The sequence below is a fragment of the Lygodium microphyllum genome, chromosome 7, assembly GCF_053477565.2.
Source record: "Lygodium microphyllum isolate KBCC chromosome 7, Lygodium_microphyllum_v1.1.10, whole genome shotgun sequence".
In the NCBI taxonomy this organism is placed as follows: domain Eukaryota; kingdom Viridiplantae; phylum Streptophyta; class Polypodiopsida; order Schizaeales; family Lygodiaceae; genus Lygodium; species Lygodium microphyllum.
This window is the reverse complement of record NC_141141.1, coordinates 52,131,319-52,275,497: the sequence shown is the minus strand read 5'-3', so window position 1 is coordinate 52,275,497 and position 144,179 is coordinate 52,131,319. Positions and strand designations below refer to the sequence as shown.

Here is a 144,179-nt window from a genome sequence, read left to right as displayed (position 1 = left end):
CCAAAATATTGTTGCAGGATTGCCCAAATTCAAGGTTGCAGAAATGCATAAGATATGTGAAGCTTGTCAGTTTGGAAAACAGGCAAGGAAACCATTTCCTAGACATGTTCAAGAGAGTGAAAAGCCATTGGAATTAATCCACTCTAATGTGTGGACTACTAAATCTGCATCTCTTGGAGGCTGTCATTATTTTGTCACTTTTATTGATGACTATAGCAGAAAAGTTTGGGTGTATTTTATGAAAAAGAAAAGTGAAGTTTTTGGGCACTTCAAAACTCTTAAAGCTATGGTTGAAAAAGAAACAGGCATGCAGATAAAATGCCTAAGGTCAGATGGAGGGGGAGAGTACCTCTCAAATGAGTTTGCAAGGTTCTTGCAGGAGCATGGCATAAAGCAGCAATATTCATGCAGTGATGGACCTAAAAGCGGGCCGACACTGGCTCATGCACTAGCCGGACCTCGTCACTATGCACAAGACAACCCCTCGGCCTCGCGGCCAGGAGCGTCTATCACAATCTCTGCCTTCCTAAACATTGCGTTTGTAATACGTTGTAGTCCAACTGATCTTAACCCAATATTACTCCTCAGAGGGAGTCCCTTTCACATAGCCAAAAGGCTCGAATCACATACACATGGGGTTCCTCCTACGGGCTGAATGCCGTCAACCCTCTACGACTCTCCTACACCTTGGGGATTGGCGCCTCAGTGCGTCGCTCAACATTTAGACATTTCGCACAAAAGTCGCTCAAGGTACCAAATAAGCATGTCCAGGAATGTACCATTGTCCTTACTTCTCTTTCCCCTTGGGACCCGCGTCTACCTACAGCATAGGTACCTCACTGCCTCTCAACGTAGGTCATGTCCTAATAAACCAATTGCAATGCATGTCCAGGAGCTAATCACTGATACTTTTAAATTCTTTTCATGCTCCATGCATTTGGTGGATGCCTAGTGCTCAAACATTTAGCAAACAGTATCGTGCACAAGTACAAAAACATTCTTTTAATGATTTCCAACTATCGTTCGTGCTTCGTTGCATGGGCCTAGCACCGAGGTGATCCTCGTGCTACTAAGCTCTTAATTTTAATTATCATCCGTCCTAAATGCTATGCATAGAAATCAGCAACTTTTCCATCATCTCACCCGGCATTTAGACATATTTCAACTCCTCTACCCTTCCCCGTTTAAATATTGCATCGTTGGATAGATTTATAGGGTATTTTACCATCGTTTTATGTGAAAAAAAATGGAAAAAGACACAGTAGAACAAGAAGGTGGGGTTGAACTGAGGCAAATCCTCATGCTTCAGTTCCCACAAACATTCACAAACATTGCTCTTATTTATCCTTATTTTCCGGAATCCAAAATGTATTTTTTTCCTTTTTTTTTTAGGATTTTTCCACCATTTTCTTGTATTTTCCCTTATTTTCTTGCATTATTTAATTACTGAAAATTCAAAACAGGTTATGGGCTGTGGCCCTTAGTTCCTTCTTGCATAAAAAATGAAAGTTTAGTTGATGTTCCTATTCACTTCTCCATTTTTATGCCAAAAAACCCTCATTTTTCATTGATTTTTCATGTTTTACGTGTTTTAATGTATTATTTTAAACCACAAGATGCATATTTTTCTGATTTTCTGGTTATGACCAGCAAGAACTCATAGAAAACAGTAACATGAACCATTTTTATCCCACATGAACAACATTTCATCAATCAAAAGCCATAAAAGCTCAAATTTCCTTTGAAATTTTTAAATTACCGCTTATTTGCGTGTTTCGGGTTTCATGTCCATGGCTGCAAATTTGGAAATCAGTAGCACTTCATGTCCAGCACAATCACCAATCACCATTTCCAGCCCGTGGAGCAATCCGATCCATGCCGGACAAGCCTCCATCATTCTTTCTTCTTCCTTCTTCTTCCCACATGAACTTGCCTTTAGAAGAGAGAGAGAGGAGAGAGAAAGACTGAAATCAGAGATCTTCAAAGAGGGCATCATTGCGCGAGCGAAGGGCGGCGATAGAGTCAGCATCTAGGAGGGAAGCAAGGGCAATGATGATCTGCATGGGTTGTTCACAGGCAAGAGGGAGCCTCCATCATCCTCAAGCGCATTTTTCGGCGCTGCATGGTGTGGCCTCTCCTCCTCTTTCTCTCACCATGACTTGCTTCTAACATTTCATGTAGCATTTTAAGTTTGGGCCCCCAAAGGTCACTTACCCATTTGGCCAAACTTTGGTCCACCTCTTCGTATCTTGACCGGTTTCTTGGCCATTTCCCCGTCCGGACTCGAAATTGAGCTCTGAAAAATCCTAGGCATCCGGCTTAGCATCCCGCATTGGCCAGTAGCTCGTGTCAACCTGCAGAACTATCTGAAAAATTATGAAAAATCAACAAGTGTCGCTCGGGCGCCTTTAAAGCACTTTGGCGCTTAAAATCGTCCTAGATCGAGCCGCCGCCTTTGACATTAAATATTTTTCCCTTGATATTCATGATTTTTAGCTATTTTTAAGCACTTCCCGTCACCTAAATTCCGCTCTCATGCAGTCATACCCCACAACAAAATGGAATTGCAGAAAGGAAAAACAAGCATATTGGAGAGGTATCTCGTGCCATGCTCAATGAAAAAGACTTGCCAGATTTTTATTGGGCTGAAGCAGTTCCTACAGCAGTCTACATAATGAACAGGACTCCCACTGCAGCAATACATGGAATGACTCTAGAGGAGAGGTATACTGGTAGGAAACTGGATATTTCTCATTTGAAAATTTTTGGTTGCATTGCCTATGTACATGTGCCAGATGAGTTGAGATCCAAGTTGGATCCAAAAGCTGAGAAGTGCATCTTTATTGGTTACTCTCTACAGCAAAAAGGGTATAGATGCTATAACCCTTCTACTCGTAAGTTTATAGTGAGCAGAGATGTTGTTTTTTATGAGATGAGTAGCTGGTATAAACCAGTAAATGTGATTGATGATGTGGATGCACAAAATGGTAATGATGCACAGAATTCACAGCAGCAGTCACAAAATATTAGTGGACCTGGAGCGTCCTCTAGTAGTGGTTCACATTCTTCGCCATGGACAGGCAGATTGAGATCAGGAGAATCTTCTCAAAGTAATGCAGATAGTGGTATGCAGGTATCACGAAAAGGAAAAGAGAAGGTTGATCAGCCCATGTTTGATGTGAATGCAGGTCACTCTTATACGGATGGTGAATCCAGTGGCTCAGAACAGAGCATTGATGATGAGTTGGGTATTCCTTCTATTGTTACACCTGGAGTAAGGAAGACCAGGGATGTTTTGAGAGCACCTGGGAGTGAACCTATTTTGTGCAGGTCTACAAGAGCTAGGTATCCAGTGGATAGGCTGAAATATGATGGATTTACAGCCATTCACTATGCATATATGGTCAAAGTGATACAGGAACCAGAACCCACTTCTTTTGAGGAAGCCATGGGAAAAGAAAAATGGGAGAAAGCCATGGATGAAGAAATGGATGCCTTGGAAGCAAATGCTACATGGGAATTGGTACCTTTGCCTAAAGGTAAAAATGCAATTGGTTGTAAGTGGGTTTATAAGGTGAAGCACAATGCAGATGGTTCTGTGAACAGATACAAGGCAAGATTAGTAGTCAAGGGGTATGCACAAACATATGGCATTGACTATGAAGAAACATTCAGTCCGGTTGCAAGGATGGCAACCGTAAGAGCAGTCATTGCTATGGCTGCATCAAAGGGATGGTCTTTACATCAGATGTATGTAAAGAATGCCTTCTTGCATGGTGATTTGCAAGAAGAGGTCTATATGGAGCAGCCACCAGGTTATGTGCATGCTGTTCATCGTGAGTTTGTTTGCAGGTTGAAGAAAGCCTTGTATGGCTTGAAGCAAGCACCTAGAGCATGGTCTGACAAGATAGGACAGTATCTTGTCACTATTGGCTTTCAGATTTCCAAGGCAGATTTCTCACTTTATGTGAGAAAAACAGAGAAAGGTATTATGCTACTTGTCATTTATGTTGATGATTTGATTATGACAGGTGACAGTGATGAAGATATCCTTCATGTGAAAATGCTATTGAAGCAGAAGTTTGAGATGAAGGATTTGGGAGAGCTGCGTTATTTCTTGGGCATTGAGGTGATTAGATCACCAAGTGGGATACAGCTCTTATAGAGGCGGTATGGATTGGACATGCTGTCCAAATATGGGATGACAGGCTGTAAGCCTATTTCAGTTCCTTTGGAGCAGAATGTGAAGCTGAGCGCAGATGCAGGTGAGCTTCTGGAAGACCCTACTATGTACAGACGTATAGTAGGAAGCTTGATTTATATGACTATTACCAAGCCAGATTTGAGCTATGATGTTGGATTGGTAAGTCAGTTTATACAGGCTCCAAGAAAATCGCATTTGGATGCGGCTAGATGCATACTCAGGTATGTGAAGTCCACATTGCAGTATGGACTATTTTATGAGACTGGGGTACAGATACAGTTGCATGGATACACTGATGCTGATTGGGCTGGTAGTATTTCTGATAGACGATCTACCAGTGGGTATGTGTTCTCTTTTGGGAGTGCTGCAGTCACTTGGAGCAGCAAGAAACAACCTACAGTTGCCTTGTCGAGCACAGAGGCTGAGTACAGGGGTGCAGCAATGGCTGCATGTGAGGTAGCTTGGTTGCATAAGCTACTTTATGATATGCATCAGTCTACAGATGGGCCATTTGTCATTTATTGTGACAACATGAGTAGTATACACCTGGCAAATAACCCAGTCTATCATGCTAGAACAAAGCACATTGAGGTGCATTATCATTGTGTGCGGGAGAGGGTTTTACTAGGTCTTATTGATCTAGTTTATGTCAGCACAGAGGATCAGGTAGCTGACATATTCACGAAGGCATTGGGCGTAGAGAAGCTGCACAAGTTCAGAGACCTGCTTGGTGTGCAGGAATTGGGATTGAGCTCAAGGGGGAGTGTTGAGATATCGAGCTCCACTCGTGATATGCCAGGGTGACCGTTGTGCATTTATGTCACCGACTTGTCAGTTGCAGATGCGGTTGATACACCGCCCATAAATAATAGCTACATGATAGCTATCCTTATCTACTCTAGTTCGTGGCTCAGTTAGTATGCCACCTTAGTTAGTTGAGTTTGGTTTGAGACCCATATATAGGGTTCTTCTATTTCTTTGTATTTGAGTTCTTTTGGCTTACACAACTAAGAAGAGGAAAACTGTTTTCAACCTCCACCTCTGTGTGTATTCCCCCATTGTGCAAGCAAGAAAGCTACAAGTGAGACTCCTTTCTTCTCTCCCACAATCTTGACATATATGGCTAGTATGACAGGTTACAAAGAACCTACAAAGTTTGATGATGCAGTTACAAATGATAACTAGTGTGCTGCCATGGATGAGGAGTATGCAACCCTAGCTGAAAATGAGACATCGACATTGGTTGAGCTGCTTGAAGGAAAAGTCTCCATTGGTTGCAAATGGGTGTACAAGGTTAAGTGCAAGTCAAATGGTTTGTTAGAATGCTATAAGGCCAGGTTGGTTGCAAAAGGGTATGCGCAGCAGTATGGCCTTGACTATGAGGAGACTTTCAATCCGGTGGCTAAAATGACAACAGTCAAAACTGTCATTTCTTTGGTAGCATGCAAAGGCTGGAAATTATGGAAAATGGACGTCAAGAATGCTTTCTTGAACAGTGATTTAGTTGAGAAAGTATATATGGAGCATGATGAAGGCTATGTTCACCCGGACAATCCTATATATGTATGTAAGCTGATAAAGGATTTATATGGGCTGAAACAGGCACCTAGAGGATGGAATGCTCGGATCAGCGGTTATTTACAGCAACATGGATTTAGATTGGGTGATGCAAATCACAATCTGTTCACAAAGAAGACAGATCATGGATATGTGTTGGGGAGCTACGAAGCTCTACCCCGAGACCTACGAACCGCTTATTGATCAAGCATTTCAAGCTGAGCGGCCATGGCTACCTCTCACATAGCCAATGTGCAACGCCTACCTTATGGGTGTAGTGAGCTTACATTGATGCTCGATCAAGTTCCCTCCTCTCTCTTGCACTCCGATAGTTCCACGATCCTTGTGGCAAGCTCAAGCAACCTCAAGCCCCCTCCGTCAAGCTCCATCCTCCATAGCCACGTGAGAGAAGAGAAGAGAAGAGAAGAGAAGAGAAGAGAAGAAGAGAAGAAGAGAAGATGGGGAGCTTTTTCTCCACAATCCATCACTCTCACACACTCGCTCCCTCACTCCCTCACACTCCCTCACTCCCTTACTCAAGCACAAGCAAGAAGGTAAGAAATAAGAGAAGAAGAAGAAGAAGCTTTGGCCACCCACAAGAATGAGCTTCTCATTCACTTTTGAACTTTATATACATGCCCTTCTTTTTGGGCGGTCATCCTCACTTTTTACATGGCCGGCCATCAGCCTAGGCCCTCTTTTCCTATTTCCCACCGTTCTAACTTATCCCATTTCCAACTAATGCATACAATTTGCATAGGAGTGAGCCTGGCACTCTTTTACAAGGATTCGGGAGCACCTTCACATTTAACGGCATGCTTTTACTCTTTTCTTTTCTTGAGGCGACACTGAGGCCTTCTGGAGAGGTCGTCATTCAAATTTTTTAGGTTCTAACCTCCATCCGGGGCGCCTTTTCCTTCCTTTGTCTTGTGCCCTTTCGGTTATCTCCTTCTTCCATTTTTCTGCTCCTCTGTGCTGCGGTAAACATTACCCCCTCCTAGCTGAGTACCAGTCCCATGGCACTAGGGTGGGGAGCAGTGGGGTAGCTAGGGTTGTTGCTAAGTGGAACTGATGGGTAGATGACCACAATCAAAAGGTGCTGTTGTGAATGAGAGGTGATGGAGCTTGATTAATGATAACCGGGAGAGATTCCAGCGTGCTTTAGACTTCATGAAGATGCTCGGCATGTGTCACAGAGTGGTAGCTCCCATTCTACGATGGCTGTTGAACCTGGGGATCTCTAATCATTTGGAGAATATGAGGTTCCAAGATCTATGCCAATGGTGGGTCCATCACTGAGTTTTCCCTCTGGTTGGTTCGGTTCAGTCATGGTAGCCATCAATAGGTAGATGGTCGGCTACCTTAAGTATGTTGGTCCATCCAACCATCGGAAGATGCATAAGTTTTTCCTAAAGCTGTTGTAGTGGTGTTTTGTCCGACGTAGAGAAAAATTCTTGGGCATTAGCAGATGTCGCAGGTGATCTTCTTTAGCAGGGTAGCCATTCACTGAGTCACGATCATAGCCTGCAAGAGAAGCACTCCCTAAGGGGTGTATCTGTCTCACAGTGTAGTGTAAGTCCATGTGTAGTGGAACTGGAAGATGGATCTAACCTTGCGTAAGCCCTTGGTAGTGTCCCACACTTGAGGACCCAGTTCATGTGTCGTTGAAGGTGCAGTGCAAAACTTAGGGTAATAGGTCTAGGAGTCTTACCCTTGATGTGCCCTAAGCGTGAAGTGGGGAAGGGGCTAGGGGTGAACCCTAGGTGTAGTGAGCAAAGTGAGCTCTCGTGCTTTTTTTCTTCTTCTTCTTCTTCTTCTTTTTTGAGAATTGCATACAAGGAAGGCATTCTGGCTAATGCCTATCACCTTCAGCTGGATTACGAGGTGGTCACAAGCATTAGGATAGGAATGCACGATTTTGTAGATATTCTTTAATAGCGGCCTGAGCCTTCAAAGGTGTGGATGACAAGAAAGGATGATTGCACCTCGTGAAGTGGGTATCATTCATATCTTCTAAGATTTCTAAGTAGAAGGAGAGAAGCAGCGTTGCCCTCATCATTAATCTAGTCATGGTCCTATTATCTATCCCTAAGTTGATGTCAAAAAAGAGTGGAGGGAGGTGGGCTTCCTCGACTGTAGGTCTCTGCATTAATAGAAATTTGATAAGCCTAAGATAATTACAGGTGGTTAAGAAGGATGGATTTGGGCAAGAAGAAAAATCCGCGAGGAAGTGGTTGATGGATGGGAGGAGATCCTCTAATCTAAAGACTAGGCATTCCTCGGGGCTCCGGTCATTTACGTTATATATCCTAGGAAAGTCAAAATCCCCATGAATGTTTCAGTCATAGTCAACTCCATGCCGACGGGGGTAGGGCATGTAGATGGGGTCGTTGCATTCTTCAAGAAGTGAGCTGCAGAAGGCAGTCCAGGCGTCAAAACACCTTCTTTTCTTCTTTTGCCTTGTCCAACTATACCAGGAGCTCAGTCACATAAGCGTCGTAGTCTGCACTAGGTGGAATGGGAGTAGGGGTTGTAGTGGTTGACGCCTCTAGCTTTTGCCATTTTGGATCTTTCCTGGGCTCAGCATCTGCAGGCAGCAGTGGGTCTTTTCGCTCCAGTTTTTGGTACAATCTTAGCCACTTTACTGACAAGCATCTCCATCATGCTCATCAGTTGGGCTGTGTCCAGAGAGGGTGTGGGTTGCAGAGCGGTTGTGGTGCCGGTTGGCACCGGCACGAAGGAGGAAGGCAGGGGGTGCAACAGGGACTTGCACCGTCCTACAACCACTAGGGCCGCTTTCACACTGCCACTTGCTTCAGCCTCATGATGGGGACTCAAAGGGTCGATCTCTCCTCCCCCATGGGTTTCTTCAACAGATCCATGTGGCCTCTGCCAACTCAACCAGTTCTTTCATCCTTAGCTCGTCGGCTTCCTCCTCTGCCCTTCTTTGCCTCTCTTCTTCTTCCCTTTTTGACTCATCTCTAACTCTTTCGAGTTCTTCCTCTTCCTTTTTCCTTCGTTCCTCCTCCACCCTCCTTGACTCTCTTTGAGCCCACTTCACCTCGGCCCGCTCCTCTTTGCTCAGTCTTTCCTCCTTCTTCTTCTCGCTCTTGTCAGTCTTCATTTGCTTCTGTGGTTTGGCAGTTTGAGTGGGTGGTATTTCTGGCTCTCCTTTGTCACTTACTGTCTTTTCGCTCGAGCCTTCTTCCTCGCGGTGAGGTGAGCTTTGGTGCATAGCTTGCTCTTCATCTACGCCGGCATCCTTGATAGCCTCGTCGATGATTGCCATTAGGACACCTCCGTATCTGATTGTAGAGGCTTTTGTGGCAAGCTTTTTTCTTGTGGATTGTGCGGCAGAGGCCGGAGATTCCCCACCACCAGCAGCTGGTACTGCAGCTAAAGCCAGGAGCGCGGCTAAACTTCTGATAGTTTTTTGGACAAAGTCGTTCCAATCCACCTCCTCTGGAACTCCTGCCGCGATGCTTTCCAGCAATGCCACCCCGATTCTGTTCATCAATGCGTTGTATCTGTGGCCCGAGAAAAGGGCATGGACCATTTTAGCTTGCATCCTTGTCGCAGGGTCTGGAATGTCAGCCAAACTGATTCCATCCACCATGTGCACATCCTCCTTTTTTACTCCCATCATGGCATACACATCTCTTTTTGAGCGCCTCTCCTTCTTGGACACAAGCCCCAGGGCTTTCTCGACCATATCTGCATTAAGGGGCACTTACACCCTTCTTTCCCGATCACCAGTCCTTATTGTGACCATGCCATAGCTTCTCCCTTCATCAAAGCTCCTTAAGAAGTCAGCGCACATGATGTAGTCTATAGCCTATCCGACCTTTTCCACGTACTTTTGGAGGTTACATTTGTCCACCAACTCCCTCACGGCTAGCTCTTCCAGGATGGCTTCTTCTAAATTCATGGTATGCTTAAACATGAACTGGCTAAATCCACGTGTCTCGATGCTGATTCCATACTTTGTCAGCTCTGCTTCAATGAATGGGAGTTTACTCTGTCCTGCCATGGTAGGTACCTGTCATCACACCAAGCCAACATTAGCGTTATAAATTGACTCATCACTAACAAAAACCCAAGAAAGAATGCGTGTGACAATTTGTCATGCTGATTCAGAGGAATGAAACTTGGAAATAATTCACAAGCAACATCTATTTCCTCCTTGCATTCTTTCCTATTTGAATTCAATTGATCATTTTCATCCATTATACATCTTGCTACATCACTTGGCTCATCACTTGGCTTTCATTTACTCCCCCCCCCCCCCCCCCTTTCCTTAAGTGTTAAGGGAATCCTTCCTAGGATTAGCAAGGGGAGAAGGAGGGCTCGCATGGATTGTGTGGGGCGAGTTACTTGGCCAACAGCCAAGTATAAAGGTTAGGGTTATATTCAAGCTGGGCATGACGATCAAGTTCACATGGTCGTATGGAAGCTTGGGTGATATAGGTCAAGACATCATGAAAGATGTCCCCGGAGTTGAGGTGACTAGCAACGTGCAACTCCTCTTCCGTGAGGAATTGGTCAATGCAAGGGTGGGCCAACACCTAGTCATCTAAGTGTATGTTGCATGTAATGGCCAAAACCCTAAATGAAAGCGGTGCCACATAAGTAGGGTCATGTTCAATTGTTTTGATTGCCCTCCTTTGCTCAGCATTGGTCATGATACGGCAGCCTTTTTTCTCCCATTGGAGTCCTAAGGCATACCACATTTGTAAGAACAAAAAAGAAGAACTAGCAAGTTGCGTGAGCTCCTCCAGTTCTTGTTCAGGTGTAGAGCGAGCAGGCTTGTTGTAAGAGGTGATTAGTCTTCTGAGAATAGCTTGCTCCTTTGAGATTTCTCCATTAGCAATTAATTTGATGGTACTTTTGGAAAATTTGATGGTCATAAACTCGTAATCTTCCCAAGTGCATGGCAATGCACGAACATCAGAAGCAAGGGGATCATCAAGAAGTCCTAGCTCAAGCCTCTCATAGCTCCTAGCGAATGTGGTGAAGGTGTTATCCAACTCCTTGATGCATGTCACTACGTCATCTCACGAGGTCTCAGTGAGATCCTTGGCCACTAAAAGGAAAGATTGTCTTTCATACAAAGGCCTAAGACTTGTTGGTGGTGATGGTGCAATTGGGTTGGACAGTGATGACTCCATTGCAAGCATCACAGATGGGACTTTGCACTCTGGAGCACTTTGAGATGCTGCAGTGGGCTTCAGTGGCATAGAAGGTGTGCTGCATTCCATTTGAGCCGGCATGGGGGTGCACAACTCCTCTGACTTGGATGATGCTAGGGCATCCAGCTTGGGACGATAAATGTGTTGGGATTCATTAATCACAACCGGTGATGGTTCAGCTTTCTTTGCAGTTTGTGCTTTATATGTGCGAGCCTGTCTAGCTGGAGTGGGATTGCTCAAAGTTAAGCCTCTTGAATGTCCACTATTAGGCACCCATATCCAGGGGTTGCCCTTATAGTATCCTTGTGCTCGTAAGAGATCTTTGGGGATCCATCGTGGCGTGGTAGTGCGTCTATGTCGATAGCATCTGAGCTGCCTCTTAGGCTGCGACTGATAGTTTTTGCATTTAGAAGCACGTTTTTGTGGTTTACAAGGAGGTGGCCCTTGTCGTTTTGGCACCCATATGAGCATGGACTCTTTGGCATTGTGAATGGCCTAGGTGGCCTTGGTTCTAGCAGTTTGAGTGCGGGGTGAGATATCACTGCCCTTCTCTTTAGGCTTGATCACGGGTGTGGCCGTAGGGGTCTCTATCGATGGCTCTGCAATTGTAGGAGGCGCAAGATAACCCTTGCTAAAAGTAGTCACTATACGCACATTGCAGTTCGTCTGCTTTTTAAAAGTGCAACCTAGTAGTGACTTATTATCGGTCCCTTTAGTGTTTGGCAATACATAAAAGAAGACTGACTCGATGGAGACAGCCACTTTACATTTTCCTAAGAGTGAGTAAGTGTTGCCCCCAAATGGGCTGAGTTTAGCATTTGTGGGCTATAATTTAGGTTGACCAACAAATTGTCTTGTCCTAACCTATAGAGTTGGCCGACAATCAGTTGGTATGGCTGGATTTTTAAGATAAGTCTCCTTAGCCTGGCTTTCTCAATAGGTCTCTCAGGTAGACCGTTCTCTAGCACTTGAACTACATCATCGGCCCAATATAGCATCAAGTCAGCCCTAAACAAATCTCTTTTGCTAGACAGGCCAAAGAGATGAGCATCCAATAGGTCGTCAGGTATGCCTTGTCCAGCAGCTTCTCCTGTGGGTATGCGGGACATGTGATCAGCCATGTAGTGCTGCTTCCCCTTACGTACAACCACAGAAAAATAAAATTCCAACAAGAGAAGTAACCATCTTGCTATGTGACTTGTAGCCCATGGCTTGTTCACAAGATAAAGCAAGGCTTGATGGTCAACGAAAAAGATGAAGGGTGTGGCCAAAAGATAATGCCTAAATTTCTTTACAGCAAACACCATGGCTAACCCTTCCCTTTCTGTAGTGGAATAGTTCATCTCCATTTCGGTGAGATGCCTGCTGGCAAAACTCATGGGGTAATCTAGGTTATGTTCACCAGGCTGGCATAGAACAGCTCCAATAGAAAACTTAGAGGCATCTATGTGTACATGGAATGTTATGCTCCAGTCTGGAGCCTTCTCCAACTGTTCATATGCACGCTGGCATTTCTCAGTCCACTCGAATACGATCAGCAGCTTGTACAATGGTCTAGAATCAGCGCCTAATTCAATACAAAGCGTCAATAGTATCCCGTATGACCTAAGAAACACTAAACGCCCTTATAGTTAATGGGTGGTGGTAGGTCCACAATGACCCTGACTTTTGAGAAGTTGGTGGCAATGCCATTCCTTGACACCACCTGCCCTAGGATACATCTGTGTTTCACCTAGAACTAGCACTTTAAGGGGTTCAATGAGAGGTTGTATAACTGACACCATTCAAAGACAGCTCTCAACTTTTCTAAGTGTTTGGTCCAACTAGAGTATATGCATAAGTCATCTACGAACACCTCTAACTCACGTCTGAGCATATCCTTGAAGATGGTGCACATTAATCGTTGGAAGGTTGCAGGTGCATTCATTAGCCTAAAGGGCATAACGATGTAGGCGAATACACCCCACTCTGTGGCGAAGGCAATCTTTTACTTGTTGTCAGGGTGCACTTGCACTTGATTATAGCTAGAGAAGCCATCCAAGAAGCTGTAGGCTTCTTTGCCTACCACCCTCTCCAGCATGTGCTCGGTATACGATAAGGGGTAGTTGTCCCTCTTCGTAGTGGCATTAACTTTCTTGTAATTCACGCACACTCAAATTTTACCATTCTTTTTCATAATGATCACTATGGGCAATACCCAATCCGTGTGCTCAATCTCATATATAAATCCTGCCTCCATGAGCTTATCGATTTCTTCCTTCACTGCATGGGTGTGTTTGGGATTCATAGGGTAAGGTCGTTGCTTTGTTGGCATTGCATCTGGAACCATTGGGATATTATGGGTCACAAACCTATGATCGACTCCTTTCAGTTCCTCCAAGGACCAAGCAAACACATCGACATACTCTCGTAGGAGAGCAACAAGTTTAGCCTCCTCATCCTTGGTCAAGTTGTCAGCAATGAACACAGGTCGAGGCTTCTCACCTTCCCCTGCCAAGTTAACTTCCTTGACCTTGGCGGGTCCCTCAATTGGCTCACTGGCTTGCCCTTGTCTCTTTGCTCCTAGTAGAATCACCACTCTATCACCCTTCTTAAACTTCGTGAAGCGTTTGGGGAGATCCTGCGGCTTCTTTTGCCTCTCTAATTCTGAGTCCTTAGTTCGCTTCCTGGCCTCCTCCTTTAGCCATCTGCACCTTAAGTGGATTGGAAAGTCCCCTTTGGTGCGTTTGACCTTAGAGGGTTGGGGTATTTCGGGATCACTCTCCGTACTGACTTCAGAATCTGAGTTAAACTCACATCCCTCGCTTGAGGAAGGAGTTTCGCCAGGGGGTCATAATTCAGTAGGTGTATCCATCTTAAGCACTGGAACTACCAATGGTTGCACCACCCCTTGCCTGCTCGTTATCCATGGCTCCCATGTGCTCCAACCAGGATCTATCGCACTCCATCCGCATGACTGCTCTTTCATTCCAACCTGCCCTTTCCCTTCTAGGCCTAGAGTCTGCCTTGATCTGTTCGATTGCTCTCCCTTCAGTGTCATATTCTATCGTGTCTAACTCTTCTTCACTTTCATCCCCAATAGAGTTGCAGTCCTCATACTCCTCATCATCAGAGTCTTGCCCCTCTGACTGCTCGTCATCCCCTGGGTTTTCCTCTCCAATCTCCTCTTCGTCAACGACTAAAGCCCAATTGTATAACAGGTTGAGATCGTGAATTTTGGTCCATTTCCACTCAAGCTTAGCCAACATATCACTTAGGGGTTTTAGATTGGCAACCATGTTGCCCTCCAGTTTATCAGTCAGGCACTCTATGATTCCTTGAAGCTCGAGCTTGTTGGTGGGGATATGGAACGAGACCGATTTCCCTGGGTTATGTGAACTTCCTGCCATCATGCAGAGTGGTACGATGGGCTCCCTTGCTGGCATGCTTGGGAATTTAGCAGCTTGCCTATATAGCTCTTCTTCATTTGAGAACGGTAGGTCAACGGTTGCCAAGACATGCATCAAATCCCGCTCGTCCTCAGGGCAAGGAATGTACTTGGTTAATGAGCCATAGGGTTTTCTTGCATGTGCATCACCTTTTAGCATGGTTGAGATAGCATCTAGGTCGGCTGGGGTAGTCCTCCAAGTATCCATCTCAACCCTCACCGCTTATGTTCTATTCCCCAAGAAGATGAGATTGTTGCCCCAATCTTCAATAACTCGCGTGTTCCTCATCCAGGGTCGGCCTAGCAGTATGTCGTAGTCCACTCCCTTCATGACAATGAAGTTCACGGAAAACTGCACCCCTGCGACCTTCATTGGCCCGCTCTTTAGGACCCCGAATGGTCTGACCTTCATTCCATTGGCCAATGTGACATTGAGCCTAAGCGTTTCCATAGGTGGGTTTCCCTAGGCCTGTAGAACTGCATGACTCAAGACACTGACACCGGCGCCTGTGTCTATTCCTTTTCGTGTTGCATCCCCCAAGGCTAAGATAGGTAAGACTGTGTGCATCTCCATGCCTTCCCAGAAAGCATTGACGTGCAATGACCTTGGAGCTGAGTGTAGCATTAGGCTTGGAATCTGCATGACTGCGTCTTGCTCTTGCAAGTCAGCAGCAGCATGCTCCTCTTTTCCCTCCACCTAATACTTTAATTCTTGCCACAAGGAAAGGTGCTGCCGAAGCAGATCTCCTAGGCTCACCGTTACTGGAGTGGTTACTAAAGTGGTAAGGAGGTTTCTAGGTGGTTGCCTTCCTCCTTGGTCAGCACTCTTTGGCCATATGTCGTGGTTAGCTTGCCGACATACTTCCTCCTGGTCTTGCCTCTGTTGCATTTCATGTGGTGTGGGTGCGTTCCCCGTTTGAGGTCGCGACGGTGAAACAGATGTACTCATACTAGAGAGGCCTTCCATTTGGTCTTCCAGTATGGGCTCTATGTCCTTAAGGTGTTCCTGGGCGTCCTTGACCCATTCCTTGACTTTGGCTATAGCCTCGAGTTGCCGTTTGGGGTGGGGGTATTCCCCTACCTTAGTACTCCCTAGTTCTGTTGTCTTAGGAGCTGAGGTCTCTGCGTTTGCATCAGTGACCCTCTTTCCTGTCACTAGAGTTGTACCTTCCTCAGTCTTAAGGGTAATCTTTGCATCTGTTCTCTTTCTCATTCTCCTTCGGCTTTTCTTTCCCAATGAGGCTGCATCCAGGTTACTTGGCCCAGGCAATGAGATGCATGTTTGTTATGGGTGTATCCTCACTGCCAAAGGTCTCCACACCGAACAGCCCCAAGGGTACAGAGGACACGTTGGCATAACTAGTTGATGGCTTCCGTCTAGGACAGTCAGGAAATAGGTGTGTAATTCCACACTCGGTGTATTGAAGGTCAGCTTTGTCCTTGTTTTCCTGTTCCCTTTTCGAGCAGCGTGATGAAATATGGCCTGGATGACCACAAGTCTAGCATGAGATTGGATCTTAGCTTGGTCCTCCAAAGCCTCTGCCTCTTCCTCTACCTAGCGCCATTACCAGTACTGGTCGATAGTCCATCAGGACTGGATTGCCTTCCTCATCATAGGATATGTATGGGTTCACGTAGGTCTCCTCTTCACTAGGTTCTTCCATATAGTGAACAGGAGTGTCACTCGGTGGATGGGTTACATAGGGCCCTGGTAGTCTGGGTATGCCTGTTGGGTTCATCTCTAGCCTAGGAATGGCCGGTCTCACGTCATTTGGTGCTGGAAGTGCCAACTGGGCTCCCCTGCCAAAGAAGTTAGGTGGCTTGTTGCCTAAGTATGGAAGGTTGTATTGCTGTGCATATGGGAATCCCCTTGGCAATCTGCAATGTAATGCGTCATGACCGAACCTACCGCAGTTCGAGCACGGCCTAGATCTAGGATCTTGGCACTCGGCTGGGAGGTGGTTTCCACCACAGCGTATACACTGCACATGCGACTGCACAGGCTTCCTCATCTGTTCTTGCAATCGTGCAAACTCCATTCTTACCTCAGCCAGCTCTTGGCCTTGGTCAACACCCTTTCCCTTATCCCGTATGCTAGAGTTCTCTCTCTCTCCTAAAGCTGTTGTCCACTCTGGAGCTCTCTGACTTGTATTGTCCCGGCTGGTGTTCCTCATGCTTCGCTCCCTAAGCTGATCGTCCACTCTTATTGCCTCTTCAAAGACTCTAGCTAACACGTCTCGATGTAGAGTGGAGTTACTAGCCAAAGCCTTGTAGAGCTCCTCGCTTCGAATTCCATTTATAAATACGGTAGACACAGCCTTCTCATTAGGTCGCTCATTGGTAGGGATCCTCTTGAAGAGGCTACGCACATGAGTGACGTAGTCTCTTACGTCTTCCTTTTCCCTCTGATTGACATTCATCAACCGGACGATGAGATTGTCAAAGTACCTTGCCTCAGAGAATCTCTTGATAAAGAGGTCTTTAAGACGGGCAAAGTTCGCACTCAGTTGTATCTAGACTAGTGTACCAAATTCTCCCCTTATCACCTAAACACAGCCCGAAAGCTTGAGAGCACTGTGCAAGGTCCGCGAGACCGTTTGCTTCGCACACTTGTTCAAATTTCTCCATAAAGCTATATGGGTCATTGCTAGGTTCATACTTGTCTAGCTGCTTTGCTACGATAGGGATCCTAGATTGCCCCTTGCCTGACCCCTAATCCCAAGAGTAATGCTGTGGCTAAGGCTGTTGTGCTCTGCTCATCAGCAGACGTATTGTCCATGAGCCGCTTGGCTACAAGTTCACTTGATGACAAGTTAGCCTCTGCTGCTCGCTCTCTCTCTGCATTTGGTCCTGCTTTAGCTTCACCAGCCAAGGCTAGCACACACCGAGCCTCATATATGTCTACATCTTGTTGGAGCTTTCTAGCCTTTTGCTCGTGGTTATAGGCAATTATGCTCTCTAGCACCTTTCTAATTGCCTTTCTTTCCTCTTCTAGGTTTGCTACCACTTCCTCTACTGGTCTACCATGAACTGCCGTCCTAGTCAACAAGTCGTACTCATTGACTAACTCCTGCACTAAAACTGGGAATTCTCCCAAGTCCAGTCGGTCCTCTCCTTGCCTCGTGAACCTGACATTGCTCCCTTGGATTTGACAAGGGGTAGGGTGAGAGCTATGATGTGTTTTGTTCTATATCTATTTTGTATCAGCTTGATTCCAGCTCCACAAGGTCGTCGATCAATTTGAGTAGCTCCGGCAGTGTCCGATCCTCTATGTTGTTGCCTTCTGGATCTTTGTGTCCTCTCAAGGTCCTACTGATGGGGCTCTCGGGCACCCAACTATGTTTTGGGATCTTCTCCAAATAGTGGGTTCCTTGATGTTATTATGTCTCCTGATGAGTTCCTTGTTATTGAAAGCAGTTGTCAATCTTATTCACAAGTTGTGCTTCGTGCTTTCTATTGCTCAGTGCAAAAATAGGCTTCTCCCTTTTCTTGTAGTGCACCTTTGGTGATGAAATCAAAAGTGAGGTGCAGATGCAAGAAATGCTCAATGCAAACTCCACTCTTCCCCTCACGCTCGTAGCCTGATATGGCTCTAAGCATAGGTTCTGGCTAATCTAAGGTTTTACTGAAAGTCCCTGCTGCATTCTCTATTATGCTTTAGGGTTGGTTGGTTGGTTGGTCACCGAAAGTCAAGTCAAATTCTAAATTTGTTTTGCTCAGTGTCTAGCTGTTTGGGGTGAATCCTCGGTTATCCTGTTTGGCCTCTGGCTTCTAAGGGCTAAATTGGGTTTCTTGGGGGATCAAAGATGTGAACAGGGTGGCCAAGACTATAGGGTAGGTTTGAAAACCCTCTATTTAAAGTTTTGGTGAAGTGGCCCGATTCTGGGAGTCGGACAGGCTGTTCCGATCCTAGGAATCGGACAGGCTGATCCGAGTTTCACGCTAGGAATAGTGGTATGATTCTAGTAGTGGTCTGATTTGAGACTCGGATAGGGTGGTCAAATTCTACTTTGGTCTGATTTCCCTAGTCGGACAGGGGAGGTCCAACTACTGCAATGGGTCGAGTGGTCCAAATCCGGGACTAGGACATGTGGTCCGATTTTCCAAGTGGTCCGATTCTGGAGTCAGATCGGAAAAGTGGTATGATTTTCGGAGTCGGACGGTCCGACTCCAAACATCGGGTTGGTCCTATTCTGGGGGTCGGACGGACTGGTCCGATGGCGCAAACGATGGTCCACGGGTTGCACACGATGCTTCAAGGTCAACGCTTACTCCCTGGAATCATCCCGTGCTTTCCAAATAGGTGCAAAAAAATGCAAGAAACTGCCATGCACACCTGGAAACGATGTGGCACTCGAATCGATCAGCACTTTAACAATCTCCTCGCAACTCTCTCTCTTTCTCGCTCTTTCCGTGGCTCTCAAGCTCACTCTCTTCTCAGAAGGCAGAATGTCAAATGTGGTGTTTCCTGGTTCCCTGGGCCTCTTATTGCCTCATCCCAGCCTGCTGTAACCTTAGAAATTAATCCCTCATACTCTTTTAGCCAGAAATCTGAATCTCTGCCCCTATTTCCCTGTTTCCACAGGCAGAACCCTTCTGTTTCCCTTCTTTTTCCTATCCTGATCTTAACCTAATGCAACCAAAATCAAAACCAGAGATGGAGATGGATGGTCCTACTCTAATATTCAACAACAAATCAAAATACTTACTTGCTCCAAGGATCAAAACCTCCTAAATCTCCTAACTATCTGGAGCACCAGTTCAGGCTGCAAACCCTACTTCTATGCTCGATTCGATGCACACGGCGCTCAAGGCTCAATTCTGTCGGTCCCGGCAACGGAACCAAAATGAAGGGGAGCTATGGAGCTCTACCTCGAGACCTACGGACTGCTTATTGATCAAGTGTTTCAAGCCGAGCGGCCATGGCTACCTCTCACATAGCCGACGCGCAATGCCTACCTTACGGGTGTAGTGAACTTACCTTGATGCTCGATCGAGTTCCCTCCTCTCTCTTGCACTCCGGTAGTTCCAGATCCTTGTGGCAAGCTCAAGCAACCTCAAGCCCCCTCCGTCAAGCTCCATCCTCCATAGCCGCGCGAGAGAAGAGAAGAGAAGAGAAGAAGAGAAGATGAAGAGAGAAGATGGGGAGCTTCTTCTCCATGATCCCTCACTCTCACACACTCACTCCCTCACTCAAGCACAAGCAAGAAGGTAAGAAACAAGAGAAGAAGAAGAAGAAGCTTTGGCCACCCATAAGAATGAGCTTCTCATTCACTTTTGAGCTTTATATCAATGCCCTACTTTTTGGGCGGTCATCCTCACTTTTTACATGGCCGGCCATCAGCCTAGGCCCTCTTTTCCTATTTCCCACCGTTCTAACTTATCCCATTCCCAACTAATGCATACAATTTGCACAGGAGTGATCCCGGCACTCTTTTACAAGGATTCGGGAGCGCCTTCACATTTAATGGCGCGCTTTTACTCTTTTCTTTTCTCGAGGTGACACTGAGGCCTTCTGGAGAGGTCGTCATTCAAATTTTTCAAGGTCTGACCTCCATCCGGGGTGCTTCCTTCCTTTGTCATGTACCCTTTTTTCCATTTTTCCACTCCTCTGTGCTACAGTAAACACTAGTGGTTTATGTAAATGATCTTATCATCACTGGAGATGATAAAGAGGGCATTGCTGAAATTAAATCATGTTTACACGCTGAATTCAGAGTCAAAGACCTCGGCGAGCTGAAGTATTTTCTTGGGATTGAGGTAGTCTCTATCCCTCAAGGTATATGGCAACTACAGAAGCATTGTGCTCTTGACATGTTACAAAAGTATGGTATGGCTGAATGCAAGCCTATGGAGACACCTCTTGATCAGAATGTCAAGCTGCAAATTGATGTTGGGAATGACATAGAGAATGTGACCATGTATCGATAGATGGTGGGTAGCTTGATATACTTGACTATTACCCGTCCTAACTTATGTTATGTAGTGGGGTTGATTAGTCAATTTATGCATAAGCCTAGCAAACCATATTTAGATGCAGTCATGAGGATCATGAGATATGTAAATGACACTATAGATTATGGGATGTTTTATGCATATGGAAAATCCCTTGACTTAACAGGGTTAATTGATGCTGATTGGGCTGGTTGTGCCTATGACAGGAGGTCAACTAGTGGATATGCATTTGGATTGGGCAGCAGTTTGATCAGTTGTGGTAGAGTAAGAAACAGCCTATTGTTGCATTGTCTAGTACAGAAGCTGAGTACAAAGGAACTGCCTTAGCGGCTTGCAAAGCAGATTGGTTGATGAAACTGCTGAAAGGCTTGGGAATATAGCTGGAAAGCAGAGTGAGATTGCATTGTGATAACCTCAGCAGTGTTATGTTGGCTAGCAATCTTGTCTACCATGCTAGGTCCAAACATATTGAGGTTCGCTACCATTTCATCATAGAAATGGTTCTTACAGGGCAGATTGACTTGATTCATGTGAAGACTAAAGACTAGGTAGCAAATATATTTACCAAGTCTCTTGGTAAAGAAAAGTTAATATACTTCAGACAACTACTTGGAGTTTATCAAATGGTTTGAGCTTGAGAGGAAGTGTTAGAATATCAAGCTCACGCTACTCTTCAGTCAATCTATCTTTATGTGTGCGACCAACATTAGCTGGATACAACTGTACACGTATGTGACATTCAATAAGTCGGTGTAGTCAGTGACTTAACCACATTTAGTCTTGTTTAGTCATACCTATGTGTGTAAGTCTCTTTTAGTGAGAGTATGATGGAAGAACAATAACAATGAGCTGAGGCTCATCTTTTGCTCTACTTCTCTTCCAACACTCCTCAAGTAGGACGACTTAAGCTCAACAAAACCCCAACTTTCAATGCATCAATACATGAGATGAATCCACAAGCAAAAATGATTGGAACCTTGCTACCATACATCAATTTGCAACCTTCCGTGGCTTCCAAAATACATTCAACACGAGCACCAATGCCCAAAATTTGAGCTCCAATGGCTCTACAATCTGATGTACCTATTTCGAGTGGATTAGTCGAAGATTAATACTTGATTTAGTGGCAAATAGCAAGCTTTCAATTCGATGTAGACCTCAATTCGACACGCTCCTTGATTTGAGCTTTCAATCCCACACTCCTACTCTAATACCAACTAAAAAGAATAGAATAGATGCGCAATGGAAGGAGTAATGGCACAAGATATGGAGACTCAAGAGTTTTTCTTCTTTATCATCTTCATTCTTCTCCTTCTCTCATTGTCCATCACAACTAATACACAAAAAGTATCATTTTAAAGTGATGGATACCTTTTGACCTTTAAGTCACTTCACACACACAACCTCTACTTTATTTATACATACATAGGATATGACTTATCCTATGTCTTATTCCTCAACACATGGATGCCCAAGCAATGGGTGATCAAGCCACCACCAAGGTGCCTTGGAGAGAACCTGATATTAATGTCAATTGTACTAGAACCTAAAATAGAGAAGAATCGTGATAGTTATATAGGTTTTCACATCAATGCTTCATAGTAGCGTACATGACCAACCTCTCATCAATGCCTTTGAGCATATGTGACCATTGATTCCCCATCTTTAGCCAAATTGCCAAAGTGTCCCCTCATGTGAGCTTAAACTAACAGACAACACTACTTTTTGTCAAAAAACAACCCATCATGAACCTAGAAGTTAATCCCAAATCTAGGCTTTCAAATCTTGCCCAATGCAAAAGGGAAGTCCCTCTCTAGATCCTCTACACCTATATAGATGAGGCTCACTTGCCCCACCTCACCACCCTCTCATACTCCCTCTCTAGCACACGAGAGTTGTGAGTGATAACTGCATCACTTGCACTAGAAAGTGGAAGAAAAAGGGGTAGCCAACCCCTTCCCCTTCTCTCAAGAAGATGACCCCTTCTACACCTTGGCCTTTACCACTTAGATAAAGGATCCAAATCGGAGGCAAAGGAGGAAGATGACTTATTGGAAGTGTCTGCATCTTGCTTCTTCTTCTCCTCCTTCTTCTTCTATGAAGCTGCTCTAGCTACTTAGAGTTGTTGCACAAGTGTCCCTTCTTACCACCATAGTGATAGCATTGGGCCTTCAACTTCTTCTTCTTGTCACCCCTCTTTGAAGGTACAAATGCCTCATCGCCACCATATCAAAATGGAAGCCTCCTCTATAACTTCAATCATGCCTCATGCTCAAGCAGCATCAAATACATATGTGTAAAGCTAACTAGCATCAATGATGTCTCGACTCACAAAGCATTAGCTACTCCATCAAACACCAGAGGGAGTTTATAGAGCATAGTCCCCACAAGATGAGCCCCTAGAAGAGGGAACTACATGTGTTAAAGCTGATCATGTATTTGTGTAACTTGAATTATGAAAGAGTTCTGCTCGAAACTTTATCTATTAGAGCCGTCATCTACTTGTTGAGGCATTAAATGCTAAAAATGCAATAGCTATAAGTCAAAATATAGACACGTCAAGCATTAAATGCAATCATCAGGAATAAATTAATGCAAAAATTTAAAAAACATAGGCAATGGATGACTAAATGCATGCAATAAGGGCTAAAAAATAGGCTACTTTTGATCAAGGATAGGCCTCATCGAGTAGTATCAAATAATGGAACTCAAATCAATAGTAAATTAGTGTGAGGGCAAACCATCCATAATAGAAAATGACATCTAGGGCCTAAACATGGACATCTGATACCATGTCAGAAGGGGATGCATCCATGGAAGCATAGAAGATTGTTGTAATAGATTGCATAACACAAAAGAGAATAGAAAACAAAAGAAAAGAAAAGAACACTACAAAGGGATAACTCAAATATATGCTCGAAGAATGGAATCCGTATACCAAACACGAGTTAGTCACATACAACAATAAAATCACTAGCTATGTGGGCACTAGCACGCAAAACATGCACTAGAAGTCTGCAAGTGAATGATGCACACTGAGGAGGAGGAAGCCTAATTATATAGGCATAAAATAATGCCAACAAATAATCATGTGAATCATCATCACAATGTAGTCAGCTAGCCATAAATCATTAACGAATGACCATTAAAAAAAATACCTAAAACGTGCTACAATGCCCATCCCACAAATACTTATGTATAGACTCACTCATTAGTTGACTAATCTACTAACAAAAATAGGGTGTTTTAGGACTAATTTACATCAATCAAATGCTATCATAAATCTATCCTCTATGATGAGCATATACATGATTCTTTTTTAGCTGAAATCTGAAGGTTTTAGAGATCTACTTTTGGGCTAGAGATGGGCCATGCTTCATATTGCTTTGAACATGATTAGTACTTATCTAGGAAGGTTGAATAATAGGGAACTAGAGGCTAAATTATAGCAATGCATTACTATGCTATTTCTTAATATTGTTACGAATGCTTTATTGCCATGAAACAAGGGACATAATGGTTTGTTTTGAAGCTTTCTTAAACCATTGATGTTATGCATTGGAAGATTGAGGTTTTGGGACTTAAATAAGTTTTCATGATTGTAATATACAAAAAAATAGGATGGCACTACTATCATACACTTTCATCTTATATCAATGTACTTGTTTGGTTTTAAATCAAGTGATCTAGAGGATTGAAATGGTGCTTTCATGGGTCTTCGCAATCATGAATGCAAAGCTTGATATATCAAGGTGAAAGAAGGATTCTAAAGCAATCCAAAATAGAGTTTTTTCTATTTATGTGGGCTAATTATGAATTGGGTTAGTATCATGAATAATCAAACCTATTTTTGGAACCATACATGCTATGTCTATTGTCCAAATCTATGCATGATGGGTTAGATGCATGAAGGGCTGAATATAATTGGATTTTCACTTGGCATAAAACTTAGGAAGTGATGCTTATATGCATTTATATGATCTATATTGGATTTGAAAGCACAAACTTATGCATTATAAGGTATCTATAGATGTGATTTGGGTATATAAGTCTTTGTCCATCTGAATCTTGAAACTTCATCTCCCATCACTAAAAGCCTCTCTCCCTATGTTGAACTCTTCTTACCTAAGCCCCTACAATTTTTGGTCATGCACAAAAAATCCCTCTCAATATTTGGTAAACCCAATATGAAAGGTCATAGGAAGAATCCTAAAAAGTGGGGGATAAGGGATAATACAATACAATCGAATGGCATGATGCAATTACTTTAGACCTTCAATATGTATTTGTAGTAACAACAACAATAGTTGCAATTATAGTAGCAGAAACTTCAAAAATAGTCAACAACAACAACAATAGTAGGATGTTGTTAAGCTTGAATGAATGGTAACAAAAGCATTGCATGCTATAGAAAATGAAGTAAAACTATTTTATGGCAAGAATGTATGAAAGTATTTGAAGGTATATGAAAAAGAAAATATTTTTGGAATTCCTCAAACCATATGGATCAAAATTTTGTGTGAGTTGCAATTTATCAGCTCAAGCCACACATAAATGAAATTTATGTAGTGTAAGAAACCACATGGGATGATTTCAAGAAAGCACTAAAAGACAAGGATCTATCTACAATAAGATTCCTAGATGACTTCTAATATCACTTAACAAGTAATTGGCATCGTATAGAAGATGTAGGGCTAGTCACAAAGAGAACCTTCTTGGAGTGGTTTCCAAAGTCCTTTGGCTATAACAAAGTTACTTCATGAATTTAAGCAAAGATATGCTCACTTCAGTTGGTGAACTCTACACAACAATTGAGCTGCTTTTGGAGGATGAAACCATAAACCAAGGATTCAAGTCAAAGTAGAAAGATGTAAAAGATAATACATCTATGACAATGAAATGACAAAGGAGAAGAGCAAAGATGCATGTTGGTGGTATTCCTTCATGTATAAATAAGACAACCGAGTAAAGAGGTAAACAATCGATTAGAATTGTGATTCCATTGAAGGATGATGTAATGGATGAGTTGGTGAAAGTCATGTAAGACTTGCAATTGATTGGAAGAAAAAGGGTGGCTTGCAAGACTAGAGTTTTAGACTCCTAAAGGCTTTGTGCACAGACATATTTGGTGCGATAATACGAAGCACGAATGCAAAGACTATGAAACATGTAAAGATGTTTTGGATAAAAATTTGATTTTCTTTAAAGATAGAAAAATTAATCTGTGTGAAACTAGATTGCCACTCAATTCAAACTTTGTAAAGGGTGGTATGCACAAACTGGTAGATGAAATAGTTGTTAAATATGCATACGCTACAATACACACCGCAAACTTTGGCTTGCAAATTGAGAATACAGTAAATGATATGATGGGATGCTCCTATTGATTCTTTCTCTATCTATGCATATATTGCCAAAGCCCAAAGTACAAAGGCTATTGTAGAGGAAAAGAGGAAGTAGGATGATGGAAGTCTAGGGACATGAAAGAGGGCAACAAAGGGGAGTGGTAGGCTTGAGTGTGATTAGCCTTCACCTCCTATCAAGTCTTTGCCAAAGAAGTCTATGGAATATGTATCAAAAGGAAAGAGCAGGATCACGATAAATTGAAAGGCAAGTGGCTAGGTTACAAATTGCAATCTAAAATAGAGATATGTACTAATTTATAGAATGTTTTGGAACAACGAAATTTAAATGGTAAAGTGAAATTCGTCATGGGTGAAATTATTGGCATCACCAAGTGGGAATTTCATGAGGAGATTATTGATATTATAAAAAGAAAGGTATAATTTGTTGGAGATCTAGTAATGCTGCTATACAAGGAGATGAGGACCTAGTTTTGCAGGGTATACAAGTAATGCAAGAAGATGATGATTACAATAAAAATATAGTTTTTGATGTTGAAAATGCAATTGTTAGCAACCATAGCTCAAGAGGGATAAGTCAAATGCATTTCAATGAAAAATGAGACAATGGAAGTTATTCTTGGAAGTTACTGTACATAGAATCACTAAGCTAAAGCAACCACTAAGACTCTATTTAAGGTGCAAGATCTTAAGGTGTCTTGAATTATCTAAATTGATCATGGGTCAATAATTCATGTTATAGTCATGAATCTTGATAAAAACAACAAATGGCCAATTGATATGGAGCATGTATGGAGGATGTGACTTGCCAATAATTATCCAAGGGACTTGTATGTAGCATGTCCTAATGTGAAAGTTACTATTGGGGATGTCCAATATGAACATCAATTTGTGTACAAGATTCTTCTTCATATCCTATGATCATTGGGCAATCGTACATTATATAAGTTTACATGTAAACCAAAGTTTTGGAAGATGGATCTCCATATGCTAGAATTAGAAGCCACAATGGAAAACTTGTGTAATTTTTGAGTGTATGTATTAATAATTTTAGAAACTATGATAGTCTAAGAGACCATCCTTTACCTCCCAATACAAAAGAATTCAAGGAATCTCACAAGACAATGGATTTTTTGCAGGTACCATTGTAAAACAAGACTATGATAGTGCAAAATGGAAAAGGCTTTTGCCTCACATAGTAGGGACATGTGCTTTTTCCATAGATTTTGTAGCCTTTTCAATAGATGGCATGATATGCTTCCAAAAGATTGAAAGCATACATAGGGCTATAAGGAAGTATCGTCACAAGATATAGGAGAAAGGGCTATGTATTCCTTGGGTGATTTGTATTCAAGTTAGGATCAATTTCACTTGGCTATAGAAATCAAAGAACTTACTATAATAAAAACACCATTGGGTTTGGCAAGGATGTACCCCTTGCCACAAGAGGAATGAATTTGGTTGCTCATATGATGAATGCCATTAATAAGGCTTTGTGAGATCATGTACTACAACCAACTGCGCCTTTTCTCGATGATGTATTGATAAAAGGGTGTCCAAAAGAGACCACAAATGAATCATTGAATGAAAAGGGATGTATGAGATTTGTTGCAAATTATATTGCCAACTTCCAAAAGATTTTGACCAAATTAGAAGAGTTGAATTTAAGACTATCAAGACAAAAGTCCATCTTTGGGGTAAATGAAGTATTGATTGTGGGTCACATGTGTGGACCATATAGATGAAAGACATATGCAACTAAGGTGGATGCTATTGAGAAAATGGATGAGGTTTATAAATCGATTTTAGAAATACAAAGATTATCGGGAGCATGCATTATGAAAAATAGATCTAAAGATTTATTTTAGAAATTATTTTATGTGATTTTTAATATAGTAATCTGCCTCATTATCATGACTTGTCGCATTGTGTGAACATGTGGCACCAGTTGCATTGTGCAAGGTGGACATTGAGTAAATTAATGTGCTTCGTGTTGTAGAGATTGGTGAATTATTACTTTGGAGTGCAAGATAGTGTGCTAACATTTATTATAATTTTTTGTAAGCACTCTTAAGTACATGGCTATTTTGTATGTGCACATGTGCAAAAGCTTTATTTGGATATTGTTTTATAAAAGGCTACAATGTTATTTTCTTGTAAAAATATGGGAATAGGCTAGAGATGGATATTTTTAGGAAAAGCTGGTTGTGCAAAGAAATGGCTTAAAAGTGAGGCTTAGCATGTAACTTGGGCAAGAAAATAATCTAAAATTACAAAATGCATGCATTAGAAAGCACCATCTCAATGCATGGGAGAATGATTGCACCCAATGGGTGTCTCATGCAAGACTTGTCTCTCAACTCTTCTCCCTTTCAATTTGTGGGTTTTTCAAATTTCTTCAATAACCATCTAAGGTATGGATAATTCTTGCAACATTGGTATCAAAGCATAGCAATTGGTCTATGTGTCATTTTCAAGGTCTCCATCAAACTCAAGGCACCCATCTCTCATCAAGGTCTTCTTGCTATCAGTCATCAGGCATCACCCAAGCAATTACGGGGTAGAGCTATTACACAAAGGATCTTAGTTTCAAGTATGGGAAAGGTTTCTTTCACCCTTCCCAAGGTGAAATAGACTTTCTCAAAGATTTTTTTCTCAACAAATCAACTCAAGCAAAGAAACACATGGGTTTAAGGCTTAGTGTGGCATGTTTTGATTAATAAATCAACTCAAGCACAAAAACGTATAACATCAAATTTGGTAAGGATGAAAATAGTGTTATAATCATTTGATAATGATATGTGTAAATACACTTAGGATCGTTAAATTTTGTAAATCTTCTTTATTGATACCTCTCAAATCACTTCTATGTTGTGTGCTCTCAAGCTTCTTCTTCTCAAGCTATGTGTATGCATTCCTATCACCCTAAATCCAACAATTAGTATCCGAGTGAACTTAAACCTATTAGCAAACTAATCAAAATCCTTTGCTTGATTTCCTCCAATTGGGAAGATATTTGACGAGCATTCATAGGTTCACATACACTATAGGAGAGCCCTAGGCATTGGCATCATCAAATGTTTTATTCGAGATCATTTCGGGTTCCATTTGCACTACTACAAATATTGTGTAGACTATTTTATCCTTTTTTGTAGAATTTTTAACAATAGTTGTTTTTATAAGTAAGAGCCTCTACATTCTACTTTGTGTTGTGCTACATAATACATGTTGTTTTGTGCATTTTTCCTCTATAGATGTAACTTTGGCATCAAGTATAGTCAATTGCCATGGCTACCAATAATTGTGTATTATGTATATTGGCTATTGAGGACAAGTTGGATGAAACCAAGTATCCACTATGGGCTTATATAATGTCTCATGGATTGGTTCCAAAAGGGCTCTGAAACATTATGCACTGAATTGAAGTACATTTTGGTGTGGTTATGGAAGTTGCAATTGAAGTAGAATAGGTGGTGTTGAGGACATTGCAAGTTCTACTTTTACTCTAGTTAATGTTAGAGAAACGCCTACTTTTGAACAAATTCATTAGAATGAAAGAGATGTAAATGCTCATGCCTTGATTGTAGTATTCATTAAATGTACTCCAACACATTCACTTATATAAGATAGCTAAAAATGTTTGGGATATACTTGCACGTTTTTATCAAGGTAGAAATTAGGCCTGTGTTTCTTACTTGCACAAGCAATCGGAAGGTGAATATACAAATGAAGGTGACTCAATGGATAGTATCTTGACAAAGATCAAAAATCTAAAGGATTGGTTTATTACTGCACACGAGATTTTGCCAAACAATTCACTTGTGCAGATTGCTATCAATAATATTCATGATTCTTATTAGAGTTTTGTGTCTACTCTCAAGTTGATGTAAGGAAATTTGAATGCTTTGTCATTTAATGAGTTGGTTTTTCTTTTTCTACAAGAAGAATAATCTTAGAATAGGTCCATTATGCACATTGCAAAATCAAGCTTTTGTTGCTAATCAAAACAGTAAAGGAAAAGCTTGCTTTTTTGCTAGTAAGGTAAAATCTATAAATATTTTTCAAACAAAGAAGGTTGATAAGGATGAGAAGAAAAATGGTTCTAAAATCTCTTGAAGGTATTGTAAGGCAAGAGATCATGTCACCAACGATTATCCTAAAATGGTCATGAAAGAGGCTAAGAAAAAAATAGGCTAGTATGGTTGTTGCAAATGCCTCTCCTTCTAATTCAGAATTAATAAATATTGTGTAGGATATAGAGTATATACTTAGTATCTAATGTAATTATGACCCTTCTTTACATGATTCTTCCATGTTTGTTGTGAATTCAAATGTGTGATACTTTGATACTGGTGCCACTAATCTTTACATGATTCTTCCATGTTTGTTGTGAATTCAAATGTGTGATACTTTGATACTGGTGCCACTAATCATATTACTTGTCAATCCAGTTTATTCACTTCTCTTAAGTCTCCCCCTAAGGGTAATATTGTCACATGTATCAATAAAACTTCTCTTGTCTTGTTAGAGTTAGCTATCGACTACTACTAATGCAATACTTTCACACTTATATATGCTTTATATGTGCCAAAGATCAAGAAGAATTTATTGCTAGTTTTTTCACTTGCCAAGATTGGCTTGATTGTTAAATATGTGGATGATATATATGCATTTTGTGATTTCTCATGTGATGAAACCATTATTTCATTTGGTTCACTCTTTCATAGGTTATACAAGCTCAATGATTATACTACATATGTTGCTTCATAGATTTACAATATTTTTTAGATGCAAAACTTTGGTATGTACATTTTGGTCATCTAAATTTTGCTAGTTTCATGTTTAATTGCCTAGTATTAAGATACATCCAAAACACATTTGTGAGCATTGCATATTGGGTATGATCTAAAGTAGGTAAAGTGGTTACCCTCCATGTGATTAAGGGGAGGGGGGGGTGTATACCTAAAGAATTTAATATTTGAATATGGAATAAAAAATCATCTCATGGAGATGATGTGATGCATGATTAAAAATCAAGCTTTGCCACATAGCTTTTGGCTTGAAATTGTCATGTGTATAGCTCATTGAGATGGCAAGCTCAACATGTGCGAACATTGATGATGGACCACCTAGCTAGATAGATTTACACATCTACACTTAGCATGTTGGTGGTCATTATGATCCTCACATGGCCACTAACTTATCACTGATTATATTTAGTTTGTTGCATCTACATATAGCTAGCATAGTTATAGCGCCAGTCAATTAGCATAGTTAATTATACACTATTTCACACTTAGTAGAACACTTTCCTCTATGTTGTATCGTATCTATACTTTGTGTACATTGTATTGTGTGAAGAAGAATAATAATAAGAAGAAGAAACCAACGAGAAAATGTTTTGGCATCCATCTCTCTTCTTGTGTTCTCAAGTGAGCTTCCTCTTGTGTGTACGGTGCGTGTTTGGCATAGCAGCTCAAGCAAGTCCCCCCCACCATGCGATTCGTCGTGAGATAGCTCATGTGCTTAAGAGGTATCCCACCAAGGCATTGTAGTTTGCCACTCTATGTGAGGTTTATTGCTCACTTGTGCTTTGTGGTTGCCTAGTTTATACATTTATTAGTACCCATGTAAAAATGCAAAAAAATGAATGACAAGGCTATGAAATGTATATTTCTTAATTATCATATTGAAAATAAAGGTTACATTATCAGTAAACTAAGGGTATTTTGGTCAATCATGATGTTGAATTTGTGGAATACCTTATTTAGTCTTTACTCATATGTACACTCGTATGGTCTAATGACACTTTGGTACTTATTTTAGTGGTGGATAGTCAAATGTAGCACCAAAGGAGGTAGTTTTTCAGCCTTTAGGGTTTTCTCATGAATCCATTGATTGCCCCGCCCTATTTTTCATGCAAATGTGAATTGTGCACTTCTTAATGAGAGTGTAGAGAGTAAGAGGACATTAACCAATCTAGGACTATGCCAAAGTGGTTGGTGCAAATATTGTGTGATAGTAAATTGGATGCACCTTTTGTCTAGTTATACTCTTTTTGGCTCTTATAGTGCATGCTATACACTAAATTGTTGTGCATCGATCATGTCCACTTTTTGTGATGAGGATGGCCCTATTTATTTTAAAGAGGCACAAAATTTAGAAAATTGGACAGTTTGTTATGCAATCTAACTATGATGCTATTGTCCAAAATCATACTTGGCTCTTACGTGACTTGCCTCTTGACAAAAAGGCCATTGAACTAAGTGTGTTTACAAGTTGAACATAAGAGATATGGTAGTATCTATAATTATGATGCTAGACATGTGACAAAGGGTTATGATCAATGGAACAAAATGGACTCTTTGATGAGATCTTTGTTTCCACTTGCCGTATGATAACAACTCATAACAATTGGGAAGTAGCATCTCATCACAGTTGGAATATACCTCAATTGGATATTAAAACTACATTTCTAAATGGTGATTTGCATGAGGAAGTCCAAATCATGGTGGTAATAATTCTATACTAAACTCTTTTGGAAGAGATTAAATGAATAGAGATTCTTGGAGACAATCATCTTTTGGGCAGCACTCCAACAATTTTCAACCAACCTAAAATGAAAGGGAGTACAAAGAAAAGATTACCATTTCCAACTTCAAGGGGGATAATGCATCTTCAACGGAGTGGGAAGAATGACTAAACAAATTAGAGATATACTTCACACTTTTCCCTCGCCATGATGAAGCTAAGAGCTATTTTGCGGCTCTCCATCTTGAAGGCTATGCACATACATGGTGGAGATATATTCAAAGAGTTAGTTACAATTTTGCTTCTTGGGAGGATTTTAAGAAGGCAATGTTGGAGGTGTTTGTCTCTCCAATGGAGAAAGAAACAAGTGAGTTGTAAAGCTAAGTACAAGGTAGGTTTCATGGCTATGAGTGTGTTTAGGTCATATACCTTTTGGTTGATTTGGATGTTGGACAGTCATTTGCCACCTCCATCTTCCATTGATAGTGAGAGTGCATTCATATTCCATAGAACCCACTATTCCATGCTCCTACTAAACACATGGAGGTCCATTATCATTATGTCAAGAAAATACTCTCTATGGAAGAGATCAACTCAGCCTATGTGCCAATACAAGATAAGCTTGTATATATTTTCACTGAGGCTTTGGCTCATGATTTAAAGATTTGGGCTTACTCCTTTATCGATTTATCATAGTCCACTAGGCTTGGAAATTTACTATACATGAGTTCCTCATTGCATCATCCCCAAGGGGTATTTGTTACCATATTTTGGTAGTGGTGCATGAACACACTTAGGACTATTAGGGAGATTTTTCCCTATTTAAGAGTTCCCCTCCCCCCATCTAGCCGCCCTTCTATAGATGCATATTTTATTCTAGGGCATACTAAGTCTTATAAATATTCTTTGTTGATACCTCTCAATACACTTTTGTGTTTTGTGCTCTCAAGTTGTGTGTATGCATCCTTGCAACCCTTAATCCAAGAAAGATTGCTTGTGTATACACTACTTTGTTTTCTAAAACAGAAAGATTTGTTTAAGTATTGTGCTTCGCATCTGATACACTCACATGACCTATGCATATATTAATGCATATCACTTGGTTTATTTGTTATTGAGTGCAATTAGGTGTCTTACTTGTAGGTTTAATGTAGCCCTGCATATTCTAGTGTGGCCAAGTGGAGTTTATGTTGGTGGGCTTGGGTAAAGAATGCATCACAAGGAGTCTCATCCCCACATCATAAGACTTGGTAGGAGTGGGTTTGTTAAATGCACTAGCGATGCCATCAAGCCTTTGGAGCCTCTACTATGCCATTACTAGTCATGCAATACTCCTATTTGAAGTTCAAGGTAGGCAATTACTAGGATTAGAAAGTGTAGCAAGTTAATACATCATTTGATGCTCATGGTTGTGAGGTTGTGGGGGTTGGTTTTGAGGCCCAACTAGAGCCGTAGAGCCAGTGCTCAGCCTATTTTGGTTTGATAATTATATAAGATATATGGTTAAGAGCTATCATTATGTAGTAATTATTAGTAACCATATTCATGTAAAAAGTTAGAATTTTACGAGTATGATTACTTTACCCTTGTATAGTTATGAAATATAACCATGGCATGTCCAGCATTTTAGTATTTTATAATAGTATTTGTGTAGCACAAATAGATGCATGTGTTATGTGTAACTATGATCCATTTTGACTCATTTGGGATACCAAATTATATTGAATAATCAATTATATTTTTGCCATGTTACTATCACTTGTTTGCTAATGGGAGTATTATTTGTCTTAAGCACTCCATTTATATAGCTCTTGCATTTTGTTGCATTTGATAACGAGATTACTATTTTGTCTATGTGCATGTGCGTAAATAGTTATGTGTAGAGAACTATTGATATAACCTACTATCAGCTAATATAAACCAACTTCTTTACTATTAGTTAAGGGGAAGTGGGGGGTAGGTGCCACATGGCAACCCCCACACTCCCCCCATTTTAAAAAAGAAAAGAAAAATAGACGTAGTTGCCACACGTCAATCACCCACCTGCCCCCATGAAATTCACTCGTTGAGCCTCTCTCTCTCTCTCTCATTTGAAAATATTAAGGTTATATATATATATATATATCTCTCTCTCAATTGAAAATATTAAGATAATATATATAATTATATTAGCATATATTGATTCATATTACATTATACTTAATTATACATTATATATCTATAAATGTATATACACTAAACATATATTAATTAATGATATATTATCTTATCTTTACTATTGGTTAAGGGGGAGTTAGGGGCGGGGGGTGGGGGGGGGTAAGGACTTTGTAGCTATACCATGCCATTGCTACCGATTGCACCGATATAGGGAGTAGTAGTGACTCAAAGCCCTGCCTTGTTTCCACTCTACATGTGATTCCCTATACCCAGTGGTGAACCCTCTCATGTGCGGCGTCACGAGGGTGTAGTCCTGGGATGTGTCTATGTTGTCCCGCTTTTGGATTGAATAATACAAGAGTATACCTTGAGCTCATATCGTGTTACCTTTCTGTGCCGTGTTGAGTGCGTAACGAGTGCAGGTTTATCACACTTGGTATCAGAGCAACTCTTGCTTGGAGTGAAGGAGTGCTCACGGAAGCAGGAGGAAAGATCCAGTGCCCCGAAGAGATCGAAGTCATAACGACCCACACCGCGACGCCCCACGTCGTGTCGCCCCACGTCGCGACGCCCCACGTCGTAACGCCCCACGTCGCGTCGACCCATGTTGCGTCGCCCCGCGTCGCATCGTCCCACGTCGCGATGCCCCCCCCCCCCCCCCCGACGCGTCGCCCCGGCGTGACGTCCCAACCTCGACATCCCACCGTCTGAAGACGTGACGTGGCTTCCCCGCGGCACGACCCACACCACCACAGGCAAAACACGGCTTCCCTGCGTCGACACCACCACCAACCACATGGAGGAAGAAAGGGAGAACATCACCCTCCCGACATTAGAGGAGAGGAAGAAGAGTAGGGGACAAGAATGGAGAGTGGCCCAAGAGGAGAAGGTGGCCGGACTAGAAAGACAAATAGATGGTATGTCAGGCATGCTAGAATCAATATGGAGGAACATGCAGATGAAAGAGGAAGAGGAAGAAAGGAGGAAAAAACTAGAAGTAGAGCAGGGCTAAGGAGAATGGGTGAGTCAACAACAAGAAGAGGAGAGGAGACACTGAATGCAAGAGGAGATGGATAGAACGGGTAGAGAGGAGTCATCTAGGAGGGCGCAAGATACAAGGAAGGAGAAGGAGAAAGTAGTAGAATTAGGAAGCAAAAAGAAAGACAAGAAGAAGGAGAAAAAGCACCATCGCAAAGAAGAGGAAGATAGCAGTAGTTCAGAAGATGATTATGGAAAATTCAAGATGCCTCAACCCGCCAAGTATAAGAGAGAGAGAGAGATGGGTTGGTTCTAAAGAAATGGATCGCAGAGGTGGATAGGTACTTAAAATATTCAAGAATCACCGAAGACAGGAAGGCGAAAGTGGCAGCCATTTACTTGGAGGAGGACGCTGCCAGTTGGTACCTGTTAGAACAGGAGCAGGGCCACACAATCTGTTCGTGGGAAGAACTCCAGGAAGAACTGAAGGACTACTTTATTCCAAAGCTGGAGAAATTCAAAGTGAGAGATGAATGGAGGAACCTCAAGCAAGCACAGGGAAAGATGAAAGAATATGTCAGCAAGTATAGGCAAATCATGCTGCAGCTACCAAACATGGATACCGACACTAAGCTACATGGATTTTTGTTTGGAATGCAAGAATGGGCTAGAAGAGATGTGGAGAGACAGGAGCCAACAAGCTTAGCAGAAGCCATGAGAATGGCCGAACGACTGGTGGACCTGGAAGGCAGAAGAACAGCACAAGGGAATCAAAACAGGTTCAACAACAACTTCAACAGCACCTTCAACAACGGCAACTCCTGGAACCAAAGGCCCAATGCTCCTAGAGGGGCATTCACAGATACAAGGAGTCAAAACACCACTAACACCACGGCATTAGTCCCAAGAGGAGCAGCAGGGAGATGGGGAAACAATCACTACAGGCCAACCCCTAGCACATCATATGGGCCCGCAGGATCAAACACATCATGGTGGAGACCCCCAGGCCCTTCCACTGGCATCAGATGCTTCAAATGCGGGGGTCCACACTACCAAAACAGATGCCCAATAGAAGACACAGCTTCATCGAGTGGATCAAGGGTGAATGCAGCTTGTGCATATGGAGGAGAAGAACCACAACCACCGCGTATCCAGGAAATTCCAAATGGGAGTGAAGAGAGCATGGACCACCCAAGGGTAGGGTTAGTTAGTGCCCGACCCCAATGCATGGCAGCTAGAGTAGCGGCAGTCCACCATCTATACATCAAAGGTCGAGTGGGCAAAGGAAACCAACCAATCATGGTGGACACAGGAGCAACCCACAACTTCATGACACCACAGTGTGCAGCAAAGCATGGATTGAAACTATCCAAAGCCCTAGAAGGATTAACAGTAACATTCGCACAAGGAGAAGCCAAGGAAGTAAAACAAGTCTTTGCAGTCCAAGTGGAAGCCGACAAGTGGAAAGCAAAACTCAACTTCTTAGTAATCCCCATGGATGATTTTGAAGTGATATTAGGCTTAGAATTCTATGACAAGTATGTCATTGCAATGTTTGGTAAGGGTGTGAATGAAATGATGCTAGATATGCAAGGAGAAGGCGTTAGAGTACCCTGCGAAAGAATGCAGCTACCTGGTAGGACCCCAATCAAGGTACAAATGAAGGAGAACAAGCCAGGAGTATCATGCCAAATCGTAAAACCAGCTGCAAACCAACCAAAGGGCCAGACCCAAAAAGCACCAGTCCAAGGGACCGTCATCAGGCCACGTATCATGACATGCAGTGCAAAGCAAGTCGAGAAATCAGTCAAACAAGGAGATATGGTCTATCTGTGTATGATCCGACCAATAGAAGAAGAAGAAGATGGTAAGGAACCCAAACAATAGAAGATGAACACAGAAGTGGCAGAAATACTTGAAGAATTCAAAGATGTAATGCCAGCCGAACTACCCAAAGGTCTGCCACCCAGACGAGATGTGGATCACAAGATTGAGTTGATTCCAGGGTCTTCTCCACCGGCCCGAGCTCCCTATCGCATGAACCACACTGAGCTCATGGAATTGAAGAAGCAACTACATGAACTAGAAGAACAAGGATTCATCCGCCCTAGCAAATCCCCCTTTGGTGCTCTAGTGTTGTTTGTAAAGAAGAAGGATGGGGGACTTAGACTCTGTGTAGATTATAGGGCTCTTAACAAAATCACCATAAAAAACAAATACCCTATGCCCCTAGTGGAAGACCTATTAGATAGACTGCATGGGGCCAAGCACTTTAGTCGGATTGACCTTAGATCAAGATACCACCAAATCCGCATAGCCGAAGAAGATATCCCAAAGACAACCTTCCGCACCCGATATGGTAGTTTTGAGTGGTTAGTATTAGGGTTCGGCCTAAGCAATGGGCCAGGCACATTTTGTGGCCTCATGGATGGAATTTTTAGACCGGAGATAGATATCTTTGTCATTATCTACATAGATGACCTCCTAGTCTACAGCAAGACCTTAGAAGAGCACAAGCAACACTTACACCAAGTTTTTGAGAAACTGCGGCAACATCAGTTATACGCCAAGCCGAAAAAATGTGAATTCGCAGTGAAAGAATTGGAGTTCCTAGGCTTTATTGTAGGAGCAGATGGAATCAAAGTGGACCCTAAGAAAGTGGAAGCTGTCCAAAGATGGCCTGTACTGAAAACTGTAAGAGAAGTGCGGGAGTTCCTAGGCTTCACAGTATTTTGTCGAAGATTCATCAAAGATTACAGCCTCATCACTGCCCCCCTCTCCCACCTCACCAAAGAAGACCACTCCTTTACATGGGGGAACACGCAACAGGAAGCCTTTGAGCAGATGAAGAAGTGTATGAGCCAAACTCCCGTCCTAAGGGTACCGAACTTCACCAAACCCTTTGAAATCTCTACAGATGCATCTGACTATGGCATAGGGGGTGTACTGGTCCAAGAGGGGCACCCCATTGCATATGAGTCAAAGAAATTTACTGATGCTGAAACAAGGTGGAGCACACATGAGAAGGAAATGTTGGCAGTCATCCACTGCCTTAGAAAATGGAAGCACTATGTTCACACAAGCATACAATAGTCTTCACCGACAATATCTCCCTCAAATACTTCCAATCCCAACCCAAGTTATCAGCAAAGCAAGCCCGTTGGCTAGACTTCCTAGCCGAATTTGACCTGGAAATTAAGCACAAGCCTAATAGCAGATGCCTTGAGCCGGAAAGCTGACCTGAAAGCTGTCAGTGTTGTCAGCAGCAACTTCATAGAACTTGTCAAAGAGGCCCTAGAACAAGATCAAGACATGCACAAGATAATCAAAGATGTGGAAGCAGAGCAGACCCCCCATGGAATGTACACTTTAGAAGAGGGTATTCTATTTTTAGGCAAAAGATTGTATATCCCCAACAATGTGGAATTAAAGAAACTCATCCTACATGAGATACATGACGGCAAGATTGGAGGCCACAAAGGGCAAAGCAAAACCTTGGAGGCCCTTAGGAAGCAATTCTTTTGGCTGAACATGAAGGAAGAAGTAATAGACTACATCAAAACTTGCCCCACTTGCCAAATGGTCAAAGCACCCAGATCAAGACCAGCCGGACTACTACAACCATTACCAGTACCCAACCGCCCATGGGATGTCATCAGCATGGACTTCATTGTGGAACTACCGGAGTCCCATGGGTACACAATCATCTTTGTAGTGGTGGACTATTTTTCCAAACAGGCCCACTTCATCCCGGCCAAGCCACCACTGAATGCCAAGGAGGTAGCACGCCTCTTCTTCACACATGTATTCAAATTGCAGGGCTTACCACTAGCCATTGTATCAGATAGAGATGGAAGATTCATGAGTGACATGTGGAAGGAACTCTTCAAGACTCTGGAAACCCAACTGAGATTCTCATCATCCTTCCACCCGGAGACAGATGGACAGACAGAACGAGTCAACCAAGGCATCGAAGATTACCTCCGCAGCTATGCTAGAGTGGATCAGAAAGATTGGGCCTTGTACCTTGATGTCTTGGAATTTCACTATAACAGCTCCATCCACTCGGCTACAGGGTACACTCCCTTTGAGTTAGCTACAGGAAAAGAAGTCATCACACCACTGGCCTTAGCATCCAGAGCGGCCAAAGCGGAGGATCAAGATGTAGAAGAATTCTTGAAGAAATGGAGAGATCGCAATGCAGCAGCTAAGCAAAGTCTCGAGCGGAGCAAGATAACACTGACAGAGCAAGCAAACAAGAAAAGAAAGGCTGTACTATTCACCAAAGGAGACATGGTCCTAGTGAGCTCTAAGAATATGTCACTTCCCAAAAACATGACCCCAAAGTTCAATCACCGCTACTATGGACCCTACCGAATCACTCAAGTGCTGAACGAAGTCACTTACAAGCTGGACTTGCCAGACAGTGTTTGTGTTCATAATGCATTTCATGCTCGTCTTCTGCGCAGGTTCTATCCCGACAACCAATGGGGACGGCGCGTACCAATGCTCCATTCCAACGGTCCCTTCGAAGTAGAAGAATTCCTCCGACACCGGGAACAAAGAGGCTTCCCCGAATACCTCACCAAGTGGCGCGGGCGTCCACTCAAGGAGGCCACTTGGATCTCAGAAGCGGAGGCCCGTGAACGCGGAAAGGATGCCTTCGCCCTTTGGCTCGAGGAGAACCCCCTGCTCCTTCTACCGACCCTTGAGCCGACTCAACACTCCAACAAATAATGCGGCTCTCAATCATAGACCTCGAATGTGCCTCCACTCCTCAAATGTAATCGAGTCGAGGGTGGACTCACATGGTAGCAATCATCACAAATAACTCCATCAAAAAAGGAAAAAGCCCCAATGTCTTAGTGTGGCAGACACTGGCCAGTCTGATAGTATAGACTGTGTTAAGACCCCGTGGTCCCTTTAGACCGGCAGACACTGACCAGCTTGCTAGGAAAAGCTGCGTTAAGACCCCGGATGAGTCAAATAACAAACGCTACCCTTAGATTGCTGAGGTCAGCAATCCAGTAAGCGGGGCTGAGTGTAAGGGCTTTGTAGCTATACCATGCCGTTGCTACCGATTGCACCTATATAGGGAGTAGTAGTGACTCAAAGCCCTGCCTTGTTTCCACTCTACATGTGATTCCCTATACCCAGTGGTGAACCCTCTCATGTGCGGCGTCACGAGGGTGTAGTCCTGGGATGTGTCTATGTTGTCCCGCTTTTGGATTGAATAATACAAGAGTATACCTTGAGCTCATATCGTGTTACCTTTCTGTGCCATGTTGAGTGCGTAATGAGTGCAGGTTTATCACCGGGGGGGGAGGAGGAAGGATGCCACATCACAATGCCTCACAAAAACAAAGAAAAATGAAGGCAGGTGCCATGTATCAATCACTTGCCTCCCCCATCAAATTTGATGGTTGACCTCCCCCCCTCTCTCAGTCAAAAATATTGATATAATATACATTATATTATATAAAATATATTAATTTACATTATGATATTAATAATATGAACATAATACATTTTCTCATATGAATTGTATTACCATATATCAATATATATTAATACAATATATATTATTATATTAATTATAGCTGATAATATATTACCACACATTAATGTATATTAATATATGTTATTATAATTAATGTACATTAATAATATGTTATTTTACATGCACGCATGCACACACTCACATGTTAATAACATATGTATTATCCTTATAAGTAATATATGTTATTATAAATACTATTTACAATTAATTTATATACACATCAATAATTATATACTATCCATATAATTATATATTAATTATTAGCATATATTGTATATATATGGATTGTTATGTGAGATAATATATAAAAGATTAAGCTAATGTAATGTTAAATATTATGTATAACTAACGTATTATAATACACCACACACGCACACACACACATACACACATAAAATATGTATTATTATTATTAGTAATATATTATAAATATATATTCACCACCTAAGGGTCACCACTTAAGGAAGATTCACCTGGATTGCGAGAGAAGTTATATAAGTAGCACAAAGGTTTCTCAATTTGGCGTTGAGAGAACATCGGCGTGAAACATCCTGAGAACATTGGCATGAAGGACGAGGAGAATCTAGGCGCTCCTATTAGGCATTTTCAAAGCATTATGTATCTAATATATATTTGCATATATGTCCATTACTTGCATTTGAATAATACTTACCTTTAGAAAATAAGTATATACATTGTAAATGCTATACAAACAAATGGTTTTCATATGTACTTTTATGTGGACTTGTGATTCTACTTTATCATAATTAACATTATGAAAAGATCAAGGCAAGGATTCTAATTTAGTTCGTCCAAAATTCTGAGATAGTATTATAGCAAGTACAATAAGTATGATTAGTGGAATAGAATGTTCAAGCATGGAAAGGCCGTTGTCATGTTTAATTATGAATTCTTTGAGATTATCACACCAATTTTTGGGTTATGTAAGTTGTTAATTTGGAAGTTGATTATGACAGTGTGCTTTTACTAGGCACATTCATGCATCTCTCATTATGAGTTGGAAGTTTTAATTGCCCTTTTTCTTATGTGAAAGTACACAGTACAATGCCATGCATATAAGCTTTAGAATTGACTTTGCTCTATGATAACTATTTATTCTTTCTACTTACATTTTGTATGGGAAACAAAAAGTGGTTAAGTCTACCTAAATTTAAGAAGGATTGATACATTTCATCTTATCACCGCAAAAACACTTTCCTTAGAAACGACTCTACAACTCCACTGTATTAGTCCTAATGACAACTTTAAGAAAAAGAAGGTAAAACAATAATCTAAAATAACAAATGATAACTATAGCTCCAAAAGGATTATTACTTTTGCATTAGAAAAGAAGGTAAAACAAAATGCAAGTACATTATACTTGCGATAAGATGTCCATTTCCACAAAATATAAGATGCAATGTGGAGCATAACTATAAAACACCTCTTGTTGTACATGCCTTTCTAATCATAATATAATGTCATCACAAGTATAATGTACTTGATTTGGATTTGATCTATTGTTACAAAAGCGCAAATCTTTAGCTAGTCTTTCATTGGTCTGTTATGGTAGATGTTTTTCAAATTACCATGTGGTAAGGCATTTGAACACAATACCTAGGCATACAAGCACACACAACTTGAACGGTGGTTGCTCTACATGTTGATGTGGTTAAGGATTTGTGGGATATGGGCCTTAAGAATTGAAAACCTTGACTATGAAATCTTAAGGCATCTAGATTGTTCCTAGCATGCCGAACTCTCTTTGCTCTTTTAAATTTCCAAAGTCAACAAGCATACTACATATTATTTTGGAATCAAGAGCTAGCTTCGAAAACGCGTGCAACAACCCCCCTTCAATTGAGTTCATGCTCATTAACAAAACTCTCTTGTTGTTGTTGTTCTTCTCTCTCTTCAGAAATGTCTTGAAGTAGAATCCCTCTCTCTCTCTCTCTCTCTCTCTCTCTCTCCAATCGGAAAGGTTGCATACCAATCCTTTAAAGGAGGCTTTTACTAGAGTAGTCTTAAGGTATGGCCTTCCATCACTCTCTATCTCTCATATATGATTAGTTTACGTCAGAACATGCATATGCAAACAACAAGATCTTTCTTTTGTAATGCATGCTTGTATTAATATTAATAAGGAATATCTACAACACCTTGAAGGTGTATTTTAGGGGCTTAAACCTACCATCTCTAGCTTCAAGTAAACCATGTAAAAGGTTTTTAAAGGTAGCTCTAGACCCCTCCAAAATTAAGCACTCCTTGACTCTCAAGAACAAGATCTTACATAGGGGTATATGACACACTTATTATTTTTAAAAAATGTAAAAGTAAACAACAAGTATTGCGTAGTCCTCCATATATTGCAAGCATTCAATTTGATCAACCATGTGATGGTTCCCTTTTTGATGAAGAATGTGAGCGGTCCCTCCTCTCCAAGGTGATAGGTGGTAAAGCTCTCCTCCTCCTCCTCCTCCTCCTTTTCCAATGAGAACTCTTCTTTGGCTTTTAAAAGTTGTAAGCACTCCTTGACTCTCAAGCAAGAAGATTTTATATAGGGGTGTATTCCACCTTATTTTTTTCCTTAGATTTATAGTCAAAATGAACATCGAGTAGTCGTTTGTGTACCACAAGCCTATGAGTTGATTAAGAAGGTGATTGTCCCATTTTTGATGAAGGATGTGAGTGGTCTGTCCCTTCCAAGCTGCTATGTGGTGAAACTCTCTTCTTCTTCTTATGGCGTCCTTGCTGATGTCAACAGTTCTATTTTCATTGAAGCATATTATCTGATAGTTAAGATAGCCAAAAAAGATGTAACCTTCAAGTCAACTGGTCTCTTTAAATCGCTTGTTTAATAGCTATGTCGTGCTCTGACATGATGAAGTGATGTGTGGTGCATTACAAGACTCTCTTCAAAGGTACTCACTGTGCCGGTGAAAATATGAAAAAATGAAGCCCATGTGTTTAGGATCCTAAGGGAAAAGAAAAGAAAGGACCCAAAGTAATAATAAAATGACTAGTCACCGTGAAACTATAGTTCTTCTTCTTCTCTTCTTCGCCCTTTTGCTTCCTTACAATTCCAAGAAAGCCTTTAAGGTGAGAAGAGGACGGTCCATTTAACGATGAAGAATCTGAGTGGTCCCTCGGTAAGGTGGTGAGACTTTCTTCGGTTTCTCCTCGTGTGCTTCTCCTTTCCTTTTCCTTCCTTACAATTCCAAAGGACTGCTAGGAACTTGGAAGCTCTATACAAGGTATCGCCCCTCCCTCCCCCTCTCTCTCTCCCACTCTCAGCCTCGAGTATCACCCCTCTCTCGCTTTGTCTTCTGTCTCTGTCTGTCTCTCTGCGCGTCTCCCCTCTTCCTTTCAATTCAGGCTGTACAGCTAAAAAGGTCTTGCGGTAGGATTTCTCTCTCCATCCGTCCCTCCGTCTGCGCCGAAGCCATTAGAACTCCCCCGATGCGAGCTCTTTTCCGCTGCTTCTTAGCACCTCCCCCGCCCCTCGTCCACAGCATCTCCTCCTCCTCCGTCTGGTCGCGTGCTGCGGCCGCTCCCCTGCCCCGTTATCGTCATTATTGTCATCATCCTTCATTGTCCAGGCTCAGCAGCAGGCTTGCAGCGCGCAGCCATCGTATTGTAACGGCCAGGAGAATGAGCAAGTTCCGCTCCCGCGATCTCCTCGACCGCTCATCCCTCGACACCTGCAACTATGGCGATGCCTCCTACTGGGACAAGAGATACTCCAGGGACCCCTCCCCTTTCGACTGGTACCAGACCTACAGCACCCTCGCCCCCATGATACGCAATTATGTGCCTACCAGCGGCCGAGTGCTCATTGTTGGCTGTGGAAATGCGTGTATGTACACCTGATATCCTCTGTTCATATTATCCCAGTTTCCTGAAAAATACTTAGATGCCATTTCATTTTCAAGGTTGAAATTCAGGTAGTTTAGCTGTATATCCCAGCAAGTAGGATGGAATTATCAAATAAGTTCACAGATTACCTTTAAAAGATAGGGACGAGAACTGGGTTTTTGCTTTTGAGTTGTGAATTATCTGCCCTTTGTGTCGCATCAATTCCAGGTTCTTCACTTGGTAGAGCATGGACTTTACTTTGTTCCTTCAAGAAATGATACAGATCCACATATTGTTCAGAAGGATTTCTGCCTGATACCTAAGTTTGCTCGTTTTCAATAGGCCAATAGGAAACAGTAACGCTATGATGATCTGTTGTGTATGCAAATTGTTAATGTATATTGGCTGACCGGTGCCCTCTCCATAGGTACTCCTCCCTTCTGTTAACTCTTCTCCAAGCCATGCCTTGCCCTTCATTAGTAGTGGCGCATTATGAATACAACAGTCTGCAATAATGAGCTAAGGCAATGGCACAATATTCACAAAGTTAAATTTGTAGACTCTTAGCATTTTAAAGCCAATGACTTTAATGTGAATTTAGCAAGCCGAGCTTGGTAAGTATCATTGATAAGTTATATGGCATCCTAATTTCGAGTTGGTCTAAGGGCTGCTAGTGGGATTAGCAATGTGCCTATGAGGTGGGGTTCCTTGTTGGCTTTGGTTGAATGCACATTAGTTTATCCAGACCAAACTAAAATAGGACATAGTGGCTTTCTAATGGTTCTTGAGATTGTCTGTCATGCAGCGGTACATAAGCTATACGTGGTTACTTTGGGGTATTTTAGTGAGAATGTTTCACGGTCGGACAAGTATGCCATGACACCTTGGATCAAATGTTCTAATGTAGGATTAAGGGCACTTTTTGAAACAAAGCAATGACAAATGATTTATGTGATGCCTATGAAGACTATGAGCCTTACGGTTCTTCTTCGAGAGTTAGGTGGATATAGCACAACTCAAAACAACTACTATATTAGTGGGGGGAAGGGGGGGGGGGTGCTAGTGTAGCATACTCGAATGTATGGTGATTGGATACAACAAATATATGTAAAGAAGCATGTGGATGTACTATAGCAATGAAGCACTAGATAGACAGGGGCCAAAAACTAGGCAATTAGCTGGTGAGTAGCTGCCATGGTGCATGATGTGTAGCTACTAGAAAGGGGGAATGAGGAGCGGTGAATGGGAATGTCAAAAAAGTGTGGAGCAATGGAAGCCAAGAGACACTGTTGATAGATTTGCGGTAAACACAAAGAAGACAAAAGAATAGCAAGACCACCATGAACTTAGAGAGAATAGACTCAAGGAATGGAATCCTTATACCAAAGCTCAAGATTGTGTACAATGGCACGGGCTTTGGGCAACCAATAGAATGTTGCAACCTCCCTTTCCCCAGTAGGAAGTAGTGTGTGCTCATATGATGTATCGATCAATAGTGGCTAATAAATGGAATGTGAATATACAATAGCATGAGTATGTCGGGCCACATTAAATGCGGCTAGAAATGCAATTGGACAGCATTAAATGCACTTGACTCCAAACAGAAATGCCGTTTGTCTATAATAGAGATAGCCACTTTGGATGAACAGCCCAACACCGAGAGTTCAATAGTTCAAGCAACGTAAAGATGGTTCAAATAGAGAGATAAACATATGTGAAGAGAGTGTAGGGACAGAAGCACAACAATTGATATGTGTGATCCTTTCCTTGAGTGTGTGCACATCAGGCTGAAAGCGCAAGCTGGTTGAAAACGCAGGTTGAAAATGTTGAAGCTTGTGAGAAAAAAAAGGAAATTGGTTGCGCAAATAGTAAGATGTCAATAGTTGAGCTAAAAATGGTAGCTGATAAGTAAAAGTGCAGGTTGAAACTGTGAAACACGTAGGTATAGCATGAAAACATTAACTTTTGGAGTAGTCTATGTGTGATTAACCTGAAAGCAGCAGGCAAACACAATAGCCAACACCAAAACCAAAAGGCTTGGGATTTGATACCATGTTAGAAAAGTGTGGAGCAACAGAAGCAAAGAGATAGTGCTGATAGATTTGTTGTAACCATGAAAACACAAAAAGACCAACAAGACCACAATGAGCTCATAGAGAATAGACTCGAATGGAGGGCATATACCAAGGCTTAAGTGTGTATTTCGGAACCGGCCTTTAGAAGCCTAAAGGGCAGTAGATCACATTTAGCAAACACTTAAATTTAGCTTAATAGTAAATTCAGCAAGAAAAATCCATACACAATTGGAGCTAGAGTGCTCGTACACTAGACATGACACCTATTGCCCCCAAACCTTGGTGTTCCTTTCAGTTTTTCTTTAGATTGCTGACGTATGCCTGAAATTGATTAAATAGCTGTATTTTAGTGATTTCTTGTGATACAACTGATCCACGGGTGCACAATGACCTTGTCACCTTCAATGTTGGCCTCCAACCAACTATAAAGTGTTAAAAAATGTGAATGAATAATTCAGCCTGCCAAACCCTAAGAATTATAGCTAGCATTTGAACCCAATTTTGTAGAGCATTTGCCTAGACAACTATCTTGCATAGAGTGGCTTGTTTGGAGTATATTACTAGGCATTAGGTCGATAGAATGATCTTCTAGTCTTTCAAGTTGTAAGTTTCCAAGCAAGGAGTCAGAAAAACAATCTTGGAATTCGTTTAAGAATTCTGTCTGCTCATTATTTAGCATTGAAACATTAGATTTAGCATAGTACGTAGAAAGATGATTTTTCATTACTGAAGAAATTGCTGAAGGAGACATTAGAGGAATTGGCTCCCCCTTTAACTTTACATCGAGAACATGTTGCCTTCCTTTGTAAGTGAGCGATTTTCTTGTTATATACATCAATCATAGCATGTACTTTGTATGATACCATGGAATACCCAAAAGTACATTGCAACCCTCCAATGGTGTAATGTGAAGATCCTCATTGTCCATATATGATTGTAAATGAATACTGAGTTGTTCAATAATAGGGTAAGTGGCTATCCATGTCTAGGACTAGCCAAACTAGTCTCACCCATGGGATCGATCTCATAATCTCTAATGCCCAACTTGGCTACCAATTCTAGAGAAAGGAAGTTGGCATGTGCACTTGCATCAAAGAAAACTATAGTATGCTGGTCCCTCACTTCGCCCCATATACGATATAGTTCTGAACCATCTATGCTTGGTTACTCACCAACAAGATCAAACACCAATCTAGTTGAAATTTTATGCTTCTTGTTTTTCTAATCCTTATTGTCATCTACATGGTTTTTAGGCTTACGTTTTGGGCATTCATGTGCTATATATCCCTTTTGTTTACAAACATAGCATTTCTTTGTATCATACAATGTCTTCTTTTCAATAGATTTCTTAGTACTAGCAAATGACCTTTTGCCTTGTCTAACTCGTGAAAGAATGACTTAAATTGATTTTTAGCTTGTCAATGCTTCTTTGAGGATTTAAACTTGCCTCCCCAAAAGTTAGCCTTTTTGCCCTTATTTTGAGCATTGTCCTTTGAAGCATCTTTGCTGTCCCTAAAACTTGTGATATGGCCTTTCATCAATATATAAGCTGTATTTGCATTTCAGTCAATTGTGCCATGTTGTTGACTTTTGTCTTAGTGCAATGGTTGCAGATTTTGCAAATTTCTTCGGGTAAACTGAAACCAGCCTTCCTTCTCGAAGAGGATGGTGAAACTTGATTAAGCACTTAATTACAGCAATTAACAAATTCACAAAAATGGAATGTACACTTTACCATACAATCTTGGACATTAGACAACTTGTTGGCCCCAAAACCGGTGCCCCTTTTAGTATTTCTATAACTTATATTTCAATTGGATGGAGTACAACTGAGATTCTTTAATCTCCTCTACTAATCCAAATGCCCCTTTTTGATCAACAAGCCTTTAAACCCAATTTGCCCCTTGGTTTGCGTAGGGATTGGCCTTCACCATGCTCCTTAAAGACAAATTCAGCTTCAAATCTGATATTGGCTGAGTGGCCTCTTGAATCTCCTTGAAATTTCTCAATTTTAGTTGTTGAAATTCAAGTCCTAGGCCCTTAAAATCTCAGCACACATCCTGAGGCGGCTATCAAAACCCTAATTTCTGTTGTAAATTAGGGTTTACAGCAGAGATTGATTGAAATCTTTTCCTTTGATGGCTCAAATTGCTAAAAAATGCTGAGATAACTTAAGAGATGGTTGGGTGATGAGAGAGAATGCTGCAGAGAGAGAAATTTCAGAGTTTCATCGCGAGAAACATTGAAAAGCTACTATTGCTCTACTCAAACAACCATGGAAGCTGTGACCTATAGCTTAGGACCACTAGAAAGACTGTTGCCTCCTCCTTTATGCTGTCATCTGCACGAGAAGGACCTTGGACTACTGTCACTTGCTCTTGGAGGGGCCCAAATTGCTGTCACATGCTCTTGGAGGGGCTCAAATTGTTGCCACATGTTGTAGGGTTGATCCTTGGTGGTTGCAAATCACATGAGTAGTCTCACCTTGCTCTCTAACAATCTCCTTTTCTCTGAGAATGGTGGAATAGACTTCCACCAGCCCCTAAACATGTTTTTACTACTTGCATGGGCAAGTTTTGCCAAGTGGTAGCCTTCTAATCTCATTTTCTAGCATTATCTACCTTATCAAATTAATTTTTAGAATTTTAATTTTAAAAATTAATTTAATAATTATTCTAGTGCTTAGAAATTAATTCCACTAGCCAATGATTAAATTGGCTAGGCCAAATTGTCTTCCACATATCCATGAGCTGTTATTAGCCCTTAGACTAGCATTAATTAATTAATTAATGCCTAGTCTTTAATGTCACCATTGAAATTAGTGGCCAATACATTGGTCTATGCCAAACTTTGACATCGGGTATCACCTAGTACCTATTAGGCATAACTTATTACAACTTTTGCCTTTGGCACCAATTTGTTAGAAGTGATGCAGCAATGGAAGCATAAACAACATACTGAAATAAACTGCTAAAACACAAGACAAGAGAAAGAATGAATAAGCGAACACAAATACAGATGAGAACTTAGATGTATGCTTGGGAAATGGAATCCATATCGAACACGAGATAGCAGCATACAACAGTGAATCATTGGTTTGTGTTTTGGAAGTTTTTGAAACATTATTTTTAAGTGTTGTTTATGCTCTTTTTAACTTTTGAATAAACTTAAATATCATCAAAGAAAGTACATCTAAACTTTGTTGAGAAACCGCATCATTCCATGCAATTTTCCTTATTCATTTTCATTTTTGGTTTTAGTTTTCAGTCCCCCCAAAGACTTTCTAGGGTCTTCCAAGAGTGTTGGAGTGCCGTTTGAGAGACTTCAATGGGCGAGATTCGAGACTGTTTGTGCCTATGTATACGATATCTCCCATTCATTCTTCACTCGTACTCAACATACTCTCTCACTTCTGAGACTTTCGTCTCTCCTCTCTCCTTCCATCATCTTCTTGAAGCGTCTTGTCACCTTCAGCATTAGGTTTGTGTTTGGAGCCCATCCTGTTGGCGTCAACTTCTCCACCTTAGCGACAACTCATCTCAGCTTGGTATCAGCGTCCCCAGCTTGGTGATAGCTTCTTGCTCTTGGGTGTCAGTCTCCATTCACATGGTGTTATCTACGCGGTCCCTTGATTTGTGTTTGTAGCCTGTGGACAGTCCTGATCATTAGGCGTCACATCCTCTGTTGATCTCATCACCTCTAGAGGTTGGTGGACCTTGCGTTTGCCAGTTTTTGCCCCTTCCTTCATTCGTGGACAGAATATCAGCCCCTGCACTTGTGTTTGGCAATCATGAGGATTCACCCATTTGCGTTTGCTGCATCTGGGATCTCCTTTACTGTTGGTGACCTCCTCCTCCACCCTTTGATGGTAGTCTCGTTGCTCCAGGCATCACCAGTCATCATCCCTGCGGTGCAGATTTAGAGGCTGCTCTTTGATGGCAATCTCACTGCTCCAGGCGATACCTCATCACCCCCTTCATTTGTAGACTTAGAGGTTTCTTTGGTAGCCTCCGTGCTCCAGGACATCTTTAGTGCTATGACACCCTTGTATTAGATTCGCCTCATTTATTTAGTTCTTCATCATCTTATTCATTTGGGTTTCTCTTCTCTTTTTAGTGTTTGCCGTGCACACTCTGTGTTTTTCCTTATAAACCCTACTGTCTCTTTGGTTGCTTAGTCATTCGATGTCATGTGTTAGGTCAACGTGAGTAGACATGTGACGACCAGTAGATAATTCTTTATTTTTGGTTGTGAAGTGGCTTATTTTAAGCCTTGGTTTGCGTGTGCAAGCACGGCCTTCAGACCAGTGCATCCTTATACCTGGAAATTTGGGGGTTTTCCCAAATCTGATGCTGGTAATATATAACAAGACAATCTGATCAGAAATTTGCAGAAATTGCACACATTGGTTCCAAATTTTTTTCGGGCTTTTCTCATATCAATGAAATTTTGCTTATTAGCAGAGTCAAATTTGTTGACATTGGTGCACAATTGACCTGAGAAATTTTGGGGCTTTTGCAAGATTTGGGAAACTTTGCCACTTTTGCCTGTTTTATGGACTTGGGTTTATGTATTGATGCAATCGGTGCAGATTTGTCAGTAAAATTTTGGGGCTTTTGCTGAAATTTGAGAATTTTGGCAAAAATGATGTCTGAAATGTACATTGGAAACATTGCTGATGCAATCTTGGTGCTGTAAGCAGTGAGATTCATCTCCCACTTGTGAAATATTGAAGATATTGCAGAGAATATTGGTTTCTTCTATGTATCAGAAGTACTTGGTCACATATGTGTGCAATACATATCTCGGACAGCTCCCATTGAGTTGATGTATTGCTGAACAATAATTTTGCAATAGACTTAGTGATCATTTGCAGATCTGGGATTATTTCAGATGTACTTTTGGTGATACTACTAAAGTGGGAGTCACCTGGTAGTGATGTATGCTTTGAGTATATGCTGAAATTTCAGTTATACTGCTGAACGTCATCAGTTCTACTGCTGTACATGTACTTGGACTAAACCTTGCTCTCATTGACTGAAAATTTGGGTTGATATTAACTGAATAATCAGATCATTGTTTGCTGTTATAAATTGTAGTATTGTTTTTTGGGTACATTTGCTGAAAAATGGCTGCAAATGCTTCAAGCAGCAGTGACATTAAATCCCTTCTTGAAATCAAGAGATTGATGGCACTGGTTTCGACTTATGGAAGGACAGGATGCAAGACATTTTATTTCTCAAGGATTGTGATGATGCTCTTTTGGAAGTCCAGCCTGCAGCTATGATAGACGAGGATTGGGCTAGACTCAACAAGAAGGCCATTGCATACATTAAAATGGATGTATGTGATGATGTACTTATGGACATCAAGCGTCTTGATACATCTTATGCCATATGGAAAAAGTTGATGGACACTTACGAAAATACAACTCCAGTAAATCAAGTGCATCTCATGCACAAGCTTGTAAACATGGAGTTGGATGAGTCTAAGCCAACATCAAAGCATTTGAGTGCTTTTATAGGGATTTTGAGCCAGTTGCAGGACTCTGGTTTGTAGCCCTTCAATGATAAATTGAAGGCCATTTTCTTGTTGATGACTTTGCATGATAGCTGGGAGTTTTTGGTTGTCTCATTAAGCAACAATCCTACTTTAATTTTCGATGGTGTTAGGGGCTCTATTCTCAATGAGGAGATTAGAAGAAAGTCTAGTGGAGAAAGCAGTGGTTCAGCTTATCATCTTAGAGGGAGGTAAGAAAAGAGGAGTAATGTAAGAAATAAAGGCAAAAGTAGGAGTAAAAGCAAGGGCAAACAATAGGATGTCACCTGCTATCAATGTGGACGTAAAGGGCATAAAAAGCCTAATTGTCGCTACTACAAGAGAAAGAGCAAGAAAGAAAGAAACAACAAGGAAAGAAACAGAAGGATGACAAGAAAGATAATGACAACTCTCCCTCAAAAGAAGTTGCAAAGGCAAATGTGTCAGAGTGCAGCGGTGCAGAAGCGTAGGACTGAGAGAGAGAGAACGCAGAGAGAGAAGGGAGAGAAAGAGACAGTGGATGATGAAGATCTGCTGTATAAAGAATGCTGAATACAAAGATATACACGGGCGCAGTGTGCTGGACTGCGTGTCTCCACCTCAACGATGCAACCTGCTGTCCACCTCGAAGTTTGCTGCAGTCTGGACTGTCTGCTATCTGAAATCAGTGAACAGAGACAGAATCTGCGCGTCACCGGTCTGTAATCTGCGTGAGAGAAGTGTGTAAGATTGCTGGGAACATTGGGTATAAATAGCCGATATCTGCTAGAAAATAGGGCGCCAGAAATACCCTGTCGGCTGCATTAAATGCAGCCGACTGACTGTATAGTTTGGACTGCCACGTGGCAGTCTGACTGTGCAGTCCGACTGCACACCTGTCCGACTGCACTCTGCCTCCTGCCTGGCTGCCCCCTGCCTGGCTGTGATCTCTAACACCCCCTCTCAGAGCCGAGGCAGGGCAGAAGCCTGAGGGATCTGGAATGTCTCCGAAGTAGAGCCTGAGGAAGCGCCTTCGTAAACAAATCCGCAAGATTGTCCTTTGTCTTGCAATACTCCACAGTGATGGTCTCATCCAGAAGCTTTTCTCGGATGAAGTGGTACTGGATCTCAATGTGCTTCGTCCGGGCATGAAAAACAGGGTTCCTTGCCAAGGCAATGCAACTCTCATTGTCTCATCGCAGCAATGTAGGACGAGTCTGGGGGCACCCAAGCTCCTCCAATAATCTCCGAAACCACACAACCTCGCATGTGGTGGAAGACGCGGTCCGATACTTCGCCTCAGTAGACGAAAGGGCTACCGTGGGCTGCTTTTTGCTACTCCATGAAATAACACCTGCACCCAAAGTAAAACAGTAACCTGTAGTAGACCACCTGTGGTCCATGTCACCGGCCCAATCCGAGTCGCTCCAACCTGCAAGTACAAGATCTGACCCATCTGTCCCTGCGGGGTAATGAATCCCCAAATCAGACGTCCCCCTCAGATACTGAAGTATCCTCTGAGCAGCCTGCCAATTCGTCGTCTTAGGTTCACTCATGAACCCTGCCAAGAGCCCAACAGCAAAACATAGATCAACCCTCGTGTTGAGAAGCCAAATCAAGGACCCAATCAACTGTCGATAGCGGGACGTATTCGCCAAAGGAGAAGCTGAATGGGAAGTGGCCTTCCAGTTCGGATCCATAGGAGTCGAGAGGGCCCGACAATCCTCCATCTCAAAAGACACCAAAAGCTCCTGTACATATCTCTGTTGAGAGATAAAGATTCCCCTCTGAGACTGATAAATCTCATGGCCCAAAAAGAAATGGAGTAGACTCAAATCCGTCATCTCGAACGTCCGATGTAAAGCTGACTTCGTCTCCTGGACCTGCTGTGCATCATCACCTGTGACAACCAAATCATCAACATATAATACAAACAGCACACAACCATCCTCGGAAGTGTGAACATACAGCTGCGGATCGGCCTTGGACCGCCGATATCCCAACTGAGACTGGAGGAACGAATCAATCTTCTCGTTCCATGCACACGGAGCCTGCTTGAGGCCATACAAGGCCTTCTTCAACCTGTAGACTTTCCCATCTGAAGAACCAAAGCCACGAGGCTGCTCAACATAGATCTCCTCCTTCAAATCACCATTCAGGAAGGCCGACTTCACATCCAACTGATAAACAGGCCATCTCCTATGGCCAGCCAAAGCAAGAACAGCTCTAATGGTCGCCATACGAGCTGTGGGGGCAAAAGTGTCATGATAGTCAATACCTGGGCGCTGTGCAAAACCTTTAGCAACAAGGCGAGCCTTGTGCTTATCCAAAGTACCATCATTGAGATATTTGGTCTTGAAGACCGACTTGACTCCAATCACCTTCTTTTTCGGGGGGCGGGGCATGAGTGACCAAGTGCCATTCCTCTCAATAGCCTCCAACTCGGCTTCCATAGCTTTCTTCCATGGGGCGGACTGTAAAGCCTCCTTCACGGAGGTGGGCTCTCGATCCTGCATAACATGGGTCATCAAACAATAGTTGGAGCAAACTAGCTCCGTAGAATGTGCCTGGTGCCTCCGTGACCGCCACACCATCTTGCGGTCCCCACTCCTCAGGAACCCCCTTGATCCCTGAATCACGGAGTGTGTCACGGGCCCAGCGAGGAGGAGGCCGAACCTCCCCTCGGCGTTCTCCATCAGTAGAAGACTCTGGAATATCCACCGGTGGTAACTCCTCAGAGGTGTCCGGTGGAACTGTAGACTCTGTGTCAGAAACAGAATCATAATCAAAAGGCACGGGCTCCAATGGAACTGTAGAAGGAGCCCAACTCTCCCTTGGATCTCCAAGAACGGGATGCTCCTCACCCGTTAAAGTAGCCGGAACCTCCACAAACCGCACATCACTGCTAGTGTACACATCCCGCTTGACGGGATCATACAGTCGGTAGCCTTGGGACTGGGAGTGTAGCCAACAAATACCTGTTTTCGGGAAGCCGCTTCAAATTTATCACGGTGAGCCTTGGGAATGTGAACATAGGCATCACACCCAAAGACCCGAAAGTAAGAAACATTTGGCTTCGTCCCAAAATAAGCCTCAAATGGGGTCATCCCTTCCACGGCCGAAGTAGGGGATCGATTGAGGATGTGGACTGCAGTAGCCACAGCCTCGGCCCACAGAACCTGAGGGGTCTGTCGGTGCTCCATCATGGTGCGCGCCATCTCGATCACACTGCGGTTCTTCTGTTCAAGAATACCATTTTCTTGAGGAGTATTAGTATTGGCAAACTCCTAGTGAATTTCTCTATCTGCACAAAACCGAGCAAACTCATTAGACACAAATTCACCTCCCTTGTCGGATCGCAAGGTCTTCAACTTCCGGCCTGATCGGTTCTCCTCAAAGAGAAGCCAATCCTTGAAGTGCGAGAAAGCTTCTGACTTTAATGCCAAAAAGTAGGCCCATGTCATCCTGCTATAGTCATCCACGATCAGCATGAAGTACGAGCTCCCACGCAGGGACTCATTCCTCATAGGGCCACATAGATCCGTAGATACTAGCTCCATCGGGGAAGTAGACCGCCGCGAAGCTGTGTGGGGAATGGCATCCCTATGCTGCTTCCCCCGAATGCAGGAGACACATGGCTGCTGGCTCACCACTATATCCGGCAACCCTCGAACAAGCTGTCCACGTGACGCCCTCTGTGTTAGAGAGGATCACAGCCAGGTAGGTACAGCCAGGCAGGTGCAGTCCAGTCGGACTGCTGCAGTCGGACTGCCACGTGGCAGTCCGACTGCCTGCAGCCATTTTATTCCAGGCTGCGCCCTATTTTGGCGCCCCGTTCTAGGTGATTTTTCGCCTATTTATTGCTGACGTTTTCAGCAGTCTGTCCATTATTCTCTGTCGCAGATTACAGACCGGTGCCGTGCAGATTTCTGTCTCTGTTCACAGATTTCAGACAGCAGACAGTGCAGACTGCAGCAGACTTCGAGGTGGACAGCAGGTCGCATCGTCGAGGTGGAGACACGCAGTCCAGCGCACTGCGCCCGTGTATATCTTTGTATTCAGCATTCTTTATACAGCAGATCTTCATTGTACACTGTCTCTCTCTCCCTTTTCTCTCTGCGTTCTCTCTCTCTCAGTCCTACGCTTCCGCACCGCTGCACTCTGACATGGTATCAGAGCAGTGTTTGAGGGCTGACTGAGCGCAGAATCAACCTGAAGAGGAGTTTCCATCGCGACACAAATTTGCGTTTTTTGCGTTTAAGGGCAGACAGGACGGCTGCGCCTTGGAACAAGGCTGAAACGAGTGTGGGCTGGAGTTCCAGGCGATTATGGACCGGAAGGTGCCTGTCCTATCGGCTCTTCCTACAGATCAGAAGCTCGACGGCGACAACTACCGCATTTGGCGCGTTATGATGTTGGCCATTCTGGAGTCCTATGATTTGGCGGAGTTGGTACAGGAAGATATTGACCGACCTTCGGTAAGAGATGAGTCCAAACTCTCTTCCGATGCTCGTGCGGAGTTGGCCAGGGCCCAGTCTCATTGGGACAAACTGAATGCCAGGATTCGATCCTTTCTCTTTCTATCATGCACTACAGCCGTGATCGCTCACATCGAGCACTTGACTGTGGCTCGTGAGATATGGCTGGAGCTTGATCAAATGTACAATCGGATGACCCTGATGAAGAGGGTTTCTTTGGAGGTACAGATGCGGACCTTGTTCGTCAATAAGTCTTCTTCGCTAAGGGAACACATTAACAAGCTAAGGCAGCTACAGATGCAGGTTCAGAATGCGGGGAAGCCGATCTCCTCCGAAGACATGGCGATCACACTATTGTCCCAGTTGCCGCCACGATTCGGTACATTTTACTCTGCCCTTATTGCTTCGGGGCGAGAGTCTACTCTTCGGTGGGAGGAGTTGGTTCCTATGGTCTTGGACCAAGAGGAACAGTTAAAGGGACAGAATGCTTCCAAGACGGAGGCGTTGACAGGTCAAGCCTCTCAGAAGAAGGGGAAGGACCAAAAGAAGAAGAAGGGGGATAACAAGTCCAAGAAGGACAAGGAGAAGGACAAGGACAAAGACTCCACATGCCATATTTGTGGAAAGACTGGCCATTGGAAGAAGGATTGCCCTGACAAAGACTCGAAGGACACCAAGAAGAAGGAAACCAAGGATTCTGGAGCGGTGGCTGCACCCTCATCAGCTGCATTTCTACATTTAGTTGTCATTGAGGACGCTTCACCGAATGCTTCTGATGCTGCGATGGCGGCTCCCCAATCTCGAGAGTGGATTATTGATAGTGGTGCCTCACGGCACATGACTCCTTCATCAGATGGTGTTGCCCAGCTGCGACCTTCGCGTGGGCAGGTTCTCATTGGAGACAGCTCTTCAGTTTCTATTGCAGGTCGGGGTAAGATGCAGCTTATTCCGGATGGACAAGGTGGCACCCATACCTCAGAGGTTTTGCATGTACCAGGATTGGGGTACCATCTCCTTTCAGTCCATAAGATTTGCTCCCTTGGTCTTCTGGTGGAGTTTGACAGTTCTACAGTGCGAGTCCTTGATCGTGAATCGAGGAAGGTTCTATCATCTGGATATGAGGAGAACGGCATTTACAAACTGAAGTCTTCCACTGCCCTCTCCACTCTTCTTCTTACCTCACAGTCACAGTCTGAATTATGGCATGCTAGGTTTGGTCACCTGAACTATGACTATCTTCGGAAGGCGTCACGGGGACAGCTTGTTCGAGGGTTGCCGGATATAGTGGTGAGCCAGCAACCATGTGTCTCCTGCATAAGGGGGAAGCAGCATAGGGATGCCATTCCCCACACCGCTTCGCGGCGGTCTACTTCACCGATGGAGTTAGTATCTATGGATCTATGTGGCCCTATGAGGAATGAGTCCCTGCGTGGGAGCTCGAACTTCATGCTGATCGTGGATGACTATAGCAGGATGACATGGGCCTACTTTTTGGCACTAAAGTCAGAAGCTTTCTCGCACTTCAAGGATTGGCTTCTCTTTGAGGAGAACCGATCAGGCCGGAAGTTGAAGACCTTGCGATCCGACAAGGGAGGTGAATTTGTGTCTAATGAATTTGCTCGGTTTTGTGCAGATAGAGGAATTCACCAGGAGTTTGCCAATACCAATACTCCTCAAGAAAATGGTATTCTAGAACGGAAGAACCGCAGTGTGATCGAGATGGCGCGCACCATGATGGAGCACCGACAGACCCCTCAGGTTCTGTGGGCCGAGGCTGTGGCTACTGCAGTCCACATCCTTAATCGATCCCCTACTTCGGCCGTGGAAGGGATGACTCCATTTGAGGCTTATTTTGGGACGAAGCCAGATGTTTCTTACTTTCGGGTCTTTGGGTGTGATGCCTATGTTCACATTCCCAAGGCTCACCGTGACAAATTTGAAGCGGCTTCCCGAAAACAGGTATTTGTTGGCTACAGCTCCCAGTCCCAAGGCTACCGACTGTATGATCCCGTCAAGCGGGATGTATATACTAGCCGTGATGTGCGGTTTGTGGAGGTTCCGGCTTCTTCAACGGGTGAGGAGCATCCCGTTCTTGGAGATCCAGGGGAGAGTTTGGCTCCTTCTACAGTTCCACTGGAGCCTGTGCCGTTTGATTATGATTCTGTTTCTGACACAGAGTCTACTGTTCCACCGGATCCTTCTGAGGAGTTACCACCGGTGGACATTCCAGAGTCTTCTACTGATGGAGAACGACGAGGGGAGGTTCGGCCTCCTCCTCGCTGGGCCCGTGACACTCTCCGTGATTCAGGGATCGAGGGGGTTCCTGAGGAGTGGGGACCGCAGGATGGTCTGCGGCGGTCACGGAGGCACCAGGCGTATTCTTCGGAGCTTGTGTGCTCCAATTATTGTTTGATGTCCCGAGTTATGCAGGATCGAGAGCCCACCTCCGTGAAGGAGGCTTTACAGTCCGCCCCATGGAAGAAAGCTATGGAAGCTGAGTTGGAGGCTATTGAGAGGAATGGCACTTGGTCACTTGTGCCACGCCCCCCGAAGAAGAAGGTGATTGGAGTCAAGTGGGTCTTTAAGACCAAATATCTCAGTGATGGTACTTTGGATAAGCACAAGGCCCGCCTTGTTGCTAAGGGTTTTGCCCAGCGCCCAGGGATTGACTGCCATGACACCTTTGCCCCTACAGCTCGTATGGCAACCATTAGAGCTGTTCTTGCTTTGGCTGGCCATAGGAGATGGCCTGTTTATCAGCTGGATGTGAAGGCGGCCTTCCTGAATGGTGATTTGAAGGAGGAGATCTACGTTGAGCAGCCTCCTGGCTTTGGTTCTTCAGATGGGAAAGTCTACAGGTTGAAGAAGGCCCTGTATGGTCTCAAGCAGGCCCCGCGAGCTTGGAACGAGAAGATTGATTCGTTCCTCCAGACTCAGTTGGGATATCGGCGGTCCAAGGCCAATCCGCAGCTGTATGTTCACACTTCCGGGGAAGGTTGTGTGCTGTTTGTATTATATGTTGATGATTTGATTGTCACAGGTGATGATGCACAGCAGGTCCAGGAGACAAAGTCAGCTTTACATCGGACGTTCGAGATGACGGATTTGGGGCTACTCCATTTCTTTTTAGGCCATGAGATTTATCAGTCTCAGAGGGGGATCTTTCTCTCCCAACAGAGATATGTTGAGGAGCTCTTGGTGACTTTTGAGATGGAAGATTGTCGGGCCCTCTCTACTCCTATGGATCGGAACTGGAAGGCCACTTCCCACTCAGCTTCTCCTTTGGCGGATGCTTCCCGCTATCGACAGTTGATAGGGTCTTTGATTTGGCTTCTCAACACCAGGGTTGATCTATGTTTTGCTGTTGGGCTCTTGGCAGGGTTCATGAGTGAACCTAAGACGGTGCATTGGCAGGCTGCTCAGAGGATACTTCGGTATCTGAGGGGGACGTCTGATTTGGGGATTCATTACCCCGCAGGGACAGATGGGTCAGATTTTGTACTTGCAGGTTGGAGCGACTCGGATTGGGCCGGTGACGTGGACCACAGGCGGTCTACAACAGGTTACTGCTTTACTTTGGGTGCAGGTGTTATTTCATGGAGTAGCAAGAAGCAGCCCACGGTAGCCCTTTCGTCTACTGAGGCGGAGTATCGGGCCGCATCTTCCACCACATGCGAGGTTGTGTGGCTTCGGAGATTGTTGGAGGAGCTTGGGTGCCCCCAGACTCGTCCTACATTGCTGCGATGTGACATTGAGAGTTGCATTGCCTTGGCAAGGAACCCTGTTTTTCATGCCCGGACGAAGCACATTGAGATCCAGTACCATTTCATCCGAGAAAAGCTTCTGGATGAGACCATCACTGTGGAGTATTGCAAGACGGAGGACAATCTTGCGGATTTGTTTACGAAGGCGCTTCCTCAGGCTCTACTTCGGCAACATTCCAGATCCCTCAGGCTTCTGCCCTGCCTAGGCTCTGAGAGGGTGTGTTAGAGAGGATCACAGCCAGGCAGGTACAGCCAGGCAGGTGCAGTCCAGTCGGACTGCTGCAGTCGGACCTGCAGCAGTCGGACTGCCATGTGGCAGTCCGACTGCCTGCAGCCATTTTATTCCAGGCTGCGCCCTATTTTGGCGCCCCGTTCTAGGTGATTTTTCGCCTATTTATTGCTGACGTTTTCAGCAGTCTGGCCATTATTCTCTGTCGCAGATTACAGACCGGTGCCGTGCAGATTTCTGTCTCTGTTCACAGATTTCAGACAGCAGACAGTGCAGACTGCAGCAGACTTCGAGGTGGACAGCAGGTCGCATCGTCGAGGTGGAGACACGCAGTCCAGCGCACTGCGCCCGTGTATATCTTTGTATTCAGCATTCTTTATACAGCAGATCTTCATTGTACACTGTCTCTTTCTCTCCCTTTTCTCTCTGCGTTCTCTCTCTCTCAGTCCTACGCTTCCGCACCGCTGCACTCTGACACTCTGAAGATAGTCATAGTTCAGGTGACCAAACCGAGCATGCCATAATTCTGACTGTGACTGTGAGGTAAGAAGAAGAGTAGAGAGGGCAGTGGAAGACTTCAGTTTATAAATGCCGTTCTCCTCATATCCGGATGAGAGAACCTTCCTCTATCCACGATCAAGGACTCGCACCGTAGAACTGTCAAACTCCACCAAAAGACCAAGGGAGCAAATCTTATGAACTGAAAGGAGATGGTACCCTAATCCTGGTACATGCAAAACCTCTGAGGTATGGGTACCACCTCGTCCATCCGGAATAAGCTGCATCTTACCCCGACCTACAATAGAAACTGAAGAGCTGTCTCCAATGAGAATCTGCCCACGCGAGGGTCATAGCTGGGCAACACCATCTGATGAAGGAGTCATGTGCCGTGAGGCACCACTATCTACAATCCACTCTCGAGTCTGGGGAGCCATTATCGCAGCATCAGAAGCATTCGGTGAAGCGTCCTCAATGACAGCTAGATGAAGAAATGCAGCTGATGAGGGTGCAGCCACCGCTCCAGAATCCTTGGTGTCCTTCTTCTTAGTGTCCTTCGTGTCTTTGTCAGGGCAATCCTTCTTCCAATGGCCAGTCTTTCCACAAATATGGCATGTGGAGTCTTTGTCCTTGTCCTTCTTGGACTTGTTATCCCCCTTCTTCTTCTTTTGGTCCTTCCCCTTCTTTTGAGAGGCTTGACCTGTCAGCGCCTCTGACTTGGAAGCATTCTGTCCCTTTAACTGTTCCTCTTGGTCCAAGACCATAGGAACCAACTCTTCCCACCAAAGAGTAGACTCTCGCCCCGAAGCAATAAGGGCAGAGTAAAATGTACCGAATCGTGGCGGCAACTGGGACGATAGTGTGATCGCCATGTCTTCGGAGGAAATCGGCTTCTCCGCATTCTGAACCTGCATCTGTAGCTGTCTTAGCTTGTTAATGTGTTCCCGTAGCGAAGAAGACTTATTGACGGACAAGGTCCGCATCTGTACCTCCAAAGAAACCCTCTTCATTAGGGTCATCCGATTGTACATCTGATCAAGCTCCAGCCATATCTCTCGAGCCACCGTCAAGTGCTCGATGTGAGCGATCACGGCTGTAGTGCATGATAGAAAGAGAAAGGATCTAATCCTGGCATTCAGTTTGTCCCAATGAGACTGGGCCTTGGCCAACTCCGCACGAGCATCGGAAGAGAGTTTGGACTCATCTCTTACCGAGGGCCGGTCAATCTTCTCCTGTACCAACTCCGCCAAATCATAGGACTCAAGGATGGCCAACATCGTGACGTGCCAAATGTGATAGTTGTCACCGTCGAGCTTCTGATCTGTAGGAAGAGCCGGTAAGACAGGTCCATAATCGCCTGGAACTCCAAGTGCATCTCTGTAGACATCTTCACCTGCAATGCCTTCACAAACGCAAAAGCAGCCCCCTCTGACTACGAAAACTCAGCCTGCTAAGGCTCTTCTGCGTCCTGAAGCTTCTTCACCTCCGGAGGCGATGAAAAAGCAAAACCTGCACTTGTAGGCTGAAAACTCAAACTTCCTCCGCGTCAAACAGCAGTAAACAGTAGCAAATCCACCACCTGTACTCCTTTCCTGTACGCCCACACTCGTTTCAGCCTTGTTCCAAGGCGCAGCCCTCCTGTTTGCCCTTAAACGCAAAAAATGCAAATTTGTGTCGCGATGGAAACTCCTCTTCAGGTTGATTCTACGCTCAGTCAGCCCTTAAAAACTGCTCTGATACCATGTCAGAGTGTAGCGGTGCGGAAGCGTAGGACTGAGGGAGAGAGAGAACGCGGAGAGAGAAGGGAGAGAAAGAGACAGTGGATGATGAAGATCTGCTGTATAAAGAATGCTGAATACAAAGATATACACAGGCGCAGTGCGTTGGACTGCGTGTCTCCACCTCGACGATGGAACCTGCTGTCCACCTCGAAGTCTGCTGCAGTCTGCACTGTCTGCTGTCTGAAATCTGTGAACAGAGACAGAATCTGCGCGTCACCGGTCTGTAATCTGCGTCAGAGAAGTGTGTAAGACTGCTGGGAACGTCGGGTATAAATAGCCGATATCTGCTAGAAAATAGGGCACCATAAATACCCTGTCGGCTTCATTAAATGCAGCCGACTGACTGTACAGGCAAATGTTGCATCTAGTGTGGTCATTGAAGAGATCTGTGACATTGGAGAGATACTTGTTGCAGCCTCGTGATGTCATGGTAGTAATAGGTGATATGCACATCACTAAAAAGGAGGTGATTGATGCTTTACTTTCAGCTCATGATGGGCTGTCTCAATCATGTCTAGTGGATAGTGGTGTCTCTTTTTATGTCACTCTCTCTTTGGAGTCATTTTCTCAATACACTTCAGGTTGCCTTGGCAAGGTTTACTTGGGTAACAATTATGCATGTGAAATAGAGGGTGTAGGTACCATTTAAAAGAGCTGATTTTGCATGATGTCAGATATGTACCTAGCACAAAGAAAAGTTTGCTATGAGTTGGGTAGCTTGATGCAAGAGGTTATTTTACATCTTTGGTGGTGGATCTTGGAAGGTCCACAAGGGCTCTATGCTGATTGTTAAAGGCAGCAGAAAGGGGACTTTGTATTATTTGCATTGTAAAGCATTACTTGACAAGTTTTTAGTTTTGGCTGAAGTTCCTTCATAGATGGAACTTTGGCACAAAGGACTTGGTCATATGAGCTAGAAAGGCCTTTAGGTTCTCTCCTCTTCAGGGAGATTTAATGTGAAAGGCTTTGGTCTGGACTTTTGTGATGATTGCATATATGGAAAACATGTAAAGTCTCCTTATTACTATGGTGTTGTTAAGAAGTCGAATGCTCTTGGCTTAATACATTCAAATGTGTGCACTATGCCTGTTAATTCATATAGGGATACACAGTACTTTGTTACTTTTATTGATGATTTTAGTAGAAAGTCATGGGTGTATGTATTAAAGAGAAAAAAGGAAGTGTTGGATGCTTTTAAAAAGTTTCATGCTTTTGTTATCACACAGAAAGGGCTTAAGTTAAAAGCTATAAGAACGGATAATGGGGGCAAGTATATTTCTAATGAGTTCAAAAGGCTTTGTGAGATGCATGGCATTAAGAGGGAGTTGACAGCCCCTTACAATCTTGCATCAAATGGCGTGGCTGAAAGGTATAAAATCGCACACTTTGTGAGAGAGTTAGATACATGTTGTCCACAACTAATCTCCTGCAATAGTTTTGGGGAGAGGCTCTTAAAACCGCAGTTCATGTGTGCAATCGCTTTCCCAATCGTGCATTGGAAAATGGCATTTTTGAAGAGGTTTGGTCTGACAAACCTGCTTCATATGACGATTTGCGTGTCTTTGGTTGTGATGCTTTTGTGAATATTCTTGTAAAATCAGAGGACCAAACTAGACATGAAATCCATCACGGGCATCTTCATGGGATATGGAGATGAGGGAGAGATGGGATATAGAGTTTGGCTTCCTCAGGATAGGAAGATTGTACATTGTCGAGACGTAGTATTTAATGAGGCAAAGTTGGTGGAAAATGCTACACATGGTGACCTTGACAAGAAGAAGGTCTAGTTTCAGCATGAACAACCAGCCATTCAGCAACCATTAGCTGAAGATTTTGTTCCTTTTGATGCTGAAAATGAGTAGCAACCTATTGTGTTATAGCCGGAAGATAATGGACAGAAAATTGATGCACATGATGGAATAGGACAGCATGAAAAACATGCTGAAAAAAGGTTACAGCAGCAAGAAAATGTTGAAAACCAGCCACCAGGTGATTGTGTGCACATACATGAGGATGTAGGCCCATTGCCTATCAATACAGATCATCGGGTAAGAAGGTCTACACGTGTCAGAAGGCAGCCATAGAGGTTTCAGCCATCTTTGGATTGCATTTTATTGATTGATGAAGGTGAGCCTTTGACATTTAAAGAAGCACAGTCATGTGAAAACAAGAGAGAGTGGGAGTTTGCTATGCAAGAAGAGACGAAGTCTCTGTATGCAAATAATACATGGGAGCTTGCACCTTTGCCCAAGGATAGGAAAGCTATTTCTAACAAATGGGTTTATAAGGTGAAATGTATTGATGGGAAGCCCAAATACAAGGCATGTTTGGTTGCTAAGGGCTATGCATAGAAGGAAGGCATAGACTTCAAGATTTTTTTTCACTAGTGGTGAAGATGACTACGTTGCGTGTTTTGTTTGATCTCACCTCATCCTTGGATTTAGAGTTGGATTAGATGGGTGTGAAGATTGCTTTTCTTCATGGTGACCTAGATGAAGAGCTATACATGAAATAACCCGAAGGTTTTGCTATTCCAGGGAAAGAGCATCTAGTTTGTAAGCTGAAATGTAGCTTATATCGGCTAAATCAAGTCTCTAGACAATGGTATAAAAAGTTTGATACTTTTATGCTCAACCATGGATTCAAACGCAGCCATGTAGATCACTGCTTATACACTAAGAAGGCTGATGATGGAAGCCTTATTGTGTTGGTTTTATATGTGGATGACATGCTGATTGCAGGAAAGCATAAGAGTACTTAACATACTTTTAAAAGGCAGTTAAGTTCAACCTTCTCAATGAAAGATTTGGGAGCAACTGAACACATTTTGGGTATGCGCATTGAAAGAGATAGAGGGCAGCACTTGTTGTTTCTCTCACAAGACAAGTACATCAGCAAAGTACTTGACAGAGTTAATATGGCTGATGCTAAGCCTCTTGGTGTGCCTTTACCACCATATACAAAGCTTAGCAAAGTTGATTGCCCAAAAGATGATGCAACTGCTACTACAATAAAAGGCATACCTTATGTATCAACTTGTGGTTCTTTGATGTATACCATGGTTGCAACTCGTCTAGACATTGCTCATGCAACAGGAGGAGTTAGTAGATTCATGTCTAACCCTGGCAAACCATATTGGGAAGCAATGAAATGTATCTTTAGATACTTAAAAGGTACACAAGACAAGTGTATATGCTATGGAAAGGGTGCACTAGAGTGCAAAGGTTTTGTGATTTGGACAAGGCAAGAAATCTTGACACTAGAAAGTCTACCAGTGGGTATGTCTTTACTTTGGCTGGTGGAGCTATTTCTTGGTGTTCAAGATTGCAGAAAATTATAGCACTGAGTACTATATGGTGGTTTGGTCAAGGATTTTGGTCTTTCTTTATGTACTCCAATGCTTGGTTGTGATAGCTAGAGTGCAGTATGTCTGGCTAAGAATGCCATGTTTCATGCACATACCAAATATATAGACGTTCGGATCATTTCATTCAATAGGTCTACAATGATGGCCTTGTCACACTGACTAAGGTCAAAACCCAAGATAACCTTGCAGATGCTCTCACTAGAAGTCTTGCAAAGGCTTAGCATGAGGTTTGCATTCGACTAGTGGAAGTTGGATAGTTTAAAGGCATCACTTCGGGCCTTTAAGTGGGAGGTTGTTGGGTGTAAAGCCCCTTTGGCTATAAACTCTCATTTATCCCATGCGTATAAACTTACGAGTGTGAACACACCCTTTACTTGTACCCTAGCATATAAATACATTTTTATTCTTTGTGTACCGGGCAATATATTGGTATAGTCTTACTCAATTCTCTCAGCTCTCAGCTCAATCACTGCTCATTCTAGTGTTGCATTCTGTCAACACTTCAGCTCAACGGCTAGCCTTTTGACAATGTTGACAATACCTATTCTTCTTAGGTACATTTTGCCACCTTGGTTTAAGAGAGGATTGGATGTTTCCTTGGGTCTCACTAGATGAGGTCTGAGTGGAATTTTGAGGTTTCTTACCCTTCTCTAACTATCCGTTTTGAGAAGTGGCAACAAGGGTCCCCATTACAGGAGATACCCCATGAAATTGATTGAACAACGTAGCATATCATAAGAGCTGGCACTCAAATTCATAGAATGTGGGTATAGTGGGTTGTGAGATGACCTACTGCACAAAGCTAGAGTATTTCCTTGGCAGCTTGTTTAGGAACAGTGTGATATGGTCATCAGGGGACTTAGGAGCCCCTGTCATAGAGAACCCAATGAGGAGTTACCGATACTCAAACAACTTGACCTTAAGGTCATTCTTATCAGTAATGGTGAAAATTTAAAGCTCATGGTTAAGATTAATGCAATGGGTCCTATCCCAAGCCGAATAGCGGTCAGTCAAGTGTGCCCAACACTCTGATGCTAAGTTGAAATGCTAAAGCTGAGAATGAAACTCAGGTAGTAAGCCTTGCATTAGCTTAACTATAGTGGAGGCATTACGAGCCTTCCATGAGTGGACGACCTCGTATGGAATAAGTGTGGGACCAGGTTGGGGTTTCAAACCCTATATAAGATTCCATAGATTTTGGGAGTCTAAGACATGCCTCATCAATTTGGACCAAGTGGTGTAGCTAGATGGGTTGAAATGGGTTTTGTCATTGAATGAGTTCTTGGTAGATGAGGAGCTAGAACCATGAGGTGTCGATGGAGGTGGATAAGTGTGATGTGGTGATGGATAAGATGGTGGAGGATAAGGAGGGGGATAAGAAGTAGGGTAGGTAGAAATAGGCTATTGATGTCGAATGAGTGCCGATTGCTACGGAGGCACTGGAACAAATAGAATGACCAAGTGGTTCACTAGGTAAAGCCATAGAGGTGAACTGTAGTACCAAATGATCCACACTCGAAGAATGTCCTAGAGAGGGAAAACTCGAATGTGTGTCTGGGAGGATGATCTTTCATCACGGGTACACCACCTGAATAGGAGAAAGAAAGAGTCCTAAAGGTTGTGCCTAATGAAGGATTCCTTGGTATGGTGTGTGGTGGAAACATAGGTGCACTTAATGGAGGCTGAAAGGAATGTGAAGCAAAAGATGAGGGAGGGATGGATGGGAGCCCTAATGGATTTGTCATGGGTGTAGATGTGGGAAACATCATTGGTTCCTTTTGTCCATTAAATGCAACAAAATGAGATGTACCCACTCCATTATGACTACTAGAAACAAAATTATTTGAAGGAAAAGGAAGAGTAGGGATACTTACGACTTCTTGCTTGTTTTTCTTACCTTGTTTGGAGTTTTCAAAGAAATATCTATCTTCCTCATTACTTCCAAACCAAAAGATCTTATGTATTACCCCTTCTTCAAGAGGATCTCCCAAACCATGAGGAATAGAAGAATCATATACCATATAATCAGAAACAAGTTTGTGCATACCTAGCACTGGAGAAAAGAAGTAAGATGGAAGTGATATGTAATCCGCACTAGTTTCCACTTGAGGATGGTCAGTACAAAGTGGAGATTTCTTCGTACCCGCATGGTCAATAGTTCTGTGCACTGAATCTAAAGGAGAAAACTCAGGCTTTTCTTCAATTTGTTGTTGAGCCCTATGCATAAGGATGAGATTGTACTCAAAGCTGAAATCTTGTACAGTCGATGGACTCCATGGTAGTCTGAAGTTTCTGCATCCATGCCAGATCTAGCAGGGGCAAGTTGGGAGGCCCACATTTGCTCGTTTCTTGACATGTTGGGTTGTGGAGTTTGGAGTGGTATGTCAGTGTTCGAAGTCATCTGAACCTTCTGTTGTTCTTACTTCTACAAATGAGCTCTCCAAACAAGTCCAAGGTTTCTCAAAGAGAACTTGGCTCTAATACCATGTGACGAGATGCTCTAAACTCAAAAACACAATGCCAATTGTACGACAAAGCATAAATTGATAACACAGAATACAACTAGGGTTAGGATAACTTAGAGACAGTGAACAAAAATAATAATGAAATGAATGACTGTTGAATATACAATGCTTATGCAGCAAACACACTGTGCAGAGAGTGAATGCTATACCACAAACTCTTGTATCTCGAGGACATAGTTTCTAGAAACGGCGTTTCTGGTGCCCAGAAACAGGACGACCATTTTTGGCCGTTTTCATTTCTAGGAAACGGCGTTTCTGCCAGACAGGGAACAAGTAGGGTAAAACCCCCAAAATAGGCTGCGTCTCTTAGTCGCCTGCATATTTCGTCTCTCCCCCTGCTTGTTTTGGACTCTCCTACTGCTGCACCTGCTCGAACTGAAGCAACCGCGCTTGAACTGCTGCACATCAGCCCGTGGTCACTCAGTAACACTGAAAGCTCTCTTCTCGAAAGGTAACCTTCAGTTGTGAACATTCAGCTTGTTTTCTTGTATATTTCAGACCTGAATGTCTGCAATTTTCAGCCAAGATATATGAAATTTTTTGTCCTGCCCATTGTGTATGCACTATTTCAGCCTTGTGTGTCATTTGTTTGTGAACATTCAGCCTGTTTCATGTAGATTTCAGACCTGAATGTCTGCAATAATCAATTTTCAGCCAAGATATATAAAATTTTTTGTCCTGCCAGTTGTGTCCACATTATTTCAGCCTTGTGTCATTTGTTTTTGAACATTCAGCCTGTTTCATACAGATTTCAGACCTGAATGTCTGCAATAATCAATTTTCAGCCAAGATATATGAAATTTTTTGTCCTGCCAGTTGTGTGCACACATTTCAGCCTTATGTGTCATTTGTTTGTGAACATGTAGATTTCAGAACCGAATTTTTGCAATTTTCAGCCAAGATATAAGAAAATTTTTGTCTTGCCAGCCATGTTCACATTATTTCAACCTTATGTGTTATTTGTTTGATGTTTGGACAGCTTGCAGCCAAGAAAATACCATGGCTCCTGATCCTAATTGGCGCCATGTTACTCTCATAATCTCATATGAGGGGTCAGGTGGATCTAAAAGGTGGAAATGTATTTATTGTGGCATGGTGAAAACGGGGGGTGTCACTAGGGTCAAAGACCATCTTGCTCATGTGCCAAAAAGAGACACAGCTTCATGTGCAAATGTGCCAAGAGATGTGATGCTTTCTCTTGATTTATGGAGGAGGCAATGGCTTGGTCTTCCGACAGTTGATGCAGAACAAGACCAAGACTTAGCCACAGCTCAGCAACAAGAGGGTAGCACAAGTGCGGTTGGACCGTCAAAGAGAAGTAGGGTTGCATCAAATCTTGTTGCAAGTGCATCCGCTTCAGCCTCGGTCTCTTATTCACGTGCGACGAGGACTCCTTTGCCTCAACCTGATGTTTTAGGTACTCCTAGAGGTTCATTACAGAGGGCTAGCATACATGCTGCTATGCAAAAGCAAGCCATAGCTGAGGCAACTCGAGAGTTGATGAGATTGTTCATTGATGTGCTATTCCCTTCCATGTGGCTAAAACAAAGCAATGGAGGCGAACCATAAAAGCTATCAGCTGCATTGGATGTGAATGGGAGGGCCCATCCTTAGAGGTACTACGCACATGGGAGCTCAAGAAGGAAAAGGCATGCATTGAGGCTCAATTAGAGCCATTGAAAGATGCATGGAAGAAGTATGGGTGTATCGTTTTGTGTGATGGATGGTCTGACATCCGTAGGAGAAATGTGTATAATGTCATGGTCTCATGCTGTAAGGGCACTATGTTTGTGAAGGCCATTGATGCCTCTTTGCGAGGCCTTGTAGTGACAGGTGCATTTATATGGCAGCATTTACGGGATGTCATCTTGAAAATCGGGCTTGAATATATTGTGCAGGTTGTGACGAATAATGGAAGCAATTGTGTCTCTCTGGGCAGCATGTTAGAGGAGGAGTTTCCAAGCATTGTATGGATACCATGTGCTTCTCATTCCATTGATCTTTTGATTTGAGGATATAGGCAAAATTCAATGGATTGAGGTCATATTCAGCACGGCCACAAGTATGGTCAATTTTGTGAGGAAGAGGCCCAAGGTTCTTACTATATTTTGCTCATTTAGCCACCTTAAGCTCTTAAAACCCTCCACCACTAGATTTGCCTACATCTTTATTGTGCTTGAGAGATTAGTGCGCGTTCACAAGGAGTTGGTGCGCACTATATGGTCTGATGAGTTCATGCAGTGGGATGAGTATGATTATCCAAAGACCATGGCATTTCGGTGCAATGTCATGAATGATACTTGGTGGAAAGATGTGGAGACTATGGTGAGAACTCTCAATGCTATCTACACAGTTCTATGCATTACCGATATGGAGGGTAGCACTATGTGTCTTCTTTATGAGTATATGGATAAGATAGAAGAGGCTCTAAAAAAAAAAAACTTTTTGTCCTCGGACAAGTAAGTAACTCTTGAGTCTTTATTTTACAAATTAATATTATATGTGTGAATTTTGAGATTTGAATAACTATTCTTGAGACTTGACAGGACTGATCAAATCGTAGCTGTGTGGGAGAGGAGATGGAATTGGTTTCATAGAGCAATTCATGCAGTGGCCCATGTCTTGCATCCTCTTTGGCGAGATAATGAGCAGAGTGAGTGTGAGGAGCTAGAGGAGGGATTCATGGAGTATATGACAAAGGTGACAGGTGGCGATGTGTCAATGCTTCAAAGGATTGAGGATGATCTTTTGACATTCCGCAATGAGAGCTTGCATTTTGATAGAGAGACTGCGAAGTTGAGACAGACTCGACTTTAGCCTCTGTCTCATTGTGGGAAAAGTATGGAAATTGTGCGCTCACAAATAGTAATTTGTAATCTCAAGATTTTTTTAAATAATTATACATAATTACATATTTGTAATTTATTATCACTGGCATTCATTGCATAGTTTGATTCTTGAAAGTTGAATCTTAGATTCTTATGGCTCCGTTTGTGTTTCTATTTGAATGATGATTTATAGAAACGCATTGCTATACGAGTTCTCTCACAAGATTGTAGCTCAGGCCCTTGTGAGAGAAATTGGAGTACTTGGGCTTCCATACAAAGAAAAGGAATAAACTTACCATTGCTCAGTTAGAGAGGTTGGTCTTTTGCCATTGCAACCTCCAACTGCTTGAGAAAAACGATATTCATCCTGAGCCTACATTGGTGATTATATTTATATTTTGCTAACAGCTTATGGTCTTTGAAGTTTGACTTTTGAATGTCAATTCTGGAATCTAAAGATGATAACTTTTTTAAATCTCTATGTCAAATAAACACAGGTAAATATTGACAAGATCGACATAGAGAAGGTAAGGTTTGTTCCAGACATTACTCCAGAGGAGCGGGACATATATACCATGCTCTACCGGGAGATGATAGCCCCAAGCCGTACCACGCGCAGTAGGACTGCTTCACAACATCAGAGAGCCATAGATGGAGCTAGCACTTCAGCTGCTCTAGCAGATTCAGGGGCTTCTGATAGTTTTGGCTCATCAGCTGATGTGGATATCGATGAGCCAGAGGAGGATCAGGATGACAGCACCTCTATTGACTTAGATGATGTTGCTACAAATGCTTGAGCCTTGAGCCTTGATTTTATCATTGATGTTGAGCATTGTTGACAGTTGTCAGTCGCTTATGTTTTTCTTCATGGCTGGCCAGTGGCCGTTGTTTGAACTTTAAAATTATCAGTTCTTTGAGATCTCATATCTTACTTTGATGTTTGACTCTTGAGACATGTCATGACTCACATGATACATCATATGATCATTGCTATAGCTTGTAGTCTTGACTCTTGAGTTTTTAATTTGGCTTTTGTTAATGTTAGATGTATCTAGATTCTAGAATCTAGGTTGCCTTCTTTTGAAGTTTGAATGATGAATGATGAATCTTGATGTATCATGTATCTACTTAGTACTATGATCTATCACTGGTGACTACTCGTATTACCATGAGTGACGAGTGATGAGTCTCATGAATGATGAACTTGACTTTTAACTTTTAAGTTTTGATTATGATTCTTGGATGACAGATATTATGATGTTAATATGTTACACTTTTGTTTCAAAATATTGCAAGTTATGTGAAATTGCTGCGCAATGTGATTTGTGAAATTTAAATCATGGGTCTTGGAAGTTGGATTCTTGTGCTAAAAGTTAAGATTGTTTAGTCACCAGTGACTCTAGTCTCTAGTATACTTAGTATGTGTATATATATGTATACTTAATCATATTTTATTGGTTTCTCCGAAATGCTGTTTCCACCAAAATTACAAATGGCCGAAACTCCGAAACTCCGTTTCTTCAAGTTTTCGAAACTCATGGAAACTATGCTTGAGGATTAGGGTAGGGGCAGTGAGTTAGAGTGTGTTGTACTCGGAACGGATCTTGAAATGTAGCAAGGTAGCCTTAGGATGTCGAATACTAGCAAGCACAGCCAAGGAAGGCTGCGTTTGATGTAGATGGTAGTGCAAGAGAGAGAAAGACTAAAAACGTAGATGAGGGGAGAGAAATATTAAAAATACATGTGAGGAGAGAGAAAACAGCAAAATGCAGCTTATTTGGACTAGGTGATAGTTGTAGGAGAGAGAAAACTGCCAAACATAGCCAGCAAAGGTTGTGCGATAGCTTGTGGGAGAAGGCAATAGTTGAGGAGAGAGAAAACTAGCAGGCGGCAGTTCTAGAAAGCAAACGCAGGTTGGTTGATGATGTGGCAAGTTGGCGACACTAAGGTAAACTAGCATCAGTAGTTGCTTGGCTGAGATCAGCTTTGAATAGTGGGTGGAAGGTTGGAAACAAGTGCCAGACTATTGTAGACAGCCATAGCCAGCTTGGACCGCGATGTCCTTTGCGTCCAAGGTGTGGACAACAAACTGAAAGTCCTGAAATATGCAAAAACGAGATTAGGAAGAGTGGTGGGCTGCATGCCTATTTATAGAAAGTTTGGGGCACCCAAATTAGGGTTTTGCATGTGGGACACAGTAACTCTCTAGTATTGTGTTTCTTTTTAAAATAAAAGGTTTTTTAATTTAATTAAGCATGTTTTGGGGTTATTTAAGTCAAGCTAATGCATTTTTAGCTCAATAACATCTTGGGCTACTGTCAAAGTATCAAGCTATGTCATCTTGATCGTATCATTGGATATAACCCATGGATAAAATTTCTTATCTTCATATTGAAAGGAACTTCATTAAGAGATGTAAATTTAAGAGAAATAGCTACAATTGTGTTGATATATGTTTCTACATTTTCTCCTTGGCCTTGCTTTAGCTCATCCCATTCTTATTGCACATTGACTTCAAAGGATGAAGGCAGAAACTTCTTGTTGAACATTTCCTTAAGACTTTTTCTAAGACTTGGGTTTCTTTTCTTCTTGAATAACTTAGAGCCACGAGTTTAAAGTGACATCTTTTATATGTATTTAAACCATCTAATCTTTGACTTTTTAATATTATCTTCACAACCAAAATCAATATCAAATTGTCTAGTAAAAGATACAACTTTTAAGAATCTCTCTTACCATAGAAAATAATAAACTTGGTGCTCTTCTCTCCAAGCTTTAAGTCTCTTTTAGCATTGTCTTTCTTTGCTAAAAGCATTTTAGTAAGCATCTTTGGAGATTTAGCTACCATGGAAATAGCTGATTCTTTGACTTTATTCTTGGCTTCTCCATGGAGAGATTTTTGGGACAAGGTTATAAATTGGGTGGATCCTCGAATGATAGGTGATGTGTTACCATTTGTAGACTTTGTTGCACCAATAATATTGATTTCTATCATGCTGAGATAGGCGTTTGCATTGGGTGTGGGCTTGCACGATGATCACAGAGACCCAGTGTGCACATGTTTTATAGATAGTAGAGAGGAGATGGACATGGATGCATAAGCCCATCCATGGTTTTGGAGTATTGGTACATCCAATCTACAAGTCTCCGATGGTCATGGACGATAGAGAGCTTTGTTTGGAACAACTTGCATATTTGACTTGTGTGGTCTATCAAGAAAATGACAAAAGAGACCAGAGAGATGATAGGTTTTTGTAGAGAAAGACAGTGTGTGTGACAAACATTGAGAGATAAGAGAAACTCAGAATCACAAGAACACGGTGATGATGCATTGAATTATGTTATGAGAAGAAAAGCTGATATAATGGAGCCAAAGCTCAAAAGATAATTGCATTGTCCTGTTTGAATCAAGTAGCAACACGTGTGGGGGATTTGCACAGTGAAGGGAGGGAAACGTAGTCCTTCGGGTCGTGGGCTATCAAAGTAATCATTGGAAGGTAAAGGACACTGTCGAGAGATTGAACCACAGTCCTTTGATGCCGTCATGGATGAAGAAGATGATCACCAGTTGTCGAGGGAGCGAAGCGCAGCTCTCAGATGTGGGGTGATGCCAGATGTGGGGTGACGCCAAGTAGGAAGATGATGACGCTAGGTTGGGGAAGGTGACGCCAAGTGTGGAGGGGGTCTCCTGGTAGTCAAACACAAATTTGCTGAAGCTTGAAGGAAGTGGAAGAGGTTGCCAGCTATGGAGACCTCACGCCAAGGTAGGAGTGCTGTTGCCAATAGTTTGATGATGACGTGAGTAGGGTGGAGCCTCCAAATGCAGGACTTGAGATATGGGACAAGGTGCCTAAAGGAGAAGAGGAAGGGCGACCATGAATTGCATGTTCTCTGGTAGAGGTATGGGCAACAGTGGAAGAAGAGTATGGGAGTGATGGAGGAAGAGGGGTGAAGAATGACTGAGGTGGTGTATGAAGTGATTGTCTATTTATAGGCACAAGCTGTCTAGGGTGGTGCACCACTATGTGGGTGCCCACTGAAAAAGTGACCAAAATGTGGGCACTAGCTCTTTTTGGGGCTGTTAGTGCAAAAACCTAAATGAAGTGTGTAAATTGAAGAAGTGGTTTCTCAACAACCCCCTCTTAGGCCCAAAAAGGAAGGAAGAAAGAGGAGCGAAGAGAGAGGAGAAGAAGAGGGAGAGGATCCTAAAGATCCAAGATTTCCCCCTGGAGGGTAACATGTAGTAAGGAAGTGTAGATGAGATGAATTGTAGAACCTAACTTCAACTTGAGAGAGAAGCCACGAGCTCCGTAACTTCATTTTGGAAGTAATTCGAAGGCCTTGTCACCTAGTTGTGGTTGAACCTCCAAGGCCTCATAAGACCAGCCTTCCTTCTCGGATAGGGTGGTTTAACCTGATTAAGAACTTAATTACAGCAATTAGCAAATGAACATAAACTGAAATGCTCACTTTACCTTCATAAACTTGGATAGTGGACACCTTGTTGGCCCCAAAACTGGCACCCCTTTCGGTATTTCTTTAATTTCAATTGCTGATGGATAAATTACAGGCCGAGATTTCATAATATTCTTGGCTGATTCAAAAGCCCCTTTGTGTTCCAATAATCAACAAAGCATTTGGGCAAATTGCCCCTTGATTTTCACCCAGGACTTGCTCTAATGGAACCCCAATTGGTCAAATGCTACCCCAAATTCACAATAGATGGGCTGGTATCTGAAATCCTCACAATTCCACTAATTTCCGGTGCTGATTTCAGTGTACAATGCCTTTGACTGATAGCACGGGTCCCAAGGTGGTTGCTAAACCCTAATTACTGCTGTAATTTAGGGTTTACAACAGTAAACTCTTTGCTGTCCACCAAATTTGGCTGTACTCTGCTATCCATGGCTGAGAATTGCTGAGAATACTTGAGCATAGACTGGAGGAGATGAGAGAATGCTGTAGAAAGAGAGAAAAACAGCTGAAATGTATATTCTAATCCGTAGCTTTGATGACAAATCTGATGGCACCAACAGCTTCAAAAGGGGGGTAAAACACCAGCTCAGTTAGCGAGTCCTCCTCTCCTACTGCTGCCTCTCTTGAGGCGGAAGAGAAAACCTGCTGCCCCTTGTCCTGTCGCAGCGCGCGATCAGTCGTCGTCGCCTCTCAGAGCCAAATCTGATCACCTCCTCTCCCTCCACCAAGCTCCGAATGGCTGCCATTTAGCTTCCAACAGCCTTCTCCCTAGTTGCATGCGAAAATTTTGCCAAGTGGCAGCCTTCCTAATGCATTTTCAACCATTAAATTAAATTTTCAGAATTAATTAATTCTGAAAATTAATTTCAGCCCTTTTGACCCAGCCCAAAATTAAACATGCCCATTTGGAATGAAATTGGCTAGGCCATTTGCAACTTGGAGTGGTTCCCAACCTCTGTGGACCTTTAGACTAGCATTAATTAATTAATTAATGCTAGTCCCTAGTGTCACCACTGACACTTAATGGCCAAACAATTGTCCTAGGGTCCAACGTGGCACCAACTGACCACCAAAACGCAGTTGGCATAACTTAACACAACTTTTTCCTTTAACACCCACTGCATCCTTGGGGTCCTTGGTCCGTTCCCATGAAATAACTGCCATGTGCATTACATGTGCTAAACAACCTTGCACATTTGATTAGTAACTTAATCAAATGTTACTAGCAAGATTAAAGCATCTCAAAATTTCATGTCCCCGTGACAGATCTCCCCCTTGAAAACCTTGCAATTGTCCTCGATTGCACTACAGTGGGCCAAAGCAAAAGTATATTGCACTGGAATTTCAATTTGGCACGACAGTTACCACAACATTGGCCACTATTGTCAAACCATTGCATATGCGCAAAACTTATTGAAAATTTCCAACCAACAAAACATAATAGAAAACTGGAAAACAGTCCAAAACTGTTGCTAGAAACCATTGGATGCATCCATAACTCATGTTTCTCAACCGTTCTGACTTCAAAACCACAATAAAGCATATTCTCAGCATAAACCATGGCTGAAACTTTCAATGACATTCGTTTACATGTGGCTGTCCATGGAATCAGCTGTAAACCATTAAAAACTGAGCATGACCTGATCATAAACTGATCATTGATTGATATGAGAACTGATCACAAATGACTGCAAATGTGACTTCAAACTGATCACAAGCTGATGGTAAAAAAAACTGATCAGAAACTAATGCAAAAGCTGATGCAAAACTGATCCCAAAGTGATCATAAATAGTTCTCAAATTGATAAAAAAATGAGCTGAAACTAATCAGAAATTGATCTCAAAATTGAGGCAAAAACTTATGCCAAACTGGTCCAAAAACTCATGCATAAGTAGTCTTAGAGCCGTGGTGACAACCATACTCATATACATGTATCTCATAGTGACTAGTACACCGAGTAGTGACCTCATGGCAGACATACTGTCAGCACAGTACCTTAGATGCATGCTGAATACATCCGAGATCCACTACATACGAGAGCTATCCAAAATCGGTGGAGTGGAAGTGCTGCCTCCCCCTTGAGCATCAGGCAGTCGGTTCTAACTGAAAGGCATCAAGATAAAGTTGCAACAACTGAGGATGGTCTACCAAGTCATCCTCTTCCATCCATTTTGCATCCATTGGTGAATAATTTTGAAACTTCACCAAATATCTTCTGGAAACTTTACCTGTGACCCTCCTTTCCTTATGTGCCAAAATCTGCTCGGGTACCAAAATCTCATCTAGTTCCTCAACCTCTGGCTGAATTTCAGCAAATCCATCTTCTGGCACATCACCACGAAAAGGTCTCAACAAACTGACATGAAAGGCATTGTGTATCCGCCAATGTGGAGGTAATTTCAGCCGATATGCAACATCGCTGACCTTTTCCAACACTTGAAAGGGCCCATAGTATCTCATGCTTAACTTTGGATACAACCTCTCTCTTCCCTTATTCTTTTTCAGCCTTGCCTTTTCGAAACACAACAATATATAATTGCCCTTTGCAAATTGCAAAGCACGTCTATGGCGATCAATTGCCCGCTTTTGCTTGTCCCGTGATCTCTGAAGTGCATACTTTATCTTTGCATAGGCTGCATCCAAGCTTTCCACAAAGCGATCAGCCTCAAAGATCTTATCCTTAGCATGCAAAATAGGTGGAACCTTCTTGCCACCCTCAATCACCTCAAATGGAGCCTTGCCAGTGGAACTATGCACCGTATTATTGTATGCAAACTCAACCAATGGCAAATACTACTCCCACTGTGTCTTGTGGTTTGAAACATAGCACCTCAAAAGATCCAACACTATGGAATTTGCTTCCTCAGAGTGACCATCTGTTTGCGGATGGAAGGATGATGAGAATTTCAGCGTGGTACCCATATTTTCAAACAACCCCTTCTAGAATAGACTCATCATTCGAGGGTCTCGATCACTGATGATCGACTTAGGCATACCATGATACTTGAAAATGGAACTATGCACTGTATATAGTATGCAAACTCAACCAATGGCAAACACTACTCCCATTGTGTCTTGTGGTTTGAAACATAGCACCTCAAAAGATCCAACACTATGGAATTTGCTTCCTCAGAGTGACCATCTGTCTGCGGATGGAAGGATATGAGAATTTCAGCGTGGTACCTTAAATGGAACTATGCACCGTATTATTGTATGCAAACTCAACCAATGGCAAATACTACTCCCACTGTGTCTTGTGGTTTGAAACATAGCACCTCAAAAGATCCAACACTATGGAATTTGCTTCCTCAGAGTGACCATCTGTCTGCGGATGGAAGGATGATGAGAATTTCAGCGTGGTACCCATATTTTCAAACAACCCCTTCCAGAATAGACTCATCATTCGAGAGTCTCGATCACTGATGATCGACTTAGGCATACCATGATACTTGAAAATGTGCTGCATAAATAATCGTGCCATATGATCAGCCTTTATCTTCTTCCTCACTGGAATGAAATGGGCTTGCTAAACCTGCAAATAATAGTCCATATTCCATCATTCCCTGTAGGTGTCCTAGGAAGCTCAAAGATAAAATCGTGCCATATGATCAGCCTTTATCTTCTTCCTCACCGGAATGAAATGGGCTTGTTTGCTAAACCTGCAAATAATAGTCCATATTCCATCATTCCCTGTAGGTGTCCTAGGAAGCTCAAAGATAAAATCCATAGCAATGCTCTGGCAAGGCCTATCTGGAATAGGCAAGGGCTGCAACAAGCCCGACATCTTTTGCCTATCATGCTTTACCTTCTGACATATGATGCATACCCTAACAAACTGCTCTATATCATACCTCAAAGCTGGCCAATAAAAGAAACGCTCCATTGCCTTGACTGTGGCATCGATACCTCTGTGTCTTGCATACGGAGGAGTATGACTTTCAATGATCACTCTAGGCCTCAACTGCTTTGTGACACACAATCGTCCATGCATCAACAGAAATCCTTCTCTTAGCATAAAATGCTCATGCCTTTGGCTATTGCAAAGCTGATCATAAACATTAGCAAAGTCCGAATCAACAGCATATTGCTCTTTCATGGCATCCAACTCAGTGTGATAAACCATAGTGACGGCTGAAATTTGTGGCTTATGTGACAGTGCATCAGTCACAACATTATTTTTACCACCAATGTGTACAATCTGAAAATGAAACATAGAGAGAAAATTTACCCATCTCATATGCTTCTCTGACAACTTTGTTTGCAAAAATTCCTGATTCCTTTGGGCAGCCCACATACATATTTTTCCACTTGCTCATGAAGGGGTACGGCACGATAAGAAGTGACGGGCAGCAATGCATCCCAAAACTTCTTATTATATTGCTCTAAATTCTTGCATTCCTTAGCATCAAGCTTGTTCCAAGCTGTCATGATGTCCACCTCAAAGGTACTAGTCAACCAATTCGATGCAAACATTTGCTTGAATTGTACCCATGTTGACGGTGCTCTACGTTGCATCAAGAGTGTGGACCACCACTGCAATGCATTCCCCTTCAAGAAAGTGGCTGCCTTTCGAATCTTAGAGGATTTGGTGAAGTTTCCCCCTGAATAGGCTGCATCAAACTGCTGAATGAAGGTCAAAGCTTTCAGCCTATCTTATGCACCACTGAAGGACTCAAACTTCACTGCTTTTCCACCCTCATCATAGTCTTTTGCTTCCCCTTTGGAAGTCAAGTTGTCATACACTGGCTGCTGCAAAAAAGGTGCATTTGCTGTATTTACATCATGATCAAGCCCAAATGAAGCATTTGGATGACCAGCAGTCATTCGTTGAGCCCCATAAGCATTCGGGGGTGCAGATGCATTGCCAAACATTCCACTTTGTGCCCGAGGCATCAAGCCAATGCTACCATACATAGGGTTTTGCACATTTCCAGCCATAATCGAAAACAATGGGCCTTGCACACACCATGCATTGGCTGCTGCATACCATAGGGATTTGTGCCATGCATTCCCGTATGCGGCCCTTGGCCAACCATTGCATGAAAAATCGTGCTACCACCAAAGTATCCTGGCTGCCCCATCATAGCATGCATGCCCGGCTGTCCAAAATCCATTGGATTGGCACTTCCACAATGGCCTTGCATTTGCATTCCTTGCCCCATAGGTACCAACTGTTTAGCTTCATTGGCCTCTCTAGGAGCTTCAAGTGAAGGATTTGGCACTACCTTCGGTGCATCTTGCTGTCCCGAAGGTGTAGAAGTTGACTTCTTCTTCTTGCCCTTGCTGTCCTTCTTTGGAGCATTCAAAAATCGGGTGAACTGAGGATCCTTTGCCAATTCAGCAAAAAGATTTGTTGCTGTCCTCATTTGATTCTTGAACTGGCCATCAAATTCCTCTTCACTTTGCTGGTCATCTACCTCATGATGGCTTGAAGGCCCTGCATCTTGCCCAACAACAACATTTTCAGCTTGTTGTCCATCATGAGAACCTTGTCCAAGATTAGGCATTGCATTTCCTTTATTCTGATGAGAATGTCCATACTGAGAGGCATCATCACTGCTTGATTTCATCTCACTATATGAAGACATATTGCTGTAATTTCTCAGCTGAGCACAAAAATCAGCACTAGCACAAAGCTTTGGCTTGCAATCAGGTGCCTCGAGCTTACCAAATCAAGACATTGAGTGATTATCCTGGCAATGGAACCATGAAACGAGCCTTCCTTCTTGGATAGGGTGGTTTAACCTGATTAAGCACTTTATTACAACAGTTAGCAAATGAACATAAACTGAAATGCTCACTTTACCTTCATAAACTTGGACAGTGGACACCTTGTTGGCCCCAAAATTGGCGCCCCTTTCGGTATTTCTTTAATTTCAATTACTGATGGATAAATTACAAGCCGAGATTTCACAATCTCCTTGGCTGATTCAAAAGCCCCTTGCTGTTCCAATAATCAACAAAGCATTCGGGCAAATTGGCCCTTGATTTTCACCCAGGACTTGCTCTAATGGAACCCCAATTGGTCAAATGCTACCCCAAATTCACAATAGATGGGTTGGCATCTGAAATCCTCACAATTCCACGAATTTCCGGTGCTGATTTCAGTGTACAATGCCTTTGACTGATAGCATGGGTCCCAAGGTGGCTGCTAAACCCTAATTACTGTTGTAATTTAGGGTTCACAATAGTAAACTCTTTGCTGTCCACCAAATTTGGCTGTACTCTGCTATCCATGGCTGAGAATTGCTGAGAATACTTGAGCATAGACTAGAGGAGATGAGAGAATGCTGTAGAAAGAGAGAAAATCAGCTGAAATGTATCTTCTGATTCGTAGTTCTGATGACAAATCTGATGGCACCAATAGCTTCAAAAGGGGGTTAAAACACTAGCTCGGTTGGTGAGCCCGTCTCTCCTACCGCCGCCTCTCTTGAGGCGGAAGAGAAGACCTGCTGCCCCTTGTCCTGTCGCGGCGCGTGATCAGTCGTCGTCGCCTCTCAGAGCCAAATCTGATCACCTCCTCTCCCTCCACCAAGCTCCGGATGGCTGCCATTCAGCTTCCAACAGCCTTCTCCCTAGTTGCATGGGAAAATTTTGCCAAGTGGCAGCCTTCCTAATGCATTTTCAGCCATTAAATGAAATTTTCAGAATTAATTAATTCTGAAAATTAATTTCAGTCCTTTTGACCCTACCCAAAATTAAACATGCCCATCTGGAATGAAATTGGCTAGGCCATTTGCAACTTGGAGTGGTTCCCAACCTTTGTGGACCCTTAGACTAGCATTAATTAATTAATTAATGCTAGTCCCTAGTGTCACCACTGACACTTAATGGCCAAACAATTGTCCTAGGGTCCAACCTAGCACCAACTGACCACCAAAACGCAATTGGCATATCTCTTTAACACCCATTGCGTCCTTGGGGTCCTTGGCCCGTTCCCATGAAATAACTGCCATGTGCAACATTTGATTAGTAACTTAATCAAATGTTACTAGCAAGATTAAAGCATCTGAAAATTTCACGTCCCTGTGATACCTCGATCTAAGTGGTACCTGAAGATCTTGGGTATCAATAGGTGAAATGATTGCTCGAAGATAGCCATTTCAAAACAGTAAATGGTGGGTGATGAACCTCATGATGAGTAGGTGCCCCCCAAAGGGTGGAGGTGCAAGGTCCCCCTTTGAAGTTGAAGTAGAAGGCCCCCTCCGAGGGCAAAGAGAGTACATCTCCCTCTGAATCTCCCTTTACGAGAGAGAGGGAATCTAAAAACTCATGGATCATAGACTCCAAATCATTTGATGATGAAGAAAGTGCCGTCGGTTATATGAAAGAAGGTATTTGGGGTATCGAAGATGTCGAAGAATTCCTAGAGGTGGCCTCTTGAACCTAAGTAGTTGAGGGTGGGGAAAGGTGAGGCTCATGTTGAGCCGAGGGTAGCAATACCCACTGTCTCTTAGTGGAGTGGACTACTAAGCCGAAGTAATGGAAAGTGTCGAGCAGCCATTGTCTTGTGAAGGAGCGGACTGCTGAGGGAACGATACCCAACAATCAGTCTCTCTTAGGGAAGCGGATTGTCAAACTATGGGTTGTTGAGGTGGCATTCTTGAATCCTTAGAAGAAGAAGCAACCTACGTAGTGCATTGCGGTGGTCGCGAGGAGGCTGTGGTACCAGTCGATTCTTTTGTGGCTCGAAAGGGCTTAGAGCGCATCAAATGCTTCTTATTGCCTTGAGCATAAAAATCTGAAAGTCGGTGTAGAATAAACTTTGCGGCCGGGAAGGGAGAGGTGGCACAATGAGTGCGTGGGGATAGATGCATATGCTTCGGTGGGGTAGGGAGTAAAGGTCCATGTCGAGAAGCATTAGTGGAGGTTCTGGTGATGCCGAAAGAGGAGCACCCAGTGGTGTGTCTATCTGTGTGGAGAAGTCATAGCACAAGGGTGTCAACTTGTAAAGGGAGGGTGGGTGGAAGAGGAAGAGAAGAGTATCTCTATCTCTTGGTGATGTAGTGGATATGAAGGGGGAAATTAGTAGATGATGCCGAATCTGCAACTTCTCTTTGCCTTCTCTGATGCAGAGGATCTTCATGGCTTATTGAGCACCTTTGGCTTTGATACCATGTCAAGAAAATGACAAAAGAGACCCAATAGGGTTTGTGGGGAGAAACACAGAGTGTGTACGGCAAACACTGAGAGAGGAGAGACTTTGAAACACAAGAACATGGTGATGATACATTGAGTCATGCTATTAGAAGAAAAGTTGATACAATAGAGCCAAAGCTCAAAAAAGATAACTACACTATCCTGTTTAAATTAGGCAGCAACACTTGTGGGGAATTTGCACAGCGAAGGGAGTGAAACACATCTCCAGCAAGCAGTGGGCTATTAAAGTAATCATTGGAAGGTGAAGGATAGCTATCAAGGGAGCAATTTGCAATCCTCTGATACCGTCAGGGATAAAGAAGATGATCACCAGTTGTGGAGGGAGCGCAACGCAGTTCCTAGATGTTGAGAAGACAACTTGGGCAGAAAAACACAATCCTAGAGTGTGTCGGAGCTATCAAGCACAGGGAGAGTAGCCCAGATGCTGATGCCAAGGGATGGATGATGACGCCAAATGAAGGGACAACCACCAGGAGGGTAAACACAGCCTGTAAAGGCTTGTCAACCCATAAATGCGGTAGGAGCGATGTGGCCAATAGTTTGATAATGATGCTAGTAGGATGGAGCCTCCAAACATAGGACTTGAGTGATGGGACAAGGCGCTTGAAGGAGAAGAGGAAGAGTGACCACAAATTGCGATGTCCTGGAGTAGGGGTATGGGCAGCAACGGAGTAAAGAGGGAAGAGTGTGGGAGTGACGGAGGAAGAGGGGTGAAGAATGATTGAGGTAGTGTAGGATGAATGGAGTGCCTATTTATAGGCATAAGCTATCTAGGGTGGTGCATCACTATGTGGGCTCCCATTGAAAAAGTGACCAAAATGTGGACACTAGCCCTTTTTGGGGTTGTCAGTGCGAAACCCTAAATGAAGTGTATAAAATGAAGAAATGGTTTCTCAACATTGCTTGGTGGGAGAGATGGTAGCAGCGTGTCGCTTGGCACCAGATATTGAAAACGAAGGTTGATCAGGTGCTATGATGACTCGTGGATGACCACAATGTAGTGTTGGAAGAGCTAAGATGCTATGTAGATCAGAGAAGGCATGCAACATTTTCTTCTCCCACTTTTTGGAGGAGAGAGTCGCTTGTGAAGCCTCACTTTTGGTGGCAAAATTTTGGATATATGCTAGAGACTCCTTAGGCCTCAGACATAAGAGTCCTTGCTTAGGATTGCTCTTTGGGTGCATGTGAGAGAAACTAGAGTGCCTATCCTCTCATTCATTCCAAGATTCATAATCGGCTTAGCATACAACAGTTAGAGCGGCTAGTCTATTGTTGCACTAACTTACGCATGATAAGGACTATGATGAGCATGGGTAGTCTAAAGTATGTAAATACTTAAATCATAAAATCTAAGTCATGATTCATAAATTTAAATGATAAGTTAAGTTTTAATTTGTTATTTTGAAGTTTATACTTTATAATTTAGTATCTATAATCTTATGTGCATTGTGTAGGTGAATGTTGGTACATTCAAGTTGACGGGTGACACTCTTTCGAGTGTACATTAGGAGGTGGATGAGGAGGAGGAGATGATCTTTGGAAAGCTCTATTGAGTGCTTTTAGTAGGAGATACAAGTGATACTCGTAGTTAGCACACTTGTGGGCAAGGAGTTTAAGTAGGTGGCAACAGGGGCATGGTCATTTGGTGCCCTCCAACATTGAGAAGAGGTGGTTTGAGTAGCTTGAAGATATATGTGAGGCGGGGCTCTAGTAGCTCCCATTGTGTGCCTCATGGTGGCATCCCCCCTTACCTACATAGCCATTGCCTAGGGAGCCATCATTTGATGATGATGGTAACCTCATTAGTGAGGATAAGTATGAGAGTATTTCACCATCCGATGCCAAGGAGTCATCTTTAGACTCTCTTGATGAGCACTCATATGGTTTTGATGATGATAATGATGTCTTAATCATAGGCCTCTCTCTTTTTGGTATCATTGTATACACTATGTTCCATGTATGTACTAGTTGTATTGCATGTGGTGTGTGCATGTGATCGTGAGGGCCTAGCATATGCCAAATTTGACTTTTAATCTCATGTATTCTTCTTATTTTGTAATGGCATTGCTATTTGTACTTTTAACATATGTTCTATCATTTATAATTTTAACAAAATTAAGTTATTTTTTTTTCCTGTACTAATATCGTATTGTACCTTATAAAGTCTTAAGGTACCAGCAGTTCAAGGTGATGAGGAATGAGTGGACAGCAGTATGAGTGCCAGAAGTGAATACAAGGTTGGAAGCATAGAAGACTATTGCAGTAGGCTGCACAACCAAGAGAAAAGAAAGAGAGAGAGTGAGAAAAGTGAAACAGAAGAACATTGCAAAGAAGAACACAAAAGATTGCTTGGGTAATGGAACCCATATATTAAACATAAGATAATCTTAAGGTACTAATATCGTATTGTACCTTATAAAGTCTTAAGGTACCAGCAGTTCAAGGTGATGAGGAATGAGTGGACAACAGCAGGAGTGCCAGAAGTGGATACAAGGATGGAAGCATAGAAAACTATTGTAGTAGGCTGCACAACACAAGAGAAAAGAAAGAGAGTGTGAGAAAAGTGAAACAGAAGAACATTGCAAAGAAGAACACAAAAGATTGCTTGGGTAATGGAACCCATATATTAAACATCAGATAGTCGCATACAACAATGAGTGAGTAGCTGTGCGAGTGTTGGTACCGGTTCCCTCTCTCCAATCGGATTTGCTCTAGAAGGTTACAAGTAAATGAATGAGTGTGGGGAGAGAGCCAAACAATAAATAGGCCATAAACAACAAAAAGTTGGCTAATATAAATAATAACAAAATATGCAAGTCAATCAACTAAAATGCCCCATCTGCCATAAATCAAACCACTTCAATAATTAGGTGCCTATAGAAAGAAATGCACAATAATATTTCAAGCCCATAATACTTGCACAGCCTCACTCATGGACTTATCAACAACTAACACCCTCTCTTATAGCATGGGTGATTTGATACAATACAATGATATAATGATCATGGCTCATCATAGTACATACAACAAGGACCATCACAATAGGACCATCGATACCCAAGTAGTAGTCAATCAAGCTACCGCCAAGGTGCCTTGGAGTGTAATGTCTCCCCCCATGAGAAACTCCCCCCCCCCCTTAAAATTCTTAAATTTTTTTGAAATTTTTTTACTCTCCCTCTCTCTCCCCTTGCCATGTGCATGGTGGAGAGAGAGAGAGAGTGAGTAAGAGGTAGAGAAGGGGGGGCATGCAGCCCCCCAGGATGGCGGTTGGCGTCGTCCTCCCCCCCCCCCCCCCCCCCCCGGGCCCCCAATACCTCCCTCCCTCCCTCCCCCATTATAAGGGGGACAGCGCAGCCTTCCCCCTCGCTCGGCACGGCAGCAAGCCCTCCCCCCCTCCGCTTGGAATGGACAGCGCCCCCCTGCGTGTTGGCAAGTAGCGGCCCCCGTTGTCCTGGTCAGCACACCACCCCCCCTCCCTCGTAAACAACGCCCCCTTGGCCCTGAAGGAGAAGAAGAAGGAGAGGAAGAAGGGGAAGAAGAGGGAGAGAGAGGAGAAGAAGAAGAAGAAGAAGAGGGAGACAGAGAAGGAGAAGAAGAGAAGATGAAGTAAAACAAGAGAATGAGAGAGAAAGAGAAGGTTCTAGAACCTTCTAAGGTTTTCCTCCCCCCTCCTTAAGCCTTGTTTCTACTCATCCTTCCCCCTCACTTAAACCGCGGGAACATTGCCACTATTCCCTTTAAATTGAGGGTTACCAAATTCCTAGCAAAGCTATGGAGTTCCTTGCAAGGTTCACACTTTGAGGAAGGAGGACGAGAGCTCGTCCGACGCGATCGAAGTACGAGAGTGGGAGCTGCGAAAGGGGAAAAGAAGCAGACTGAATCAAGTGGAACTGTTAATGTCTCAACACTTGTGGATAAAAATCAGGTTTTTCTAAGACCCAGGATTTATGTTAAATTATAAGTTCGTAAATATAGTTTAAACGCATTAGAACTTGGGACGGAAAAATTCTCTTGTTCTTCCAGGAAGGGGAGACTTACATACTAGGGTAAGGATGTCCTAGTGGACTCAATGTGCAACAACATTTAGGAGTTAGATAGGTAAACTATCTAGGGAAAAATTCCTATGAAGACCTAGTCGATGCTAAGGTTGTTGGAAAGGGCGGATCGCTAGTCCATAACTCGAAAAGAATGAGTTGAATTAGCATTCGACTATGTAGATTCTTGTTCCTTACAAGCAAAGGCGAACTTAGGGGAAACCCCAATTCCCAAGGTATCGGATCTTGCGGGTTGCAATCGAACTAAGGAAGAATGCTGAGGGTATTCAGGAAAGGAACTTTACCTTAACAGGAATGTTGTACAAACCACCAAACTTGTCTATGTTTGAAACAATAGGACAATGTTAGCCTTTATCAAATCAGGATCAAGGGGAAGACTACTTAGATCATTTAAAGGATCTAGAAGGAATTTGTTAAATTGACCTTGTGAAGCCCTAACCCAAGGGGGAGAACGAACTTTATGGTAGTTGATTTATGCTAGGCATGTTGCTTGGAACTGTTGAAATGGTTTTAACGAAGGTTAATCTTGTTAAAGATAGAAAAAATGATTGCTAAGCAGAGTGGTTACTTGCTGGATTAGGAAAGGATGTTTTCCTAGTTAAAGGATGTTAGGCTGGTTATTTCAGCTTGATTGTTTCCGAAAGGATACTTAAGGATTGGTTGTGGTTTTGGATGAATATCCAAGCGATTATATTTTCATGGCGGGAATTGTAAGGATAAATTGCCATGGGAACAAAAGGGATGTTTTCCCTAGTAAATGTTATTGGGCTGGTTGCTTCAATTGTGGACGATTTCCCAAAAGGATAATTAAGGAAGGATGGCGCTAGCTACCCCCGCGAACCACGAAACCCTAACCAAGGGGGTTATGAATCCGCGCCGGGAATGTGGACCGAACCCATCGGGAGAGGTCTCTCTGTGGAAATTACTTGGCGTAAGAGGACGCTTGGGTGCCAAGGGGGGCTCTGGCCGTAAATCCCAATGCCTCCGGACCCTACACAAGTGTTCTACGTGACTGGAGATGGGATCTGGAGGCCTTGATACTAGTTACAAGGCAGAATCTTGGTAGGATAAACCTTTAGGTTTTTTATTGCCGAGAGACGGAAGGATTTTTCTGCGGAGGCAGAAAGGGACACTTAATTCTCCTGTACGGGCGGGAGACAAACATTAATCTGAAGATAAGTTAAGGAAGTGTTTGATCTTGTTTTATCTTGTCTTAGTGTCTGTGCCCTAAATTACGTAAAGGAACCTGTGATTAACGGGTTAATTAAGGAAGCTGCTTTTATGTGTCAAACATAATGTGGTAGGTAATTAGATAACTAAAACAACCCCCGAGGGAAGCACGATGGATGTGACCGTCGAGTCTATCCTACGGCAGGGTGGTCCCGGTTAGTTGAGAGCTTTCCTCAATGGAATTTATTTGATGCGAACGTTAGATAGACAAGGATCTTAGAACTTGTAAGTTAAAAACCTGATTCATACCTTTTTAGGGGACCGGAATGGGACTATGCCCTACGGGCAGAGAGGTCGAGCGATGCATCCCTCTCATTTCCCATTCTCTTTGAACCAAGTGCGGTATGAGTCTGCTTTGGTCCAGTTGTATCTGCGCAAAGTGGAGCAGTTGTAGACCAACGCCAGAAGGTTGTTAGGAAGACCCGACTACGAGGAACCTGTACTTCAGGTTGATCCTAGTGGGAACAGCCGGATACTTCCGTTGCGAGGCAGACTCGAGAGACCCTAGTTGGCAAACCCCATGTCATTTCTTGGGAGTGCCGAGTGGCATCTTCTAGATATATCTCTCGATGGACTGCTAAGACGTGTTCCACAATTTGAGGAGCGGACACGTTACATGGAGAGAACTTCATGTTGATGTCGATCTTACCAGCTCTTGCAAATAGAGAAGAATCATAGCAGCCCTCTATGTTTGTCAACAATACCTCACAACAACATACATGACTATCGTGTTAGCAATACCTCGAAGCACATGCGACCATGGATTCCATGTCTTCAATTAGATTGCCAAATTGTTTCCTCATAGGAGCTTGGACCAGGAGACAATCTTGCTCTCTGTCAAGAAAAAGCCCATCATGAACTTGGATATCAATCCCAATTGAAGGATTTCAAAACTACTAGGCTTCAGTGGATGTGGAAGGTACGTATGTTTGTGGATCCTTTGCACGTGTATACTTGTATAGATAAGGCTCACTTGCCCCTCTTCACACCCTTTCACACTTCCTCTTTGGCAGGGGACAATCGTGAGGGTGTAAAGAAATACCCTAATGCAAAAACATGAATGAAAGTGTATGACAAAGCATAAACTCAACAAAACACAGCTAGGGTTAGGGTAATCGAGAGACAATGAACACAATGAAGATTGAATGAATAAATATAATACAATGCTCATGCAGCAAACAAACTGTGCAGGGAATGTAAACAAATTGTGCAGGGAATGAAGATTGTACCCTGAACTCTTGTGCCTAGAGGACCGAGATAGAGGTAATGGGCGGGAGAGTGTGTCATACTTGTGATGGATCTTGAAATGCAGCAAGCCAGCCTCCAGGTGTCGGACAAGAGCAAACACAGCAAAGAGTGAAGCTAGATCAGTGTTGGATAGGTAGAAGAGTGAGAAAACCACCAAACGTGGCCTCTAGTAGATGGGTGACAAGCATATCACTAGGATGAGCCAAATGCAAGGATAAGTGTAGGCAACAGTAGATGAGAGAAAAACAACAGTCTGAAGGAGCAGTCACTTGTAGCTAGAGATGACCCAAGTGCAGCAAATGTAGTTCGAAATTGGTCACCAGCTGTAAACGCAGCCTCTAGAGGGCTGGCAAACACAGCAAACAGCAATAGACTGCTCGACAGAGGTTGGAAACAGGCAGTGGATGGTAGAGAGAGTGTTGGGGAGCCTTGGTTGAGATGTCCTTTGCAAGCCAGGTGTGGGCAGCGAAGCTAGCGGGTGTGAAACTTCCAAAAACGAGATTGAGTTGAATGGAGGGCAATAAAACAGCCTTCCTTCAATGGATGGTTGGTAATTCCCTGATTAAAACTTAATTACAACACTAAGCATTTATTGCAAAACTGATAATACAAATTAACCTGCTAATCTTTGGATAATGGACACCTAGTTGGCCCTAAAACCGGTGCTCCTTTCAGTATTTCTTTAGCTTTATTGAAGTAGTAGTTGATTTACAATGGGATTTTCCCACCCCCTTCTTAATCCAAACTCCCCTTGTTGTCCAAAGTGATTAGCAAGTCTTCAATCTGATTTGCCCCACTTTGAGAAGATGGGAAATGCCCCAAATTTGATGGTTGGCTGGTCCTCCACCTGATTTCAGCTGAAAATCACCTTTAGCCTTGAATAATTCAAGTCTTGGAGTCTTCAATTTCTAGCACGCTTCCGGAGGTAGCTGCTAAACCATCATTTTTGCTTTGTAAATTAGGGTTTACAGTAGAGATTCACCCAAAATCTCCTTCAATGGTTGGAGTGTTGTAAGACTTAGAGCAAAGTTGGGAAATGGTTGGAGAAAGAGAGAGAATGCTGTAGAGAGAGAATTTAGAGATTTGTTGCAAGAATTTAGTGAAATTGAGCTGTTGACCCAGTTTTCCAACCCCAAATGGATTCACCAACAGGAAAGAGAGCATCAAAGGCTGTATTATTTAGGAGAAAGTGCATCAACCACGATCACTAGCTTCCCCTACTCAGGAATATGAACCTACCTTTATCAAAATGGTCTCCAATAGCTGAGAAATGGCCCCAAAAGCAAGCAATAGCAGTCTAATCTCTCTTTCCAATAGCTCCAAAATGCAAAAACGAGATTTTATTCTCTCCAACCTCAATTCAGCCCTCCCAAACTTGCATGGGAAAGTTTTGCCAAGTGGCAACCTTCTAAACTAAAATTTTAGCATTGTCCACATTATTAGATTAATTTTCAGTCTAAAATTATTGAAAAGTAATATAATAATTGTTTGGGTATCCAAAAAAAAGTCAAACTAGCCAATAATTAAATTGACTAGGCCACCTCATCTCTTGAGTGTCCCCATTCCGTTTTTGGCCATTAGATTGGCGTTACATACCATTGAACGCTACATCTCTAGTATCACCAACTGACACTTACGGCCAAATAAATAACTTAGGCCAATTATTGGCACCAAATACCACCTCGTATCTATGCGACATAACTAACTGCAACTTTTCGTTGGCCTAGGGATGGAGCAATTGAGCAATTAACTAATGGAAAATAAAAGAGAATGAAAGAATTAATTAATGTACAATAATACTCAATCACGAATGAGAGAATGTGTATTAATGAGTGAAAGAGAGTACAACGGTCAAGGTGATTGCATTGAATAATGCCACACTTGTGCAAATGAGGCATGAAGTGCCTTTAAATAATAAAAAATAAAACCCTAATGACTTAACTGTCATAGGAAACCCTAAAATAAACCCTAACCCTAGTGTCCTATGCAATAGTGTCACTTAGTGCTTAGGACATTAGGGTTAGGGTTTATTTTAGGGTTTCCTATGACAGTTAAGCCATTAGGGTTTTATTTTTTATTATTTAAAGACACTTCATGCCTCATTTGCACAAGTGTGGCATTATTCAATGCAATCACCTTGACCGTTGTACTCTCTTTCACTCATTAATACACATTCTCTCATTCGTGATTGAGTATTATTGTACATTAATTAATTCTTTCATTCTCTTTTATTTTCCATTAGTTAATTGCTCAATTGCTCCATCCCTAGGTCAACGAAAAGTTGCAGTTAGTTATGTCGCATAGATACGAGGTGGTATTTGGTGCCAATAATTGGCCTAAGTTATTTATTTGGCCGTAAGTGTCAGTTGGTGATACTAGAGATGTAGCGTTCAATGGTATGTAATGCCAATCTAATGGCCAAAAACGGAATGGGGACACTCAAGAGATGAGGTGGCCTAGCCAATTTAATTATTGGCTAGTTTGACTTTTTTTTGGACACCCAAACAATTATTATATTACTTTTCAATAATTTTAGACTGAAAATTAATCTAATAATGTGGACAATGCTAAAATTTTAGTTTAGAAGGTTGCCACTTGGCAAAACTTTCCCATGCAAGTTTGGGAGGGCTGAATTGAGGTTGGAGAGAATAAAATCTCGTTTTTGCATTTTGGAGCTATTGGAAAGAGAGATTAGACTGCTATTGCTTGCTTTTGGGGGCAAAGCGCTACCAGAGCTACTAGGACTGATTGACAACCTCATGGAGAAGGAAGCAGGAACGATATCATGAATAGACGCTAACCAAGGAGAGGACCAGCTGTACCTGGGTGAATTCCCAATCATAGTCCAAGACATGGTTAATGAACTAATGAGTCAATGATAGTATCCCATAGATGAAACAAAATTGTGAACTTCCCTATGACAAGTGGGTGGGCTTAGGGCCACAAGAACAACCATCTTTTCATACCAGCCACACTCATAACATGACCCAATAGCAAACCATAAGGCATCCCAAATACAAATTTTTGAGGATTCAATGCTATGCAATACTCATGACATTGCTCACAGTATGCACGTAGAACAATCAACTACCTAGGATGGGTCATGGTAGCTACCCCTAAATCATCTATGAAAACCTTTAGCTCTTCAGGGGATATATATTGGTAAATGTCTTATCAACTATTCTTTGTCAATATCCAAGAGCATTACATGGGAAAAAGCCATCACATGGCATGCAAAAGTACCAAAAATTGTAATGAACATCATCTTTAACTTATCCTCTTCAACTATGGCAATCCATTTAGTATCTTGCTTTTGATTTTTGTGCATTTAGAGTAGGATAGGTAGGAGAAATCATAGGAAATCAAAGAGGGAAGCTTGAAGTTCACTACTGTAAAACACTCTTAAACAAGGAAATGAAAACAAAAGAGTGCTCAGATATCTCTGAGTCAAAGGTCGAGTGATTGGGAAGGCTAAGGTGCAGGCCAATGAGGGCTTAAGGTCCTGGGTGACCAACGAAAATCTCATTTACAGTTCTGGCTTTGTGAGAGAGAGAGAGAGAGAGAGAGAGAGAGAGAGAGAGAGAGAGAGTTCATTTATGTGATAGTAAGTTTGAAAGTTCATTTATACTAAAGTAATTTTAATGTTCATTTATACTACAGTAAGTTTAAAAGTTTCATATTTAAGTCAAGTCTCTCCTTTCATTTTTTCCCATTACTCTTCACTATACCCTCCACCTTTCTATCCTACATCATCACAACCATAGCACGTTCCAAGCTTTCTATCGAGAGGCAACGGTGGCATTGGGAAGCATTGGGCGATAGGGTGTATTCAAATTACCTAGGAATTATCATTTTTGATGGGCACATGTCTTATCATCAAAGGCGTGGCGATAATATTTGTTTAGGAGCGCTTATTTATTGAATGACCAAGAGACAAAGAAGATCATAGCGAGCCATGATGTGGTATTCAAGGAGCAGCCACATATAGTGGAAAAAGAGAATAGAAGTTCTTCCACTTTATCATCAAGAGAAGAAGTAGCTCACTATAAACATATCCCAAGAGTTGTCCCTAGTGTCCTATGCAATAGTGTCACTTGGTGCTTAGGACATTAGGGGCGAAAACTGCATTTAATGATAGTTTGTTTTTTGCAAATAAAATGTGGGTAATTATATTACTTCAGAAAAAACCTCGAATACAAGGAAGTGCTTATGCTCAACAGACTAGCTGGAGTTGATGTAGAGTCATAGATATATCAGGTGTACAAGCCTCTCAGGGCGGTCTAGGGAGGATGGGGCAAGAAGCCATGGAGGAGGGGTATATCACCATCTGGGGCTATTTGCTTGCATCATGAAAAATAGGTCTTGGCCGCCCCAAGTGCGCATGAAATGACAACGGAGCTCCTGACGAGCCTTGGACTTGCCCTGCACTTGATCCCATCGGCTGTGGAGGGAGTGGATGATGGAGGTCTAGAGCTCTGCTAAGGTCGCCTGTATTGAAAGTCTCTCTCTGCCGAAAGCCTCCGGACACCGCGCCTTCTAGATATGCCATCCAGTAAGACTCCCTATGATCTCCCATATCTCAGAGCGGTCTGCTGTGGGCTCCAGTACCTGGCCGATGGGTAGAGGCTCCAAACCGATCACTGCGCACGACCCTGCCTCGATAATGAATATCGTGTCCTACATCTTGGTCTTGTACAGGTGACGACCTTGGTTGATTGCCTGCCAGCGGAAAGCTCCCCATGAGAGACATCCAAGGTTGGGTGCTATACGGCGAAGGATGCGGCATGCTCCTCTCCACACGAGCTGCGCCACCTCACACGACTAAAGGCAGTGCTTTGGGGTTTCCAGAGGCTGTTGTGTCCAACGCTTACAATCTCCCTCCTGCATTTGGGCAAGCCAACTTCCCACCACCAAGCCTCCATGTGCCACCAGGCATAAGAAATACGATATCCTCCTCGGCCTCCAACTATCCCATAGGCAGCACGAGAAGGTCAGTGGAAAGGCTCCGTGATGATGTGCTCTGCCCAGTGCTTGCTACGTGACGGCGTCCAATCCATATCCTCCTGCATCAGTACATGTCTGCCAATCGTGGCAATGTACTCCAGGAACCTCGGTGGCTTCTTGGTGATTGCAGTGGCCGGCCATAGCCACTCTCTCGAATCCCACTCTAGCTCATCAAGTGGCGTGCTCTCTCAGACCCAAAGGCGCCAACTCCCTGAGCTCCTTCTAGAAGACAAAAGGGTCGAGTCGCCATATCTTTCCCTGAACGCCAATCACGCGGATCCTCCTCCATGAAAGGAGAGCTATCCCCTCATCCTATTGCCCTCTATCAAGAGCCAGATGTGCCACCCCCCCACCCACCCTCCCGTGTACGGTGAAGAAGGTCCCAGGCGGAGCGCAGCCCACTCTACCTGCCACCTGTAGGGGGATGCGTGCTGGTGAAAACGTAGCGGCCCATACCTCCTTGAGCTCTATCGGCTCTTGTATCAGGGGAGCAAGCCACTCCTAAGGTATTGCTACGTCTATCTTCCTTCTCCTCAACTCCACTTCACTTTGGCAGCATGATACTCGCTGCAACACCTCCTTGTCCTCCATCTTATATGCCTCCCGCCATGTCTTGATGGTACGAGCCGGACCGGCCTCAAACCAGCCCATTGGATGTGGGGGGCGCTTGCCAATTTGTGCCCCTTCCCGATCTCTGAACTGGGGGTTTCAGATCACCGGCTGATGGCCTATCTCCTCTTGGCAGCCTGGGGGACTCTAGATTAGGGCCTTACGGAGGCTATGCTACCACACGCGGAGCAAGCTGCGTAGGAAAGGTGATCCGGGGGGGGGGTGGTCTGGGTTGATGTGAAGATCCATCTCAGAGACGGCCTCCACTCACCACCAAACCTCGGTCTACAATCCTGAAGACCCTCCTGCAATAGGACCCTCCAGGTTTGCCCTCCTGGTATGAGGCCGTGGACAACTAGCTTGCCCAAGAGGGCCATACTCTGATACTCTGGGTCTATGATCCCAAGCCCTCCCTCTAACCTATTTCGTATGATGGTCGCCCATGCCACCTTGCCCTTGGAATCCTTGGAGCCGTCTGACCTGGACCAAAGGAAGTTCCGTACTAGGCGGCGAAGTTGCACTATGCAAGATGAGGAGAAGCATCAACATGAGGCGATGTACCACGCTATCGCTAGGAGGACCTGGTTAATTACCAGGGCTCGGCTTGCTAGTGAGAGGTGAGCCATACTCCAATAGGTCAGCTTTCTCCGAATAGAATCCAGGACTGGATGAAACTGTTGGGCGGGAGTGATGTTGAGTCCCACTTGGAATCCTAGGTAATGGACGGTTTGCCCTCTGCTCACCCATCTAAATCCCAGGTGGATGCTCCACCTTGTGCTAGAGTTCGGGTCTGTGAGGAAACCAATTGACTTTCACCATTTGATTTTTGCTCCCGCTATAGAATAGAACACCTCAAGAGCCAGCCTCACTCTCTCCAATATCAACTTATTGTCCTCTATGTGAAGTGCTGCATCACTTGCATACTCTGAGTCTAACAACTTAGTCTTGTCTCTCACTGGAAGTCGGAGGCCGCGTAATCTGCTTACACGTGACCTGAGGAAGTGAAACATCGCCTCTGTAAAGAGTAGAAACAGGTACAGAGCCAAGGGGCAGCCTTGCCGGACCGATCTCTCCAATCAAAACTCCTCTCCTTGCCTACCACCTATGAGAACCCTGCTGGTGGCCGATTTGTAAAGTGCGGAGACACTGCGAATCCAAGCCTGGGGGAAACCCAGCCTCACCATGGTGCCCTCTAGGAAATCCCAGTCCACCCTGTCATAAGCTTTCTCGAAATCCAAGAGTAGTACGGCCAGTCTCTGCCCACTGTACTGAGCCCACTCTGTCGCCTCAAAGAAGGTGAATGCGTTGTCTAGGATGCTCCTATCCTGGACAAAGCCTGTCTATGTGTCATGAATGATGTTTGGAAGCATAGGGTGTAGTCGCCTACCAATCATCTTTGCCAGTGCCTTATAGGCCACTAACAATAAGGTGATCGGTCTCCACTAGGAAAGCTCCAACCGGTTTGCCCCTTTGGGGAGAAGACTGATAAGGCTTGCCGACAGACTCCTTAGCTTTTGTCCTGAAATGAAAATCTCCTCGAAGGCCATCAGTAGGGGGTCCTTCACCACCTCCCAGTAGGTAGTGAAGAAGGCCTCAGAGAGGCCATCCTCTCCCGGGCATTTTTTGCTGAAGACCGTCTTGTGTATGAAAGCCTCCTCTAGTTCCTTCTCTGTAAAGGGGGCTAGGAGGGAGCGTCCCATCTCCTCTGTGACGAGGGACGGGATGTGATCCTAGACTTGTTGTCTACATTGCTGTCCTCTAGCTAAGGATCTATTACCTGTTGGAAAAGGCGTATGTAGTAGTCGGTGGCAATCTCCATCACCTTGTCTGGGGGCTAGAATGAGTCCTCCCATACTGATCTCGAAGGTTGCGTATCTACTCTCATGAGTTGCGAGGCTGGTGGACTTGGAAAAACTCCCTACACATCGTGTCCCCCTTCCGCGTCCAGAAGGCTGTTGAGGTGCAGAAAGAGAACTCCGAGCACCTGTCCTCTAGGCCAGCAATGGCTGCTCGCACATGCACCTCTTGTGCATGGAGGGTGGGAACCCCTGGTGCCTCCTGTAATAATCTCTGCGTGGCTACAAGCTCCTATCGGAGTGCTCTCTCCTCCTCCAAGCTCTGCTACCTAGCCTGTATGGCTGCCTCTTGGTAGATACTGCTCGACTCGGCTAGGAGCACTGCAACCTCCTCTGCCATCCGGTCCCTCCTGCCCCACTCCCTCGTCCAAATCTGCTCAATCTATCTCTTTACCTTCTCCCTTCTATAGATCAAGTCAGGGATCCGATAGGATCGTGTGTCTAGGGCAAATGCTGGGGGATCAAGTGTCAAGAGAACCGGGCAATGATCGGGACAACGTGGTCCTCGCCAACCTGCCCAATCTGGCCTCCATCAGAGCCTCCCCACTCTCCCACATAGAACTTGTCCAACCGCTCTAGTAGGACTCCACCTAGGCGCCTGTATCCCCAAGAGAAGTCCAGCGACCTCTCCCTCTGTGGAAGGCAGGGTCTCTCTAGGCATTGCGTGCTTCTACTGGTAGAAGAAAGACCTACTATGCCTCCTACTCCTCCCCAGCCATGCCCTGGTAGTTTTTGCCTTTGATCTGTTGGTTCTCTAAAGCCTCCAGGTTGTTGAAATCTCCTCCAATGATCTAGGAGTCTACCTCTGGGAGTCCATCCGCGATCTCCATTGAAAACCTGCTGCATGTCCTAACCTCCGTAGGGGCATAGACATTGAGGGCTCCAAGGTACGAGTTCCTAATATTCAATTTGATCCATAGAACCCTCCCTGCCACTATCGTCTCGTGGTCTCGTACCCAGGCGGCGAGACTTGGGCCAATAGAGGTGCATACGCCTCCACTCCTGCCGTGGGCACCGATGACGTGCTCCGAGTAAGTGTGTGAGCTGCTCGGGAGTACCTTCCCTACCCGTTGGGCCTGGGTGGGAGTGAGCTTGTGCTCTTGTAGAAGTAAGATGTCGATTCATCCAGCAAGGGCAGGTTGCAGCTCCTACCGAACAATCAACTTCTTGGAACCACGTGCCCCACTATAGTGGATGCTATCCATATTCCAGGATGCAAGGTGTAAATTCATAGGGAGACCTATGATTGATTGAACAAGCATTTGTTCGGTGTGGAAGCTATTGACGAAGAAGAGGAACTATGAGACATACGTATACGCTTCGTTGTCGGCTTGGAGGGTGAACTCCATTCCCCCATGGTAGCCCTCGGGCCGGACCATGGGGGTGATGGATACGCTTGGTGGTACCACAAGGTCATCTATCAACCAAGTTGAGAGGCGAGACTCTGTACATTGGTAGAAATGGGCTGCGTGTGCTAGGGGCCAGTCGATCACATCCATCGACGCTCTCCACTGCGGAGGGGCTCGAAAGATAATACTCAGATGAGGGACCTTGGCCCCAGCCCCGGTCCCAGCCCACCAGTTGATGTCTATCATGCAACCCGGCCAGTGCCGGGAGAAGAGTGCCAGTTCACCTTCTCCCATCCACTGGGAGATGTGGTCTGCCACCTGGCTCTTCACTTGCTCCTCTATCTGAGTCGTCGTCTAGCCTCTTGTGTGAGAGGTCTGAAGGAAGAAGGCGTAGTTTGGTCCATCTGGTGGTGCTAGTAGATGGACCTTGCTGCTCCTAGACTTGCGTACCACGAAGATTCCCACTCCAGGGGTAGTGGGAACACTCCGCGCTCCGCAACTCTCAAGTAAGACCACGGCCCACTGCGAAAAAACTCGTGGTAGCAGTTGTGCGTGTCTCAGGAAAGTGTGACGGGGGGAGCATGGACAGATGAACCGGTGGATGTGTGAGGGGGGGCTAGATTGTTGGTGGATGGAGGATGTCGACGTCTGGGGCTCCTTACCTCTTGTGGGAGTGGGGGGAATGGTCAAATGTACTAGGTGAGGATCAAGGGGGGAGGGGTCGGCGGGGGTGATAGTGGGGAGGGGGAGGATCAAGGGGCAGTAGGGTGGTCGGAGGCACTTGGTAGGTGTGGGGGGGGTCAGTAGCGTTGGGTGAAGGGGAGTGTGGGCTAGGGTCAGGGGGGAGCTATGGGGAGGGGGAGGGGAGGGGATGGGGTTTGTGGGCCCTTGGGTGATACGGCTTGTGAAGCCTCTGTGGGGGGTGGATGTGTAGACCTGTGGACTTGTCGGGTAGGACGAGGAGGGGAGGGCGTGTGGTGCTCTGCCGGGGGGGTGACGCTTGTCCTTCTGCTCCCCGCCGTGACTATGTTTGAGGAGCTACGTGTGGCCCCCCTTTCCGTCTCCCTCTGTCATCTCTGTACTCGTGTGAAACCGTCCGCATTCACTTGTGGGCCTATTGGCAAAGCCGCCCTAGCTCTGAAGTGCATGCACTGTGCTGCTTGGTGCCCAAAGTCATGGCATTGCAGGCACTGCCCTGGCTGCCCGGCCACAATGACCTGCTACTTAAAGGAGCGTACGCCTGCCTCAATCTCTAAGAACTGTGGAATATTCTTGGTCTCTTTCATTGCCACCCGTACCTTTGGGACTCTTGCGGCTGGCATTGCGCCCACGAAAGAGGTGGGAAGGACAGTGCCAAGAGCCGTCCAAAGTCTTCCACCAACTGGCGATACTCTATTGCTAGTCTGAGGAAGAGAAGGGTAACTAGGTGTCTAAGGAATTTGTTGTGGAGTGCGAATGTCTCCACTGTGAAGCCACTGTACCAAGGGACCATGTGGATGACCCCCTTCGTGGAAGCATAGGGTGAATTGGCCAGTAACTCAGGGGCTGCGTCTGCCGAGGTGAGTTGAACCATGAAGATCCCTTGACACATTAGAATTGCCTCCACTATCTGCGACGTGCTGATGCGCAACGTGCAGTCAAGCTAATCCCAAAGTTGGGCCTTGGATGGGGAATGACCTACTAACTAACCAAAGATCACTGTTTCTTTAAGCTCCAGCTTTGCGGCATGGACGGCTAAGAGTTGTTCCTTAGAGAGGCCGACGCGCAAGGTGTTTGACTAGGGGGCACTCGCAGAATGTATCGGCGTTTGACTAGAGGTTTCCATTGCGCGCCCCTGTTGAGAATCTATCAAACACGCTGCTGCGCTGTCGGAGGGGGAGGGGAAGTTGCTGCAGAGGGAGGGAGCAACTGGAGTGAAGAAAGGGGGGGGGGCGATGGCGAGGAGGGGGGGAGGGGGACGGGAAAATGCCTTTTATCACGGTGGAGGGGGGGTGTTTGGCACCCAAGTAAGCTGGCTTGCAATGGCCACAGTGCGGGTGTTGGGCCTGTTGAACGAGGCTGGGCTGTAGTACGAAAGAGGTGGAGGACCAAGGCGGAGGGATTAGGGCGAGTTCAGGCGGGGGCAAGCTGGCGAGGGGGGAGGAAACAAAAGGCGGGCGTGTGATAGGCAGACACAACGTTGGGGGAGGCCGTGCTGTTGTACTGCTACGCGCACACCGTGTAAAAAAATCTAGAGTGTGGCTTACTTTTAGATTTAGAGAGCCAATGCCATTTTAGACATTAGTGTTAGTGTCCATGGTTCAAAAATATTAGATTTTAGTCAATTTTTAATATTCTAGAGGTTATCTCTTGTAAAAAAATCTACAAAACTATAGACAATTTCTAGATTAGGATGACATGTAAAAGAAAGCATGTAGCTTTCAGCTAATTTGAGAGGATTTTATGTAAAAAGAGAGATTAGCGAATGTGTGACGCGCGATCGCTGTATTCAGGCAGTGAACAACACTCCGAAAGTGGAAGATGAAGAATGAGCGATCTGGTAGGATTTTGGCCAAGTGTCCTGGTATTTAACCCCTTTTGGAGCCATTGGAAGGATCAGATTGGCGATTTGAGCAGCATAGAGGAAGTTATTATTTTGTACACATTTTTATCTAATAGATTTATATTTTCTCATAATGCTGAAAGAAACTAATAGGCTTCATCTCTGTTAGTATTCTTCTATATTTTCTAATTCTTTTTTTAAAGTATTCTTCTACATCTTCAATCTCTTCGAACCCCTTCTCTTCTGTCTACTCCTCTCCTTGAATCTACCTTCACCCTGTTGTCACTTATCTTCAAGAACTTGGCTTGAAACCTTCAACCCTTCTCTTATCTCTACCATCTCTGGAGTCTAAGCTCTTGAATCCCGATACATTCTTCTCTTGAAGGCTTGAAACCTAGGTGAGTAGGTATATGCATAGCCCATAGACTATACACTGGCAAGCTATTAGGCAGATCTTTAGATACTTGCAAGGTACTCTGTCACATGCATTATTATTTCCTAGGGGGAAAGACTTGCAATTACAGGCTTACAGTGATTCAGATTGGGTCGATGATGTAGACATTAGGCAGTCTACTAGTGGACATTGTTTCTTTTTGGGTCATTCATGCATTTTATGGCTACCTCGCAACAGTGGACGTATGGTTGCGTAGATTATTGGCTGATTTACATTTACAATTGGAGGGTCCTACACCCATTCTTTCCGACAATCAAAGTGCTATTGTAGTGGCATGAAATCCTTGTCTCATGCTTGTATGAAACATATTGAGGTGCATTACCATTATGTCAGAGAGATGTGCTATGAAGGAGAGAGAAGCTCGATCATAGTAACATGGAACGGGGAACGGGAACGGAGATGGGGACGGGGGACGGCTAAAAGCAAGGAACGGGGACGGGGGGTGGAACACGGGAGGAAACGGCATACATAAATAGCATTTGAAAATGTATGCATGTGATGTGGTGGATGGATGTGTGGGCATAGTAATAGGGGATGCCCATTTTATAGCTTCTTGTCCCAGTCCCATCCCCATGTTAGAGCTCCCTCTCATGGTAACAAGGGATGGCAATTTATTATTCTTGTCCCTGTGGGCTCGTCCCAATTCCCATCCCTACCCCAAAATCGGTCCCATGTTACTATGTGTGTGGGTGAATGTATACTACCAAAGAACATACAAAAAAGCCTCCCCCTAAAAGACATCTACTCCCAATTTATTATTAAAAAAAAAAACTGGTCAAAAACATCCCCTAATAGGGGACTGGGTAGGGGATGGCCGGGACGAGGGGATGGCTGTTGGGGACGGGACAGGGGATGTCATTCCATTTTGGCGTCCCCATTCGGCCCATCCGTTTGGGACGGTCATTCCCTATTACTATGAGCTTGATGTATGTTCGTACACAAGAAAATGTTGCATACATTTTCATCAAGGCACTACCTTGTGAGAAGTTTGAGGCTTTTTGTAAGTCCTTAAACTTGCTACCCTTTGGTAATTGACCATTTTTGTGCTTTACCACATTGGCATTGCAAGGGGTGTTGGATTCTATGGGCAGTGCTCAATGTTTTAGTCTTTAGTTCTTTTTCAGGTTTTAGTGTGAACACAACTAAAGTTGTAAGTTGTGTCACCACTCTTAGAGTTAGAGCCAGAGTTAACTCTAGTTGAGTTAGAGCTAGGTCTATCGTAGACCTATCTTGTACGTTTCATTCTCATTCTTTCAGTTCAACAAGTACACTCTACTCTTTCGCTTCAGCACACATGACTGGGTGAAAGATAGATTGATGATGGCTTTGGAGGAGTCTTCCTTTTATAGCCCAGGAAGGTAGTTTGATTGGCTTGTTTGACCATATTATGAACCTTTCCTAGTTGGCCATGGAATATTCGCTTTATTGTCGGGTTAGGGGGCATTGCCTCTCAACCATTGTCAAGGGGGACTATTGGCCCCCCCTGAGACCCCCCAACTAGGGGCTGCTTGTGCAGCTCACGGCCCTCAAAATAGGGGTCTTTGATAACTCCCACATTCTGCAACTCGATGCATTGCACCTCGAGTTGGTATGAATATAACTACTCTATGTAACCCAAAGGTTGGATCCACAAAGATCACCTTTTTACCATTCGATCACATAGACCGCATCTGACATACAAGGTATTCATTGATTAAGCACCTAATTATAGTAATCAACAAATAAACTTAAATTGAAATGCGCAATTTACCTTAGTAATCTTGGACAATAGACACCCGGTTAGCCCCAGAATTGGTGCCCCTTTGAGTATTTCTTTAACTTCAACTGCTAATGGATTGAGTACAAGTTGAGATTCCATAATCTTCTTTGCTGATCCAAAAGCCCCTTGCTGTACATACATTCAACAAGCAAATTGGGTCATTTGCCCCTTGATTTTCATCTAGGAATTGCACAAATGGAACCACCAACTGGCCAAATATTGCCCCAATTCACAATGGATGGCCTTGCATTTGAAATCCCTATTAATTCCGTGAAATTCAGGTGTTGATTTCAACGTATGATACTGATCAACAATGCTGTTGCTAACCCTTGGAAGGTGACTCCCTACTGTCCCCTACTTGGTGAGGCTGCCAGATGGCTGTCTTTCGCAGCAAATTTCTGTTCTTTGATTAGAAAATGAACCAACAGTTCTCTCTCTCCCTCTCCCAAGTTGTAAATTGATTGAATGGCTGAGACCTAGTCTCCAAAAATATTTTCTCAGTTTGCATGGGCATTTTTGTCAAGTGGCAGCCTTCTAAACCCATTTTTCAATATTATCTAGCCATTTAATTAATTTTCAGAAGTAAATATTCTTGAAAATTAATTTCAGCCCTTTTGACCCTGCCCAAAATTAAATGTGCCCATGCATACTTAAATTGGCTAGGCCATTTGCAACTTGGAGTAGTTCTCAACCTCTATTGACCCTTAGACTGGCATTGATTAATTAATTAATGGTAGTCCCTAGTATCACTACCGACATTTGTTGGCCAAATAACTGTTCCAGGGTCAAAACTGACACCAGTTGATCCACAAAGCCCAGTTGGCATAACTTATCACAACCTTTGCCTTTGACACCCATTACATCCTTGGGGTCCTTGGCTTGTTACCATGAAATAACTGCCATGTGCATCAGTTGCTAAACAACCTTGCACATTTGAGTAATAACTTAATCAAACGTTATCAGTAAGATTAGAGCATCTCAAAATTTCACATCCTCGTGACACCTTACAACTTAGAGCACCATGGATCATTGGTGGCACCTTATGAGGGTGGGGCATTGAACATATCTTAGAACAGTCGTGTATAACAATGAGTCACTGGCTGTGTGAGCATGGGCATTTGCTCCTTCTCTCCAACAGGACCTACTTTAGAAGGCTGCAAGTGAATGAATGACTCTGGAGGAGAGAGCCAAGCAATAAATGTAGATGAGGAGCCAACCAAGAATTGGGGTGTTTGCCCATGGGACAACCGAAACACATTGAGTACATCTGAGTTTTGGGCCTCTTTAGTAAGCTGATGAAGGTTTAATGTGTGATGTACCTTTTTCAGCTTAACATCATGGTGAATATTTTGCCATATCTAAATGATATGTTTTTTCAGCATTTAAAAAATCTTTAAAAGTGACCAGTTACAACACTCACAAGTGACCAATCTTTTTCTAACTTGGCATTATACACTGAGAAGAATGGGACCAGTTATAGAGAGATTACGATTAGTATTGTGTGTGTGAGATTATGATTGTCGTTTTATTGGCTCGTCTATCATTGATCATGCTAATAAAGAGAGATGTTAGATTGTGTGCTCTTTGTAGCATATCCATGCTAATTTCATGTTTCTCTTTGCAGCACTGTCTGAAGACATGGTGGCAGATGGGTATGAAGATCTTGTCAACATTGATATATCACATGTCGTCATTGATGCAATGCAAAAAAAGTACTGTGATGTTCATCAACTTAAATGTATCCAGTAAATGCAACCATATATTTTTGCCAGAATGGTGACAATCATGATTGCCATATCTTGTTGGACTCTACGTACCAGAACTAACATTAACACTGTAGACTTAGTGCCTTGCTGTCTTCATAAAGCTGACATCATAGAGCTTTTTAACGGGAATGTGTAAAATTTCTAAAAGGTCACTTCCTTTATTAGCTGTTTTAGATCTGCAGATGGATGTGCAAGATCTATCTTTCTTTGATGATGGCACTTTTGACTCTGTAATTGACAAAGGTTTGCTACCTATCTGTGAACTGTTTACATTTCTTTGTTAGGTTCAAGTTGCTTTAGTTGTAAATTGCTAAGCTTAATAACCTAGATGTGACCGGGCAATTCTGTGAGAAAGGAAGAAAACATTCTTCAGTCCCAGTTAATGTGTAGACTCATTTGTGAGTGTTTTTAAAGAATAGCAGGTTATAAGACAGAATCTTATTTAATTGCATTGTTTTTCTGACATGTTTGAGGGTTGGGCAGGTACTCTGGACTCATTGATGGTACGGTATTGAACTGTGCAGCTGAGGATGCCTACTTATGAAGAGTTGTTTTCATAAGTCATAATTTTAGCTGTGTATGGTGTTGGTTGTAATTGCAGTTATTGTAACTCATAATTTTTCTATGCAGTGTGGAACAAATGCAACATATCATACTGGAAGCATGCTAGCGGAGGTTAGCAGGTCCTGCTGTTCTCAAAGTTATATCCAGAAGCTTTTTAATTATCTTTTATGTTCTCCCTGTCCTGATTTTGTAGGAACTATTTTGTTCTGACCTGTATTTGTGACACACTCAGAACTTTGAAACCTGGCGGTGTGTTCATACTGGTAAAGTTTGTTATTTGCCTTGGCTGCTATCTTCAATCTGATCTTTCATTCCTGTTTAAGCATATTTCTTGGCTTTTTGTCCATGGGTTTTGAGATGCAGATTACCTACGGGGATACTAGGTCAAGGTTGCCACATTTGATCAGAAAGGAATATTGTTGGACCATTAGTCTTTACATTATACGTAAGCTCTTGATTTTTTTTTTTTTCTGGTTTACCCATCATTCATGGCAAAGTTCCAAACTCTATTTACAGTTTGCATGCTCTCAGGTACAATTGAGATGCAGGCCTGCATTTTCTTAATAGAACGTTAGAATATAGCATACCTTCATGAGCAGATATTTTCATACAAAAGCTAAGAGAGGGAGTGAAAGAGGGATATTGATAAGTTTGCATTGATATCTATGGGAGGCCGGTGGGCCGATAAGACCAGAAGGATTGTGACGAATAAACTAGTTTGTTAGACTCAATTTACTATCTGCAAGTTTGGCTCCCTAGAATATTCAACATTGACTTGATTATGGAAAATCGATGGGGTTATAAGGATGACCTACTGGCCTGCTCTGCAATGGGTGGTGGTTGGATCCCTCTGATCTGGTTGGTTGGGAGGGCCCTCTCCATTTCCCTCTTCCTCTTCCTCTCCCTCTCCTTCTCTCTCCCCCTCTCTGATCTTGTCAGTCAGGAAAGCCCTCTACCTCTCCCTCTCCAACTCATTCGCTCCCTCCCTCCCTCCCTCCCTCCCTCACTTAACTCTATCATCTAAGCACTCGCTTCCTCACTAGATCAGACTATTTAAGTCCTGTCTAGCTAGACAATGATGGGCTATTCCAAGGCAATCAATCAGTTACATTGGCTGGAGACACTAATGGCCTTTACCAACTACCATTCTTGGTTCCACTGGGACTCAGGCTGGAAGGGTGGGGCAGGAGTGAGGGTGGGAGGGAGCTGATAAGGGAAGGGGGTCCAGAACGAGAAGAAAAGAGGGAAAGTTGTAAACCTATCTGCAAATTGAGATGTATAAGGTGAAAATAATTCATGACATTTGAGGTACTCCTGAGTTCAAAGAGGTGTAGCCTTTTCCCATGTCTAGCCTCCTCATCTCTACTTGTCATGTGAATGCTGTTGGCTGCTCTTTAAGACTGAAGGACTGCTGCTAAGCGTAGTCCAGGAACCTCTTCATCTATCCAAGATATTCATCTATGTGCTGACTCCTTTTTTGTAGACTACATCTAGAAAAGTCTATTTTCATGCAGATCTTTATAAGCATCCTTAGAGTGAACTTTGCTATGGCATCTTAAGTGCCCTGCCTCCCATTGTGGAACTATCACAAGCCTTCTCTTGATAGTTACTTGACCATTTTCTGCCTGTGTGTTTTCTGTCGGTGCCATTAGGTCATCTACCATGTATATTTTTATTGCCTTGGCTTCAATGCATTTATTTTAGTGAAATCCATTGTAGCTGTCATATCCCGGGAGTTCAGGATGAGGCATCTGTCTCTGACGGTATCCTTCCCTAACTTCTCAGGAAGGGAGGGAGAGAGGGGGGGAAGACGTTGAATATTGGACCTTGAGGCTTCATGTCATGAAGATGTGTTTACAATTATAAGCTTGTACATCAAGTACATGAACCTAAAAGATGCTGTATAAAAGATTCTACTAATTCAAGGTAAGTTTTATTGTGGAACAACAGCAATCATCTAGTTTTTTCTTGGAGGCAAACGTTAACTCATGATATAAGTTTGCTTGGTACCGAAAGGAATGACTGAACAATAAAGAAGCTTGATTTCACTTTGTGTCTGAGCACAGCGACTGCTCAACAACCTTGTCTAGACTGCACCTTCACCTTGTGTGTGAAAGCAACCATGGACGTATATGAATTTGGCCATTTGGTACTATATCCTTGAATGGAGGGTGATCAGTGTGTCCAGATAATCTTCTTAAGGCATTCAGCACTATGCATGATCTGTGAGTTGGGGCTAAATAAAAGCATACTATTTAGTGAAATCATTCTGTGTCTTCCTTGAAATGTGCAACTTAGGTAATTCAAGGCTTACCAGCTTATTGACGTCCTATTGTTTGAAGTCTGGAAATGGTGGATTGGAAGCAGCTTTTTATTCTGAGCCTTAGTATTGACACATCTGAGGTTTTGTGTGTTGGAAACTTTTGTTTTACAGCTGTTCCAGGATCAAAAAGGGCTTTGGAGGGTTGCTCAAATGCATATTATGAACCAGCAATAGTCTATTGTAACGAGAGTCATGTGGCTACATTTACTGCAGAGGATAACGACTCTCACTTCGTTTACATATGCCACAAGGTCAAGCCATTTGTTTGTACCAAACCAATGTCTTCAAGTTTTTTAATTCAGAACAGAATTTGTGAAGAAGTGAAGGATGTACTACTGATCCTGGTATTTTGGTTCAAATTGAGTTCTAAAACATTTGACTTAAGTTGGCAATACAATCAGTGTTACAAATGATTGACTCTGTTTGTAAGATAGCACAGTTGAAGAATCAAGATATGTATAATGGTATCACTTTAAAATAAATACCTTAATACTGCAATCTGAGTTTGTTAGCTAGTATGGGTGAAGATATGCAGAGTGTGTGTAGACTTTAAAAATGAAGGAAAATTTATGCTGCAATCTGATTTTGGCTTATTAATTTTATATTATCACAAGTCAACAACCGAAATTTTACAGATGCTGTTTTTTGATGCTGGGATACAAATTGAAAAATCTCTTGTTGGGTTGTGTGCAAAGCTCACACACAAAGCACTTACAGTCATGAGAAAGAGTGTGTTGGAATGTTCTCACTTGAATAGTGTGAGTGGAAGTGAAAGTACACTATATCTCTAAGGTACTAAAGTTCTCCTGCCCAAGAGGGTAGTCACATGGGGAAAAAGCCCTCAGTACAAAGGTAAAAAGTGCCCATGTGTCAGAGACCATTCACACTGGAATGGCGAAGAGGTATACGATGAGAGCATCAAACCCCCTTGGAGTCAATGATGTAAATGTAGACAGGTTATGGCAGATCAATCCCCAAACAGTAGTAAGCTGAAAGTCTTATGGAAGACTTCAAACTTTTCTCTTGAAGGAGACTTTGTACAACGTAGACACATTCACCATGTTTTGCTATGCAGGGACATAAACTGGTCAATTTCTTCATTGTAGAGCCTTTCCTTGACATGATAGTGTACTTCAATTGCATTCTGTGAGCATGAAACACTGGGTTCTATGCAACTTCCATAGTGCTTTGACTACCTGTGTAGATAGGAGTGAGCATAGTTGCATCCTGTCTGCAGATGGAACCATCCTGTTTGATCCGTCTTTCCAAATATGGTCGGATATGTAGAGTCTGTCCAGCATCGGTACGGTTTGGACAGGTGAAAATATGACTATTGCTTGTTTGATCAACAAGGTGCTCATTTCAGAGTGTGCTAATATCTACTGCATTTTTGCTGTCATCTCCTGTTTGTGAGCCCTTTTTAGAGTCTGATGGGAACATTGGGAGCTCTGGCTATGTGCCTTCTCTTGCGTTTGTTGTTTGTTGTCTTCCCTGCATTGCAGTCATCATTTCCAACATTTTAGGTGTGATTTTTCTAGGGAAGCAGACACCTATGGTGACTGACCTGTCCAGCCACTCTTCCAGCCTGCATTTTCATCACACGACCTGCTGCCCCCAGTCGAGGACCATCCACCAACTATTGCCTACAGATCAGACTGCGTTTTGAGCTGATTCAGGCCACACAGCAGTCGTTATCACCTTTTGAGCAGTCACCATTAGTCAGACAGTTGTGTTTTGCAGCCAGCAGGTCTCCAACGCAGCTGCACTCTGTTTTTTCAGCTCCAGATAGACACTCCAGCAGTCACGCTGATTGCTGCCACCTTTTGGAGGCATCACACCAGCCATATGTGCATTTTCAGATTGCTAGTCATCTGTAGATTGTCGCCTTTCCCAGTCGTCATCAGATTTCAGACCGTTGCTGCCTATTCAGGAACCGTTCAAGTATGATACATTCCGGCACCCGCACCTTCAGCCACCTCTGCCCTGGTCCTAGAGACATAACAGTTGAGGCTCCACTGTTTGTATTGTTTTCATATACATTACCCATTGATTAGCATTCAGCATGCTACAGATCGTGTTCTCCTTGTTGTTGTAAGCTTGTGTGTTTGTGCGTTCCCATACCGTTTCTTTACACCCCACTGCTCAAATTAATCTTGCCTGTCACTGTGGCTCACATCTTAACTTAATTACACGAGCACAACTTAGTTTTCCATTGAGGAACAAGGTGAAAAATTCATGATCCCTTGACAAGCTTCCCCTAGAATCTTGCAATCGCCCTTGATAGCACTGCAGCAGAGGCATTAGTCTTCCTTGGAAACATGTGTGACATCACAATCAAACAACATTGGCAACTATTGGTTAACCATCTGTATACCCCTAGCATGGTGAAATTTCCAGTCACTTAATCCAAGTTACAATACATACATGGATCACAACTACTATCAGAACCAAAGGCAATAAACTAATATGTTGAGGACCCAAATATGTTTTCACCATTCAAAGACAAAGTAATGGCAAAACCTAGGATGTACAATGCCTCAATCCAAAGATGCATTCATGCAAATATATAGTCTCAGAGCCATGGTACAAATTATAGGCATCTACATTCCAATCCTTTTTAAATAGCACATTGAACTCGTAATCCTCCAACGAGAAATATTGTCAGCATACAGTACCCTATATGATACCAAAGTACATTCAAGACCACTAAATATCCAAGCTAGTCCACTCTAGGGGAGTGGAGGTGCTACTTCCCCCTTGGGTATTAGGTAACACTTTGGACTCCTTGCTTTGTTGAGGCTGAATGAGCAGTGCTGGCACATGCATTACACTAAACTACAAAAATACTTTTTGAGAATCGGTAACACTATTACTAGATATAAAGTTAAATTTTCTTTCAGCTTTTCAAATGCTGAAATTTGCATCTTGGTCCATCTAAATGGCACTGTCTTTTTTTGTAATGCATGACGTTTTCAAGCAATTTCAGCAACATATCACTAACTGAAGTTTGATTCATTATTCATCCTCTCTTGCAAAAACTAGGTACATAGAATGGTGATTTTCATTAATTTTGATATGGCTGAGCTGATAAAAATAGGAATAGAATCCACTTCCAATTTTACATTCAAAACATGGGGTTTCCTCTTATGTTTAGAGTCACCTCATTTTGAACCCTATGATACCATGGCATTCCAAGTAGAACATCCATTGAAGGAGCAATAAAGAATTCTTTGCTGTCTACATAACTACAGATATGCAAATGGAGCTTTCTGATGATTGGTGTCACAAGTTTTGCATGACCACGACACGTGGGCTCTAGGATCAAAGAATATCAATGCAATCAGATCTTTGACTTTGACCCACGCTCGATTCATTGCCATCATTATTTGGCTGCTCACCTACATATGGGACCCAACCAGCAGCAGGTCTAGACATTCTTAGGTTCAGCCCTATTCTCAAAATTTTCAGGTCACAGCATTTTACGACAATCCCTTGTTATATGCCCTTCATGTTCACATACAAAGCAAATTGTTTGCAGCAAGCAGTTATTTGCATTTATCATCATTTTTCCAAGGTTTGAATTGTTAATTCCTCCACTTTTTAGTAGCTGGTGATGCCTTATCAAGGTTTGAATTCCTTGTTCTCTTTTTCTCTGAATCCCCCTTAGCATCCTTAAAGTCTCATCAGCTACTGTCATATTGGATATGTCAATATATAGAACGGTGCAAAGAGATAGTATGGTTTGCGGGGAGAAACACAAAGTGTGTATAGCGAACACTGAGACAGAAGAGAAATTAAGAAACACAAAAGAACACGGTGATGAAGCACTAAATCATGATATGAGAAGAAAAGCTGATATAGCAAAGCCGAAGCTTAGAAGATTATTGTACTGTCTTGTCTGACTCAGGCGGCAATACTTGTGGGGAATCTGCACAGTGAAGGGAATGAAACGCAGTCCTCCGAGCAGTGGGCTATCGAAGCAATCACTAGAAGTTGAAGGACAGATGATCACCAGCCATGGAGGGAGCGAAGCGCAGTCCTCGGGCGCCAAGAGGATGGCCTGGGCAACAAACACAAATCCTAGGGTCCAGAAGGCTGCAAACGCAAACTGTAGGAGCTTGGATGTTGATGCTTGTGAGGGGGAAGGTCGCCAAATGTGGAGGTAGTGCTTGATGATGGCAAACTCAAACTATAGAAGTCTCGTGTGCAAAACACAAGGTGTATGGTGACGCCAATTGGAGAAGATTGACGCTGAGATGAAGAAACATGATGCCAAGTTGGAGAAGATGGATGCCTAGGTGTGAGGAGCCTCCAAGCTGCCAAACACAAATGTGGGAAGGTGCCTAAAGGGGAGGAAGCTGATGCCAGGGATGGAGATGATGACGCCAACAAGGATGGAGCCTCCAAATGTAGCTTGAAGTAGAAAGGGAACAAGGTGCTTGAAGGACAAGAGTGGAAGGAAGAAGGTGGCCACAAATTGCAATGTCCTCTGATAGGGGTGTGAGCAGCAGTGGTGAGGAGAGAGAAGGATGTCCTCAGTCGTTGTCATCGTTATTCAACACTTCCTTTTGGAGACAGGAGTCGGTGCCAATGCCCATGGAGCTAGTGACTCACTGTTGTATGCTACTTTCTTGTGTTTGGTATATGGATTTTGTTTCTCGAGCACATCTTTGAGTTTTCTTCTTTTGTAGTGTTCTTCTATTTTCTGTTTTCTTTCTCTTCTATCTTGTGTCAGCACTTGTCTATGTTTCCATTCGTGCACTACTTCTGACATGGTATCAAATCACAAGACCTAGATTCTTGTTGGTTTTTCTGCCGATTTCAAGGCTTGACCTTCTTTGCTATGCAGGAGACGACCTGTTTGCTACCTGGCTTCTGTGTTTGCTGCATTTAATGCAGTGTCAACTGACATCAGCCCCCACATGACCTACATTTTCAGGGTGTGATCTCGTTGCTGTAGTAGGCGGCTCCTATATTGTTGTCGCTTGCTGTTTTCAACCCAAATTTTCTATGTTTTCAGCAGTTGATGCTTCTCCATTGCTGGGCAACATCTTTTAATTGTTTTCTTGCAGATTTCAGTGTTACAACATTGTGTTTTTGTGATCAGCGTGTGAATACTGTGTGTGAACTCTATTTTTGTGCAGTCTTTGTTGTTTGGTTGTGTGTCTTCTCTCTCTGTCTACCTTCTATTTTCTCTTTTTATCCTCTCCATATGGCTCCTCTGTACACTTGTACAGATGATAAGTTACATGTACTTGACTATCTTACATGGAGTGGTGTGATGAATGCCTGGTTTGTGCAGAAGTTGATGTGGTACATTGTTTGTGGAGCTATTTCCCGTCCTTAGTATGCTTTTCCACTTCTCGAAGATTTTGACGAGGACAACCATGAGGAAGTTGTGCTTTCATGGGATTCGGATGATGCACATGCCTATTCTGCTATTCTTCGACGTATTTCTAAAGTTCTACTTGCTGTTACCTCATGCAGGACATCTCCTAAAGTATGGTTGAGGCTTCAAATGTTGTGCGAGACACCTTCCACCATGCGTGTAGTGACCCTTTATGGATAGCTTCAACATATGAAGTTTGAGTCTAAGGACACCATTCAATCATTTTTGCTTTGTGTTACATAGGTATAGGACCAACTTTGACGCATGCAATTTGCCCTTCCCGAGGCACATCTTGTGGGAACGGTACTCTACAAGCTTCCCTCGGAGTTTGATGGAGTGGCAAATGCTTTGAGGGTGCAGACATCATCTATCCCTGTAAGCTTCACACATATGTCCTCGATGCTACTTGAGCATGAGGCATCATTGTGTTTACAGGGGAGGCTTCTGTCTCATTATGGAGGTTCCAGTGAGGCTTTTATAGCTTTAGAGAGGGGTGACAAGAAAAAGAAGTCAAAGGCCTAGTGTTATCACTGTGATAAGAAGGGACACTTTCGAAAGGACTGTAAAGAGTTAGTAGCTTTGAGGAGGAAGAAGGAAAAGAAGAAGCAGCAGGATGCAGACTCCTCGGATGAGTCATCCTCTTCCCTAGGCTCGGACTCCAATCGTTTGGCTAAGTAGTCCAAGGCATGGAAGGGATCCGCTTCTTTAGATCGAGGGAAGGTGTTGGTGGCCCCTTCCTCTGTTGCTTTCTTATCTAGGTAATGCAATCATCCCTCATGACTCTCCAGTGCCAGAGGAGTGTGAAAGGGTGGTGAGATGCAGCAGTCGAGCCTCATCTATACAGGTATATAGGTGCACAGGTTTCCAGAGAGAGACGTCCCTGACGCATCGACAGAAGTCTAACAGGTTGAAACCTTGGAGTTGGGATTGACATCCAGGTTCATGATGGATTGCTATTTGACAAAGAGCAGGCTTGACTCCTAGTCTTTTGCTCACATGAGGTTGGTGGTGGCTTGATGGCCCACTACTAGGGTATTCATGGTTCTACTTTGGTGGTTCTATATTGTATGGATTGTGATGAGTCATTATCGTTATATTAGCTCACCTATGATCTAAGAGAGGGTGTTAGCGGGGTTGTTAGCTCACGTGTGAGTTTGTGCATGCATTTTAGGATTGGACACATTTTCATTATTTTAGGCATTATTGTTGGGATCTATTTGTGGCATTTTATGCTAGATTGTCTTTTTATAGTGGAGCTCCTCATCCTCCTTAGTTGTCATGAGTTCCACAAGAGATCTAGAGGCAAAGGCTATAGGGCCTCAAAGATGCTAGAGTTATGAATCGTAATAGAGGCCATGACAAAAGGGGTCCCTTTTGAGTGGAGGACAAATACAACCATTTCTCAAATTGGGATTGTTCTCTTTTCTAGAGGAGACATTCTGGTTGTAGTCATTGCAACTAGCAAGGATAAGACTTTCACTTCCATGGTGGACCACAATCGCCTTCAAAGAGAGGTCGTAAGGATCATAGTCTTGGCCACTTGAAACTAGCCGCTTGCTTGATAGATGGATGGAGACACTTGGCTTATTACAAGTCCCCTTTTAGAGGTTACAGTGGGATCTAGGAGTGTGTGTTTGGAGGAACCTATTCCTTGACAGGCCATGTGTGATATGGCCTTCTTTGGCGTGTAACACTGCTAGGCTAGGGAGGAGGATTTAGATGAAGTATTAGTGCATAGCCAGTAGACGCTCCTCATTGGCATAGATAGGACATTGGATCATTTTTTGTACGAATTGATTAGGCACGGAGATTGAGGTAGACTGTCGTATGCGCAGTGAGAGACAGAGAGAGAGAGTGAGAGCAAGCAATGTAGAGTGTCAGCACGTTTTTGGTACAATGATGAGTGTCCCACTTTAGGTTTTAGATATATATATATATGAAAGTACAATGTGCTAAGGGTGTGTTCATACCCGTGCACGTATAAAAGGCACGATGACCTTTTATTCCCAACAACCTCCGACCTAAAGGCAATGTGCCTTGAGAGAAGAAAAGAATCAACTAAGTCTAGGTATGCACAAAGCTGAAATAAATTTATCTATCCAACTTCCATCCTCTGTTAGCAATGAGCAAACCGCTTTGTTGGAAGACCCTTTGTCAGAAGGTCTGCAAGATTATGATCTCTATGCACTTTGACAAGCTCAATGCTCTTGCTGTCAAGTATATCTCTAATGAAGTGGTACTTCACATGTATGTGCTTTGTCTTTGCATGAAAAACAAGATTCTGTGCTAGCATGATAGCACTCTGACTATCACAATGGAGAACAGGTAACTCTGTGATGCCAAGCTCTCCCACCAGACGTGAAAGGCATAAAGCCTCCTTGCATGCCTCAGTGGTAGCCACATACTTTGCCTCTGTAGTAGACAATGCAACACACTTTTGTAGCCTGGAGATCCAAGAGATTGCTCCTCTTGTGAAAGTAAACACATACCCAGAAGTGGACTTCCTACAGTCTGCATGACCAGCATAGTCTACATACGTAAAGCCAACAACAAATGCTTTTTTATTTCCAAAGTAGATGCACAACTCCTTTGTGCCTTTGAGGTATCTCATAATACCTTTCACTACATCCCAATGCTTCTTGCCAGGGGTTGTCATGTATCTGCTAACCACTCCCACTGCAAAGGCAATGTCATGACGTGTAGCAACAATGGCATACATCAAACTGCCAACAGCTGAAGCATATGGTATCTTGGCCATTTCAGCCTTCTCATCATCAGATGTAGGGCTGTTCTCTACACTAAGTTTCACATATGGAGGCAATGGAACCCCAATTGTTTTTCCCCCCTTTATATTGAAACGCTGTAAAACTTTGGAGATATACTCTTACTGAGATAGATAGAGTAAGCCTTTCGATCTTTCTCTGAGTATTCGCATGCCAAAAATGTGATTTGCATCACCAAGATCCTTCATGTCAAAGCTGCCATGAAGACTTTGCTTCAGTGAGTCCAAGGCATGAGTATCCCTGTCCGCAATCAGCATGTCATCAACATACAAAACCAAGATAATCAGGTTGCCATCTGGTGCCTTCTTGGTGTATAAGCAGTGATCCACTTGACTTCTATGAAAGCCTTGGGACTGCATGAATGTATCAAATTTATGATACCATTCTCTTGGTGCTTGTTTTGACCCATACAAACTCCTTTTGAGTTTACATATCATTTTTTCCTTCCCCTGTTCAAGAAACCCTTCAGGCTGCTGCGTATATATATCTTCATGCAGATCACCATGTAAAAACGTAGTCTTTATATCTATCTGTATGAGCTCCATATCCTCAACTGCAACCAAGCCCAAAATGGTTCTCAATGTAGTCATCTTGACTACAGGAGAGAAAATCTCATCAAAGTCAATTTCATGTTCCTGCTTGTACCCCTTTGCAACCAATCTTGCTTTGTACTTGGGTGAAGTACCAGAAGTGACCTTCATCTTGTAAACCCATTTGCATGGAAGGGTTTTTTTCCCCTTGGCAACTACACCAAGTCCCAAGTGCCATTTTTTCCAAGAGATTCTATGTCTGACATCATGGCTTTATACCATTTCTTGCTGTCCTGTCTCTCCATTGCTTCCTTGAAGCAAGACGGTTCACCACAGTCTGTCCACATGACATAATCAGCCACATTAATTGCACGAGGAACAAACCTGTCAGGTTGTCTAGTAGCCCTAGACGATCTTCTAACCCAATGGTCATTGTTTGTTGGCTGTTCCTGCAAATTTCCATTTTCAGCATGCTGTCCTGGCATTTCAGCTTGCAAATCAGTATTAACTGCTTGCTGTCCTGGCTGTTCGTGCACATGTAATGGCTCATTTTCATGGGCAATAGCTGGTTGATCATTTCCAGCTTCATTTCGTTCATGCCATGATGAGGGGCAAAGGAGGTTTTGAGAAGAATTAAGGGTTGTTTTCTTAAAAAATATAAAAAATGCAAGCTCAAAATATTTAACTAAATATGGCACAACAACATTAGCCTTGTGGTTTAGTGATAGGACCATAGGCCTTTGACCCACAGGTTGGCACTTCAAACCTTGCACGCACAACACAAAACAAAATCATTTGTTTGTGCCTTCTAACCTTACAAGATGCGTGCTAAATGCACTTTGGGAAGTTTGTCTCCACATTTTCTAGTCCAGAATGCAATTTGTTGCATTTTTAAATTACAAAACCACCAAATTTTGAGAAAAACTATATTTTTGGGTCAAAATGAAGTTTGTCTGCCGTACAACGGGAACATTTTGCTGTCCAAAAGGTATTTCTTCTCGGAATACAATCCTACGGACCTCCTCAGTCTCTTTGGGCTGTTTGTGCATGCGATCTTCCCGGAAGATAACGTCATTGCTGCGTACTACTTTCCTTTTCTCGGAATCCCACAATTTATACCCCATTTCACCCTTGTCACCATATCCTAGGAAAATGCATTTACAAGACCTTGGCTTAAGTTTGCTACGTTTTTCTTTACGAATGTGCACAAAAGCCTTGCAGCCAAACACTTTCAGATGTGCATATGAAGATGGCTTGCCCGACCACGCTTCTTGGGGAACTGCCCCTTCAAAAGACCTGTTTGGTGACCGATTAATCAAGTGAACGGCTATCGTAACAGCCTCAGCCCAATAACCATGGGGTAATGTAGCATGAGACAGTATCGTACGGACCTTATCTTGTATGGTGCGATTCATATGCTCTGCAACTCCATTTTGGGGCGGATTATGAGGAGCAGTGAGCTTTCTCTTTATCCCTTTGCTGTCACAAAATGCGTGAAAGGCCTTGGATACATATTCCCCACCATTGTTAGAGCGAAAACACTTAAGTGTCTTATCTGTTTGATTTTCAGCCAATGCCAAGAATTTTTCAAACTTGTCAAGCACTTCATCCTTGCTACGAATAGGGTAAACCCATACTTTCCGTGTAGCATCATCGACAAAGGTGACAAAATATTTCTTTCCCCTAAAGATAATCCTGGCATTTGAAATACATCCGAATGTACTAACTCTAGAGAAGAAGATTTCAAAGAGACTTTTTATGTGACGTCTGTGCATGTTTGCCATAAATGCAATGATCACAATGCTCAAAATCAGCATAACGAAGACAAGGCAAGTAACCCAAACAAGAAAGTACTTTCGTTCTTGTTTGACTCATGTGTCCTAACCGGCCATGCAACAAAGAAACGCTTGGCTGCTCGGTCACGGCAACAACATGGTCACGCACACTAGATACATGAAGCGGATACAAGGTATCACTTTTTCAACTTCATGAAGCGGATACAAGGTATCACTTTTTCAACCTTTGGCAATAACCCTAGATCCCTTACAGATCTTCCATTTTCCATCACCAAAGGTGGTATGAAAACCATCATCATCTAGCTGCCCTGTGCTAATCAAGCTCTTCTTGAGCTGAGGTACATGCCGTACATGTTGAAGTGTAAAGACAGAGCCATGCTGAAACTGTAACTGCACACTGCCAATACCTGCAATCTCACATGCATAGTTGTCCCCAAGATGGACAAAACCATGTCGACCCCCTGTATAGGCAGAAAACCACTCATGATGAGGGGTGACATGAAAGGAAGCACTTGAATCGAGAATCTAGGTGTGCATGTCATCATCTGTATCTGCAAGTAACACGTGCACCAAAGTGTTAAGAGACAAAGAGTACATTGCTCCCACTGTCACTGTCATTAGGGACTACATTCACCTCTTCAATTTTTACACTGCTCTTCTTAGGTTGACTGTCCTTCTTCTCTTCCTTGCTATCATCTGACTTCTTGCTTTTTCCTTTCTCTTTCTTCCATTTGTAGCAGTCACGTTTAAAGTGACCCTTGTCGCAATGATGGCATTCAATATCTTTGCCACGCGATTTATTGCATCCCTTGCCATCATATTTGCCCTTTTGCTGTGATCTGCCCCTAGTATGCAAAGCATTGGAAGACTTGCTGGATGTATTGTTCTGCCGATTCATCTCTTCCATAAGTAGAGCACTCTCTACATCAGCATACAGAAGGATCACATTAGAATTGCTCATAGCAGTCCTAAATGTATTCCAACTCTCTGGTAGAGTGCAAAGCAAGAAAGTAGCATTAAATTCCTCATCAATCACGAACTTCAAGGCAACCAGCTGGCTGAAAATGGAGTTAAACTCGCTCAAGTGAGTAAACATTGCTGTACCTTCTTTCATACATAAATCCATAAGCTTTTTCAGCCAATACACTTTCCTTGCAATACTCTTCTGTGGATACAGTTCTTCCAGTCTAGTCCATATAGTATATGCAAAATCCAAAACTTCAATGTTGAAGAGCAAGGTATCAGAAATCGATAGCTCTATGGTTGAGCATGCAAGCTCATTTAACTCATCCCAATTATCTTGATCCATGTCCGTGGGCTTTGCCCCTTTGGTTTTGATCGGCTTAGCCTACTTCTTTTGTAACAGGATATTGTAGCACTGCTTTTGCCAAACTGCAAAATTATGTGCGCCTTCAAGCTTCTTTATGTGCATCAGATTAGTGCTGTCATTGCTGCCAGCCATGATTTTCAGCCCAAATGTGACAAAAAAACCAGCAAATGCAGGCCCAAAACTGTAACCCAAGTGACCAAGGTACACACAAGTACCAATCAGCAATAAATGACCACACAGAAGTACAGATTTCAGATCTGTAATTAAGTTTCCAGAAGCACCAAGCCAAGTGCTACAGCATTATCCAACTGATTACAGCTGTTCCAAGGGCATGTGCATCACATTCCATGAGAAATCCCAAAATTTCAGCTGCAATTTTTGTTGTACATGTACCCACGGGCATAAAATTTGACATGAATGGTCAAAAGCGCCAAAATTTTGTGCTCAAAGTATCAAACACACACTGCATTTCCTGTGTCATGCATAGGACTGTCCAATTTTGCCAAAATAAAGCAATTTCAGCAAAACCCCCAAATTTTACCAAGTGTTGATGTCCAGATTGTGTGGAATTCAATCTGCATGTATATAAAAATGACCAAATGTTGCACAAATTTTGCCCAAATTGCAAAAGCCCCAAATTGCACGGGGTCCAATGTGCCTCAATGTTGAGAAATTGGGTAAATTTCAGCCCAATTTGTGCATGTACATGAAAAGCCCCAAATCTTAGGGATAGAATGTCACAAATTCCTGCAATTTCCGAAACAGATTTGCTTGTCTTGCATGAAATTTCCCAAATTTGGGAAAAGCCCCAAATTTCTGGGCCTAAACCTGCCCAAAATTATACCCGTGCCTACATGCACGAACGCCCGTCAGTGGGCAAAGGCTTGTTTGCAGGAAACCTTTGAAAAAAGTAAAAATAAATTTGCAAAGGAAATGACGAATCTGCTCCTGTTGACCAGCCGCAGTCGTCGTGATCTGTCGCCTTGCAGACGCGTTGCAGAAAAGAAAAGTGCTCCCTAATGCCACGGGAGCTGTCGCCTGCCAGTCGCCTCGGGAGCTGTCGCCTGCAGTCGGAAGCTGCCGCTACTCAGTCGCTGACCTGCCACGAGCCTGAAAGCTGTTGTTGTCAAGATTGTGGGAGAGAAGGAAGGAGTCTCGCTTGAAGCTTTCTTGCTTGCACAATGGGGGAAGACACACAAGGGTGGAGGCTGAAAAAACAGTTTTCCTCTTCTTAGTTGTGTAAGCCAAAAGAACTCAAGTACAAAGAAATAGAAGAACCCTAGATATAGGTCTCAAACTAAACTCAACTAACTAAGGTGGCATACTAACTGAGCCACGAACTAGAGTAGATAAGGATAGCTATCATGTAGCTATTATTCAGGGGCGGTGTACCAACTGCATCTGCAACTGACAAGTCGGTGACATAAATACACAACGGTCACCCTGGCGTATCACGAGTGGAGCTCGATATCTCAACACTCCCCCTCGAGCTCAATCCCAATTCCTGCACACCAAGCAGGTCTCTGAACTTGCGCAACTTCTCTGTGCCCAATGCCTTCGTGAATATGTCAGCTACCTGATCCTCTGTGCTGACATAAACTAGATCAATAAGACCTAGTAAAACCCTCTCTCGCACATAGTGATAATGCACCTCAATGTGCTTTGTTCTAGCATGATAGACTGGGTTATTTGCCAAGTGTATACTACTCATGTTGTCACAATAAATGACAACTGGCCCATCTGTAGACTGATGCATATCATAAAGTAGCTTATGCAACCAAGCTACCTCACATGCAGCCATTGCTGCACCCCTGTACTCAGCCTCTGTGCTCGACAAGGCAACTGTAGGCTGTTTCTTGTTGCTCCAAGTGACTGCAGCACTCCCAAAAGAGAATACATATCCACTGGTAGATCGTCTATCAGAAATACTACCAGCCCAATCAGCATCAGTGTATCCATGCAACTGTATCTGAATCCCAGTCTCATAAAATAGTCCATACTGCAATGTGGACTTCACATACCTGAGTATGCGTCTAGCCGCATCCAAATGTGGTTTCCTTGGAGCCTGCATAAACTGACTTACCAATCCAACAGCATAGCTCAAATCTGGCCTGGTAATAGTCATATAAATCAAACTTCCTACTATGCGTCTGTACATAGTAGGGTCTTCCAGAAGCTCACCTGCATCTGTGCTCAGCTTCACATTTTGCTCCAAAGGAACTGAAATAGGCTTACAGCCTGTCATCCCATATTTGGACAGCATGTCCAATCGATACTGCCTCTGCAAGAGCTGTATCTCACTTGGTGATCTAATCACCTCAATGCCCAAGAAATAACGCAGCTCTCCCAAATCCTTCATCTCAAACTTCTGCTTCAATAGCATTTTCACATGAAGGATATCTTCAACACTGTCACCTGTCATAATCAAATCATCAACATAAATGACAAGTAGCATAATACCTTTCTCTGTTTTTCTCACATAAAGTGAGAAATCTGCCTTGGAAATCTGAAAGTCAATAATGACAAGATACTGTCCTTTCTTGTCAGACCATGCTCTAGGTGCTTGCTTCAAGCCATACAAGGCTTTCTTCAACCTGCAAACAAACTCAGGATGAACAGCATGCACATAACCTGGTGGCTGCTCCATATAGACCTCTTCTTGCAAATCACCATGCAAGAAGGCATTCTTTATATCCATCTGATGTAAAGACCATCCCTTTGATGCAGCCATAGCAATGACTGCTCTTACAGTTGCCATCCTTGCAACTGGACTGAATGTTTCTTCATAGTCAATGCCATATGTTTGTGCATACCCCTTGACTACTAATCTTGCCTTGTATCTGTTCACAGAAGCATCTGCATTGTGCTTCACCTTATAAACCCACTTACAGTCAATTGCATTCTTACCTTTAGGCAAAGGTACTAACTCCCATGTAGCATTTTCTTCCAAGGCATCCATTTCTTCATCCATGGCTTTCTCCCATTTTTCTTTTCCCATGGCTTGCTCAAAAGATGTGGGTTCTGGTTCCTGTATCACTTTGACCATATATGCATAGTGAATGGCTGTAAATCCATCATATTTCAGCCTATCCACAGGATACCTAGCTCTCGTAGACCTGCGCAAAGTAGGTTCACTCCCAGGTGCTCTCAAAACATCCCTGGTCTTCCTTACTCCAGGTGTAACAATAGAAGGAATACCCAACTCATCATCAATGCTCTGTTCTGAGCCACTGGATTCACCATCCACATAAGAGTGACCTGCATTCACATCAAACATGGACTGATCAACCTTCTCTTTTCCTTTTCGTGATACCTGCATACCACTATCTGCATTGCTTTGAGAAGATTCTCCTGATCTCAATCTGCCTGTCCATGGCGAAGAATGTGAACCACTGCTAGAGGACGCTCCAGGTCCACTAATATTTTGTGACTGCTGCTGTGAATTCTGTGTAGCATTACCATTTTGTGCATCTTCATCATCAATCACATTTACTGGTTTATACCAGCTACTCATCTCATCAAAAACAACATCTCTGCTCACTGTAAATTTACGAGTAGAAGGGTTATAGCATCTATACCCTTTTTGCTGCAGAGAGTAACCAATAAAGATGCACTTCTCAGCTTTTGGATCCAACTTGGATCTCAGCTCATCTGGCACATGTACATAGGCAATGCAACAAAAAATTTTCAAATGAGAAATATCTGGTTTTCTACCAGTATACCTCTCCTCTGGAGTCATTCCATGTATTGCTGCAGTGGGAGTCCTGTTCATTATGTAGACTGCTGTAGCAACTGCTTCAGCCCAATAAAAATCTGGCAAGTCTTTTTCATTGAGCATGGCACGAGATACCTCTCCAATATGCCTGTTTTTCCTTTCTGCAATTCCATTTTGTTGTGGGGTATAACTGCATGAATATTGCTGCTTTATGCCATGCTCCTGCAAGAACTTTGCAAACTCATTTGAGAGGTACTCTCCCCCTCCATCTGACCTTAGGCATTTTATTTGCAGACCTGTTTCTTTTTCGGCCATAGCTTTAAGAGTTTTGAAATGCCCAAAAACTTCACTTTTCTTTTTCATAAAATACACCCAAACTTTTCTGCTATAGTCATCAATAAAAGTGACAAAAGCATCCATGAGGATTAAATCTGACCTGCAAGCCCTGTTCAACCATTTGACCAACAGAAACCAGATTCTTGGTGATATTCGGGACATGAAATACATCGGACAGGTATTTCTTTTTCCCATCCTGCATAGACAAGGGAATTTTTCCAATCTGCACAATAGGATGTGCAGTATCATCACCACTCTCCACAAATCCTGGTTTTTCCATTTTCCTTGCATCCTCCATCCATTCTGCATGACCTGTCATGTGGTTTGATGCACCTGAGTCAACATACCATATATCATTGCTTTCTTCTGCACTTGTCACAGAATTGTTCATGTGCTGCACCATGAATAAATGCTCATTTCTGTCATCACCCTGTCTACTAGAAGATGCATAATTCCCTTGTTGCAGTTTTCCATTCATGATGTCATTCTGCTTTTTATAGCAGTCTTTAGCCATATGACCCATTTTACCACAGTAGTAGCATTCAACATTACTGTTTGCATTTTGACCTCTTTGCCATCCACCACGACCTCTTTGGCTCCCCCTGCCTCTAGAGTTACCACGTCCTCCTCCATAGGACTGGTTTTCTTGAGTTTGCTGCATATTCTGATTTCTACCACGGCCTCCAAATCGGCCTCCTCTACCTCTGCCTCTACCTCTTCCAGCATTTGAGTAGAAGACAGCTTCTTTTGAAGTTCCTCCTGAAGAAGATGCACCACCATTTCTCTGCTCCTCAGAAATTAGAAGAGCAATCAACTCCTCAAAATCAGGAAATCTTTCACGAACTGAAATGGATGTCCGAAACTGTGCATAATCCTTTCCTAGACCATTCAAGGTCACGGAAACTAAATCATCATCTTCCACTGGCGACCCAATGGAAGCAAGTGCATCTGCAATCTTCTTCACCTTCATGTGGTAGTCGTTGATGCTCATATTTTCTCTTTGCACATTGTGCAACTCTTGCTTGAGCTGCATTTTCCTGGCTTGCGTATTTGTGCTATACATTTTTGACAAAGTATCCCATGCCTCCTTTGGCGTACTTGCATCCTGAATATGCACAATCATAGAGTTTGAAATGCTGATAGACAGCCAGTACATAACTTTCCTGGCTCTCTCATGCCATGTTTTAAATGCCTGCATTTGTTGTTGATTGGGAACATCAGGAAGAACTGGTTCTTCTTCATTTCCTGCAACAAATTCCCAATATCCTTTTCCCATAAGGAAATTCGTCATTCTAAACTTCCATGCTTGGAAGTTGTTCTTGTCAAGCTTTTCAGTGACAATCTGTGAAAGAGAATCAGACGCCATTACAGAATACTGCAAGAAATTCTGTCACTGCAAAAAAACACAGCTTCACCCTCACAAGGGCAAATCTGCAAAACTGACGAAAGTGATATTTGACCACACAGTCACTTCCTAGTGACGATTTTGCATAAATAGGAACCAAGGATGATTCTGAAACTCCCAATGTCTCTGCGCACAAGCATACGATGCAATTTCTACAGTAACTTTTCACCGACCTGTAGAACAGTGGTCGCACAGCATAAAACTGAGCATTTTCCTGAGTGCGTGCAGAAAACTTCCGTCTGCAAAACAGGTCCCGAAATGGCCTCAAATCAAAATGGCCCCGAAATGGCCCCGAAATCCCGCAACATATACTGCCCTCTTGCTTCACCGCGAAGGGCGTCTCAACCTGAGACAATGCACTCCTGCAATTTCCGGCTGTGCTACTTGCAGAGATCTGCTCCCAAAACAGAAAATGAAAGCAACACTGCTCCTCTTACCAGACCACCGCGAGCTTGGCTTGCTTTCTTGAGCTCCTTACCACGAACAAGGCTCTGATACCATTTCAAGATTGTGGGAGAGAAGGAAGGAGTCTCGCTTGAAGCTTTCTTGCTTGCACAATGGGGGAAGACACACAAGGGTGGAGGCTGAAAAAACAGTTTTCCTCTTCTTAGTTGTGTAAGCCAAAAGAACTCAAGTACAAAGAAATAGAAGAACCCTAGATATGGGTCTCAAACCAAACTCAACTAACTAAGGTGGCATACTAACTGAGCCACGAACTAGAGTAGATAAGGATAGCTATCATGTAGCTATTATTCAGGGGCGGTGTACCAACCGCATCTGCAACTGACAAGTCGGTGACATAAATACACAACGGTCACCCTGGCGTATCACGAGTGGAGCTCGATATCTCAACAGTTGTCTGGTGTCTCCTGGTTCACACCTGCTTGCCAGATCAGGAAACGACATGTCGTCTGTCTAGAGATGATGTTTTTGTCCTGCGCTTGCACCCTGGAATTGTTGCCTGGCAGAGACGTGACTTGTTGACCTGCTCGAACTTCGAGAAGTACAAATGCCTTGACCGCAGCTCTGATACCAGTTTGTAGGAATCGATTAGGCACGGAGATTGAGGCAGACTGTCGTATGCGCAGTGAGAGACAGTGAGAGAGAGCGAGAGCAAGTAATGTAGAGTGTGAGCACGTTTTTGGTACAATGAGGAGTGTCCCACTTTAGGTTTTAGATAGATATATATATGAAAGTACAATGTGCTAAGGGTGTGTTCACACCTGTGCACGTATAAAAGGCATGATGGCCCTTTATTCCCAACATTTTTTGTGAAACTTCAGAGAAGGATGGATGACAACCTCTGGGCCGGGAAAATATCCCGCTCCCATGGTTAGCAGTTGGCACATGGCTAGGGTTTGGATAATGGTAGGCACAAAGTGGCATGTGTGAAATGTGGCGAGCTAGAGGAGACATAGAGACATTGTATATGGGACTGGCCTAGAGCTGACATATGGAGGAGAGGCCTCAATATATAGGAGCTTAGGAGTTGGGCACATGGCTTAGGTATGGGAGGGTTCCGAATTCCAATGGCAAGAGCAAGATGTGGTGAGCGCCCCGCTGAAATTAAACAATCCCAAAAAAAGGGGCAGTTAGATAAGCATTGACTGTTACCCATCTCACTTACCACTTTGGGCGCCAGGTTGTAATCTAATTGGGTTTCTCTATCCGGATGACAGAGTCCCTTGTAAAAATAGACTCATTTTCATGTATGAGACACTAATTTTAAGGCTGTATGTTTGTCAACGCTGTCTAGAGTTTGAATGTGCTACAAGTGGCTTTAACACGAGTTACTGTTTTTGATCTTAGGTTTTGATGTTCAAGCATCTGTCTTTTTGCATGTCTGGTTTTGACTATTTGAATGCGCATGGTTTTTTAAAACGTGATTTGCAATGTGTGTAACTGGAATCTATGCTTTGGGCGCCAGGTTGTAATCTAATTGGGTTTCTCTATCCGGATGACAGAGTCCCTTGTAAAAATTGACTCGTTTTCATGTACGAGACACTAATTTTAAGGCTGTATGTTTGTCAACGCTGTCTAGAGTTTGAATGTGCTACAAGTGGCTTTAACACGAGTTACTGTTTTTGATCTTAGGTTTTGATGTTCAAGCATCTGTCTTTTTGTATGTCTGGTTTTGACTATTTGAATGTGCATGGTTTTTTAAAACGTGATTTGCAATGTGTGTAACTGGAATCTATGCTTGACCTCTTTTACGCTGACAGTCAAGATGAATGGGAGAAAGAGACTTAGTCCTTGGCTGGTTTGCTAATGTGGTCAGTTGAAAATTATGCAGGTGGAGTCATGAAGAAACCAAGTACAACAGATGGGGTCATTCAAACAAAATTTTGGGAGACTGTTAGTACAGTTTCAACAAATACCTGGATGGCCTTTGTCATCTCCAGAGGGAAATTCTTCCGGCATAACAGAGTAGGCTTTTATTGGAGCTGACGTTTTCTATGTTTGGCTTTGCACATCAGACTTCACCATGGAGGACACTATATAGCAAGTACACAACTGCATGCTTTATGGTGGCTCCTATTCCATCACCAAATTTGACTTTTTTCATTTGTATAGATACGTGCATTATAATTGTTTATGCTGACTGCGAGGATGCTGGAAACATATCTGGAAGTTGCAAATTCTACCAAAATTTTCTCTGGTATGATTACGGCAGTTGCCATCTTCTGAGTTTTCTTAGTGGGAGGGAAATTTCTTCTGCTTGCTTCAGAAGGTATTCATGGTGAACTGGAAAGCATTTATACCTCTGTATTGAACTCCATAAAATCAGTGGAGGAGGTATTAGCAGTGCTTTCAAAAGCTGCTTAAGCTTGGAAGGGAAATACAGGGAACACATTTCTTTTCTCACATCATCTCTACATCTGTTAAGCTACACATTATCTACAACAGTCGATAATTTAGTTTCACTCCTTGTCTCAAGTCCGTAGTGTCAATGTATTAAATTCACTCATCAAGTCGGTCAAGTCAGTGGAGAGGAGTGCAGTCCATTTTGTGCAGCTCTCTGCTCTGAAGTGTATTTCCTCACATCTGGTTTAAAAAAAAAATAAAATTAGCTTTCTTTTCTCTTTTTCAAGAATAAAATGGGGTCGGTGCATAATGTTGAATGACCTGAGCTTGAAAGGCTTGTCAGAGTTGTGTGATACTCGAATTTCGGGGACACAAATTAGAGATTCTGGTTATAAGCATTCCTAGATGGCGTGTAATATATATACCTAATGAATGATCCTGTAGGTGAGGCTTTTCCAATTGGCACACGTTTTGTAAGGCTTTCTATGCATGACTTCGTAATGTGCAGGAACCACACTGTTGTTTAGGTGTGTTGGTTGTGTAGGATGTGCCTTTATGTGAACAGTATGCTTTAATAACATGTGCCTTAGTTTCTTGGAGTGTACTTAAGAATGTCCAAGGTTCAAGTCCCTCAATGGATGCCTTAGTTTCTTGGAGTGTACCTCAGAAGGTCCAAGGTTCAAGTCCTTCAATGGATGCCTTAGTTTCTTGGAGTGTACTTCAGAAGGTCCAAGGTTCAAATCTTTCAATGGAGCAGCTTTGTGATGCTTTTACCATTTAAGGGCGAGTAAGGTTGGAGTCATACCTGTACCCAACAATTAAAAATTCTGACATTATTATAAAAAATCTTGCAGATCACATTAAGGCTTTAGTGCACTTATAACTAAGGCATATGAGTGAACTACTGTAGAACACCAAAGGATACGCCAGATGTTGAATTCACTTACAAGGAAAGTGTCTGTTCACATATTTTTCAGTACAAAATCATTGGTATTTGCAATTGCCTTCAATATCTATCCCTTTCATGTGACATTGATGGAATCATGATTGGTCACAGCTTTTTTGGGACTCAAAAGCATATTAGCAAGATTGTAGTAATTGAAATTGCAGTTATTTCTTCACCAGAGTATTTGTAAGGCTTCTATACGAGAGCAATGTGTAAGGAAAGTAGTTATTGGGCTTTTTAGATTCAAGTTTCAAACCATTGCATGACATCCTTATGAGAACTCAATGTGACATAGTTTGCGTTGGAGTATTCACATGACCATCTACACTTGTATCCTTGATGTTCCAAATTCACATGACCATCTACACTTGTATCCTTGATGTTCCAAACTCTGCATATGTGCATAGACATCTTAGTGTGGGACATCTCATAGTAAAACATCCAAGGAACATTTCTAATTAATTTTGAAGAAAATGCCCAAGATTGTGCAAGTCTTGAAGAGGCTATACATGAATTATAGTAGAGAAGGGAAATAAGCTTTGATAAGTGTAGATGGTCCATAGTGATCGAAATTTGGTATAAAGGTGCATGAGTAAAGCTATTGTTATATCCAAAGCTAATGAGATGTTTGTCATGGGAATTTAGAATAGTGCAACAATGTATTGTAGTACATGGTAATTGAACATATTGATATATTGCCTAGAGGATTGGACACCTTCAATGATGACAATTTTCACAAAAAATTTTCCCATTTGAAATTACTCAACCAACAAATATAGGAATGTCATTGATGAGTGGCACCCCTTTTCTTGGTGCTTTAAATTGGCAAGTAGCATTCAATAGTTATTAATTTTTCTTAAATTGAAGTTATTGAAGATACCTCAATTGGTTGGAGCGAGCGAGTTGTGGGAGGTCAAAGGTTGAAAATGCACAATTGGATAGCTCTATGATGTCTTGCCCTTGAGTGAAAGATGGTGTTATTCGCATTGATAGATATTGTCGAAAGGCACAAATTTCACATTACAAAAGATAACAAATATAGGAAATTATAGGTGTTGCAATGGAAATTCACCCTTCCAAATGGTCGTAAGGTTTTGATCCATGTGGAGGAAAACAAGAGCTTTTAAATGTGAACAAGCTGAGATGATTAAATGTAAAGAGAGAGAGTTGCTCTCTAACATATATCCAATTTTGCAATGCTTGTTTCTTTACGACGAGTGAAAACTTGCAACACTAGAATGGATATTGAGAAATCCTTTCAATGAGGGTACTTGGAGTAATGATATTGGGCTTGCTTGTGTGAAAGAAAAGCAACCTACTCATCACACTTGCAAGTGCGCACATTGCTTGTATTTTAACTTGTACTATTACTCATACATGCATTAGCTTTGCTTAGATACCCATACAAAATTTGTATATTGGATACTAGCCTTTAAATGATTGATTTTACCTTTTGCTTCTAAAGAGATAATAGTGACTCACTTGATCTTTCCTTCTTGGGTTGACATTAAGTTAGGTAGTATATAGTGCATATTATGCAACAATAAATTTACCTATATTCTAATGTATTATAAATGTTTTCTAAGCCAAATCTAGTTGTCATTTTGGCATAGTTCTACGCCTTTGTCTAGTGGTGTCATGTTTTTGTTATAGCACATACCTTGGTTCTCCCATTAACAAGCAAGTAGCCCACAAACTATTTGATAGTGGATGACAACAATCTAGTTCTTTGTTCTCAACTTAGTAATTTTTACTCTTTAATTCAATCAAGGGGTAGCTATTCCCAAATTGAAGGTCTACTAGTAAAGCTTGTGATTCATAACCTAGATGTGGGTTTAAGCCTCGCAATGTGCATCATAGGTAGGGATAACTATCTTCTCTTGGAGTGTTCCTACGGTTGGGGGCCCTTGTCCCTTAAACACTTGGATGAATCCTCTTCAAGCCCAATTATGATTAGGCTTTGCATTTCGCTTGGCTTGCAAATTAATTTGGGGTCTATTGAGATGCCTACATTGTTTTATGGCTTATATCTAGAAGGGAGGGACCTCCCCTTGTGGGTGTTTGGGTGTCTGGCTCTAACAAAAAAGAAAAAAGGAGACAAGGGCTAGTCAATGCATTGAAGTTGAAGGGGTGTTTAATGTGATTACTGAAAATCTCTACTATTTCGTGTGTCAACACTTCTTTAATTCCAATAATGGACATTCCCATTATGGGATGTCTTCTCTTATGAATGCACATCATGCTATTTCGAGCATTTTAACCTACATGCACAAATACATGCACACATCCACCTTTTATAGATGGGCTTTGGTTAGCCATAGAAGACACTTTTGGAGGTTAGTGAATCTTTAAGGCTTAAATTAAGGCATAAGCTTTAGATAAGCATACACTTGTCATGTATTTAGTGGAGAGAGTAAACACCAAGGTATAACAAATCAAAGCATTGTAATTGGGTTGCATATGAAGCCCAAGTGATTGAGTGGGCATACTCATTCCATTCAAGATGATGAGATAGGCTCCTTCTTATAGTGATGTTTTTTTAAGTCAAAGGCTCAAGATCGAGATTAAGGTATGTCAAACCTTGCATGTAGTAGCATGTGTCAATATTGCTTGTATTAGTAGCAACATTGATCCACATGGTGACTTCACCTTCAAGGCTAACTTTGATAAGTCATATAAATTATTGTATATCTCCACTATCATGCCCTCACTAGTGAATAACTTGAGATTGAAACAACTAACGTGCACACATACAAAAACTTTCAACTTTAAAATTTGTGGGTGTTTTTGAAGGCTTTTGAATGGCATTTTCTTAGAATTTAATTGAAATGGGCCCAATTTAATATTCCTTCTCTTTCAAAATTTAGAGTGTTTTACCAATCCTCTTGATTTGCTTAACAGTAAGGTACATTGATATAATCATAAGGGCCACTTGACATGAAAACAAAATCAGTATATTGAAAAATCGTGATTGATATATGTTTCGATTCAATTGCTAGGTCTATAGGTATAATCTTAGTCATGCCAAGGACGTAATGATAGTATTACATGCATAGGCAAAAAAGTTCATTAAGTTAGCCCTGACTTCATATATAATTGATAGTTTGACTAAAATTTCAATTGATCTTAATGCAGTAGTGAGGTAATATCAATAATGAGAAATGAAATAAGCTAACCTTAGTTGGCTTGAAGTACCTTTTAGTTTTTTAACCCTTGTTTTGCATATGGCTATATAGCTTCTTTAACTAAGGAACTATGATGTTACATTTTAAGAACATAAGAAAGCTCATGCAACCATCTTAGAATTTGTGTTGGTATATTTGGAGTCACTTTTGATATATGAGTATACTCTCCTTTATGTTTTGAATTGTTTTCATCTCAACATTGATAAAAAATTTCAACTCGGTAATAATGCAAGTAATTCTAATCACACACACACACACACACACACACACACACACACACACACACACACACACAGAGTTGCAAGTGTATGTGGCATAATGCTTACAAACTCATGTATATTAAAGCTTATTCTATGTGCCAATAACTAATATACATGAAAGGATCTTCTCATCGTAAGCCTCTATCATAGCGACATCTATTAGGAACTGTAAGTGGTGAGATTGGGGATGCATTTAAAGCAATGATGAGATAAAAATCCCTCTCCATTTCACTATCAAATCAAGCATTCTTAATTGATACTGAATTTTTTTGTTGGTTTCTATTGCCATTGTGCTTGCTTAAACTTGAGCGCATTCTCTTGATTGAGTATAACATGCCCTCTAATTGACTTACTATTATCTAAGAGCTTTGCATTAGATGCAAGTAAGAAAGATTAATCATAACACATAGATACACAAGCATTGCACATTATGCACAATAGTTTCTTTTGAAGACATAAACTCTTGAATTTAGCATTAAATTTTGTCAAATAGTTATCCCTCTTCTTGTTTAAATTGCAAGTACAATTATAAGCTTTACTTTTTTTCCCCCTGCTAGAGCTTTAAACTAGCATATGATCATATTATAGTCAATTTGTATGAACTAGCTTTAACAACACACCATTAATACGCTAATCTCCTATTCCTTGTCATATATTAGGTGACACTTCAACTTTTCTTAAGACTTTCACATGTTCGTATTTTTAACTTCTATAGTGAGAACATCGATTATATTTAAGGCACTGTGAATGAAAATTTTGGCTTTTGATGCAATACATAAACTTGGTTATTGTTGAGATGTCAAGCTCAACACAAGATGACGCTCATGTACCTCAATGAGGATTTCCACATTCATATCACTGGCATGGTCAATAACTGCATTGGCCTATGCTGCTAATGATACAAGGCATGAATGAAGATTTTAGCTTCTAGTGTAATACATAAACTTGGTTATTGTTTAGATGTCAAGCTCTATGTGAGTTGACACTCATGTATGTGGTTGACCATTTCCGCATTCATCTCACTAGCACGATCGATATCTACATTGGCATATGATTCTAGTGATACTTACGACCAGAGATTAGGTAGTCCACATACTTGAGTTATGGGATATCTATCTAGTCACCTTGCTAGTTAGTGTGTTCACACTATGGAACACTTGTACACGATTATGTTGTATTTTTTCCTTCGTCTTTTGTAGAATGTTATTGTGATGTAGAAGAAGAGAAGAAAAAGAAGAAAGATTAGGCTTTTCAACTTCCAGTCTTGAGTTCATTCTTTCTGTGTTGTGTGACTTGGAAGATCTCAAAGTCTCCCTCTCCACCTATCTTTTCTTGGTATTAGAGCCTCGTCTAGGTGAGGAGTTTTGAGGTGCAAGTAGAAGAGTCTATAAGGAAGCCTTCATGTGGATCACACTTATGGAGATATTTCTCATGCAACCTTTGATTGATGAGCCATCTTTGCAAGCATAGAGCAGTGGAGGGAGTGTTTCAGATCTACAGTCTAAGCCATTGTGGTCAGATTCACTTCAGGAAAATTTCGGCATTCATTCGAGAGTTTGAGGTCATTTGTGTGCCAATTTGGCGAGTTCAAGAACTTTGCAAACCTTATCCATTTTGCAAACATATTGCAAGTATTGGGTGTGGTAGACAATAATTGTAGACTGTTAGAGACTACAAGTGTTGCCCAATGTATATCTGTATATTGAAGTCAATATAAGAGCTGACCATTTAGCTGAATTAGCAACTTATTGAGAATAGCAATTTTTTTGGTTCTAGTATACAATGTCTAAGAGATTTACTCAAATTATTAGTGACAAGATTGACAAGCATAATGTTCATGCTTGGAAGCTCAAAATGATCAATTTTCTTATGGGTAAAGATTATAAGGACTATCTTGAAGAAAACTTTGCAGAGGCTTCAGAGTTGCTAGATGCCACTCACAAGTAGGCAAATGCATTTGAGGAATGAAACATAGGAGCTCATAAAGTTATATATTGGCATTCCTTGCAAATAGTCTTGCATGAAGCATGGAATTACATTTCAATTCGAAGTTAAACAATGTCAAGCATAGCAATATGTCCATCAATGATTATGCATTGAAGATTAAGAGCATTGTTGAAGCTCTTGGGTTTGTTAAAAGGAAAGTTGATAATGATGATATAGTAGTTGCATATTTGGATGATCTAGGGGAGCAACACTACAAGTAGTTCCAAATCTCCATCGACACAAGAGAAATCATTCCTAATTTTGTAAATCTTACATCTATTTTGACATTAGAAGAGAATAACTCGAGTCTTGTTGTATTCTCGTCACAAAGTAAGTTAAGTTTAGAACATGTGCTCCACTCTTAACACATGTAGAGGCAAAGGTCGCGTTGGTGGACACAATGGGAAAAATCAAGGGCATTCTTATGACTTAGAGGAGTAGTGACATACAAGTGGTAGAGGCCAATCTTGAGGTAGAGGGAGCCATAGAGGATGTGGTACACATAACACAAGTTGTGATAATAGAGAATACTACAATTGTGGTTAGAAATGCCATCTTTCATTTGACTATCTAGAAAAGAAAAGAGATAGAAATGACAAAATGAAGAAAAAAGCATCACCATTATGCATCTAGCATATGGATTGACAATGAGAAGCTATTCATTATGTAGCACATGATGAATGCAGACACATCAACAATGAGTGATGACGTATATTATGTGGATTCGAGTGCCTATAACATATGGCATCACATGGAGAATGACTTAGAGAGAGAAAAAAAATCTTGAGATACTTATTTTTGTGAAAATAGTTGACAATAGAATGAATCCTATTACTCATGTCAGAAGTGTTCCACGTTCTATGTAGGATAGAAGGCTTAAGTCTTTGGTTGATATAGCATGTGACTAAAATTACAAACAATTTGGTTTGGTGACATGTTAAAGTATTTGGATGTATTGCATATGCACATGTTCTTGATGAGCTAAGAAAGAAGCTTGACCCAAAGGTTGAAAAGTTCATGTTTATTGGTTGTTCCCTTGAGAAAAAGGATTATAGCTTATATAATCTAGTTACATGCAAGATATGGGTGGGAAAAGATAGGATTTGACGAGATCGGTTGTTGTATATTTTTGAAAAATAGGTTGTTGTGGATGATGTAAAAGAAAAAGTGGTTGTAGAATACGTAAGTCCACAACATATATTGAGTGGGACTAGTAGAGTTCTCTTCTTGAAGCTCTATTGAGAGACCATGAAGTGATAGTTTACATGTCAATAACACTTCTACAAGTGTAGAAAACATATAATGGAATGGAAGAGAAAAAGTGATTGAGCAGTGGTGTATGTTAGATATTTCTACATGTTACTCACATCTAGATGGTGAGTTTGATGGCTTAGATTGGAGTACAGATGAGTTTGGGATTCCAATTGTCCATACACTTGGTGTGAGGAAATCTAGGGTCAATGTAAAGGGATGTAGGCTACTCTATAGGTGCATGTGTCAACTAGAGTGAGATATCCTATGTAGAGGATGATATATGAGAGTTTTGTTACTCTCCATTATACATGTATGGCAAGTGTTGTAAAATCAATTAAGCCACTTGTTTTGAGGAAGCCATTGGTCATGTGCATTGTGAGAGCACCGTAGATGAGGAAATAGTTGCATTAGATAAAATCAAAGGTACGATTCGATACCATTGCCTAAGGGAAAGAAAACTATAGATTGCAAGTGGGTCTACAAATTAAAACATAATGTAGATGGAAGTGTGAGAAGGTATAAAGCAGGATTGGTCACCAAAGGTTATGCATAGACTTATTGGATTGATTATGATGAGACATTTTCTCAAATGGCAAAGATACCAATTGTGAGCTCTACCATCACATGGCTACATTAAGAGGTTGGGTGTAGGATCAAATGGATGTAAATAATGCATTTTTACATGGCGAGTCATAGTAACTACATATGGGGTAGTCACATGATTAGTTTGGTTTACCTTGATTATGTGTATGTAAGTTGTGTAAAACCTTGATTATGGGGTAGTCACATGATTAGTTTGGCTTACCTTGATTATGTGTATGTAAGTTGTGTAAAACCTTGCATGGGTTGAAATAGGTACGAAGAGCATGGCATGCCAAGAAAACACAATATCTTATCTCTATTGGTTTTCATGTTGGAAATGCATATCACTTACTTTATGGGAGCCATAATGTCGAGAGTATTGTTGTATATCTGGATGGTTTGATAATTGAGAGTGATAATGTACAAGAGGTGGAGCATGTGAAGGGTCTTTTCAAGTGGAAATTTGACAAGAAATTTGTGGGAGAGATAAAGTATTTTCTTGGAATTGAGGTGATCAAGACATCTAAGGGGATATGGCTCTCACAAAGATAGTGCATATTAGATATGTTAACAAAGTATGGTATGGTAGCTAATTGAGGTGACCAAGACATAAAGATAGTTCATCTTGGATATGTTAACAAACTATGGTATGGTAGCTAATTTTAGTGTCATTGGATTGAAATGTGAAGCTAAGTGCTAATATGGGTGAGATATTGGAGGATTCCATAATGTATAGGAAGATGGTGGAAAATTTGATCTTCACTACTATCACTAGATCATATTGTAACTACATGATGATTAATTTAGAGAGTCATATCATGTAGGTTCCTCGTAAGCCTCGCTTCAAAAGTGTGAGACATAACTTGTGATATATGAAGGCCACATTGGATTATGGTATCTTTTATGAGGCTGATTCAGTGGTATGAGTATTTGGTTACATGGATGCATATTGGACAAACAATGTGTTTGACAAAAAGTCTAAAAGTGGTTATGTTTTCCTTTGTGAGTGGGGTTGTGATTTGGAGCAATAAGAAACAATGCACTATTGCATTATTGAGTATAGAGGCAAAGTACAAGGGTACTACTATGGCAACATGCAAGGTAGCTTGATTGCGAAAGCTACGTGATGATTTGGGGATACGTGTAGAGAGAAGAGTAATAATTTATTGTGACAATTTAAGTGGCATATAGTTGGCAATGAACCCAATTTTCATGCACGTGCAATACACATTGAGGTTCATTACCATTTCATTAGAGAGAGAGTCTTGGGAGGTGACATTGATCTCATATATGTGAGCATAGAGGAATAGGTTCCAAATATTCTCACCAAGGCCCTAGGAGTAGAAAAGGATCAATAGTTTTAAAGCTTACTTGGAGTACAGGTCATGGAGTTGCGTTTGAGGGGGAGTGTAAACATATTAAGCTCAATATGGGTTGATGCACACATACTTGAAAGATCATTTTTGCATTCATATCATTGGCATGGTTCGTACTTGCATTGGCATATGCTTCCAATATTAATTTACAGTTGGACATCACTTAGTCGACCTACCTGAGTTATGGGATATCTATCTAGTCATCTTGCTAGTTAGTATATTCACGCTATTGATTACTTGTATTTTTACCTATATCTTTTGTAAACTTTTATTGTGAAGTAGAAGAAGAGAAGAAGAAGAAGAAGAAAGAAAAGGGTTTTCATCTTCTTATCTTGAGTCCATTCTTTGTGTGTTGTACGCCTTACAAGATCTCAAGCTCCCTCTCTCTCCAATATCTTTCTAGTTATTGTTTCCTTTTCCCATTTTGACTTTTCAAAAGTAACATATATATAGACATACGTATGTATATACATGTCTAAGTGCTTACATTATGTGCATGTACATACATACATGTGTATATACATACATCTATCAAGATATGCCCATTTAGACACTCGAAAAACACCCTATCTTTCATTATTTCTCCCTTTTGTTAACATTGCTCATTAGGGCTATGTTGGTATAATGGTATGGTGACAATGTGATTTTTTCTAAAAATTACGCCTAGTGAGGTTGAGTTAAGTTTGCTACTTTTAGAAATAAATGTTCATAAGCAAAAAGGGAAATGCTCTTGCAATACATACACCCTTGTTTCTATTATAGAAAGCAAGCAAAAAAGGCTATTAGTTGAGATCATGATTGTGATAGTTGGAGAGATTTAGCCTAATGGTATGCATGTGATAGTTTGAGTAGCTAGGAGATGTTGCTTGAGGTCTTCATCTAGGGTGCCTTCCTTGGGGTTTGATGCTTGTGATTTGGAATGATGGGGAAGTAGATGATGAATTTTGTGCTTGTTTCTATTATGGAAAGCAAGCAACGAAGGTTATTAGTTGAGATCACCATTGTGATAGAGAGATCTAGTCTAATAGTATGCATGTGATAGTTTGAGTAGCTAGGAGATGTTGCTTGAGGTCTTCATCTAGGGTGCCTTCCTTGGGGTTTGATGCTAGTGATTTGGAATGATGGGAAGTAGATGATGAATTTTGTGCTCATTGGATATTGGATGTGGGTTCAACCTCTACCATATTACTTATTTTGATGTTATTACACATGCTAGGTTTGCACGATAGGTGGCACATGGAGGAGAGTTTGGTTGTGTACCAAACAATCCATTAGATGTGTAATCTTGGGCTCTACTTTGATTTGTGGGTATGTGTAGAGCAAACACAAGATCTTGGCCATACAAGACTCTAAAAGGATGGATTTTTTTGGGCTCTTGTACCATTCTTCTATGTGCAGTGGTGGTATTTGGGAGGGATGTCATCCTAGTTTTGATAATCTATTTCACAGTTCTATTTGGCCTCTCTATTAGATCGTTGTGTCAGTCTATGGTAGGGGGTTGCCAATAGTCTTTAATTCCAAGACATCTAGGGGGGATTTGCAGAGCTTTCTTTCATAACAAGTGTATTTATGGGGTGGGGGTAGATGTATCATCTCGGTATGGGTTCCTCATTCATCTCACCGTGTAGGAAAAAGTGGGTAAGGATTCCCATGACATATTAATAATCAACTTGCAATGCTCCCCATGGCCATCCAATCATACCATTGTGAGAAATATAGGGCCCTATTAGAAAAATATTGGTCTTATGCCCATTAGTTTGAATGCAACCATCCACCATTAATGCACCTCTAAACTCCATATTTAGGAATTTGGGAATTTCCCATAAATATGGGAATTCAAAATCAAAATGGATTTTGTGAATTTTAGGATTTTTATTAATTTGGAACTTGGTACAATGGAACATAGTATTTGTAGAGACATGCTAAGCATGAAGATCAAGACAGTTAGTAGATACGCGCAGCAAGAGACAGAGAGAGTGAGATAGAGCAAAGTAGAGAGTGAGCACATTTGTAGATACAATGACGAGTGAGTACCTTTAGGTTTTTAGATAGATATATATATGTGTAAGTATAAGTGCTAAGGGTGTGTTCACACCCGAGCACATTTAAAGGCACCAGGCCTTTATTCCCAACAACCTCTCACCTAAAGGCAATGTGCTTGAAGAGGAGAAAAGAATCACCTAAGTCTAGGTATATACAAAGCTGAAATACATATATCTATCCAACTCCCATCATCTGTCGGCAATGAGCAAACCTCTCTCTGGAAGACCCTTTGTGAGAAGGTATGCAAGATTATTATCTGTATGCACTTTGACAAGCTCAATGATCTTGCTGTCAAGTACATCTCTAATGAAGTGGTATTTCACCTATATGTGCTTTGCCTTTGCATGAACGACAGGATTCCGGCTAGCATGATAGCAATCTGACTATCACAATGGAGAGCATGTAACTCTGAGATGCCAAGCTCTCCCACTAGACGTGAAAGCCATAAAGCCTCCTTGCATGCCTCAGTGTGGCAGCCACATACTCTATCTCTATAGTAGACAATGCAACACACTTTTGTAGCCTGGAGATCCAAGAGACTGCTCCTCCTGTGAAAGTAAACACATAACCAGAAGTGGACTTCCTACAGTCCGCATGACGAGCATAGTCTGCATCCGTAAAGCCAACAACAACAAATGCCTTCTGCTTTCCAAAGTAGATGCGCAACTCCTTTGTGCCTTTGAGGTATCTCATAATACCTTTCATTGCATCCCAATGCTTCTTGTTAGGAGTTGCCATGTATTTGCTAACCACTCCCACTGCAAAGGCAATGTTAGGACGTGTAGCAACCATGGCATACATCAAACTACCAATAGCTGAAGCATATGGTATCTTGGTCATTTCAGCCTTCTCATAATTAGATGTAGGGTTGTCCTCTGCACTAAGTTTCACATATGGAGGCAATGGAACCCCAATTGTTTTCCCCCCTCCATATTGAAACGGTGCAAAACTTTGGAGATATACTTTGCTGAGATAGATAGAGTAAGCCTTTCGATCTTTCTCTGAGTATTCGCATACCAAGAATGTGATTTGCATCACCAAGATCCTTCATGTCAAAGCTGCCATGAAGACTTTGCTTCAGTGAGTCCAAGGCATGAGTATCTCTATCCACAATCAGTATGTCATCAACATACAAAACCAAGATAATTAGGCTACCATCTGCTGCCTTCTTGCTGTATAAGCAGTGATCCACTTGACTTCTATGAAAGCCTTGGGACTGCATGAATGTATCAAACTTATGATACCATTCTCTTGGTGCTTGTTTCAGCCCATACAAACTCCTTTTGAGTTTACATACCATCTTTTCTTTCCCTTGTTCAACAAACCCTTCAAGCGATGCTGCATATATATGTCTTCATGTAGATCACCATGTAAAAATGTAGACTTTACATCCATTTGAATAAGCTCCATATCCTCAATTGCAACTAAGCCCAAAATGGTTCTCAATGTTGTTATCTTGACTACAAGAGAGAAAATCTCATCAAAGTCAATTCCATGCTTCTTCTTGTACCCCTTTGCAACCAATCTTGCTTTTACTTTGGGGAGGAATTAGAAGTGACCTTCATCTTGTAAATCCATTTGCATGGAAGTGTTTTTTTCCCCTTAGGCAACTGAACCAAGTCCTAAGTGCCATTTTTCTCAAGAGATTCCATCTCTGACAACATGGCTTTATACCATTTCTTGATGTCTTGTCTGCCCATTGCTTCCTTGAAGCAAGACGGTTCACCACAGTTTGTCAACATGACATAATCAACCACATTGTTTGCATCAGGAAAAAATCTGTCAAGTTGTCTTGTAGCCCTAGATGATCTTCTAACCGAATGGTCATTGTTTGCTGGCTATTCTTGTAAGTTTCCATTTTCAGCATGCTGTCCTGGCATTTCAACCTGCAAATCAACATTAACAGCTTGATATCCTAGCTATTCCTGCACATGTAGTGGCTCATTATCATGGGCAATAGCTGGCTGATCATTTCTAGCATTATTTCCTACATTTATAGGTTCATTTATAGCAAGTATTTGTTGCTGTACAATGGGCACATTTTGCTGTCCAAAAGGCGTTTCTTCCCGGAATACAACCCTATGGACCTCCTCAGTATTTTTGGGCTGTTTGTGCATGCATTTTTCCCAGAAGATAACGCCATTATTTTGTACTACTTTCCTTTTCTCGGGATTCCATAATCTATACCCCATTTCACCCTTGTCACCATATTCTAGAAAAATGCATGTTACAGAACTTTGGCTCAAGTTTGTTGTGTGTTTCTTTACGAATGTGCATAAAAGCCTTGCAACCAAACACTTTCAGGTGAGCATATGAAGGTGGCTTGCACGACCACGCTTCTTGGGAAACTCCCTCCCCAAAGACCTGTTTGGTGTGACTGATTAATCAAGTGAACGGCTGTCATAACAGCCTCTTCCCAAAAACCATGGGGTAATGTAGCATGAGACAACATCGTACGGACCTTATCTTGTATGGTGCGATTCATATGCTCTGCAACTCCATTTTGGGGTGGATTATGAGGGGCAGTGAGCTCCCTTTTTATCCCTTTGCTGTCACAAAATGCCTGAAAGGCCTTGGACACATATTCCCCACCATTGTCAGAGCGAAGACACTTAAGTGTCTTATCTCCCTGATTTTCAACCAATGCCAAGAAATTTTTAAACTGGTCAAGCACTTCATCCTTGCTATGAATAGGGTAAACCCATACTTTCTGTGTAGCATCATCGACAAAGGTGAAAAAATATTTCTTTCCCCCTAAAGATAATTTTGGCATTTGACATACATCCGAATGTACTAACTCTAGAAGAGAATATTTCAAAGAAAGAGACTTTTTGTGAGACGTGTGTGCATGTTTGCCATAAATACAATGATCACAATGCTCAAAATCAGCATAACAAAGAAAATGCAAGTAGCCCAAGTGAGAAAGCATTTTCATTCCTGTTTGACTCATGTGTCCCAACTGGCCATGCCACAAAGAAATGCTTGGCTGCTCGGTCACGGCAACAACATGGTCACGCACACTAGATACATGAAGTGGATACAAGGTATCACTCTTGCAACCTCTGGTAATAATCCTAGGTCCCTTACAGATCTTCCATTTTCCATCACCAAAGGTGGTATGAAAAGCATCATCATCTAGCTGCCCTACACTAATCAAGCTCTTCTTGAGCTGAGGCACATACCGTACATTCTAAAGTGTAAAGACACAGCCATGCTGAAACTAT

General features: G+C 42.6%; 1 protein-coding gene and 1 pseudogene across 3 annotated transcripts; both read left to right on the top strand.

Annotated features, from left to right (window-relative positions):
* The first annotated feature begins 44,087 nt into the window (after positions 1 to 44,087).
* Positions 44,088 to 129,581, top strand: LOC148033440 (uncharacterized). Of its 2 annotated transcripts, XR_015691311.1 has the most exons (10): positions 44,088 to 44,777; positions 106,206 to 106,319; positions 106,522 to 106,590; positions 106,831 to 106,850; positions 106,978 to 107,030; positions 107,144 to 107,174; positions 107,275 to 107,356; positions 109,346 to 109,485; positions 128,812 to 128,945; positions 129,093 to 129,581. XR_015691311.1 is itself a non-coding variant. In XM_087681366.1 (9 exons), exons 1-9 carry the CDS (start codon positions 44,381 to 44,383, stop codon positions 128,821 to 128,823), a joined length of 918 nt encoding a protein of 305 aa, XP_087537492.1. In that variant the 5' UTR covers positions 44,088 to 44,380; the 3' UTR covers positions 128,824 to 129,578. The 2 variants fall into 2 exon arrangements, 1 of the variants encoding a protein (XP_087537492.1); XM_087681366.1 differs by having other exon boundaries at positions 128,812 to 129,578.
* LOC148033441 (uncharacterized) lies at positions 69,996 to 72,786 on the top strand (annotated as a pseudogene). The gene is made up of 4 exons (XR_015691463.1): positions 69,996 to 71,469; positions 71,557 to 71,872; positions 72,030 to 72,219; positions 72,336 to 72,786. The product of XR_015691463.1 is annotated as an uncharacterized LOC148033441 (transcript).
* Positions 129,582 to 144,179: the final 14,598 nt, after the last annotated feature.

Coding starts and splice junctions, on each gene's coding strand:
- LOC148033440 (XM_087681366.1), top strand. CDS start 44,381: ATGCGAGCTCTTTTCCGCTGCTTCTTAGCACCTCCCCCGCCCCTCGTC. Junction 44,778..106,205: donor TGTTGGCTGTGGAAATGCGT/GTATGTACACCT, acceptor TTCTCTTTGCAG/CACTGTCTGAAGACATGGTG. Junction 106,851..106,977: donor GTACTCTGGACTCATTGATG/GTACGGTATTGA, acceptor TTTTCTATGCAG/TGTGGAACAAATGCAACATA.